General features: G+C 51.6%; 4 protein-coding genes and 1 pseudogene across 4 annotated transcripts; 3 read left to right on the top strand and 2 right to left on the bottom strand.

Moving 5' to 3' along the window:
- Positions 1–6,073: 6,073 nt before the first annotated feature.
- Positions 6,074–6,192, top strand: LOC146053797 (5S ribosomal RNA; annotated as a pseudogene).
- Positions 6,193–27,845: 21,653 nt separating this feature from the next.
- Positions 27,846–123,247, top strand: PDZD8 (PDZ domain containing 8). Its single transcript, XM_083168025.1, has 5 exons — positions 27,846–28,634; positions 40,096–40,221; positions 45,500–45,602; positions 120,089–120,245; positions 120,348–123,247. The coding sequence occupies exons 1-5, from the start codon at positions 27,907–27,909 to the stop codon at positions 122,465–122,467; spliced, it is 3,234 nt and encodes a 1,077-aa protein (XP_083024151.1). The 5' UTR covers positions 27,846–27,906; the 3' UTR covers positions 122,468–123,247.
- On the bottom strand, positions 110,457–112,279 carry LOC146053794 (uncharacterized; the record flags this gene model as incomplete). The annotated part of the gene is made up of 2 exons (XM_083168026.1): positions 110,457–111,285; positions 112,184–112,279. Coding segments are annotated over 2 exons (804 nt in total), but the record flags the coding sequence as incomplete, so codon positions are not given.
- On the bottom strand, positions 113,752–116,973 carry LOC146053791 (uncharacterized). Its single transcript, XM_083168023.1, has 3 exons — positions 116,232–116,973; positions 115,612–116,106; positions 113,752–114,647 (listed from the first exon to the last, which is right to left on the bottom strand). The coding sequence occupies exons 1-3, from the start codon at positions 116,943–116,945 to the stop codon at positions 113,871–113,873; spliced, it is 1,986 nt and encodes a 661-aa protein (XP_083024149.1). The 5' UTR covers positions 116,946–116,973; the 3' UTR covers positions 113,752–113,870.
- A 121-nt stretch (positions 123,248–123,368) lies between the features above and the next one.
- On the top strand, positions 123,369–124,895 carry LOC146053796 (uncharacterized). Its single transcript, XM_083168027.1, has 3 exons — positions 123,369–123,438; positions 123,812–124,068; positions 124,222–124,895. Exons 1-3 carry the CDS (start codon positions 123,369–123,371, stop codon positions 124,657–124,659), a joined length of 765 nt encoding a protein of 254 aa, XP_083024153.1. The 3' UTR covers positions 124,660–124,895.
- The last annotated feature ends 19,284 nt before the right edge of the window (positions 124,896–144,179 follow it).

The raw sequence follows: 144,179 nt of genomic DNA, 5'->3' as shown, positions 1-144,179 counted from the left end.
TGGGGAGGGGGTGGGGGTTGGGGAGGGGGTGGGGGTAGGGGTGTGGGTGGGGGTTGGGGAGGGGGTGGGGGTTGGGGAGGGGGTTGGGGAGGGGGTGGGGGTTGGGGAGGGGGTGGGGGAGTGGCTGGTGGAAGGGGATGTGGAAATTTGGTGCTCCCCAGCTGGACCCATTGTCTCCTCCTCTTCCTCCTCCTCTTCCTCTTCCTCCTCCTCTTCCTCCTCCTCGTCTGGCTGCTCCTGGGCTGCCTGCTCCTGGGCTGCCTGCTCCTGGGCTGCCTGCTCCCGGGCTTCTATGCGTGCCATTGCCCGTGCTGAAATGTTCATGTTGATGGCATAGAAATCGAAGGTTGGGTTTCATAAAAATGGGGGAAAGAAAAATTCACATTAGTCATGCTCATAACCTTACAAATTATCATTGCTGTTATATTTCAGACATTTATCATGCGAACTAATTGATATGCTACACCCAAAAACTGAGCAACTACTTAAACCCCCCCCTATACACCCATATAAACCCCCTATACACCCCCTATACACCCCCTATACACCCATATACACCCCCTATACACCCCCTATACCCCCCCTATACAACCATATACACCCCCTATACACCCCCTATACACCCATATACACCCCCTATACACCCATATACACCCCCTATACACCCATATACACCCACATACTCAGGAACATATTTATAAAAAGTACAGAAATCATTTGAAAAAAAAACGCAGACATACTAGTTAATAAAAACTTACATCGGGCAATATGGCGGCGAATGGAACTCAGCATGACTGGCTGGCGCCGGCGCAGGTCAGACCAGCGCCGCTCGACTTGGGCCAGGCTTCTCTGTACGCCGGTCCGGGTGTATGTTAGGCGGCGGGCAGCATTATACGCCCGCCGCTTGTCCATGTTGGACACATATGGGCCCCAGCCGACGGTCCATGACCTCAACCAAGGCCACCAGCTCCTGGGTCGAAAACGCGCTAGCCCTGGTTGAAGTCATAGTGGCAATGGCGCAGTTATTAATTGCAGGTACATATATCACTTTTGGTGCTTGCTGATTGGTGTAAAAAATTGTTTGTTTAGTATTAACTTTATTAATCCTTCTTACATTAACAAACTGGATGCGAATAGAAACTTACGCGGACCGTTCCGATATACACACACCATAACCAACAGCATGCATTCAATGTATAGAGAGGAACTGTATATACAGTGTGCGGAAAAGAATACACGCAACCGTCTACTAATAAATACGCTGCTAAAAGGGGCACAATACACCGATTTCCATGGAGAGACGTACTGTATATACAGTGTGCGGAAAAGAATACACGCAACCGTCTACTAATAAATACGCTGCTAAAAAAGGCACAATGCAACATGTTGGTGTATGACAATTTCATACTCATTACATATGTAAGGAAAGCATTATAACGTGATGTTTTGAAATGTGACTCACAAAGCATACACAAACTCCAACAGATACCAGCTGACAACACTCATCATTGGAATGACAGGTGCACACATTTCACGATGTAGCACACAATGCTCCACAACCTGTGTATGTGCATATACAGGTGATTGATCAGGTGCGTTGAGACCTGCGTAATTTAAGCGGCAATTATCGGCGGGAAATATCGGCGTAAATTAGCAACTACATTGCGGGGAAAAATATACGCCCCCTTGTTCATGGCGGGAGATTAACATATAAATATTCAGTCAGATGCAGGCCAGAATTGCTGCAAACATGTCTAGCTCAGACGATTCCGCAGCTGAGGACGCTCTACAGAGAGCTACAGCAGAATCCCTGCTTGAAGCTTTGCAGAAGAGGGAACAGGAGCGGAGAAGGAGGGCCCAAGAGAGAAGTAGCCTGCAAGACCAAGCGGGCCCCTCACTAACAGGCCCTGTTCAACCTCCACCAGCTCCACAAGGGCCAAGCAACCAGCCAGAACAAGAGGTTGCATCTCTCCAAACAGGTGTGACCCAGCAGGTGCATGGTGAGAGAACTGGGGCCACCAGAAAACGAGCTGCAACATCTAGGGTGAGGACTGAGCAGGATACCACCACCAAAAAGAGAAACCCTGCATTTGTAGAGGCAGAAATGCGAATTTTAGTGCCCAGAGCACGCGAATGGATCGAATTGACAACCAGGAAGCCGGGTGCCAGTGCAAGGAGAAACCTTTGGGAGAAGATCACAGAGGAAGTGAACCAGGTGTCACCAGTGGTCAGAGATTGGCTAGCGGTGAAGAAAAGGCAAGTGTGTTTGTCCCCCTGATAATGTCATATGTGTGTACATATGTTACATGTATGTTTTGAGAATAATAGAAAGGTGTGTTTGTAGATAGTGCTACACTTCAATGTCACATGTGAACACAACCATGTCTAATAACCCACATTTATATATGAAACATGCACCATTGGTGTGATGTGAGGTTATGGGCACAGTTCTGCTTATGTGAAGTATGTGATGGGACAAGAGAAAGTGTGTTTTTGAAAGAGTTGTTGTAACATGTTCCATATGATGCTACTGAAACAAGAATGACCAAACTGTGCACATGTAGCTGGTGAGAAACTACACATCCCAGTATGCCATCCCATAGTTAAATTACTCCATAATAACCACACTGTCAAGCTATGGTGGAATGTGTAGTTTCACAACAGGTGGAGGTGCATAATTTGGCCATGGATGATGTCATTTCTGCATAGTGATCTATGTATGTGCATTTAGTGGCCTAATGAATGAGATGAGACACTGAAATGCCTCCTAATGGAGACATTAATGTGTGTGTGGGACACATATGGCTAAAAAACATAAGATCACCCACACTAGGAAATGTCACGTAGCACAGTGGTGCACATATCTCATGGTGATATTTGTATTTTTAAACTTGTAGGTGGACAGACTTCAAAACGACACTGAAGAGGAAGATGACTGACCGGTACAACCACAGCATGTCCACCGGGAGGGGGCCTATGCCAGATAATTTGGAGTATACCCCCCTGGAGCAGGACGCCTTGGATGTCATTGATGTGGCCGAGGTCAGGGGGATATCCAATATGGATAGTGAGCTCCCGGCGGAGGTCTTTGCTGCTGCTTTTGATGGTAAGTCACAGTAATGCATTGTATTTTGAAAGATATTTTTCTGTGCGTATGTGATGGTGACATTGTTTTCAATTATTATCCTAGAAGAAGCAGAAACCCAGGATGAACCGGCAGCATCTTCCTCTGCAGAGCCACAGGTGGAGCAAGTGGTCCAGCCTCCACCAAGACGACACCCCCAGCCACAGGACACATGGGATGCCAGCGTGATGGTGATGCTGGAGAGGATCGAGAAGCAAGGGGTGGATGCTGCGGTCCGTCAGCAGCAGGTTGGGGAATTTCTGGCGGATTGGAAGGCCACAAACAGGCAGCAGTGTGAGGCCTTCAACCGCATGAATGACACTCTGGCGGCTGGCATGCAAAGCATTGGCCAACACCTCAGCCGCCAGAATGAAATTCTTGCGGAGCTGCTGACCACCGCCAGGTCCCTAAGGGACAATCCCCCATCTGCTGGCCCACCCCAAGCTGCTCCCCAACCTTCCACCTCTGCTGACCCTCCTGTGTCCACTAGGGGAAGACGCCGCAAGCCATCTGAGCCAAAGGCCCCTGTCCCCAAGGCCCCATCTAAAAAGGGGAAAAAAGGGCCCAAATAATGAGACCTGGTTCACTTCCTCTGTGGTTGGACCCCAAATGTTTAAATTGCACTGGACATCCACTTCCTGAGTTGGCCATCGATCCATTTTCGTGCCATGGGCATTAAAGTTCTTATTTTGACCTCTACAAATGCAGGATACATTTTTGGTGGTGTGTATCTTGCTTAGTATTCACCCTGGTTGTTGCAGTACGTATTCTGGTGTCCCCATTTCTTTCACCATTGCATTTGCAGGGTAACACATGTTTGGAGATATGCAACTTGTTCTGGCTCTTTTTTTATTTTTGTGTCTATTTTATTTGTTTATTTGATTTATGACATTAAAGTGTCAAATAAGCTGTGATGCTGAATAGCAAATAAATTTATTTTACCAATTAAAACAAAATTGTTGTATGTGTAATTTCTTGTGTGAAACAAATACTACATTTATGTGTACTTACTGACCAGGGTATTTTTGAACATTTGTTGAAGTGTGGTAGAAGTTTCCCATGTGTAACCCTCTCCATGGCCATTCCCATGTTCCTATCCAACTTTTCCCTGCTAATTAGTTTGTGTCAGCACATGTGCAGAGCAACTTAATAGGTGAGAAAGCAGTTTGTGTGCAGGTGAGGTAGCTCCTACAGTAGTAGGTAAAAGCAGGTCCAGAACAATGCTTTCCTCATGGAGTGGGTGAGGCAGACAAACAAGGGTCAAAAGGTACATTTGTGTAGGAATGCATATGTGTCCTCCCTAAAAAAAGATGTGTGAATCGGCCAAACATGAGAAAATTGCTTGTGAACAAACATGTATAACTTTTTAAATATATATGATTTTACAGTGTCATAAGCAGATGTAGGAATCCTTTGTTAGAGAGATGTGAGTGCAATAATGTGATTGGTGGCATCTTACATCCAGAGTGTAGTCAAATCCAATTCATAGCAGATCAGATAGTGGTACAGTTCTGTATTTTGGGTACTATACAAAGATTGTGTGCAAAATAGTGGGCATGGGCTTAAAACATTGCTGAAACATCCTTTGTAGGTGTTAGATGTGGTTTATGTTATTGTATCATAAATACAAAACCTATGTTTGTATTAGAGTGAACACGTTGACACATGTCGACTTGTGTAGATTGAGTGTGCTACTGTGTAAAGTCTATGAAAGCACGTAGTGAATGTGTATAACTGTTTAACAAATACCTACCTTAGCATATATAAGCAGGTCTTAAAAAGATTCTTACCTTAAATTAAACAAACCTTTAAATGTCGAGAAGTATAGAAAGATAAGCTTCCAATGTGTTTGAGTGCTGTGTGTGGCTTGCAGGTAGTGAAATCATGGTTTGGACTTAATAGACTGCAGCATTGCTTATTACATTCAGGTGTATGTGTTTGAGTAGTAATCAGCGTAAATTAGCAAACCCAGGCGCACGCTGGCATGTGGTATCTGTAGGGGTGGTCTGAGGTGGCGGTTGGCGGCCGCCTGTTTTGTGTCCGAAATGAACGGTGCTTTAGGCGATCGTGCGGTAGTAGCACCGTTCATTTTTGGTGCACACCCCCGTGTACGCCCATATTTACGCCCATTTTCCCTCATTATTTCGGCCGCTCCCCTCAACACGCCCCTATGCCGCCCCCAATGCCCGTACTCTCGCGTACAGGTTTTTTCGCACGGAGAGACCCGTCCGTAAGCGTTGTGGAGTGTTCGCGCCTGCACATTGGCGATTGTACGCATGCGCAGATCATGAAAAACCCCGGAACGTACGCGTACGGCCCGGCCGCACCAACCAGAATAAGGCCCTTAGAGTCTATCTGGATAAACACTACCTGTCAACAGAGTATTAGACAGCACCAACAGGGTCTTTTGGGAGACCATTGTGTGTATACATACTATTAAGTTGTATTTGCATCAATAAGCACAAAGTTCCAAGGACTGAATCACAATTGTTCCCAGTCCTATTATCCCAATCAGTATTCGGACTCCCCGGTGTGTTTCTGGTGTCTTGATTAATACATACACTGACACCAGGGACTACTCTCCCTCCCATCTAGGGACCATGGTTACATTTACCAATTTATGGATAAACCCTTCCTCAAGCCCTACGGGCTCATATTCCCACATCTCCATCCCCCTTTCATTCTAGAGGAAGCTATCGCATGATCCTCTGACTCTCATCAAATCATTCAATGCTAGCATGATGTTTGACAGCAGAGATGAGGGCCCTGTTTGTTAGCACCTCCTTCAACTAAACTATCCAAACTCGTGGCTCTCTCATTCATCCAGCCAGTACAAGCACTCCTGCAATGCTACATAGGTAACAGGGTTGCTTCGCTCTGAACTGTTTGAACAGCAGAAGCTTACCTTGGCTCATCCACCCTATTGACATCAGAATCAACCAGCCAGGGCTATACAGCCATACTTCACTGGACCGCCTGTTATCCATCCGAACACAGAAGCTAAGCAGTGAGAGGCTGGATCAGTACCTGTATGGGAGACCTATAGGGAACATCCAGTGCTGTATTTATCCACTGGAACAGTACGCCTGTCGATACTGTTGAGGTGCAGCCACAACCCTCTTGACCCTCCCTTTCTCTCTTCACGCATGTGTTTAACAGTCTATATTAGAGATGTGCGGGCTCGGATATCAGAGATCCGAGCCCCCACGGACGTCATCATTCCGAGCCCGATTCCGAGCAGCGCTCGGAGATTCCCGCCTGACTCGGTCCGTCCGCGTGATTAGAACGTCATCTCCCGGCGTCGGATTTCGCGAGGCTTTATAAGCAGCTGCCGCGCCCCCGCCATCTTCACTCCAGTTAAGTAGTGGGTTGGGAGAGGGTGTGTTGGTGCTGCTGCTGGGGCTTAAACTTGAGCTTGTCCTTGAGCTTTTGCAATCGCTGGTGCTGTCTCTCAGTGCTGCTGTGTAGTAGTCTAACTGTGTACTTGTAGTACTACTGTCTCCTCTGTGCGGTCTACCTCTGGTGTGCTGTGCTGCCTGTAATTGATTATTTTATTTGCTGGGGCTGTCTCCCTCAGTGCTGCTGTGTACTCTGTTCTCAGCTTAGGACAACAGTCTAACTGTGTACTTGTAGTACTACTGTCTCCTCTGTGCGGTCTACCTCTGGTGAACTGTGCTGTAATTAATTATTTTATTTGCTAGGGCTGTCTCCCTCAGTGCTGCTGTGTACTATGTTCTCCTCTGCTTAGGAGAACAGTCTAACTGTGTACCTGCCTGTAGTACTGTCTCCTCTGTGCTGGGGCATACCTCTGGTGCTGTGCTGTGCCATTTATTATATATATAATTATTAATTAATTATATTAAATATAAATATATATATAGTCCACTGGTGCTGCACTGCTGCCTGCACTGAATCTGCCAGTCTGGCGGTCTGTGGTCCACTGGCTAATAAATAATTAAATACTGCCTGCCTAATAAATAATTAAATACTGCCGTATATCTCTACCTTTGTGGTCTGGGGCTCACTGCCTATACTGCCGTATGTACCGTCTGGTCTGGGGCTCACTGGCTAATAAATAATTAAATACTGCTGTATATCTCTACCTTTGTGGTCTGGGGCTCACTGGCTATACTGCCGTATGTACCGTCTGGTCTGGGGCTCACTGGCTAATAAATAATTAAATACTGCCTGCCTAATAAATAATTAAATACTGCCGTATATCTCTACCTTTGTGGTCTGGGGGTCACTGGCTATACTGCCGTATGTACCGTCTGGTCTGGGGCTCACTGGTTAATAAATAATTAAATACTGCCTGCCTAATAAATAATTAAATACTGCCGTATATCTCTACCTTTGTGGTCTGGGGCTCACTGCCTATACTGCCGTATGTACCGTCTGGTCTGGGGCTCACTGGCTAATAAATAATTAAATACTGCCGTATATCTCTACCTTTGTGGTCTGGGGCTCACTGGCTATACTGCCGTATGTACCGTCTGGTCTGGGGCTCACTGGCTAATAAATAATTAAATACTGCCTGCCTAATAAATAATTAAATACTGCCGTATATCTCTACCTTTGTGGTCTGGGGGTCACTGGCTATACTGCCGTATGTACCGTCTGGTCTGGGGCTCACTGGTTAATAAATAATTAAATACTGCCTGCCTAATAAATAATTAAATACTGCCGTATATCTCTACCTTTGTGGTCTGGGGCTCACTGCCTATACTGCCGTATGTACCGTCTGGTCTGGGGCTCACTGGCTAATAAATAATTAAATACTGCCGTATATCTCTACCTTTGTGGTCTGGGGCTCACTGGCTATACTGCCGTATGTACCGTCTGGTCTGGGGCTCACTGGCTAATAAATAATTAAATACTACCGTATATCTCTACCTTTGTGGTCTGGGGCTCACTGGCTATACTGCCGTATGTACCGTCTGGTCTGTGGCTCACCGGCTAATAAATAATTAAATACTGCCTGCCTAATAAATAATTAAATACTGCCGTATATCTCTACCTTTGTGGTCTGGGGCTCACTGGCTATACTGCCGTATGTACCGTCTGGTCTGGGGCTCACTGGCTAATAAATAATTAAATACTGCCATATATCTCTACCTTTGTGGTCTGGGGCTCACTGGCTATACTGCCGTATGTACCGTCTGGTCTGGGGCTCACCGGCTAAAAAATAATTAAATACTGCCTGCCTAATAAATAATTAAATACTGCCATATATCTCTACCTTTGTGGTCTGGGGCTGACTGGCTATACTGCCGTATGTACCGTCTGGTCTGGGGCTCACTGGCTAATAAATAATTAAATACTGCCGTATATCTCTACCTTTGTGGTCTGGGGCTCACTGGCTATACTGCCGTATGTACCGTCTGGTCTGGGGCTCACCGGCTAATAAATAATTAAATACTGCCTGCCTAATAAATAATTAAATACTGCCGTATATCTCTACCTTTGTGGTCTGGGGCTCACTGGCTATACTGCCGTATGTACCGTCTGGTCTGGGGCTCACTGGCTAATAAATAATTAAATACTGCCATATATCTCTACCTTTGTGGTCTGGGGCTCACTGGCTATACTGCCGTATGTACCGTCTGGTCTGGGGCTCACCGGCTAAAAAATAATTAAATACTGCCTGCCTAATAAATAATTAAATACTGCCATATATCTCTACCTTTGTGGTCTGGGGCTGACTGGCTATACTGCCGTATGTACCGTCTGGTCTGGGGCTCACTGGCTAATAAATAATTAAATACTGCCGTATATCTCTACCTTTGTGGTCTGGGGCTCACTGGCTATACTGCCGTATGTACCGTCTGGTCTGGGGCTCACCGGCTAATAAATAATTAAATACTGCCTGCCTAATAAATAATTAAATACTGCCGTATATCTCTACCTTTGTGGTCTGGGGCTCACTGCCTAAATACTGCCGTATATCATTATCTACCTGTCTGGTCTGGGGCTCTCTGCCTAATACTGACGTACCTGTCTGGTGTGTGGCTCACTGCCTAATACTGCTGTATCTGTATAACTGCCTGCTGGTGCATACTCACTGACATATATAATTGCACACCAGTGGCGCTGTTCTGTGACATAACTCCACAATAATAATGGAGATCCAAAATATGGAGGTTAACAAACAAAGGAAAGATGAAGATGCACTTCCTCATAGTTCTGAAGCTGCTGCCACTAGTCATGACATAGGCGATGAAATGCCAACAACGTCGTCTGCCACGGCCGATGCCCAGTGTGAAGGCAGAGGGCATGTACAATTGAAACCAAACTTCCGTAAAAGGAATAAAACTATGAAATGTAAATCGTTGGAAGAGAAACTTAAACTTGGCAATATGCCATTTACGACACGGAGTGGCAAGGAACGTCTAAGGCCATGGCCTAACTTCATGACTAGTGGTGCAGCTTCAGATGACGAGGAAAGTCCTCCTCCTCCTCTCTCCCCGCCCAATAGGAAATCAAAGAGAGTTAGGCTGACACCGACTCAAAAAAGTCTGACAAAATTTCTGAAAAAGAAACAGAAAAAAATTCAGAAAATAAATCTGGAAATAACTCATCCTTCTAAAGACATATCCCAAATCCCCACAGAGAGTCCGAGGGTGGCGGTGGTTGTGATGCCGGACCTTCCTATCACTGTACGTGAAGAGGTGGCTCCTTCCACCATTTGCAGTATGCCCTCTGCATATGCTGGAAGGATGACCCACAGTCTAGTTCCAGATTTTATTAGTGAAGATGATGTTGTACACCAGGAGGAGGATATTGATGTAGCTGTCACTGAGGAGGAAGTTGTCGAGGAGGATGGAGACTTGGTTTGCTTAAATGACGCACCAGGGGGGAATGAGGCACCTGTGGTGGAAAAAGTTGTTGTCCATGGGATGAAAAAGCCCATCGTCATGCCTGGACAAAGGACCAATAAATCCACCTCTGCGGTCTGGAATTTTTTTTATCCGCATCCGGACAACAAAAGTATTGCCATTTGTAGCTTATGTAAAACTCCAATAAGCAGGGGTAAGGATCTTGCCCACCTAGGGACAACCTCCCTTCAACGTCACCTAAAGAAGCGTCATGGTTCAGTGTTTAGTCCAGAAAGTGCGGCTAGCAGTCCAGCGACACCTAAATCACTTGGTCCTCCTTTTGGAGCCAAATGCCTGAAAAGCACACCACCAACTCCCTCCTCGACAAATTCCTCCTCGATCCGGATAGGGGGGAGTCCTGCAGTCCATCTCACCTGCATGAATGACTCCATAGATTCCTCCGGAGGATCCTGCAGCACTACGCCTACTACTACTACTACTGCCGCTGCTGCTGCTGCTCCTGGAAGTCAGAGGGGAAGTCAGTCATCATCCCAGAGGGGAAGTCGTAAGACCGCTACGTCTTTCACTAAGCAATTGACCGTCCAACAGTCATTTTCCATGAGGATGAAATACGACAGCAGTCATCCTATGGCAAAGCGGATAACTGCGGCCTTGACAGCTATGTTGGTGTTAGACGTACGTCCGGTGTCCGCCATCAATGGAGTGGGATTTAAACGGTTGATGCAGGTATTGTGTCCCCGGTACCAAATCCCGTCTAGATTCCACTTCACTAGGCAGGCGATACCCGCGATGTACAGGGAGGTCAGAAAAAGTGTCCTCAGTGCCCTGAAAAATGCGGCTGTACCCACTGTACACTTAACTACAGACATGTGGACAAGTGGATCAGGGCAAACTAAGGACTATATGACTGTGACAGCCCACTGGGTAGATGCATCGCCTTCCGCAGCAGCAGCATCTCCTGCATGTCAGCTCCTTCTTAGGCAGGCTACGCTGTGTATCACCGGTTTCAAGAAGAGGCACAACGCCGACAACCTCTTAGAGAAACTGAGGGAAATCATCTCCCTGTGGCTTACCCCCCTTAGACTCTCCTGGGGATTTGTGGTGTCGGACAACGCCAGTAACATTGTGCGGGCATTAAACATGGGCAATTTCCAGCACGTGCCATGTTTTGCCCACACAATAAATTTGGTGGTGCAGCATTTCATAAAAAATGACAGGAGTGTGCAGGAGATGCTTGCGGTGGCACGCAAAATTTGCGGACACTTTCGGCATTCTGCCACAGCCTGCCGAAGGCTGGAGCGGGAGCAAAAACTCCGCAACCTGCCCTGCCATCAGCTGAAACAAGAGGTGGTGACGCGCTGGAACTCCACCCTCTATATGCTGCAGAGGATGGAGGAGCAGCAAAAGGCCATTCAAGCCTACACAGCCACCTACGACATAGGCAGAGGAGCAGGGCTGCACCTGACTCAAGCGCAGTGGAGGCTGATTTCCGTGTTGTGCAAGGTTCTACAGCCGTTTGAAGTAGCCACACGTGAAGTCAGTTCCGACACTGCCTGCATTAGTCAGGTGATTCCCCTGATCAGGCTGTTACAAAAGCAGCTGGAGAAAGTGAAGGAGGAGCTAAAGCGGAGCGATTCCGCAAAGCATGTCGCTATTGTGGATGAAGCCCTCCATACGCTTTGCCAGGATACGAGGGTGGTCAGTCTGTTAAAGTCAGAGGAATACATTTTGGCCACAGTGCTCGATCCTCGGTTTAAAGCGTATGTTGTGTCTCTGTTTCCGGCGGACACAAGTCTACAAAGGTGCAAAGACCTGCTGGTCAGGAGATTGTCATCTGAAGGGGACCGTGACATGGCCCCAGCTCCTCCTTCATTTTCTCCCCCACCTGTGCCTGTGAGGAAACAGCTGCGATTTCCCACACAACCCGCTGGCGGGGATGCAGGGCAGGCAGGAGGGAGTTTGGACATCTGGTCTGGACTCAAGGACCTGCCAACGATTGCTGACATGTCTACTGTCGGTGCATTGGATGCTGTCAACATTGAAAAAATGGTGGATGATTACTTTGGTGACAGCATCCAAGTAGACATGTCAGACAGTCCTTACCTGTACTGGCAGGAAAAAAAGGCAGTTTGGAAACCCCTGTACAAACTGGCTCTATTTTACCTGAGTTGTCCCCCCTCCAGTGTGTACTCCGAAAGAGTATTCAGTGCAGCGGGGAACCTGGTCAGTGAGCGGCGAAGGAGGTTGCTCCCGAAAAATGTTGAGAAAATGATGTTTATAAAAATGAATTATCACTTATTCAATGAAGAGCAGGAATTGCCTCCAGAGATTATAACGGGACCTGTGATTGTGGAGTCCAGTGGGGACGAATTGATAATCTCTGAGAATGAGGAAGTACACACTGAAGGGGGCGAGGAATCAGAGGAGGAGGAGGAGGAGGATGATGATGATGATGATGAGTGACGATGACATCTTGTTACTGTAGAGCCAGTTTATACAGGGAGATATTATGAATTGTTTTATTTTTTTGTGGGGGCCCAAACAAACCAATCATTTCAGCCACAGTTTTGTAGGCCCTGTCGCTGAAATGTTTGGTTTGTTAAAGTGTGCATGTCCTATTTTCGCAACATAAGGGTGGGTGGGAGGGCCCAAGGACAATTCCATCTTGCATCACCATTCATTATTCCTACTGCTGAGAGTCATTCATATGTGGGACTTGTCTTTTCAATGCATACAACTGTTTGCATTCCACTTGATTGCTGCACCTTCATGGGTGAGAATGTGATCTCCCTGACCTGGGGGACTCAGGGCTGGGGCAGGAAGGCTCAATTACACTTCTTTTTTTGGGCGGCTAACCTTTTTTTACCTGTCTGGTCTGGTGCCCACTGCTGAGAGTCATTTTTAATGCACATCAGGGTCAGGATCAGGCACATCATAATTAATAATCAATCAATCATAATCAATCAATCATAATCAATCAATCTATCATAATCAATCAATCATAATCAGAATCAAGCCTGGGCGGCTGCAATTAAAGTTCTTTGTGGGCGGCTAAAGTTTTTTTTAGTTTTCCAGTTACTGCAGTTTTATACATAGCTTGGTTTTTGTAAGTTGAAGACTTGTCAGTGCAATTTTCTTTTACAATATCCTTTATCTTTGCATGGACTTTGTGTATTTGGTTAGCATTCTGAGGTGTACACTGACTGCCTTCACCTTGAGCATGATCAGTTTCTGAAGCGGCAAAAATCCTTTTGTTTTGAAGATAGTCACTTTCTTTGCCGTTAGTTGTACAGGCTGACCTACTAACAGACACAGTTGCTTCGGAACAAGTTGTTGGAAATTTTTTAGGAGATAAAGCTGTACAAACCTTCTGGCCCCCCTTTTCAATTTTTAATTGATTTGCAAACATTTTGTAGTATTTGTCATATGTGCATAGCCTTTTAGAGAGAACTGCTTTTTCCTCATCAGATAACCTTTGTAATGATTTGACCTTCGCATCTCTCTCCTTTTTATTTAATGACAAGAACGATGAATACTTCTTTAATTTCTTCATCAACTGTTCTTTATTCATGAAATGGTCCGATAAAGCCTTTCCTCAAAACTTAAGTAAAGTTATGTTTCCTTGATAATACTTTCACAGCTCACAAAATTCTCATCACTGGCTTCCTTTTCTTTGCCACTTGATACCTTGTTTTCACAATAAAGATTGATTTATTTTTGATGACCAGTTGGGTACAATTAGTTACACATCTTTTTGGGCGGCTAAACTTTTTTGGGGGAGGCTGCATTTAAACTTCTTTGGGGGCGGCTGCAATTAAACTTCTTTGGGGCACAGGGGCACAGGGGGTATCCTGTAGTGGGCTGCCACACATTTTTTTAAATATGGATCTTTCAGCACAGAGACAAACTGCACATCAGGGTCAGGATCAGCCAGGTTGTTAAACGGGGTTTCGACCACTGTTGGAGCACTCCTCTTAAAGTAATCTTTTCACGAGCGTCCATCACTTTGATAGGCTTGTCTCCTGCCATGATCTGTTGCTTATTCGAATTCAGCATTTCACGGGCGTCCTGCACTTTACCCCTTATGCGGAAGCGAGCATCTTTGGCCACCAACTTTTCACGGGCATCTTTTATCCCTAGTTTTTGGCGTGCATCAGTCACACCAATTTTCTGACGAGCATCAAATGTTCTCTGAAAACTGGTGGCAAGTGGACGATTGTTCACAGATGGTTGGAGTCTGGATCTCACGTTTCCTATACCTCCCCTGTTACTGACCCTGCGGTACATCCCGGTGCCCACGGACATTCCCCGTTTCCTGATCAGTTCATCCAGCGACACGTCGGCCATATTCCTCCAACCACACAGCTGCTATATCTAATTTGATAAAAATAAAAATAATACTTGTGCTGTGTGGGACTGTAAAAAAGAATTCCATGCTGCTTGTGCACTGACGTCTGCCACTGAGTGCCACGGCCGAACAGTACCTAATAAGAAAATTAATTATTATAAATTCTGCTGGTGCACAATACTAGTATTGCTGACGTATCTACCTGTCTTGTGCCTAGTACTACTGTCTTATCTACCTGTCTGGTGCCTAGTACTGCCATATCTACCGTCTGGTCTGGGGCTCACTGCCTAATACTGCCGTATCTACCTGTCTGATCTGGGGCTCACTGCCTAATACTGCTGTACCTGTCTGGTCAGGGGCTCACTGCCTAATTTTTTTTGGAGCCTTGAGACTTTTAGGGATGCTGTACTAGCCGACACCTTTAGGTGGACTCTGGTCTGTCTTGTATCAAGCACAGTGGTCTCATGTGCATGAGATTGTTCTCTGTCCTCTTTTAAAATTGTGTCACCATCTTTATGGGTGAGAATGTGATCTCCCTGACTTGGGGGAGTCAGGGCTGGGGCAGGAAGGGTACAGGCTGAGTGGGGGTAGGGCACCCTTGTACTCTGCTGCTTTTGCCGGCTCCGGCCGGTAGCGTCTCCCTGGTGTCTCCCTGGTGTCCCTGGTGTCTCCTCCGGCACAGTTTCATTTCACCTCTGACCTCTCCTTTTGCGCTCCTGTGCCAGTGCCCCTGTAACTGTGTGGTGCAAAATAGTACCTGAATCTGGAGCTGATTACGGCGGCAGCTTCTGGATTCCTCACGGCTTCCCTCTTGCCTCCCTCATGATGCTGGCTGCTGGCTCTCTCTGTGTGCGCTGCTGTCCATCACCGCCGGGTCTCCTGCACGGAAACGCTGCCCGGCTCTCTCCTCTCTAGCGGGTCTCACTTCTGCACGCTTCCAGGCTGCGCACTCTGCTGCTCTCCTCTCTGTGGATCTTTAGGGTGCCCAGCCTGTCTTCTCTCTCTAAGCACGTGTCATCCTCTCTCACGCTGCTGCAAACCCTCCTCCGGCACAGTTTCATTTCACCTCTGACCTCTCCTTTTGCGCTCCTGTGCCAGTGCCCCTGTAACGGTGTGGTGCAAAATAGTACCTGAATCTGGAGCTGATTACGGCGGCAGCTTCTGGATTCCTCACGGCTTCCCTCTTGCCTCCCTCATGATGCTGGCTGCTGGCTCTCTCTGTGTGCGCTGCTGTCCATCACCGCCGGGTCTCCTGCACGGAAACGCTGCCCGGCTCTCTCCTCTCTAGCGGGTCTCACTTCTGCACGCTTCCAGGCTGCGCACTCTGCTGCTCTCCTCTCTGTGGATCTTTAGGGTGCCCAGCCTGTCTTCTCTCTCTAAGCACGTGTCATCCTCTCTCACGCTGCTGCAAACCCTCCTCCGGCACAGTTTCATTTCACCTCTGACCTCTCCTTTTGCGCTCCTGTGCCAGTGCCCCTGTAACGGTGTGGTGCAAAATAGTACCTGAATCTGGAGCTGATTACGGCGGCAGCTTCTGGATTCCTCACGGCTTCCCTCTTGCCTCCCTCATGATGCTGGCTGCTGGCTCTCTCTGTGTGCGCTGCTGTCCATCACCGCCGGGTCTCCTGCACGGAAACGCTGCCCGGCTCTCTCCTCTCTAGCGGGTCTCACTTCTGCACGCTTCCAGGCTGCGCACTCTGCTGCTCTCCTCTCTGTGGATCTTTAGGGTGCCCAGCCTGTCTTCTCTCTCTAAGCACGTGTCATCCTCTCTCACGCTGCTGCAAACCCTCCTCCGGCACAGTTTCATTTCACCTCTGACCTCTCCTTTTGCGCTCCTGTGCCAGTGCCCCTGTAACGGTGTGGTGCAAAATAGTACCTGAATCTGGAGCTGATTACGGCGGCAGCTTCTGGATTCCTCACGGCTTCCCTCTTGCCTCCCTCATGATGCTGGCTGCTGGCTCTCTCTGTGTGCGCTGCTGTCCATCACCGCCGGGTCTCCTGCACGGAAACGCTGCCCGGCTCTCTCCTCTCTAGCGGGTCTCACTTCTGCACGCTTCCAGGCTGCGCACTCTGCTGCTCTCCTCTCTGTGGATCTTTAGGGTGCCCAGCCTGTCTTCTCTCTCTAAGCACGTGTCATCCTCTCTCACGCTGCTGCAAACCCTCCTCCGGCACAGTTTCATTTCACCTCTGACCTCTCCTTTTGCGCTCCTGTGCCAGTGCCCCTGTAACAGTGTGGTGCAAAATAGTACCTGAATCTGGAGCTGATTACGGCGGCAGCTTCTGGATTCCTCACGGCTTCCCTCTTGCCTCCCTCATGATGCTGGCTGCTGGCTCTCTCTGTGTGCGCTGCTGTCCATCACCGCCGGGTCTCCTGCACGGAAACGCTGCCCGGCTCTCTCCTCTCTAGCGGGTCTCACTTCTGCACGCTTCCAGGCTGCGCACTCTGCTGCTCTCCTCTCTGTGGATCTTTAGGGTGCCCAGCCTGTCTTCTCTCTCTAAGCACGTGTCATCCTCTCTCACGCTGCTGCAAACCCTCCTCCGGCACAGTTTCATTTCACCTCTGACCTCTCCTTTTGCGCTCCTGTGCCAGTGCCCCTGTAACGGTGTGGTGCAAAATAGTACCTGAATCTGGAGCTGATTACGGCGGCAGCTTCTGGATTCCTCACGGCTTCCCTCTTGCCTCCCTCATGATGCTGGCTGCTGGCTCTCTCTGTGTGCGCTGCTGTCCATCACCGCCGGGTCTCCTGCACGGAAACGCTGCCCGGCTCTCTCCTCTCTAGCGGGTCTCACTTCTGCACGCTTCCAGGCTGCGCACTCTGCTGCTCTCCTCTCTGTGGATCTTTAGGGTGCCCAGCCTGTCTTCTCTCTCTAAGCACGTGTCATCCTCTCTCACGCTGCTGCAAACCCTCCTCCGGCACAGTTTCATTTCACCTCTGACCTCTCCTTTTGCGCTCCTGTGCCAGTGCCCCTGTAACAGTGTGGTGCAAAATAGTACCTGAATCTGGAGCTGATTACGGCGGCAGCTTCTGGATTCCTCACGGCTTCTTCCGGAGAACCTGTGGCAGGGAATGGCACAACCCAAGGAGAACCCACAAAAGACAAGGCTACTACGGCTAGCAGCAACAAATATTTATTTAAAGGAGATATGTAAATGGGTTGCTGCAATACACTCACGTACTTATGCAAAACAGTCACTTTATATCATTCAGTAATTAAAGCTATAACTAATCAATGACCAGATTAAAGAGAGAACGATTACGCAAAAAATTACATCACAACAATAACAATATGACAGAATAATATTACGTCACAACATGTCCGCCAAGTGGCGCTATGCACCCTATATACACTGCGCGGTAGTCCCTGGTGCAAAACAACACAGTTCCTGAATTTGAATAACGGTCCCGCGAAGGAAATCCTCACAAGGTGATTAGGCCATAACTTAGTGTGCACACTACTTTTATGTATAACAAAAGTGATCAAAAATCCTCTCTAAGAGGGGCAGGCAGATTCCCATCCCTTAGGGCAATCTCCTGTATCAGAGGCAAACAGGCAGTCCTGTTAGTGGGGGTATCCAACACCCCAGTACCTGAACAATCAGCTGCAGTTGCCAGCTCCTGCTGGTCACGACTCCTGGCTGGCCACTGCCTGTCTTGGGTGCTGTGTGGTCCTCTGGGTGACTCCCAGATGGGCGGCAATGTCCCTCTCTGCCTAGTTCCGTGCTGTAGGTCTCTGCAGTCACTCCTACTGGGCTCTATCTCCCTTCACATGCTGCTCACCCCTTCTTCTGGTCAGCAGTGCTGGCTGTCATTAACTGCTGGGTCCTTGCTCCCAGTGCCTGGTCTCAGATGTGTGCTTCTCTCTGCACAGCATCTCTGTCTGCATGCTTCCTGGCTCAGGATACAAGCTCTTCACCCCTCTGCACACTTTCTCTCTCTCTCACACACTGCTGCTGGGATCACCTCTGACCTCCCAGCTTCCTGTCTCATGTGCAGGGGAGCTGGGACACTAGGACACTAGCTGAGTCTGTTAACCCCTCACAGACCTGCAGCTTCCACAAGCAAAGGAGGTTTTCCTCTGAGCAGCATTGGCTGCAATTAAAATCTCTTTGGGGGCACAAGAGTACACCAGGGGTGGACTGCCACAATCCCTGGGCAGCCAATCGGGGGTGTCAGGCTCCCTGCACGTGGACTGAGCTGGGGCTGTTTAACCCCTCACATCCCTGCAGTTTTCCTCTGAGCAGCATTGGCTGCAATTAAACTTCTTTGGGGGCACTCCAGGGGCACAGGGGGTATCCTGTAGTGGGCTGCCACACAAGCCCATTCACATTTTTTGAAATATGGCTATCCACAGGTTGTTCAGTCTGCCATTTGAGATTGGGATCTTTCAGCACAGAGACAAACTGCACATCAGGGTCAGGATCAACCAGGTTGTTAAACGGGGTTTCGACCATGAATCAATCACATCAAAAAATTAATTAATAATCAATCAATCATAATCACAATCAAGCCAGATAGGGGTCTTGTTAAATATTAAACTGACCAAAACAGATACACACACAACTAATACTGCCTCATCTACCTGTCTGGTCTAGTGCCCACTGCCTAGTACTACCGTATCTACCGTCTGGTGCCTAGTACTTCCTAGTACTGCCTTATCTACCGGTCTTGTGCCTAGTACTGACTTATCTACCGTGTGGTGTCTAGTACTGCTTCATCTACCTGTCTGGTCTGGTGCCCACTGCTGAGAGTCATTCGTATGAGGGACTTGTCTTTTAAATGCATACAACTGATTGCATTCCACTAATGAGAGTAATTGATTGCTGCACCAATCGCCCACTGCTCCTCGGCTGCACTGTGTAAACAGTGCACAATCAAGCCAGATAGGGGTCTTGGTGCTTGTTTTGAGGTTGTAGCAGGGGAGTGCAGCTACGAGTCGTAACACCTTGAGAGAAGATCAGTACTTCTCTACCGGCAAAGGACATCCTCCTCGACAGAGCGCACAGCTTCACGAGGGACGCATGTGAAGCAGTGAGCAAAGGGAACACCCGCCTAGCGAGCCAGATCACCTGAATCCACCCTAGCGATCAATAGAGTTACAGAAGTCGCAGCCAGATAGAACTCTTCCAGCTGCCACCTAGTCATTGATTAGCCCCCTCCCCTCCACCCATTAGGCAATGATTGACGAGACGAATGGTAATAATAAATAATAAATGAATAATATTACTAATCACCAAATTAAAAATCAGATGAAATTAATTATAAATAATCATAATCACAATCAAGCCAGATAGGGGTCTTGTTGGATGTTAAAGTGATCGAAACAGTTACACACTTGCAGACAAACTCTGTGCTGCACAAAATGCCCACCGCTCCTTGGCTGCACATGGTAAACAGTGCATGATCAAGCCAGATAGGTATCTTTTATGGGCCTATTTTTTTAAACTGCCATCATGTCTGCCGCTGCAGTGCCACTCTTACATGAGCCACGTGTTTGTGCCGCACACTTGTGTGGCTTAGCATAGTTATCCAGCTACCTCAGTGCAAACTTTGGCAATAAAAACAATATTGTGAGGTGTGAGGTGTTCAGAATACACTGGAAATGAGTGTAAATGAATGTTATTGTGGTCAATATAGCGTAGGAGCAAAAAAACCACCAAATTCTGCCATTTTAGCTGTTTTTAGGCTTTTTTTAACAAAAAAATCAGAACCCAAAACCCAAATAAATCCAAACACAAAACACTTAGGAGGTGTTTTGCCAAAACCCATTAGAACCCAAAACCTCAAGGTAATCAGAACCCAAAACCCAAAACCCAAAACCCGAAAAGTGGCCGGTGAACATCCCTAGTCTATATCCACCAATGCTGACACTGTAGTGGATATCGTAGTGGTGGTGTGCAGTGACCAGTGCCCTATTTCGTTTGCCGGAACTATATTATATATAAAAAATTTTATTAGGCAAACGTTACCAAAACATTTTCGCTCTTGTTGAAAATACTTTCTTTTAGTAATTGCCAGAATTATCGGCAGGAGTCCATCATACATGGTAAATCTCAACAAATACATAAACGGTGTGTCGATATAAAAAATATATGTATGAACTTATTTTAGTGTTAAAAGCTTCTTATTAAAAGTTACGTTTTATCTTTACACCATCTGTACATCCATTATACTTTATTTTATCATATCAAGCGTGCCCCAAAAACCTTTTTGGTTCTTCTTTAGTCTTCTCTTATAGACTACATCCATTTCGCGCTATATAAGACGCTGTAACGGAATCTGCTGGGCTATATAAGACGCTGTAACGGAATCTGCTGCGCTATTTAAGACGCTGTAACGGAATCTGCTGCGCTATTTAAGACGCTGTAACAGAATCTGCTGCGCTATATAAGACGCTGTAACAGAATCTGCTGCGCTATATAAGACACTGTAACGGAATCTGCTGCGCTATATAAGACACTGTAACGGAATCTGCTGCGCTATATAAGACGCTGTAACGGAATCTGCTGCGCTATATAAGACACTGTAACGGAATCTGCTGCGCTATATAAGACACTGTAACGGAATCTGCTGCGCTATATAAGACGCTGTAACGGAATCTGCTGCGCTATATAAGACACTGTAACGGAATCTGCTGCGCTATATAAGAAAATGTAACGGAATCTGCTGCTCTATATAAGACACTGTAACGGAATCTGCTGCGCTATATAAGACGCTGTAACGGAATCTGCTGCGCTATATAAGACACTGTAACGGAATCTGCTGCACTATATAAGACACTGTAACGGAATCTGCTGCGCTATATAAGACGCTGTAACGGAATCTGCTGCGCTATATAAGACACTGTAACAGAATCTGCTGCTATATAAGACACTGTAACGGAATCTGCTGCTCTATATAAGACACTGTAACGGAATCTGCTGCACTATATAAGACGCTGTAACGGAATCTGCTGCGCTATATAAGACGCTGTAACGGAATCTGCTGCGCTATATAAGAAAATGTAACGGAATCTGCTGCGCTATATAAGACGCTGTAACGGAATCTGCTGCGCTATATAAGACGCTGTAACGGAATCTGCTGCGCTACATAAGACACTGTAACGGAATCTGCTGCGCTATATAAGACGCTGTAACGGAATCTGCTGCGCTATATAAGACACTGTAACGGAATCTGCTGCGCTATATAAGAAAATGTAACGGAATCTGCTGCTCTATATAAGACACTGTAACGGAATCTGCTGTGCTACATAAGACACTGTAACGGAACCTGCTGCGCTATATAAGACACTGTAATGGAATCTGCTGCGCTATATAAGACACTGTAACAGAATCTGCTGCGCTATATAAGACGCTGTAACGGAATCTGCTGCACTATATAATACACTGTAACGGAACCTGCTGCGCTATATAAGACACTGTAACGGAACCTGCTGCGCTATATAAGACACTGTAACGGAATCTGCTGCTCTATATAAGACACTGTAACAGAATCTGCTGCGCTATATAAGACGCTGTAACGGAATCTGCTGCGCTATATAAGACACTGTAACGGAATCTGCTGCGCTATATAAGACGCTGTAACGGAATCTGCTGCGCTATATAAGACACTGTAAATAAATAAATATTGTTGTAAAGTTATGTCTCCTGTGATTATGATGTTTGGAATCAGGACATGTCTTGTATTATGTGGGTAAACTGTAGGTGACCCTGTGAGTTTGAGGTCTGTGTTCCCTCTGTTTGAGAAATCCTCTGAAGTTAGGATGTCAGATAAGATCGGAAACCCCTCATAAACCACATTGGGGGGAGAGCAATAGTGTCCGGCCAACAGGCCAAAGGGGCTCTGCCCCTCCACTAAATTACCTCTTATCACTTGAGGAATGTGTAAAATCTACTTCACAGCAGTGGACAAATTCTTCATTTATCCAGGAACAAGTGATCAGTATGGAAAGAGTCAAATCCCAAGGGTGGGAGGGATGAGGGAGGCTGCAAGTATAACTAAGACACTTCTCCCTATAGACAGTTGTACTTCTTGGGGCGCAGCATCGAGCTGGAAGCGACCGCTTGTTTCTTGTGGCGACCCCCCCCCCCCATCAGCCAGAATTTGTATTTACGTGTAAAACACAGTTCTGTCATTTCTTTTATACCCTTTTTATTTCTGAAATTGCATTTATCTTCTGTGTGCTTTTAAATTCATTATACTATCTTGTAACCATTTTTATCACTTAAAGCTCTGTAGTATTTCTAGGAATAAATAATACATATTTCCAGTTTCTGATTCTGTGTTCTTAGGACTCAAAAGCCTCAGAAGAGAAACGCTACAACGTTACCATTTTTATACTGCATTGTGTGGTCAGGTGCGAGCCAAGCCGCTCCTTGCGCAGCTTCAAGCGCTAAAATCAGGTTTTGGCTGGTGGCAGTGTACCTCAAAGTAAGGACCCGACTGTCCAAAGTGAACCCCAGTCACGGCCGGAGCTGCTCAGATTGACGTATCAGAGCAGGCGACCGGTGGGTCCGTGACAGGAGGCTATTCCACTTATCCACTACCCCTTCTGTGAAGTAATTCTTTCTAACATTTCCCCTGAACCTACCTCCCTCCAGTGTCAGTGCATGTCCTCGTGTTCTGCATGTCCTCGTGAGTTAGATTTAGGTGGGGTTTGCACTTCAAACTGATATCGATGTTGCAGTGTAAAAATAAAGCAGTCAGTATTTAACCTGCACAGAAACAATAAAACACCCAAATCTAACTCTCTCTGCACAATATACATCTGCCCCCCTGCAGTGCACATGGTTTTGTCCATTAGAGAGTGCTTGTGCCTTTCCGATTAAACCAGAATAAACCCTTATGTTAAAACCCTTGATAGATTTGTAGATTTCTATCATGTCCCCCCTTTTAGTCTTTCCTGGTACGTTTTGTGATGTAGGCCATGCACCATTATAGTTGCCCTTCTTTGTACACTCTCCAATGTATTTATATCCTTCTGGAGATATGGCCTCCAGAACCGAACACAGTACTCTAGATGAGGTCATACCAATGACCTATGGGCACCTGTGGGGAGCTAGGTAACTGATAAGAAAGGTGTCACCACAGGTGCTGGCAATCATACATTACCAGGGAAGTCCAGGAGCAGAGCATTGTGTCCTCCTGGAGAGGGGCATGCTGGGAGGTATGGATAATGTATAATTGCCATCACCTGTGGGGAGCTAGGTAACTTATAAGAAAGGTGTCACCACAGGTGCTGGCAATCATACATTACCAGGGAAGCCCAGGAACAGAGCATTGTGTCCTCTTGGGGAGGGGCATGCTGGGAGGTATGGATAATGTATGATTACCATCACCTGTGGGGAGCTAGGTAACTGATAAGAAAGGTGTCACCACAGGTGCTGGCAATCCTACATTACCAGGGAAGCCCAGGAGCAGAGCATTGTGTCCTCCTGGAGAGGGGCATGCTGGGAGGTATGGATAATGTATGATTGCCAGCACCTGTGGGGAGCTAGGTAACTGATAAGAAAGGTGTCACCACAGGTGCTGGCAATCATACATTACCAGGGAAGCCCAGGAACAGAGCATTGTGTCCTCCTGGAGAGGGGCATGCTGGGAGGTATGGATAATGTATGATTGCCATCACTTGTGGGGAGCTAGGTAACTGATAAGAAAGGTGTCACCACAGGTGCTGGCAATCATACATTACCAGGGAAGCCCAGGAACAGAGCATTGGATCCTGGAGAGGGGCATGCTGGGAGGTTTGGATAATGTAGGATTGCCAGCACCTGTGGGGAGCTAGGTAACTGATAAGAAAGGTGTCACCACAGGTGTTGGCAATCCTACATTACCAGGGAAGCCCAGTAGCAGAGCATTGTGTCCTCCTGGAGAGGGGCATGCTGGGAGGTATGTATAATGTATGATTACCAGCACCTGTGAGGAGCTAAGTAACTGATAAGAAAGGTGTCACCACAGGTGTTGGCAATCCTACATTACCAGGGAAGCCCAGGAACAGAGCATTGTGTCCTCCTGGAGAGGGGCATGCTGGGAGGTATGGATAATGTATGATTGCCAGCACCTGTGGGGAGCTAGGTAACTGATTAGAAAGGTGTCACCACAGGTGCTGGCAATCATACATTACCAGGGAAGCCCAGGTACAGAGCATTGTGTCCTCCTGGAGAGGGGCATGCTGGGAGGTATAGATAATGTATGATTGCCAGCACCTGTGGGGAGCTAGGTAACTGATAAGAAAGGTGTCACCACAGGTGCTGGTAATCATACATTACCAGGGAAGCCCAGGAACAGAGCATTGTGTCCTCCTGGAGAGGGGCATGCTGGGAGGTATGGATAATGTATGATTGCCAGCACCTGTGGGGAGCTAGGTAACTGGTTAGAAAGGTGTCACCACAGGTGCTGGCAATCATACATTACCAGGGAAGCCCAGGTACAGAGCATTGTGTCCTCCTGGAGAGGGTCATGCTGGGAGGTATGGATAATGTAGGATTGCCAGCACCTATGGGGAGCTAGGTAACTGATAAGAAAGGTGTCACCACAGGTGCTGACAATCCTACATTACCAGGGAAGCCCAGGAACAGAGCATTGTGTCCTCCTGGAGAGGGGCATGCTGGGAGGTATGGATAATGTATGATTGCCAGCACCTGTGGGGAGCTAGGTAACTCATAAGAAAGGTGTCACCACAGGTGCTGGCAATCATACATTACCAGGGAAGCCCAGGAGCAGAGCATTGTGTCCTCCTGGAGAGGGGCATGCTGGGAGGTATGGATAATGTATGATTGCCAGCACCTGTGGGGAGCTAGGTAACTGATAAGAAAGGTGTCACCATAGGTGCTGGCAATCATACATTACCAGGGAAGTCCAGGAGCAGAGCATTGTGTCCTCCTGGAGAGGGGCATGCTGGGAGGTATGGATAATGTATGATTGCCAGCACCTGTGGGGAGCTAGGTAACTGATAAGAAAGGTGTCACCACAGGTGCTGGCAATCCTACATTACCAGGGAAGCCCAGGAACAGAGCATTGTGTCCTCCTGGAGAGGGGCATGCTGGGAGGTATGGATAATGTTGGATTGCCAGCACCTGTGGGGAGCTAGGTAACTGATAAGGAAGGTGTCACCACAGGTGCTGACAATCCTACATTACCAGGGAAGCCCAGGAACAGAGCATTGTGTCCTCCTGGAGAGGGGCATGCTGGGAGGTATGGATAATGTATGATTGCCAGCACCTGTGGGGAGCTAGGTAACTGATTAGAAAGGTGTCACCACAGGTGCTGGCAATCATACATTACCAGGGAAGCCCAGGTACAGAGCATTGTGTCCTCCTGGAGAGGGTCATGCTGGGAGGTATGGATAATGTAGGATTGCCAGCACCTATGGGGAGCTAGGTAACTGATAAGAAAGGTGTCACCACAGGTGCTGACAATCCTACATTACCAGGGAAGCCCAGGAACAGAGCATTGTGTCCTCCTGGAGAGGGGCATGCTGGGAGGTATGGATAATGTAGGATTGCCAGCACCTGTGTGGAGCTAGGTAACTGATAAGAAAGGTGTCACCACAGGTGCTGACAATCCTACATTACCAGGGAAGCCCAGGAACAGAGCATTGTGTCCTCCTGGAGAGGGGCATGCTGGGAGGTATGGATAATGTATGACTGCCAGCACCTGTGGGGAGCTAGGTAACTGATAAGAAAGGTGTCACCACAGGTGCTGGTAATCATACATTACCAGGGAAGCCCAGGAACAGAGCATTGTGTCCTCCTGGAGAGGGGCATGCTGGGAGGTATGTATAGTGTAGGATTGCCAGCACCTGTGGGGAGCTAGGTAACTGATAAGAAAGGTGTCACCACAGGTGCTGACAATCCTACATTACCAGGGAAGCCCAGGAACAGAGCATTGTGTCCTCCTGGCGAGGGGCATTCTGGGAGGTATGGATAATGTATGATTGCCAGCACCTGTGGGGAGCTGGGTAACTGATAAGAAAGGTGTCACCACAGGTGCTGGCAATCATACATTACCAGGGAAGCACAGGAGCAGAGCATTGTGTCCTCCCGGAGAGGGGCATGCTGGGAGGTATGGATAATGTAGGATTGCCAGCACCTGTGGGGAGCTAGGTAACTGATAAGAAAGGTGTCACCACAGGTGCTGGCAATCATACATTACCAGGGAAGCCCAGGAACAGAGCATTGTGTACTCCTGGAGAGGGGCATGCTGGGAGGTATGGATAATGTATGATTGCCAGCACCTGTGGGGAGCTAGGTAACTGATAAGAAAGGTGTCACCACAGGTGCTGGCAATCATACATTACCAGGGAAGCCCAGGAACAGAGCATTGTGTCCTCCCGGAGAGGGGCATGCTGGGAGGTATGGATAATGTAGGATTGCCAGCACCTGTGGGGAGCTAGGTAACTGATAAGAAAGGTGTCACCACAGGTGCTGGCAATCATACATTACCAGGGAAGCCCAGGAACAGAGCATTGTGTACTCCTGGAGAGGGGCATGCTGGGAGGTATGGATAATGTAGGATTGCCAGCACCTGTGGGGAGCTAGGTAACTGATAAGAAAGGTGTCTCCACAGGTGCTGGCAATCATACATTACCAGGGAAGCCCAGGAACAGAGCATTGTGTCCTCCTGGAGAGGGGCATGCTGGGAGGTATGGATAATGTATGATTGCCAGCACCTGTGGGTAGCCAGGTAACTGATAAGAAAGGTGTCACCACAGGTGCTGGCAATCATACATTACCAGGGAAGCCCAGGAACAGAGCATTGTGTCCTCCTGGAGAGGGGCATGCTGGGAAGTATGCATCTGTTAAAGACACCACATAGACCAGGCATTCCCAACCACGGTCCCCAAGGCACACCGACAGTGCAGGCTTTAGTGATATCCAGGCTTGAGCACAGGTGACATAATCAGTACCTGAGTGATTCTGAATAAACCATCTGTGCTGAAGCCTGGATATCACTAAAGCCTGCACTGCTGGTTGTGGTTGGGAATGTCTGACATAGGCAGACGCACGGGACACCCTGCGCATTAACACACCTGTCCCTGCCCACACTAGTGCCCGGCCGCGGAGCAGCTTCCTTCTTCCTGTATTGAACGGTCACCATGGCAGCAGATATTGACTAACACGGTAAGGGTCTCCGCCCCCAGCCGCGGCAGCCAATCCTGTCAATGTCTTTAGTCAGGTGATCCAGTTCTGGCAGATACCCGCGTGGAAGCCCCGCCCTTTCTTTAACACAGCCAATCCCGTCAGTACCTAAAGTCAGGTGACCCAGTCCCATCAGGATGTGTTGGAGCGAGCTTACTTCCCCCGCCAGCCAATCCCGTCCCGGCGTCAAAGTTCCGTCAGGCACCGCCCTCTCTCCGCCGTAGTAGCCAATCCGATCCTTACGCTGAGTCAGATGACTATGTTCCGTCATGTATCCGTATGGAGATCGCGTCTGCTCAACACCGTAGTAGCCAATCCCGTCCCAGCGCTGCGTCAGGTGACCCCGTACCGTAAGGCAGCCGCGTGTCAGCCCCGCCCCCTCTCCCCCGCGGCAGCCAATCCTGTCCTTGCTCGGAGTCAGGTGACCGCTCCGTCAGGCAGCAGCGGCGGTGTGGCGGCCATGGTGTACGCTCTGCTCCTGTTGGCCGCCCTGGCCGGGGCTCTCCTGACGTTGTTGCTGCTCTTCTCCCTGCACCGCCGGCCGGGCTCTGCCCCCGCTCTCTCCTCTCCCGGGTCCCCGCTGCTGAACGCCTCGCTGCGGGACTACCTGCTGGGGGCGGCCGGCGCGGAGAGCTGCCACTTCCTGAACGCGGTGCTGCTCTTCCTGTTCCGGGAGCTGCGGGACGCGGCCGGGCTGCGGCGCTGGCTGCTGCGGAAGATCCGAGTGGAGCTGGAGGAGCTGCTGCTGTCCCGCACGGCCGGCCGGCTGCTGGAGGGGCTGAGCCTGCGGGAGCTGAGCCTGGGGGAGGCGGTGCCGGTGCTCCGCGGGGTACGGCTACTCTCCCCCGGGTCCCCGGACTCCCCGGAGCCGCTGCCTCCGGAGCTGAGCTTCGAGCTGGAGGTGGAGTATGGCGGCGGCCTGACCCTGGCCATAGACGTAGAGCTGCTGTTCGGGAAGACGGCGTCTCTGTCGGTGCGGCTGGGCCGGGTACAGGGCCGCCTCCGCCTGGTCTTCAGCCGCCTGCCCTTCACCCACTGGTCCTTCTGCTTCCTGGAGGAGCCGCTCATTGACTTCCAGGTGCAGAGTCAGTTCGAGGGGCGGCCCATGACCCAGCTCACCTCCATCATCGTCACCCAGCTCAAGCGGGTCATCCGGAAGAAGCACACCGTGCCCAACTACAAGATCAGGTACTGCTGACCACTGTGCTACCTGCTGCTGCGTGTGCGCCCCTGTGATGTCTGCCCCATCCCCGCTACCTTATCCCCACTACCCTAGCTCACCTCCATCATAGTCACCCAGCTCAAGCGGGTCATCCGGAAGAAGCACACCGTGCCCAACTACAAGATCAGGTACTGCTGACCACTGTGCTACCTGCTGCTGCGTGTGCGCCCCTGTGATGTCTGCCCCATCCCCGCTACCTTATCCCCACTACCCTAGCCCACCATCATAGTCACCCAGCTCAAGCGGGTCATCCGGAAGAAGCACACCGTGCCCAACTACAAGATCAGGTACTGCTGCTGCGTGTGCACCCCTGTGATGTCTGCCCCATCCCCGCTACCTTATCCCCACTACCCTAGCCCACCTCCATCATCGTCACCCAGCTCAAGCGGGTCATCCGGAAGAAGCACACCGTGCCCAACTACAAGATCAGGTACTGCTGCTGCGTGTGCGCCCCTGTGATGTCTGCCCCATCCCCGCTACCTTATCCCCACTACCCTAGCCCACCTCCATCATAGTCACCCAGCTCAAGCGGGTCATCCGGAGGAAGCACACCGTGCCCAACTAAAAGATCAGGTTCTGCTGACCACTGTGCTACCTGCTGCTGCGTGTGCGCCCCTGTAAAGTCTGCCCCATCCCCGCTACCTTATCCCCACTACCCTAGCTCACCTCCATCATCGTCACCCAGCTCAAGCGGGTCATCCGGAAGAAGCACACCGTGCCCAACTACAAGATCAGGGACTGCTGACCACTGTGCTACCTGCTGCTGCATGTGCGCCCCTGTGATGTCTGCCCCATCCCCGCTACCTTATCCCCACTACCCTAGCTCACCTCTATCATAGTCACCCAGCACAAGCGGGTCATCCGGTGGAAGCACACCGTGCCCAACTACAAGATCAGGTACTGCTGACCACTGTGCTACCTGCTGCTGCGTGTGCGCCCCTGTGATGTCTGCCCCATCCCCGCTACCTTATACCCACTACCCTAGCCCACCTCCATCATCGTCACCCAGCTCAAGTGGGTCATCCGGAAGAAGCACACCGTGCCCAACTACAAGATCAGGTACTGCTGCTGCGTGTGCGCCCCTGTGATGTCTGCCCCATCCCCGCTACCTTATCCCCACTACCCTAGCTCACCTCTATCATAGTCACCCAGCTCAAGCGGGTCCTCCGGTCTAAGCACACCGTGCCCAACTACAAGATCAGGTACTGCTGACCACTGTGCTACCTGCTGCTGCGTGTGCGCCCCTGTGATGTCTGCCCCATCCCCGCTACCTTATCCCCACTACCCTAGCCCACCTCCATCATAGTCACCCAGCTCAAGCGGGTCATCCGGAGGAAGCGCACCGTGCCCAACTACAGAATCTGATAACCTCACACCCAGAACAGCCGGAGAACGGAATTATTGCAGTAATTCTGTTGGTTGCGAGATGAAGCGGTCGTCTTGGGCAATTGATGGTTTATTTGCTCAAAGTAGAAGCTCTAAAAAGATCCCTCTCCTAGGTCCCAGCATACAGGTGATGTTACAGCATTCAGATCAGGTAGATTGCACATTTAACTCAGGGCTACTCCAGCACACATTACCACAGGGGGTACGCCCACCCTGTGGTCTTCAACCAATCACCTTAAGTGCATGAGACGTGCATGCACTAGGCACATGCACGGTCAGCATTGTCCGTATGGACAGAGGGGAGTGGTTACTCCTCTGAGTCACAGCCCACCTGGGGGACCAGGTGCCGGTCTGGTTAGGGGGGAAGGTTTCCCTCCAAAACCTACTTCCAGCATTCTGCCAGGGGACAAGCTGAACATCTCTGGCCCAGACATGAGCTCCAGAGATGGGCAGCCCTGATCCCCTGCCCGGGTCTCCTGCCCGCCGACAGAGAGCCCCATGGAGCTCCAGGGAACCACTCAGCTTGTTAGAAAGCTGCGGCCCCCTGCTACCATCCCAGCAGCTCCCAGCTTGGAGGCTGTCTGGTAAAGCATTCCATTTTTGGGTTAAAGTTGGAGGGGAACCCAGCAGCCAACACAGGACTCTGGATTCCCCTGGGACACAGCAGTTACAGTAAGTGCATTACATTCACAATACTTACAGAGTACAGCAATACATATACCATGTGCCCCGTAGCAGGCGTCCTATATACAGGCACTACAGCAATACATATACCATGTGCCCAGCAGCAGGCGTCCCATATCCAGGCACTACAGCAATACATATACCGTGTGCCCAGCAGCGGGCGTCCCATATCCAGGCACTACAGCAATACATATATCATGTGCCCAGCAGCGGGCGTCCCATATCCAGGCACTACAGCAATACATATATCATGTGCCAAGCAGCAGGCTTCCCATATCCAGGCACTACAGCAATACATATACCATGTGCCCGTAGCAGGCGTCCCATATCCAGGCACTACAGCAATACATATACCATGTGCCAAGCAGCGGGCGTCCTATATCCAGGCACTACAGCAATACATATACCATGTGCCCAGCAGCAGGCGTCCCATATCCAGGCACTACAGCAATACATATACCATGTGCCCAGCAGCAGGCGTCCTATATCCAGGCACTACAGCAATACATATACCATGTGCCCAGCAGCAGGCGTCCTATATCCAGGCACTACAGCAATACATATACCATGTGCCCAGCAGCAGGCGTCCCATATCCAGGCACTACAGCAATACATATACATTGTGCCCCGTAGCAGGCGTCCTATATCCAGGCACTACAGCAATACATATACCATGTGCCAAGCAGCAGGCTTCCCATATACAGGCACTACAGCAATACATATACCATGTGCCCCGTAGCAGGCGTCCTATATCCAGGCACTACAGTAATACATATACCATGTGCCAAGCAGCGGGCGTCCCATATCCAGGCACTACAGCAATACATATACCATGTGCCCAGCAGCAGGTGTCCCATATCCAGGCACTACAGCAATACATATACCATGTGCCCAGCAGCAGGCGTCCCATATCCAGGCACTACAGCAATACATATACCATGTGCCCAGCAGCGGGCATCCCATATCCAGGCACTACAGCAATACATATACCATGTGCCCAGCAGCGAGCGTCCCATATCCAGGCACTACACCAATACATGTACCATGTGCCCAGCAGCGAGCGTCCCATATGCAGGCACTACAGCAATACATGTACCTTGTGCCCAGCAGCGGGCGTCCCATATCCAGGCACTACAGCAATACATATACCATGTGCCCCGCAGCAGGCGTCCCATATCCAGGCACTACACCAATACATATACCATGTGCCCAGCAGTAGGCTTCCCATATTCAGGAACTACATATACCATGTGCCCAGCAGCAGGCGTCCCATATCCAGGCACTACACCAATACATATACCATGTGCCCCGCAGCAGGCGTCCCATATCCAGGCACTACAGCAATACATATACCATGTGCCCAGCAGCGGGCGTCCCATATCCAGGCATTACAGCAATACATATACCATGTGCCCAGCAGCGGGCGTCCCATATCCAGGCAATACATATACCTTGTGCCCAGCAGCGGGCGTCCCATATCCAGGCACTACAGCAATACATATACCATGTGCCCAGCAGCGGGCATCCCATATCCAGGCACTACAGCAATACATATACCGTGTGCCCAGCAGCAGGCGTCCCATATCCAGGCACTACACCAATACATATACCTTGTGCCCAGCAGCGGGCGTCCCATATCCAGGCACTACACCAATACATATACAATGTGCCCAGCAGCGGGCGTCCCATATCCAGGCACTACAGCAATACATATACCATGTGCCCAGCAGCGAGCGTCCCATATCCAGGCACTACAGCAATACATATACCATGTGCCCAGCAGCAGGCGTCCCATATCCAGGCACTACAGCAATACATATACCATGTGCCCAGCAGCGGGCGTCCCATATCCAGGCACTACACCAATACATATACCATGTGCCCAGCAGCGGGCGTCCCATATCCAGGCACTACAGCAATACATATACCATGTGCCCAGCAGCGGGCGTCCTATATCCAGGCACTACAGCAATACATATACCATGTGCCCAGCAGCGGGCATCCCATATCCAGGCACTACAGCAATACATATACCATGTGCCCAGCAGCGAGCGTCCCATATCCAGGCACTACACCAATACATGTACCATGTGCCCAGCAGCGAGCGTCCCATATGCAGGCACTACAGCAATACATATACCTTGTGCCCAGCAGCGGGCGTCCCATATCCAGGCACTACAGCAATACATATACCATGTGCCCCGCAGCAGGCGTCCCATATCCAGGCACTACACCAATACATATACCATGTGCCCAGCAGTAGGCGTCCCATATTCAGGCACTACATATACCATGTGCCCAGCAGCAGGCGTCCCATATCCAGGCACTACACCAATACATATACCATGTGCCCAGCAGTAGGCGTCCCATATTCAGGCACTACATATACCATGTGTCCAGCAGCAGGTGTCCCATATCCAGGCACTACACCAATACATATACCTTGTGCCCAGCAGCAGGCATCCCATATCCAGGCACTACAGCAATACATATACCATGTGCCCAGCAGTAGGCGTCCCATATTCAGGCACTACATATACCATGTGTCCAGCAGCAGGTGTCCCATATCCAGGCACTACACCAATACATATACCTTGTGCCCAGCAGCAGGCATCCCATATCCAGGCACTACAGCAATACATATACCATGTGCCCAGCAGCGGGCGTCCCATATCCAGGCACTACAGCAATACATAGATCATGTGCCCAGCAGCGGGCGTCCCATATCCAGGCACTACACCAATACATATACCATATGTGCCCAGCAGCGGGCGTCCCATATCCAGGCACTACAGCAATACATATACCATGTGCCCAGCAGCGGGCGTCCCATATCCAGGCACTACAGCAATACATATACCATGTGCCCAGCAGCGGGCATCCCATATCCAGGCACTACAGCAATACATATATCATGTGCCCAGCAGCGGGCGTCCCATATCCAGGCACTACAGCAATACATATACCATGTGCCCAGCAGCGGGCGTCCCATATCCAGGCACTACAGCAATACATATACCATGTGCCCAGCAGCGGGTGTCCCATATCCAGGCACTACACCAATACATATACCATGTGCCCAGCAGCGGGCTTCCCATATCCAGGCACTACAGCAATACATATACCATGTGCCCAGCAGCGGGCGTCCCATATCCAGGCACTACAGCAATACATATACCATGTGCCCAGCAGCGGGCTTCCCATATCCAGGCACTACAGCAATACATATACCATGTGCCCAGCAGCGGGCGTCCCATATCCAGGCACTACACCAATACATATACCATGTGCCCAGCAGCGGGCGTCCCATATCCAGGCACTACACCAATACATATACCATGTGCCCAGCAGCGGGCGTCCCATATCCAGGCACTACAGCAATACATATACCATGTGCCCAGCAGCGGGCGTCCCATATCCAGGCACTACAGCAATACATATACCATGTGCCCAGCAGCGGGCTTCCCATATCCAGGCACTACAGCAATACATATACCATGTGTCCAGCAGCGGGCTTCCCATATTCAGGCACTACAGCAATACATATACCATGTGTCCAGCAGCGGGCGTCCCATATCCAGGCACTACAGCAATACATATATCATGTGCCCAGCAGCGGGTGTCCCATATCCAGGCACTACACCAATACATATACCATGTGCCCAGCAGCGGGTGTCCCATATCCAGGCACTACACCAATACATATACCATGTGCCCAGCAGCGGGCGTCCCATATCCAGGCACTACAGCAATACATATACCATGTGCCCCGTAGCAGGCGTCCTATATCCAGGCACTACAGCAATACATATACCATGTGCCAAGCAGCGGGCGTCCTATATCCAGGCACTACAGCAATACATATACCATGTGCCCCGCAGCAGGCGTCCCATATCCAGGCACTACACCAATACATATACCATGTGCCCAGCAGTAGGCGTCCCATATTCAGGCACTACATATACCATGTGCCCAGCAGCAGGCGTCCCATATCCAGGCACTACACCAATACATATACCATGTGCCCAGCAGTAGGTGTCCCATATTCAGGCACTACATATACCATGTGTCCAGCAGCAGGTGTCCCATATCCAGGCACTACACCAATACATATACCTTGTGCCCAGCAGCAGGCATCCCATATCCAGGCACTACACCAATACATATACCATGTGCCCAGCAGCAGGCGTCCCATATCCAGGCACTACAGCAATACATATATCATGTGCCCAGCAGCGGGCGTCCCATATCCAGGCACTACAGCAATACATATATCATGTGCCCAGCAGCGGGCGTCCCATATCCAGGCACTACACCAATACATATACCATATGTGCCCAGCAGCGGGCGTCCCATATCCAGGCACTACAGCAATACATATACCATGTGCCCAGCAGCGGGCGTCCCATATCCAGGCACTACAGCAATACATATACCATGTGCCCAGCAGCGGGCGTCCCATATCCAGGCACTACAGCAATACATATATCATGTGCCCAGCAGCGGGTGTCCTATATCCAGGCACTACAGCAATACATATACCATGTGCCCAGCAGCAGGCGTCCTATATCCAGGCACTACAGCAATACATATACCATGTGCCCAGCAGCAGGTGTCCCATATCCAGGCACTACACCAATACAAATACCATGTGCCCAGCAGCGGGCGTCCCATATCCAGGCACTACACCAATACATATACCATGTGCCCAGCAGCGGGCGTCCCATATCCAGGCACTACAGCAATACATATACCATGTGCGCAGCAGCGGGCGTCCTATATCCAGGCACTACAGCAATACATATACCATGTGCCCAGCAGCGGGCGTCCCATATCCAGGCACTACATCAATACATATACCATGTGCCCAGCAGCGGGCGTCCCATATCCAGGCACTACACCAATACATATACCATGTGCCAAGCAGCGGGCGTCCCATATCCAGGCACTACATCAATACATATACCATGTGCCCAGCAGCGGGCTTCTCATGTCCAGGCACTACACCAATACATATACCATGTGCCCAGCAGCAGGCGTCCTATATCCAGGCACTACAGCAATACATATACCATGTGCCCAGCAGCAGGTGTCCCATATCCAGGCACTACACCAATACAAATACCATGTGCCCAGCAGCGGGCGTCCCATATCCAGGCACTACACCAATACATATACCATGTGCCCAGCAGCGGGCGTCCCATATCCAGGCACTACAGCAATACATATACCATGTGCGCAGCAGCGGGCGTCCTATATCCAGGCACTACAGCAATACATATATCATGTGCCCAGCAGCAGGTGTCCCATATCCAGGCACTACACCAATACATATACCATGTGCCCAGCAGCGGGTGTCCCATATCCAGGCACTACAGCAATACATATACCATGTGTCCAGCAGCGGGCGTCCCATATCCAGGCACTACAGCAATACATATACCATGTGCCCAGCAGCAGGCGTCCCATATCCAGGCACTACACCAATACATATACCATGTGCGCAGCAGCGGGCGTCCTATATCCAGGCACTACAGCATATACCATGTGCCCAGCAGCGGGCGTCCCATATCCAGGCACTACAGCAATACATATACCATGTGTCCAGCAGCGGGCGTCCCATATCCAGGCACTACAGCAATACATATACCATGTGCCCAGCAGCAGGCGTCCCATATCCAGGCACTACACCAATACATATACCATGTGCGCAGCAGCGGGCGTCCTATATCCAGGCACTACAGCAATACATATACCATATGTGCCCAGCAGCGGGCGTCCCATATCCAGGCACTACACCAATACATATACCATGTGCCCAGCAGCGGGCGTCCTATATCCAGGCACTACAGCAATACATATACCATGTGCCCAGCAGCAGGCGTCCCATATCCAGGCACTACAGCAATACATATACCATGTGCCCAGCAGCGGGCGTCCCATATCCAGGCACTACAGCAATACATATATCATGTGCCCAGCAGCGGGCGTCCTATATCCAGGCACTACACCAATACATATATCATGTGCCCAGCAGCGGGCGTCCTATATCCAGGCACTACACCAATACATATACCATGTGCCCAGCAGCAGGCGTCCCATATCCAGGCACTACAGCAATACATATACCATGTGCCCCGCAGCAGGCGTCCCATATCCAGGCACTACAGCAATACATATACCATGTGCCCAGCAGCGGGCGTCCCATATCCAGGCACTACAGCAATACATATACCATGTGCCCAGCAGCGGGCGTCCCATATCCAGGCACTACAGCAATACATATACCATGTGCCCAGCAGCGGGCGTCCTATATCCAGGCACTACAGCAATACATATACCATGTGTCCAGCAGCGGGCGTCCCATATCCAGGCACTACACCAATACATATACCATGTGCCCAGCAGCGGGCGTCCTATATCCAGGCACTACAGCAATACATATACCATGTGCCCAGCAGCAGGCGTCCCATATCCAGGCACTACAGCAATACATATACCATGTGCCCAGCAGCGGGCGTCCCATATCCAGGCACTACAGCAATACATATATCATGTGCCCAGCAGCGGGCGTCCTATATCCAGGCACTACACCAATACATATATCATGTGCCCAGCAGCGGGCGTCCTATATCCAGGCACTACACCAATACATATACCATGTGCCCAGCAGCGGGCGTCCCATATCCAGGCACTACAGCAATACATATACCATGTGCCCCGCAGCAGGCGTCCCATATCCAGGCACTACAGCAATACATATACCATGTGCCCAGCAGCGGGCGTCCCATATCCAGGCACTACAGCAATACATATACCATGTGCCCAGCAGCGGGCGTCCCATATCCAGGCACTACAGCAATACATATACCATGTGCCCAGCAGCGGGCGTCCTATATCCAGGCACTACAGCAATACATATACCATGTGTCCAGCAGCGGGCGTCCCATATCCAGGCACTACACCAATACATATACCATGTGCCCAGCAGCGGGCGTCCTATATCAAGTGCTCACTTTATTGTAAAGATTTTGGCGCAGCGCAGGGATTAACCCTTCAGTGCCGTGGCGTCCATTTTGTTAATAATGGACAGTGTCTTCGGCCAAATGCCTCTTGTCATTTAAAGATAACGTTGCAGCATAGGGATTAACCTTTGAGTGACGCCTGAGCCTTTTTGACAGGGACTCCGTCCACATACTGACATCACTAGATTTGGCAGCTGAGACCATGTACCGGGTGTTGTCCCGTGAGCGGGTTGTGAGATTAGGATTGGTCTCGGACACAATGGAGGGGTGGGAGTTGGCCCCTCGAGGAGACACTTTAATGGCAGAGACTGCAGTTACATTTGTAGCAGGAGAAAAGGTGGGTTTGTGTGGAAGGACCGCAGCAGACTGTTCCCTTTTTCTGACTCGCTGATCCTGTCTCCCCACTAACACACACACACACACACACACACACACACACACACACACACACACACACACTTTGATCCTGCTTCTAGCAGTCTGTCACCACCAAGGTTCTGTAATCCCCTCCTATACTGGGCACGAGGTCCCACAGCACCCTGTGGTGCCGCTGTAATAGGTGGTTTGCACCTGGGCATGACATGGGGTGTGCAGTCCTTAGCCCCTCCCAATAAGTACTGCGTGTATTACACTGGGCATCGTCCTCCCTACACACACCTGCAGACGCCCGCACTGCGCATAGACGCCAGTCATTGTCATTTACCACCAGGTGGCAGGTGCCCTCCCTAACACCCGGTCCTTATTGCCATGTGTGACTCCATCTTGTCCTGATGCTGGTGCTCTCCCTACTGTTTATCCGCATTGCCTGTGTGCCGCCATCTTGTCCTATTGACTGTCCGCATTGCCTGTGTGCCGCCATCTTGTCCTGCTGCCCTCCCTACTAACTGTCCGTATTGCCTGTGCGCCACCATCTTTTCCTAGTGCCCTCCCTACTAACTGTCCGTATTGCCTGTGTGCCACCATCTTTTCCTGGTGCCCTCCCTACTAACTGTCCGTATTGCCTGTGTGCCACCATCTTTTCCTGGTGCCCTCCCTACTGACTGTCCGTATTGCCTGTGTGCCACCATCTTTTCCTGGTGCCCTCCCTACTGACTGTCCGTATTTGTGCCGGCATCTTGTCCTGCTGCCCTCCCTACTAACTGTCCGTATTGCCTGTGTGCCACCATCTTTTCCTGGTGCCCTCCCTACTGACTGTCCGTATTGCCTGTGTGCCACCATCTTTTCCTGGTGCCCTCCCTACTGACTGTCCGTATTTGTGCCGGCATCTTGTCCTGCTGCCCTCCCTACTAACTGTCCGTATTGCCTGTGTGCCACCATCTTTTCCTGGTGCCCTCCCTACTGACTGTCCATATTTGTGCCACCATCTTGTCCTGCTGCCCTCCCTACTGACTGTCCGTATTGCCTGTGCGCCACCATCTTTTCCTAGTGCCCTCCCTACTAACTGTCCGTATTGCCTGTGCGCCACCATCTTTTCCTAGTGCCCTCCCTACTAACTGTCCGTATTGCCTGTGTGCCACCATCTTTTCCTGGTGCCCTTCCTACTAACTGTCCGTATTGCCTGTGTGCCACCATCTTTTCCTGGTGCCCTCCCTACTGACTGTCCGTATTGCCTGTGTGCCACCATCTTTTCCTGGTGCCCTCCCTACTGACTGTCCGTATTTGTGCCGGCATCTTGTCCTGCTGCCCTCCCTACTGACTGTCCGTATTGCCTGTGTGCCACCATCTTGTCCTGCTGCCCTCCCTACTGACTGTCCGTATTGCCTTTGTGCCGCCATCTTGTCCTGCTGCCCTCCCTACTGACTATCCGTATTTGTGCCGCCATCTTGTCCTGCTGCCCTCCCTACTGACTATCCGTATTTGTGCCGCCATCTTGTCCTGGTGCCCTCCCTACTGACTATCCGTATTTGTGCCGGCATCTTGTCCTGCTGCCCTCCCTACTGACTATCCGTATTTGTGCCGCCATCTTGTCCTGCTGCCCTCCCTACTGACTATCCGTATTTGTGCCGCCATCTTGTCCTGCTGCCCTCCCTACTGACTATCCGTATTTGTGCCGCCATCTTGTCCTGCTGCCCTCCCTACTGACTATCCGTATTTGTGCCGCCATCTTGTCCTGCTGCCCTCCCTACTGACTATCCGTATTTGTGCCGCCATCTTGTCCTGGTGCCCTCCCTACTGACTATCCGTATTTGTGCCGGCATCTTGTCCTGCTGCCCTCCCTACTGACTATCCGTATTTGTGCCGCCATCTTGTCCTGCTGCCCTCCCTACTGACTATCCGTATTTGTGCCGCCATCTTGTCCCATCACTGTACTGATGTCTTCTCCCTCCTGCAGGTACAAGCCGTTCTTCCCGGTCCAGGTGCAGTCCCTGGCTGAAGAGTTGGAGGACCAGTTGCTGACCTTACAGGACTTGGGGCTGTCTGAGGGACGACTGAAGGTGTCGGTGATGGGCTGCAGCAGGTAAGTGTCCCTGATGTTCCCCTGGGGCTCTGGGGCCCACCAGGACTATTCTGTGACTCCTTAAATCACGTTAATGTTGATTTTTCAGTCAGATTGTGCAGAGCCGGCCTAATGTAATGACGTGTAATCTCATCAGCGCCGTCTGTATTGCTGTAGGGGTGTAATAGGGATCTGTTAGTGTGTGCGGTAAAAAAACAGGACTCGGACACAGCTGATACCCAGATATGTGTGTGTGATGACGGATGGTTCCCTGACTGTACGGGGGATGTTACTGTCCTACGCTCTGCTCCGGTGTAATGATGGATGGTTCCCTGACTGTACGGGCGGGGGTTACTGTCCTACGCTCTGCTCCGTTGTACTGACGGATGGTTCCCTGACTGTACGGGGGGGATGTTACTGTCCTACGCTCTGCGCCGGTGTAATGACGGATGGTTCCCTGACTGTACGGGCGGGGGTTACTGTCCTACGCTCTGCTCCGGTGTAATGATGGATGGTTCCCTGACTGTACGGGGGGATGTTACTGTCCTACACTCTGCTCCGGTGTAACGACGGATGGTTCCCTGACTGTACGGGCGGGGGTTACTGTCCTACGCTCTGCGCCGGTGTAATGACGGATGGTTCCCTGACTGTACGGGGGGGATGTTACTGTCCTACGCTCTGCTCTGGTGTAACGACGGATGGTTCCCTGACTGTACGGGCAGGGGTTACTGTCCTACGCTCTGCGCCGGTGTAACGACGGATGGTTCCCTGATTGTACGGGGGATGTTACTGTCCTACGCTCTGCTCCGGTGTAACGACGGATGGTTCCCTGACTGTACGGGGGGATGTTACTGTCCTACGCTCTGCTCCGTTGTAACGACGGATGGTTCCCTGACTGTACTGGGGGATGTTACTGTCCTACGCTCTGCTCCGTTGTAACGACGGATGGTTCCCTGACTGTACGGGGGGGATGTTACTGTCCTACGCTCTGCGCCGGTGTAATGACGGATGGTTCCCTGACTGTACGGGCGGGGGTTACTGTCCTACGCTCTGCTCCGGTGTAATGATGGATGGTTCCCTGACTGTACGGGCGGGGGTTACTGTCCTACGCTCTGCTCCGGTGTAATGACGGATGGTTCCCTGACTGTACGGGGGGATGTTACTGTCCTACACTCTGCTCTGGTGTAACGACGGATGGTTCCCTGACTGTACGGGCGGGGGTTACTGTCCTACGCTCTGCGCCGGTGTAATGATGGATGGTTCCCTGACTGTACGGGGGGGATGTTACTGTCCTACGCTCTGCTCCGGTGTAATGACGGATGGTTCCCTGACTGTACGGGGGGGATGTTACTGTCCTACGCTCTGCTCCGGTGTAATGACGGATGGTTCCCTGACTGTACGGGGGGGATGGTACTGTCCTACGCTCTGCGCCGGTGTAATGACGGATGGTTCCCTGACTGTACGGGCGGGGGTTACTGTCCTACGCTCTGCTCCGGTGTAATGATGGATGGTTCCCTGACTGTACGGGCGGGGGTTACTGTCCTACGCTCTGCTCCGTTGTACTGACGGATGGTTCCCTGACTGTACGGGGGGATGTTACTGTCCTACACTCTGCTCCGGTGTAACGACGGATGGTTCCCTGACTGTACGGGCGGGGGTTACTGTCCTACGCTCTGCTCCGGTGTAATGACTGATGGTTCCCTGACTGTACGGGAGAGTTACTGCCCTACGCTCTGCTCCGGTGTAATGACGGATGGTTCCCTGACTGTACGGGCGGGGGTTACTGTCCTACGCTCTGCGCCGGTGTAATGACGGATGGTTCCCTGACTGTACGGGGGGGATGTTACTGTCCTACGCTCTGCTCCGGTGTAATGACGGATGGTTCCCTGACTGTACTGGGGGGGATGTTACTGTCCTACGCTCCGGTGTAACAACGGATGGTTCCCTGACTGTACGGGCGGGGGTTACTGTCCTACGCTCTGCGCCGGTGTAATGACGGATGGTTCCCTGACTGTACGGGGGGGATGTTACTGTCCTACGCTCTGCTCCGGTGTAATGACGGATGGTTCCCTGACTGTACTGGGGGGGATGTTACTGTCCTACGCTCCGGTGTAACAACGGATGGTTCCCTGACTGTACGGGCGGGGGTTACTGTCCTACGTTCTGCGCCGGTGTAATGACGGATGGTTCCCTGACTGTACGGGGGGATGTTACTGTCCTACGCTCTGCGCCGGTGTAATGACGGATGGTTCCCTGACTGTACGGGGGGGATGTTACTGTCCTACGCTCTGGTGTAATGACGGATGGTTCCCTGACTGTACGGGGGGATGTTACTGTCCTACGCTCTGCGCCGGTGTAATGACGGATGGTTCCCTGACTGTACGGGCGGGGGTTACTGTCCTACGCTCTGCGCCGGTGTAATGACGGATGGATCCCTGACTGTACTGGGGGGGATGTTACTGTCCTACGCTCTGCTCCGGTGTAATGACGGATGGTTCCCTGACTGTACTGGGGGGGATGTTACTGTCCTACGCTCTGCTCCGGTGTAATGACGGATGGTTCCCTGACTGTACGGGCGGGGGTTACTGTCCTACGCTCTGCGCCGGTGTAATGACGGATGGTTCCCTGACTGTACGGGCGGGGGTTACTGTCCTACGCTCTGCTCCGTTATAATGACGGATGGTTCCCTGACTGTATGGGCGGGGGTTACTGTCCTACGCTCTGCTCCGTTGTACTGACGGATGGTTCCCTGACTGTACGGGGGGGGGGGGGGGGGGGTGTCGCATGCTACTGTCCTACGCTCTGCTCCGGTGTAATGACTGATGGTTCCCTGACTGTTCAGGGGATATTACTGTCCTACGCTCTGCTCTGATGACGGATGGTTCCCTGACTGTACGGGGGGGGTGGCATGCTACTGTCCTACGCTCTGCTCCGGTGTAACGACGGATGGTTCCCTGATTGTACGGGCGGGGGTTACTGTCCTATGCTCTGCTCCGGTGTAACGACGGATGGTTCCCTGACTGTACGGGCGGGGGTTACTGTCCTAGGCTCTGCTCCGTTGTAACGACGGATGGTTCCCTGACTGTACGGGCGGGGGTCACTGTCCTACGCTCTGCTCCGTTGTAATGACGGATGGTTCCCTGACTGTACGGGCGGGGGTTACTGTCCTACGCTCTGCTCCGTTGTAATGACGGATGGTTCCCTGACTGTACGGGCGGGGGTCACTGTCCTACGCTCTGCTCCGTTGTAATGACGGATGGTTCCCTGACTGTACGGGCGGGGGTCACTGTCCTACGCTCTGCTCCGTTGTAATGACGGATGGTTCCCTGACTGTACGGGCGGGGGTCACTGTCCTACGCTCTGCTCCGTTGTAATGACGGATGGTTCCCTGACTGTACGGGCGGGGGTCACTGTCCTACGCTCTGCTCCGTTGCAATGACGGATGGTTCCCTGACTGTACTGGGGGATGTTACTGTCCTACGCTCTGCGCCGGTGTAATGACGGATGGTTCCCTGACTGTACGGGGGGATGTTACTGTCCTACGCTCTGCGCCGGTGTAATGACGGATGGTTCCCTGACTGTACGGGCGGGGGTTACTGTCCTACGCTCTGCGCCGGTGTAATGACGGATGGTTCCCTGACTGTACGGGCGGGGGTTACTGTCCTACGCTCTGCGCCGGTGTAATGACGGATGGTTCCCTGACTGTACGGGCGGGGGTTACTGTCCTACGCTCTGCTCCGCTGTAATGACGGATGGTTCCCTGACTGTACGGGGGGATGTTACTGTCCTACGCTCTGCTCCGCTGTAATGACGGATGGTTCCCTGACTGTACGGGGGGGATGTTACTGTCCTACGCTCTGCTCCGGTGTAATGACGGATGGTTCCCTGACTGTACGGGGGGATGTTACTGTCCTACGCTCTGCTCCGGTGTAATGACGGATGGTTCCCTGACTGTACGGGCGGGGGTTACTGTCCTACGCTCTGCGCCGGTGTAATGACGGATGGTTCCCTGACTGTACGGGCGGGGGTTACTGTCCTACGCTCTGCGCCGGTGTAATGACGGATGGTTCCCTGACTGTACGGGCGGGGGTTACTGTCCTACGCTCTGCTCCGGTGTAATGACGGATGGTTCCCTGACTGTACGGGGGGATGTTACTGTCCTACGCTCTGCTCCGCTGTAATGACGGATGGTTCCCTGACTGTACGGGGGGATGTTACTGTCCTACGCTCTGCTCCGGTGTAATGACGGATGGTTCCCTGACTGTACGGGCGGGGGTTACTGTCCTACGCTCTGCTCCGGTGTAATGACGGATGGTTCCCTGACTGTACGGGCGGGGGTTACTGTCCTACGCTCTGCTCCGTTGTACTGACGGATGGTTCCCTGACAGTTCGGGGGATGTTACTGTCCTACGCTCTGCTCTGATGACGGATGGTTCCCTGACTGTACGGGGGGGGGGGGGGGGTGGCATGCTACTGTCCTACGCTCTGCTCCGTTGTAATGACGGATGGTTCCCTGACCTTACGGGCGGGGGTTGCTGTCCTACGCTCTGCTCTGGTGACGGATGGTTCCCTGACTGTACGGGGGGGGTGGCATGCTACTGTCCTACGCTCTGCTCCGGTGTAACGACGGATGGTTCCCTGATTGTACGGGCGGGGGTTACTGTCCTACGCTCTGCTCCGGTGTAACGACGGATGGTTCCCTGACTGTACGGGGTAGTTACTGTCCTACGCTCTGCTCCGGTGTAACGACGGTTGGTTCCCTGACTGTACGGGAGGGGGGGGGGTGGCATGCTACTGTCCTACGCTCTGCTCCGGTGTAACGACGGTTGGTTCCCTGACTGTACGGGGGATGTTACTGTCCTACGCTCTGCTCTGTTGGTTCCCTGACTGTACGGGAGGGGGGGGGGGTGGCATGCTACTGTCCTACGCTCTGCTCCGGTGTAACGACGGTTGGTTCCCTGACTGTACGGGGGATGTTACTGTCCTACGCTCTGCTATGGTGTAATGACTGATGGTTCCCTGACTGTACGGGAGGGGGGTGGGGTGGCATGCTACTGTCCTACGCTCTGCTCCGGTGTAACGACGGTTGGTTCCCTGACTGTAGGGGTGGGGGGTGGCATGCTACTGTCCTACGCTCTGCTCCGGTGTAACGACGGTTGGTTCCCTGACTGTAGGGGTGGTGGGGGGCATGCTACTGTCCTACGCTCTGCTACATTGTGCCGGTGGACAGTGAGGGGATCTCTGGCTCCCAGATACAAGTGTGGTGACTTGCAGTGTTAATGCCTCGTCTTTCTTACAGGCTCCTAATCTTCGGCTCCTATGAGCAGGAAACCTACATACACTGCACCCTGGAGATCAGCAGTGCACCGTGGAAAGAGAAGAGTCGGACCTCCATCAAAACAGTAAGTTCAGTCTCCATAAGGTCTTGTGGTTCCCTTCTCACAGGATTGTTAACACCCCCTCCTCCCTTCTTCTGCGTCCTATGCACACATGTGACCACATTTCTGTATAGTGAGGTTCTGACCTGCTGCGGGGGCCCATGGCCACCTTTTGTGATGGAGCGTCCGGGGCCCATGGCCACCTTTTGTGATGGAGTGTCCGGGGCCGATGGCCACCTTTTGTGATGGAGCGTTCGGGGCCGATGGCCACATTTTGTGATGGGAGCGTCCGGGGCCCATGGCCACCTTTTGTGATGGAGCGTCCGGGGCCCATGGCCACCTTTTGTGATGGAGCGTCCGGGGCCGATGGCCACATTTTGTGATGGAGCGTCTGGGGCCGATGGCCACGTTTTTGTGATGGAGCGTCCGGGGCCCATGGCCACCTTTTGTGATGGAGCGTCCGGGGCCGATGGCCACATTTTGTGATGGAGCGTCCGGGGCCGATGGCCACATTTTGTGATGGAGCGTCCGGGGCCCATGGCCACCTTTTGTGATGGAGCGTCCGGGGCCGATGGCCACATTTTGTGATGGAGCGTCCGGGGCCCATGGCCACCTTTTGTGATGGAGCGTCCGGGGCCGATGGCCACCTTTTGTGATGGAGCGTCCGGGGCCCATGGCCACCTTTTGTGATGGAGCGTCCGGGGCCCATGGCCACCTTTTGTGATGGAGCGTCCGGGGCCCATGGCCACCTTTTGTGATGAAGCGTCCGGGGCCCATGGCCACCTTTTGTGATGGAGCGTCCGGGGCCCATGGCCACCTTTTTGTGATGGAGCGTCCGGGGCCCATGGCCACCTTTTTGTGATGGAGCGTCCGGGGCCCATGGCCACCTTTTGTGATGGAGCGTCCGGGGCCCATGGCCACCTTTTTGTAATGGAGCGTCCGGGGCCCATGGCCACCTTTTGTGATGGAGCGTCCGGGGCCCATGGCCACCTTTTGTGATGGAGCGTCCGGGGCCCGTGGCCACCTTTTTGTGTTGGAACCAGGCATCCAGTCAGACGGTAGCTATGAAGAGTTCAGACATACGTAGGATGAGGACCTGCACTGAGTGTAAGCTATGGGGTTCTGTGATACAATGATTGTGTCCTTCTAATGGGTAGTTTGTGTTTCTTCTGCGGCAGATTTCAGGGGCCACAGGGAAGACAGTGGGGTAGAGAGTGAGGTCATGACCTTTCCAGCACCATAAAGGTTAAGATGGCCATACATCAGAAAGATCTTAAGATCTATTGCGCTCATGATTGTGTACAATTTCCCTTGAAATCCCCGGCAGTCCTTGGTGGTTTTTGGCGACACAATCTACTCACAATCCATCTGCTGATAGATTGTATGATTGTGTACAATATCTTTCTGATGTATGGCCACCTTTAAACTTCTTTGCTGTTCCCAGGACAGCCCAGCTCCTCCCCTCCTCTACCCCGCCTCCAGGCCCAGCTAGTTTTCGTTGTGCTGGCAGGAGCCAATACGCACTATAGAGAGGGGCTGCTTTACACTGACACCTTGTCGCTTGGGGGTCTGTTAGACCCCTGCACTGCCGCCCCATCACCCGAGCCCGGCAGCCGCACACCACCCAAGTTGGCTGCCACAGATGTTGGTGTATCCGGCTGGCACTGGGGCACCCATTAAAGTAACCGCTGGGAGCACGCGTGACAGCACATGCGCTGGAGCAGCTGTAACAGACCGGCGGAGGGTGCGCCGGGCTGCGCTGAAAAGCGGCCAGACCGGGGTCCACCTCTTCACTGCCGGGCCATTTGGGCGAGTCCCCCCTGTACCTCTCCTACTGGAGCACAGGGTACAGTACTTTATGGTCCTGCCGGCCATAGTGCTTTGCGGAGCTCAGGGCCACTTTATTATTTGTATTATGTGTGCTGTGTCTTATACTGTGTTATCACCATCACTGCATGTCAGAAGTATAGTGTGTTACCTGTACCAGTGTAGCTGCCTCTTGTACAATGTCAGAGGACAGCGATAGTGACACAAGGGCTCCTATATTGGTGTCCTGCACACATTACAAGGCTGGCCCGTGTACCACTGGCCAGCCTGGGCAGTTGTGAGTATAGCCTGATGGCGGTCCTAGGCTACCCTTTCACAAAGGGGCGCCATTGTAAGTGGACGGAGCTGGCCAGGAGGGGAGCTTACCGCAGGGTTTGCTCCCAGAGGCCATGACACTTCCCCAGCTATCACACGGCTCTGGCGGTCATTTAACATACTTGACACCCCTGCACGCTGCTGGAGGCTCCGGACTGATGCTGCCAGGGCTGTGCTCCAACATGTCCCTGTCTCCCAGCTGCATCTATGACTGCAGCAGCTCCCCCAGGTTCTGTGATCAGACAGTGGGGTTTAGAGCATAGTGGGACAGTATTGGGCTCATAGCACTCCTGTGTTATATACCATGGTGTTGTTGACTGGCCTGTGGCAGCTCATCTCCTTATACTGTTTCTTATCCAGTGATTCTATCTCTGGTTACCTTTACTGTACATACTGTGTGTGTGTGTGTAGTGTATACTGTATATTAACCCCCCCCCCCCACCATGTGTTATATATACGGGGCAGTACGGACAGTGTAATGGTTACATTACTGCCTCACAGTGCTGAGGTCATGGGTTCTATCCCCACCATGTGTTATATATACAGGGCAGTACGGATGGTGTAATGGTTAGCATTACTGCCTCACAGCACTGAGGTCATGGGTTCTATCCTCACCATGTGTTATATATACGGGGCAGTACGGACGGTGTAATGGTTACATTACTGCCTCACAGCGCTGAGGTCATGGGTTCTATCCCCACCATGTGGTATATATACAGGGCAGTACGGATGGTGTAATGGTTAGCATTACTGCCTCACAGCGCTGAGGTCATGGGTTCTATTCCCACCATGTGTTATATATACGGGGCAGTACGGATGGTGTAATGGTTACATTACTGCCTCACAGCGCTGAGGTCATGGGTTCTATCCCCACCATGTGTTATATATACGGGGCAGTACGGATGGTGTAATGGTTACATTACCGCCTCACAGCACTGAGGTCATGGGTTCTATTCCCACCATGTGTTATATATACGGGCAGTACGGATGGTGTAATGGTTACATTACTGCCACACAGCACTGAGGTCATGGGTTCTATCCCCACCATGTGTTATATATACGGGGCAGTACGGATGGTGTAATGGTTACATTACTGCCACACAGCACTGAGGTCATGGGTTCTATCCTCACCATGTGTTATATATACGGGGCAGTACGGATGGTGTAATGGTAACATTACCGCCTCACAGCACTGAGGTCATGGGTTCTATTCCCACCATGTGTTATATATACGGGCAGTACGGACGGTGTAATGGTTAGTATTACTGCCTCACAGCACTGAGGTCATGGGTTCTATCCTCACCATGTGTTATATATGCGGGGCAGTACGGACGGTGTAATGGTTACATTACTGCCTCACTGAGGTCATGGGTTCTATCCCCACCATGTGTTATATATACGGGGCAGTATGGACGGTGTAATGGTTACATTACTGCCTCACAGCGCTGAGGTCATGGGTTCTATCCCCACCATGTGTTATATATACAGGGCAGTACGGACGGTGTAATGGTTACATTACTGCCTCACAGCGCTGAGGTCATGGGTTCTATCCCCACCATGTGTTATATATACGGGGCAGTACGGATGGTGTAACGGTTACATTACTGCCTCACAGCACTGAGGTCATGGGTTCTATCCCCACCATGTGTTATATACACGGGGCAGTACGGACGGTGTAATGGTTAGCATTACTGCATCACAGCGCTGAGGTCATGGGTTCTATCCCCACCATGTGTTATATATACAGGGCAGTATGGACGGTGTAATGGTTAGCATTACTGCCTCACAGCCCTGAGGTCATGGGTTCTATCCCACCATGTGTTATATATACGGGGCAGTACGGACGGTGTAATGGTTACATTACTGCCTCACAGCACTGAGGTCATGGGTTCTATCCTCACCATGTGTTATATATGCGGGGCAGTACGGACGGTGTAATGGTTACATTACTGCCTCACTGAGGTCATGGGTTCTATCCCCACCATGTGTTATATATACGGGGCAGTACGGACGGTGTAATGGTTACATTACTGCCTCACAGCGCTGAGGTCATGGGTTCTATCCCCACCATGTGTTATATATACGGGGCAGTACGGATGGTGTAATGGTTACATTACTGCCTCACAGCACTGAGGTCATGGGTTCTATCCCCACCATGTGTTATATATACGGGGCAGTACGGATGGTGTAATGGTTACATTACTGCCTCACAGCACTGAGGTCATGGGTTCTATTCCCACCATGTGTTATATATACGGGGCAGTACGGATGGTGTAATGGTTATAGCATTACTGCCTCACAGTGCTGAGGTCATGGGTTCTATTCCCACCATGTGTTATATATACGGGGCAGTACGGACGGTGTAATGGTTACATTACTGCCTCACAGCGCTGAGGTCATGGGTTCTATCCTCACCATGTGTTATATATACGGGGCAGTACGGACGGTGTAAGGGTTACATTACTGCCTCACAGCACTGAGGTCATGGGTTCTATCCCCACCATGTGTTATATATACGGGGCAGTACGGATGGTGTAATGGTTACATTACTGCCTCCCAGCACTGAGGTCATGGGTTCTATCCCCACCATGTGTTATATATACGGGGCAGTATGGACGGTGTAATGGTTACATTACTGCCTCACAGCGCTGAGGTCATGGGTTCTATCCCCACCATGTGTTATATATACGGGGCAGTGCGGATGGTGTAATGGTTAGCATTACTGCCTCACAGCACTGAGGTCATGGGTTCTATCCCCACCATGTGTTATATACACGGGGCAGTACGGATGGTGTAATGGTTACATTACTGCCTCACAGCGCTGAGGTCATGGGTTCTATCCCCACCATGTGTTATATATACGGGGCAGTACGGATGGTGTAATGGTTACATTACTGCCTCACAGCACTGAGGTCATGGGTTCTATCCCCACCATGTGTTATATATACAGGGCAGTACGGACGGTGTAATGGTTACATTACTGCCTCACAGCACTAAGGTCATGGGTTCTATCCCCACCATGTGTTATATATACGGGGCAGTACGGATGGTGTAATGGTTACATTACTGCCTCACAGCACTGAGGTCATGGGTTCTATTCCCACCATGTGTTATATATATACGGGCAGTACGGATGGTGTAATGGTTATAGCATTACTGCCTCACAGCACTGAGGTCATGGGTTCTATTCCCACCATGTGTTATATATACGGGGCAGTACGGACAGTGTAATGGTTAGCATTACTGCCTCACAGCGCTGAGGTTATGGGTTCTATCCCCACCATGTGTTATATATACGGGGCAGTACGGACGGTGTAATGGTTAGCATTACTGCCTCACAGCGCTGAGGTCATGGGTTCTATCCCCACCATGTGTTATATATACGGGGCAGTATGGACGGTGTAATGGTTAGCATTACTGCCTCACAGCACTGAGGTCATGGGTTCTATCCCCACCATGTGTTATATATACGGGGCAGTATGGACGGTGTAATGGTTACATTACTGCCTCACAGCACTGAGGTCATGGGTTCTATCCCCACCATGTGTTATATATACGGGGCAGTACGGATGGTGTAATGGTTACATTACTGCCTCACAGCACTTAGGTCATGGGTTCTATCCCCACCATGTGTTATATATATATATGGGGCAGTATGGACGGTGTAATGGTTAGCATTACTGCCTCACAGCGCTGAGGTCATGGGTTCTATCCCCACCATGTGTTATATATACGGGGCAGTACGGATGGTGTAATGGTTAGTATTACTGCCTCACAGCACTGAGGTCATGGGTTCTATCCCCACCATGTGTTATATATACAGGGCAGTACGGACGGTGTAATGGTTAGCATTACTGCCTCACAGCGCTGAGGTCATGGGTTCTATCCCCACCATGTGTTATATATACAGGGCAGTACGGACGGTGTAATGGTTACATTACTGCCTCACAGTGCTGAGGTCATGGGTTCTATCCCCACCATGTGTTATATATACAGGGCAGTACGGACGGTGTAATGGTTAAACTCCGGTTTAATTGTCAATTCTTACATTTTTCCTCTAAATTACTTTAGCGGAGTAACACTGGCTGCAGCTTTTATAATCAATAGTGAATATGGCCGTAACTACGCATCCCTTCAGGGACACAAGCTCACTGTGGTAAAAGTTTTTACTGGTTGCCAATGTTGACGGCCGATACCAATATGCTGCCTCTTATCTGTACGATCTATTATATGAAGGTGTGTGTGTGTGTATGTATATATATGTGTGTGTGTGTGTATATGTATATATATGTGTGTGTGTGTGTGTGTGTGTGTGTGTGTATATGTATGTATGTGTATGTGTATGTATGTATATATATATATATATGTATGTATGTATGTATGTATGTATATGTGTGTGTATATATATATATATATATATATATATATATATATTCAACAACAGAATGACAGTGCGCAAAATTATATAGAAATGCCCGTGTCCAAATAGTGACAATAGTACCCTTCCACACAGTATCCTTTTTTGTAAGCACTCAGGTAGAATAGGCCCGGCAGCTCCAAGCTCTCGGCCTCTCCAGGGCAATCCTGAATCCACAGGTGTTTTATCTAAAAAGAAATGAGGAGAGCGAGCGCTCTATAGTGCATGAATCCGTTTTAAAAAGAGGATTTATTGAGGGCAACAACAGGGTGAAATACAGTGAGGGTAACGTAGCACATGTAGCGGTGCACAGACCGCAGGTAGATCGCACAAACACGCTGTTGATGGAGCGGTTACACTCAGCCGATGGTTTCAGGCGGTGATGGGATCCACAAGGAAACTCTTGGTCAGAGACGACGCTAGGCCACGCCCCAACTAGAAACTGCAGGTGACATTTGCTGGGGTTATCCAGCCGGTCACCAGATATCAGCAGATATCAGTTATCAGTCCTGCCCCAGCTGTTCAGGCCTGTTCCTGCAGCCACATCCTGGACTCTCCCTCTCCCCGCAACGCCGCTCCTCTCCTCTATCCAGAACAAACACACTTTCTGGGCGTGGGGGGCGGGGCGTGTCTACAGGGGCCGGGGCGTGCCTATGCCAGTTATATATATATAAATATTATAATCTATCCAGGTAAGTATCAGGGATACAACGGGGCGGCACTCAGACGGATTTCACTCAGAAATAACTGCAGACCAACAACTGCTTCAGGTCTGACGTTTCGGTCATTTTATTACCTTTCTCAAAGACACAGATATGAACAGAAACACTTACTTTATAGAGGAAATCACCAGTGACAGGTCCCGGCGTCTCCACGCCGGCGCACGTATCTGATGTCACTGGACAGCGTCCTCAGCACGGACTGCCGCACGGCTTGGACCGTTGCTATGGGAACCACCGGAGACCTGAAATACAATAAACAGTGTGTAAAAAACGTGAAACACTGAAGCAGCGTCTTACAAGTGAGTGAATTAAATGTTTCCATTACAGCCTCAATAGCTCATAGTGGAGATTAACTTTCCCCTATACACAACACAAGTGTCATTGGGGAACACATAATAAAGTATCAAATCATTGAATCCAATTACGGATTCTAATATCCTGGTGGGAAGCTGCTTCCTATATACACCAAGCACCACTACCGTCACTGTATCTTCACTATATGTGTATGTCAATGGGATTTTACCCCCTCATTCCGCTACCATGTGGGTGTCTCCTTATCCAATTCATGTCCAATAAAGATAAAAGGAACCCCTTCCCTGCAGGTGTATCCGTTACTCACTGACACATTCCCGGGTCACCCTGCAGGTGTATCCGTTACTCACTGACACATTCCCGGGTCACCCTGCAGGTGTATCCGTTACTCACTGACACATTCCCGGGTCACCCTGCAGGTGTATCCGTTACTCACTGACACATTCCCGGGTCACCCTGCAGGTGTATCCGTTACTCACTGACACATTCCCGGGTCATCCTGCAGGTGTATCCGTTACTCACTGACACATTCCCGGGTCACCCTGCAGGCGTATCCGTTACTCACTGACACATTCCCGGGTCACCCTGCAGGTGTACTCATTACTCACTGACACATTCCCGGGTCACCCTGCAGGTGTATCCGTTACTCACTGACACATTCCCGGGTCACCCTGCAGGTGTATCCGTTACTCACTGACACATTCCCGGGTCACCCTGCAGGTGTATCCGTTACTCACTGACACATTCCCGGGTCACCCGGCAGGTGAATCCGTTACTCACTGACACATTCCCGGGTCACCCTGCAGGTGTATCCGTTACTCACTGACACATTCCCGGGTCACCCTGCAGGTGTATCCGTTACTCACTGACACATTCCCGGGTCACCCGGCAGGTGTCTCCGTTACTCACTGACACATTCCCGGGTCACCCTGCAGGTGTATCCGTTACTCACTGACACATTCCCGGGTCACCCGGCAGGTGTCTCCGTTACTCACTGACACATTCCCGGGTCACCCTGCAGGTGTATCCGTTACTCACTGACACATTCCCAGGTCACCCTGCAGGTGTATCCGTTACTCACTGACACATTCCCGGGTCACCCTGCAGGTGTATCCGTTACTCACTGACACATTCCCGGGTCACCCTGCAGGTGTATCCGTTACTCACTGACACATTCCCGGGTCACCCTGCAGGTGTATCCGTTACTCACTGACACATTCCCGGGTCACCCGGCAGGTGTATCCGTTACTCACTGACACATTCCCAGGTCACCCTGCAGGTGTATCCGTTACTCACTGACACATTCCCGGGTCACCCTGCAGGTGTATCCGTTACTCACTGACACATTCCCGGGTCACCCGGCAGGTGTATCCGTTACTCACTGACACATTCCCGGGTCACCCTGCAGGTGTACTCGTTACTCACTGACACATTCCCGGGTCACCCTGCAGGTGTATCCGTTACTCACTGACACATTCCCGGGTCACCCTGCAGGTGTATCCGTTACTCACTGACACATTCCCGGGTCACCCTGCAGGTGTATCCGTTACTCACTGACACATTCCCGGGTCACCCTGCAGGTGTATCCGTTACTCACTGACACATTCCCGGGTCACCCTGCAGGTGTATCCGTTACTCACTGACACATTCCCGGGTCACCCTGCAGGTGTATCCGTTACTCACTGACACATTCCCGGGTCACCCTGCAGGTGTATCCGTTACTCACTGACACATTCCCGGGTCACCCTGCAGGTGTATCCGTTACTCACTGACACATTCCCGGGTCACCCTGCAGGTGTATCCGTTACTCACTGACACATTCCCGGGTCACCCTGCAGGTGTATCCGTTACTCACTGACACATTCCCGGGTCACCCTGCAGGTGTATCCGTTACTCACTGACACATTCCCGGGTCACCCTGCAGGTGTATCCGTTACTCACTGACACATTCCCGGGTCACCCTGCAGGTGTATCCGTTACTCACTGACACATTCCCGGGTCACCCTGCAGGTGTATCCGTTACTCACTGACACATTCCCGGGTCACCCTGCAGGTGTATCCATTACTCACTGACACATTCCCGGGTCACCCTGCAGGTGTATCCGTTACTCACTGACACATTCCCGGGTCACCCTGCAGGTGTACTCATTACTCACTGACACATTCCCGGGTCACCCTGCAGGTGTACTCATTACTCACTGACACATTCCCGGGTCACCCTGCAGGTGTATCCGTTACTCACTGACACATTCCCGGGTCACCCGGCAGGTGAATCCGTTACTCACTGACACATTCCCGGGTCACCCTGCAGGTGTATCCGTTACTCACTGACACATTCCCGGGTCACCCTGCAGGTGTATCCGTTACTCACTGACACATTCCCGGGTCACCCTGCAGGTGTATCCGTTACTCACTGACACATTCCCGGGTCACCCGGCAGGTTTATCCGTTACTCACTGACACATTCCCGGGTCACCCTGCAGGTGTATCCGTTACTCACTGACACATTCCCGGGTCACCCTGCAGGTGTATCCGTTACTCACTGACACATTCCCGGGTCACCCTGCAGGTGTATCCGTTACTCACTGACACATTCCCGGGTCACCCTGCAGGTGTATCCGTTACTCACTGACACATTCCCGGGTCACCCTGCAGGTGTATCCGTTACTCACTGACACATTCCCGGGTCACCCTGCAGGTGTATCCGTTACTCACTGACACATTCCCGGGTCACCCTGCAGGTGTATCCGTTACTCACTGACACATTCCCGGGTCACCCTGCAGGTGTATCCGTTACTCACTGACACATTCCCGGGTCACCCTGCAGGTGTATCCGTTACTCACTGACACATTCCCGGGTCACCCTGCAGGTGTATCCGTTACTCACTGACACATTCCCGGGTCACCCTGCAGGTGTATCCGTTACTCACTGACACATTCCCAGGTCACCCTGCAGGTGTATCCGTTACTCACTGACACATTCCCGGGTCACCCTGCAGGTGTACTCATTACTCACTGACACATTCCCGGGTCACCCTGCAGGTGTATCCGTTACTCACTGACACATTCCCAGGTCACCCTGCAGGTGTATCCGTTACTCACTGACACATTCCCGGGTCACCCTGCAGGTGTATCCGTTACTCACTGACACATTCCCAGGTCACCCTGCAGGTGTATCCGTTACTCACTGACACATTCCCAGGTCACCCTGCAGGTGTACTCATTACTCACTGACACATTAGAAAGCTGTACAAGGTGGAGTGAGGCCTGGATCTGTCGGGATTTATACAGTAAGTAGTGTTGCCACAATGCTGCCACTAGTATACTTTATGGGCTTTGTCTCGGACCATGTACAGGGTCCTAATAGTCTGATATCATATCAATTGTGTTACCATGAAATAAGTCATGTGAAAAGTGCGTGTACAGAGCAGAGCGTTGTAATGATCACAATTCTAAAGTGCCACAAAATATCCTCTTCTACTATGCCCTCGCCGGCTGCACCCTTCTCTGTCACCGGCCGCCCGCCCTCGCCGGCTGCACCCTTCTCTGTCACAGACCGGCCGCCCGCACATTGCCAGCTGCACCCTTCTCTGTCACAGACTGGCCGGCTGCACCCTTCTCTGTCACAGACTGGCCGCCTGCCCTCGCCGGCTGCACCCTTCTCTGTCACCGGCCGCCCGCCCTCGCCGGCTGCACCATTCTCTGTCACAGACCGGCCGCCTGCACATTGCCGGCTGCACCTTTCTCTGTCACCGGCCGCCCGCCCATTGCCAGCTGCACCCTTCTCTGTCACAGACTGGCCGGCTGCACCCTTCTCTGTCACCGGCCGCCCGCCCTCGCCGGCTGCACCCTTCTCTGTCACAGACTGGCCGTCTGCCCTCGCCGGCTGCACCCTTCTCTGTCACCGGCCGCCCGCCCTCGCCGGCTGCACCCTTCTCTGTCACAGACCGGCCGCCCGCACATTGCCGGCTGCACCTTTCTCTGTCACCGGCCGCCCGCCCGCCCGCCCATTGCCAGCTGCACCCTTCTCTGTCACAGATCGCCCGCACATTGCCGGCTGCACCCTTCTCTGTCACAGACCGCCCGCCCGCACATTGCCGGCTGCACCCTTCCTTGTCACAGACTGGATGCCTGCCCTCGCCGGCTGCACCCTTCTCTGTCACAGACTGGCCGCCCACCTTCGCTGGCTGCACCCTTCCTCGTCACAGACCGGATGCCCGCCCTCGCCGGCTGCACCCTTCTGTCACAGACCGGCCGCCTGCCCTCGCCGGCTGCACCCTTCCTTGTCACAGACCGGATGCCCTCCCTCGCCGGCTGCACCCTTCTGTCACAGACTAGTCGCTCGCCCTCGCCGGCTGCACCCTTCTCGGTCACAGACCGCCTGCCCTCGCCGGCTGCACCCTTCTCTGTCACAGACCGGCCGCCCGCCCATTGCCGGCTGTGCCCTTCCTTGTCACAGACTGGATGCCTGCCCTCGCCGGCTGCACCCTTCCTTGTTACAGACCGGATGCACCCTTCTGTCAGACTAGTCGCTCGCCCTCGCCGGCTGCACCCTTCTCTGTCACAGACCGGCCGCCCGCACATTGCCGGCTGCACCTTTCTCTGTCACCGGCCGCCCGCCCGCCCATTGCCAGCTGCACCCTTCTCTGTCACAGATCGGCCGCCCTTGCCGGCTGCACCCTTCTCTGTCAGCGGCCGCCCGCCGGCACATTGCCGGCTGCACCCTTCTCTGTCACAGACCGCCCGCCCTCGCCGGCTGCACCCTTCCTCGTCACAGACCGGATGCCTGCCCTCGCCGGCTGCACCCTTCTCTGTCACAGACCGGCCGCCTGCCCTCGCCGGCTGCACCCTTCCTTGTCACAGACCGGATGCCCGCCCTCGCCGGCTGCACCCTTCTCGGTCACAGACCGCCTGCCCTCGCCGGCTGCACCCTTCTCTGTCACAGACCGGCCGCCCACCCTCGCCGGCTGCACCCTTCCTTGTCACAGACCGGATGCCCGCCCTCGCCGGCTGCACCCTTCTCGGTCATAGACCGGCCGCCCGCCCATTGCCGGCTGCGCCCTTCCTTGTCACTGACTGGATGCCTGCCCTCGCCGGCTGCACCCTTCCTTGTCACAGACTAGTCGCTCGCCCTCGCCGGCTGCACCCTTCTCTGTCACAGACCGGATGCCTGCCCTCGATGGCTGCACCCTTCTCTGTCACAGTGCGGATGGCTGCACCCTTCTGTCACAGACTAGTCGCTCGCCCTCACCGGCGGAAATCTTCTCTGTCACAGACCAGACGGCCGCCCTCGCCAGCTGCGCCCTTCTGTCACAGACTAGTCGCTCGCCCTCGCCGGCTGCACCCTTCTGTCACAGACCCGACCCTGTTAAATCGCTGCCACCATTAGACTCCTACCATGTGACGTCTGCAAACACGGTTACTTGCTGAGCTCCACACACTGGCATCGGAGTACGGCTTGCTGCGATATGTGTCAACATGGTGCTGACACACCTGGCTGGTTTCCACCACTGGTCACAGTAGCACGGTCTTAAGCCCCGGACACACGGGGAGATATATTGCTCAGTTTCTCCTTTTCATCAGCGACCAGAGATGGTCGCTGATGAAAGGGAACCTCTGCCGGCGGTGCCGCAGAGGTAATCAGCTGGTCACAGTAGCACGGTCTTAAGCCCCGGACACACGGGGAGATATATTGCTCAGTTTCTCCTTTTCATCAGTGACCAGAGATAGTCGCTGATGAAAAGGAACCTCTGCTGGGGAAGCCGCAGAGGTAATCAGCTGGTCGCAGGAGCATGCTCCTGCGACCAGGGATTAGAATGGGGCAGAAAACGGGAACGCGCACCCGGCAATTTATTCCCAGCGATTTCAGCCCCTATCGCCCCCGTGTGTACACAGCTTTAGTTCTGCTTTACCGTTAGGAACAGACCACGACATTCTCCTGTGTTTATCCACTAACCCACCGTAGGAGCAATTATTTATTACCAGTATATAGCGCACACATATTCTGTAGTATTGGACAGACTATTATTACCAGTTATTATATAGCGCACACATATTCTGTAGTATTAGACAGACTATTATTACCAGTTATTATATAGCGCACACATATTCCGCAGCGCTGTACAGAGACTATTATTACCAGTTATTATATAGCGCACACATATTCTGTAGTATTAGACAGAGACTATTATTACCAGTTATTATATAGCGCACACATATTCCGCAGCGCTGTACAGAGACTATTATTACCAGTTATTATATAGCGCACAAATATTCTGCAGCGCTGTACAGAGACTATTATTACCAGTTATTATATAGCGCACACATATTCTGTAGTATTAGACAGAGACTATTATTACCAGTTATTATATAGCGCACACATATTCCGCAGCGCTGTACAGAGACTATTATTACCAGTTATTATATAGCGCACACATATTCTGTAGTATTAGACAGAGACTATTATTACCAGTTATTATATAGCGCACACATATTCCGCAGCGCTGTACAGAGACTATTATTACCAGTTATTATATAGCGCACACATATTCTGTAGTATTAGACAGAGACTATTATTACCAGTTATTATATAGCGCACACATATTCCGCAGCGCTATACAGAGACTATTACCAGTTATTATATAGCGCACACATATTCCGCAGCGCTGTACAGAGACTATTATTACCAGTTATTATATAGCGAGCACATATTCCACAGTGCTGTACAGAGACTATTATTACCAGTTATTATATAGCGCACACATATTCCGCAGTGTTGTACAGAAACTATTACCAGTTATTATATAGCGCACACATCTTCCGCAGCGCTGTACAGAGACTATTATTACCAGGTATTATATAGCGCACACATATTCCGCAGCGCTGTACAGAGATTATTATTACCAGTTATTATATAGCGCACACATATTCCACAGCGCTGTACAGAGAATATTATTACCAGTTACTATATAGCGCACACATATTCCACAGCGCTGTACAGAGACTATTATTACCAGTTATTATATAGCACACACATATTCCACAGCACTGTACAGAGACTATTACCAGTTATTATATAGCGCACACATATTCCACAGCGCTGTACAGAGACTATTATTACCAGTTACTATATAGCGCACACATATTCCACAGCGCTGTACAGAGACTATTATTAACAGTTATTATATAGTGCACACATATTCCGCAGCGCTGTACAGAGAATATTATTACCAGTTACTATATAGTGCACACATATTCCACAGTGCTGTACAGAGACTATTATTACCAGTTACTATATAGCGCACACATATTCCACAGCGCTGTACAGAGACTATTATTAACAGTTATTATATAGTGCACACATATTCCGCAGCGCTGTACAGGGAATATTATTACCAGTTATTATATAGCGCACACATATTCCGCAGCGCTGTACAGAGACTATTATTACCAGTTATTATATAGCGCACACATATTCCGCAGCGCTGTACAGAGATTATTATTGCCAGTTATTATATAGTGCACACATATTCCGCAGCGCTGTACAGAGACTATTATAACCAGTTATTATATAGCGCACACATATTCCGCAGCGCTGTACAGAGACTATTATTATCAGTTATTATATAGCACACATATTCCGCAGCGCTGTACAGAGAATATTACCAGTTTTTATATAGCGCACACATATTCCGCAGCGCTGTACAGAGACTATTATTACCAGTTATTATATAGCGCACACATATTCCGCAGCGCTGTACAGAGAATATTATTACCAGTTATTTATATAGCGCACACATATTCCACAGCGCTGTACAGAGACTATTATTACCAGTTATTACATAGTGCACACATATTCCGCAGCGCTGTACAGAGAATGTTACTACCAGTTATTATATAGCGCACACATATTCTGCAGCGCTGTACAGAGAATATTATTACCAGTTATTACATAGTGCACACATATTCCGCAGCGCTGTACAGAGAATGTTATTACCAGTTATTATATAGCGCACACATATTCCGCAGCGCTGTACAGAGATTATTATTACCAGTTATTATATAGCGCACACATATTCCGCAGCGCTGTACAGAGACTATTACCAGTTATTATATAGCGCACACATATTCCACAGTGCTGTACAGACAATATTATTACCAGTTATTATATAGCGCACACATATTCCGCAGCGCTGTACAGACAATATTATTACCAGTTATTATATAGCGCACACATATTCCGCAGTGCTGTACATTTGTACATTAACATCATTCCCTACCACATGTACACACAAACAGACATTCTAGGGTCAATTTTTGTCTTGAGCCAAATAACCTACTAGTATATTTTTGGATTGTGGGAGGAAACCCAAGCAAGCATGGGGAGAACATACAAACTCTGAACAGTTGGGGCCTTGGTGGGGATAGAACCCATGACCTCAGTGCTTTGAGGCAGTAATGCTAACCATTACACCGTCCGTACTGCCCCTTATATATAACACATGGTGGGGATAGAACCCATGACCTCAGTGCTGTGAGGCAGTAATGCTAACCATTACACCATCTGTACTGCCCCGTATATATAACACATGGTGGGGCTAGAACCCATGACCATTACACCGTCCGTACTGCCCCGTATATATAACACATGGTGGGGCTAGAACCCATGACCTCAGCGCTGTGAGGCAGTAATGCTAACCATTACACCGTCCGTACTGCCCCGTATATATAACACATGGTGGGGATAGAACCCATGACCTAATGGCTGTGAGGCAGTAATGCTAACCATTACACCATCCGTACTGCCCTGTATATATATAACACATGGTGGGGATAGAACCCATGACCTCAGTGCTGTGAGGCAGTAATGCTAACCATTACACCATCCGTACTGCCCCGTATATATAACACATGGTGGGGATAGAACCCATGACCTCAGCGCTGTGAGGCAGTAATGCTAACCATTACACCGTCCGTACTGCCCCGTATATATAACACATGGTGGGGATAGAACCCATGACCTCAGTGCTGTGAGGCAGTAATGTAACCATTACACCATCCGTACTGCCCAGTATACATAACACATGGTGGGGATAGAACCCATGACCTCAGCGCTGTAAGGCAGTAATACTAACCATTACACCGTCCGTACTGCCCAGTATATATAACACATGGTGGGGATAGAACCCATGACCTCAGTGCTGTGAGGCAGTAATGCTAACCATTACACCATCCGTACTGCCCTGTATATATACCACATGGTGGGGATAGAACCCATCACCTCAGTGAGGCAGTAATGTAACCATTACACCATCTGTACTGCCCCGTATATATAACACATGGTGGGGATAGAGCCCATGACCTCAGTGCTGTGAGGCAGTAATGTAACTGTTACACCGTCCGTACTGCCCCGTATATATAACACATGGTGGGGATAGAACCCATGACCTCAGTGCTGTGAGGCAGTAATGTAACCATTACACCATCCGTACTGCCCGGTATATATAACACATGGTGGGGATAGAACCCATAACCTCAGTGTTGTGAGACAGTAATGTAACCATTACACCATCCGTACTGCCCCGTATATATAACACATGGTGGGATAGAACCCATGACCTCAGCGCTGTGAGACAGTAATGTAACCATTACACCATCCGTACTGCCCCGTATATATAACACATGGTGGGGCTAGAACCCATGACCATTACACCGTCCGTACTGCCCCGTATATATAACACATGGTGGGGCTAGAACCCATGACCTCAGCGCTGTGAGGCAGTAATGCTAACCATTACACCGTCCGTACTGCCCCGTATATATAACACATGGTGGGGCTAGAACCCATGACCTCAGCGCTGTGAGGCAGTAATGCTAACCATTACACCGTCCGTACTGCCCCGTATATATAACACATGGTGGGGATAGAACCCATGACCTAATGGCTGTGAGGCAGTAATGCTAACCATTACACCATCCGTACTGCCCTGTATATATATAACACATGGTGGGGCTAGAACCCATGACCTCAGTGCTGTGAGGCAGTAATGTAACCATTACACCGTCCGTACTGCCCCGTATATATAACACATGGTGGGGATAGAACCCATGACCTCAGTGCTGTGAGGCAGTAATGTAACCATTACACCATCCGTACTGCCCAGTATATATAACACATGGTGGGGATAGAACCCATGACCTCAGTGCTGTGAGGCAGTAATGCTAACCATTACACCATCCGTACTGCCCCGTATATATAACACATGGTGGGGATAGAACCCATGACCTCAGCGCTGTGAGGCAGTAATGCTACCCATTACACCGTCCGTACTGCCCCGTATATATAACACATGGTGGGGATAGAACCCATGACCTCAGTGCTGTGAGGCAGTAATGTAACCATTACACCATCCGTAATGCCCAGTATATATAACACATGGTGGGGATAGAACCCATGACCTCAGTGCTGTGAGGCAGTAATGCTAACCATTACACCATCCGTACTGCCCTTTATATATACCACATGGTGGGGATAGAACCCATCACCTCAGTGAGGCAGTAATGTAACCATTACACCATCTGTACTGCCCCGTATATATAACACATGGTGGGGATAGAGCCCATGACCTCAGTGCTGTGAGGCAGTAATGTAACTGTTACACCGTCCGTACTGCCCCGTATATATAACACATGGTGGGGATAGAACCCATGACCTCAGTGCTGTGAGGCAGTAATGTAACCATTACACCATCCGTACTGCCCGGTATATATAACACATGGTGGGGATAGAACCCATAACCTCAGTGTTGTGAGACAGTAATGTAACCATTACACCATCCGTACTGCCCCGTATATATAACACATGGTGGGATAGAACCCATGACCTCAGCGCTGTGAGACAGTAATGTAACCATTACACCATCCGTACTGCCCCGTATATATAACACATGGTGGGGATAGAACCCATGACCTCAGTGCTGTGAGGCAGTAATGCTAACCATTACACCATCCGTACTGCCCCGTATATATAACACATGGTGGGGCTAGAACCCATGACCTAATTGCTGTGAGGCAGTAATGCTAACCATTACACTGTCCGTACTGCCCCGTATATATAACACATGGTGGGGATAGAACCCATGACCTAATGGCTGTGAGGCAGTAATGCTAACCATTACACCATCCGTACTGCCCTGTATATATATAACACATGGTGGGGATAGAACCCATGACCTCAGTGCTGTGAGGTAGTAATGCTAACCATTACACCATCCGTACTGCCCCGTATATATAACACATGGTGGGGATAGAACCCATGACCTCAGCGCTGTGAGGCAGTAATGTAACCATTACACCGTCCGTACTGCCCCGTATATATAACACATGGTGGGGATAGAACCCATGACCTCTGCGCTGTGAGGCAGTAATGCTAACCATTACACCATCCGTACTGCCCCGTATATATAACACATGGTGGGAATAGAACCCATGACCTCAGCGCTGTGAGGCAGTAATGTAACCATTACACCATCCGTACTGCCCCGTATATATAACACATGGTGGGGATAGAACCCATGACCTCAGCGCTGTGAGGCAGTAATGCTAACCATTACACCGTCCGTACTGTCCTGTATATATAACACATGGTGGGGATAGAACCCATCACCACAGTGAGGCAGTAATGTAACCATTACACCATCCGTACTGCCCCGTATATATAACACACGGTGGGATAGAACCCATGACCTCAGCGCTGTGAGGCGGTAATGCTAACCATTATTTGTGCTGTGATTGATCCTCAGTAGTTTCCATTATAGTACCCTTGATACTATATTGAGCCTTTGGGTTTTTGAGTCCCAAGTGCATAATTTTGCATTTTTTAGCAATAAACTGTAGTTGCCATTCTCTTGACCAATTCTCAAGTTTACTTAGATCATCAGTCATTTGATTTACCCCTTCTGGTGTGTCTACTCTGTTGCATATCTTTGTGTCATCTGCAAAAAGGCATACTTTCCCTTCAATACCATTTGCAATGTCACTAACAAAGATATTAAAGAGCACTGGTCCAAGTACAGATCCCTGGGGTACTCCACTGGTAACATGTCCCTCCATAGAATGCACTCCATTTACGACAACTGTCTGTTTCCTATCCTGCAACCAGGTAATTATCCATTTAATTGTTTTATAATCCAATCCCACACTTTCAAGTTTATTTAGCAGCCTGCGATGTGGGACAGTGTCAAATGCCTTACTAAAGTCTAGATATGCCACATCTACAGCCCCCCCTTCATCTAGTATTTTGGTCACGGAGTCAAAAAAGTCAATGAGACTTGTTTGGCATGATCTCCCTGCAGTAAATCCATGCTGTTTTGGATCCTGTAAATTGTTTAATTTAAGATATTCCACTATTCTTTCTTTTAATAGTGTTTCCATTATTTTCCCTACTACTGATGTAAGGCTCACTGGTCTGTAGTTACTTGCTTCTTCTTTGCTTCTGCTTTTGTGCAGTGGAACTACATTTGCTTTTCTCCAGTCCTCTGGAACTGCACCTGTATCTAGTGACTGGTTGGATAAATCTGTTAATGGCGCTACCAACACATCTTTTAGTTCTTTTAGTATCCTTGGATGCACTCCGTCTGGCCCCATTGATTTATCCACTTTCAGTCTTGAAAGTTCTGTTAGGACTTTCTCCTTAGTAAATGTACTTCCATCTACCTTATTTTTATGAATGTCCTTGCAACTTAACTGTGGTTTGCAAGGGGGGGAAAAAAGGGGGAATTGGGATGGGGATCGCACCAGTCTTATCGAGCACTATATGTTAATTAATTATTGTGATCTCTACTGTCTTAATATTTTAAATATGATGGGACTACTGACATTCGGAGTAATTTCTCCAATTAGTCACCACGCCCTTAGATATTTTCTTTGGGTTAAATGTGACTGTCAGTGGTGCACCCCGAGTTTTAAAGTTGGTCATATATGACTGTTTTGTTCAAGAGAGAACAGGAGAAGAAAGGAAAACTTCCCTTCTCCTTCTATAGTGAATACTGAGCAAAAGTAATTATTTAGATGATCTGCAATTGCTTTGTCTCCCTCCACCAAATTCTCAGTGTCTGTCCGCAGTCTTATTATTCCTCCATTTGATTTTCTCCTTTCACTTATATACTTAAAAAAACTTTTGTTTCCTTTCTCTACCGACTGAGCCATTTTCTCCTCAGCTTGTGCCTTGGCACGCCTGATCACTTTCTTAGCCTCCTTGCATCTGGCAAGATACACTTCTTTGTCATTATTATTTTGAGTCTGCTTGTATGTCCTAAAGGCCATCTTTTTTGCTTTTACACTAGTTGATACCTCTTTTGTAAACCACACTGGCTTCCTTTTCCTGGTACTTTTCTTAACCCTTTTGATACAAAGCTCCGTTGCCTTTAGTATTGCACTTTTAAATTTTTTCCACCTCTCCTGCACTCCTTTCAAGTTCCTCCAATCCGCTAATGAGTCGCTTAAACATCTCCCCATTTTTGCAAAGTCAGCCTTCCTAAAATCCAACACCTTAGTTTTTGTGTGACTGGAGTTGGACCCTGCCTTGATACTAAACCATACTGCTTGATGATCACTGGATCCCAGGTTCTCACCCACATACTGTATATGTCTGATATCCTGTCACCATTTGTGAGTATTAAATCTAATATTGAGTCTTTGCGAGTAGGCTCCCTCACCAATTGCTTGAGAGAGGCTCCCTGTAGGGAATTTAGAAATTTGCCACTTGTAGATGATCTTGCAAAAGACTCCTCCCAATTCACATCAGGTAGATTAAAGTCTCCCATGATTCTGACTTCTTCCTTTAAAGCCATTTTAGTGACATCAAGCAATAGGCTCCTGTCCAAATCCTGTCCCTGTCCTGGTGGCCTATAGATGACCCCAGTACGAATAATGTCCTTCTCCCCCATTTCTATGGTCACCCAAAGGGCCTCATTTTTTTCTTCAATGTTTTGTATTAAAGTAGCATTTATGCTTTTCTTTACATACATTGCTACCCCTCCTCCGATTCTTCCCATTCTGTCCTTCCTAATTAAATTGTATCCTGGTATAGCTACGTCCCAGCCATGGTTCTCATTACACCATGTCTCTGTGATGGCCACAATGTCTAGGTCATCCCTTGTCATTATTGCAATTAGATCAGGAATTTTGTCTCCTAGCAGAGAGAGATAGTCTGCACGTATGCCTGTGATAAAGTTGAATTTACCTGTTGGAGACAAGGATAGAGGAGGGGTCAGATGAATCAACGCAGGTATAACGCTCATAGTTATGACTCAGTTTTCCCACTTTAAATCGGCCCACTTCAATACAGGGCCACAGCTAAACTATGGCCACAGCCTATCCGGCCACAGCTGTATACGCTGTACCCTATAATAGTCATCGCCAGCTGAACGATAAATACGGATACTACTTCATATTTGCGGGTGCCCAATGCCTCTCTCCTGAAAGCCGGTGGTTCCGGTTATATCCTGTAAGTGTTGCATGATACATGATATAAATGCCTCTAGCCTTGTAAATGTATATATCCTGTGTAGTGCTCTCTGTCGTACACTAGGTGGTGCACTATCCCCAGTTACTCTCCCAGTCATGATGAAGTTGCTGGAGATTATTACCAGTTATATTATATAGCGCACACATATTCCGCACTGCTGTACAGAGACTATTATTACCAGTTATTATATAGCGCACACATATTCTGCAGCGCTGTACAGAGACTATTATTACCAGTTATTATATAGCACACACATATTCCACAGCGCTGTACAGAGACTATTATTACCAGTTATTACATAGCGCACACATATTCTGCAGCGCTGTACAGAGACTATTATTACCAGTTATTATATAGTGCACACATATTCCACAGCGCTGTACAGAGCATATTATTACCAGTTATTTATATAGCGCACACATATTCCGCAGCTCTGTACAGACTATTATTACCAGTTATTATATAGCACACACATATTCCACAGCGCTGTACAGAGACTATTATTACCAGTTATTATTTAGCGCACACATATTCCGCAGCGCTGTACAGAGACTATTATTACCAGTTATTATATAGCGCACACCTATTCCACAGCGCTGTACAGAGGAGAATATTACCAGTTATTATATAGCGCACACATATACCGCAGCGCTGTACAGAGACTATTATTACCAGTTATTATATAGCGCACACATATTCCGCAGCGCTGTACAGAGACTATTATTACCAGTTATTATATAGTGCACACATATTCCGCAGTACAGAGGCTATTATTACCAGTTATTATATAGTGCACACATATTCCGCAGCGATGTACAGAGGCTATTATTACCAGTTATTATATAGCACACACATATTCTGCAGCACTGTACAGAGAATATTATTACCAGTTATTACATAGCGCACACATATTCCGCAGCGCTGTACAGAGATTATTATTACCAGTTATTATATAGCGCACACATATTCCACAGCGCTGTACAGAGACTATTATTACCAGTTATTATATAGCGCACACATATTCCGCAGCGCTGTACAGAGAATATTACCAGTTATTATATAGAACACACATATTCTGCAGCGCTGTACAGAGATTATTATTACCAGTTATTATAAAGTGCACACACATTCCACAGCGCTGTACAGAGATTATTATTACTAGTTATTATATAGCGCACACATATTCCGCAGCGCGGTACAGAGATTATTACCAGTTATTATATAGCACACACATATTCCGCAGCGCTGTACAGAGATATTACCAGTTATTTATATAGCGCACACATATTCCACAGCGCTGTAGAGATTATTGCCAGTTATATTATATAGCGCACACATATTCTGCAGCGCTGTACAGAGATATTACCAGTTATTATATAGCGCACACATATTCCACAGCGCTGTACAGAGATTATTATTACCAGTTATTATATAGCGCACACATTCCACAGCACTGTACAGGGATTATTATTACCAGTTATTTTATAGCGCACACATATTCTGCAGAGCTGTACACCATCCGTACTGCACCGTATATATGACACATGGTGAGGATAGAACCCATGACCTCAGCGCTGTGAGGCAGTAATATAACCATTACACCGTCCGTACTGCCCCGTATATATAACACATGGTGGGGGTAGAACCCATGACCTCAGCACTGTGAGGCAGTAATATAACCATTACACCATCCGTACTGCCCGTATATATAACACATGGTGGGGATAGAACCCATGACCTCAGCGCTGTGAGGCAGTAATGTAACCATTACACCGTCCGTACTGCCCTGTATATATAACACAGGGTGGGGATAGAACCCATGACCTCAGTGCTGTGAGGCAGTAATGTAACCATTACACCATCTGTACTGCCCTGTGTATATAACACATGGTGGGGATAGAACCCATGACCTCAGCGCTGTGAGGCAGTAATGTAACCATTACACCATCCGTACTGCCCCGTATATATAACACATGGTGGGGATAGAACCCATGACCTCAGCGCTGTGAGGCAGTAATGCTAACCAGGCGGTACTGTGTTGTGTGCCGGCATTGGCTGCAGGCGGTACTGTGTTGTGTGCTGGCATTGGCGGCAGGCGGTACTGTGTTGTGTGCCGGCATTGGCTGCAGGCGGTACTGTGTTGTGTGCCAGCATTGGCTGCAGTGGGGTCCCCAATGGCAGCTTACGGTAATGCGTTTCCTTGGGTTAGTGTAGAAATTCCTGTCTGCAGTGGGGGAAGCCCCAGCCTTGTGCTATTACCCCCCATCGGTCTGAACTATTGCACCTCTACTGTGGTGTCCTCTCATCACTACTTCATGTGTATATGTGATACAGAGATGAGACTGGCGCAGGTTATCAGCCGCGGGCGAATTACTCTCCTGTGATCCTCTCAGTCCCTCCCCCCCCCCCCCCGCTCCCCATGTGTATATGTGATATAGATGAGCCTGGCGCAGGTTAGCAGCCGCTGCGCCCCACAGGCTGATTACTCTCCTGTGATCCTCTGTCCCTCTCCTCCCCCCCCCCCCCCCCCCCGATCCCCATGTGTATATGTGATATAGATGAGACTGGCGCAGGTTAGCAGCCGCTGCGCCCCACAGGCGGATTACTCTCCTGTGATCCTCTCAGTCCCTCTCCTTCTCTGCCACCCCCCCCCCCCCCCCGCTCCCCATGTGTATATGTGATATAGATGAGACTGGCGCAGGTTAGCAGCCGCTGCGCCCCACAGGCGGATTACTCTCCTGTGATCCTCAGTCCCTCTCCTTCTCCCCCCCCCCCCCCCGCTCCCCATGTGTATATGTGATATAGATGAGAATGGTGCAGGTTAGCAGCCGCTGCGCCCCACAGGCGGATTACTCTCCTGTGATCCTCTGTCCCTCTCCTCCCCCCCCCCCCCCCCCCGCTCCCCATGTGTATATGTGATATAGATGAGACTGGTGCAGGTTAGCAGCCGCTGCGCCCCACAGGCGGATTACTCTCCTGTGATCCTCAGTCCCTCTCCTTCTCCCCCCCCCCCCCCCCGCTCCCCATGTGTATATGTGATATAGATGAGACTGGTGCAGGTTAGCAGCCGCTGCGCCCCACAGGCGGATTACTCTCCTGTGATCCTCAGTCCCTCTGCCTCCCCCCCCCCCCCCCCCCGCTCCCCATGTGTATATGTGATATAGATGAGACTGGTGCAGGTTAGCAGCCGCTGCGCCCCACAGGCGGATTACTCTCCTGTGATCCTCAGTCCCTCTGCCTCCCCCCCCCCCCCCCCCCGCTCCCCATGTGTATATGTGATATAGATGAGACTGGTGCAGGTTAGCAGCCGCTGCGCCCCACAGGCGGATTACTCTCCTGTGATCCTCAGTCCCTCTCCTTCTCTGCCACCCCCCCCCCCCCCCCCCGCTCCCCATGTGTATATGTGATATAGATGAGACTGGCGCAGGTTAGCAGCCGCTGCGCCCCACAGGCGGATTACTCTCCTGTGATCCTCAGTCCCTCTCCTTCTCTGCCACCCTCCCCCCCCCCCACTCCCCATGTGTATATGTGATATAGATGAGACTGGCGCAGGTTAGCAGCCGCTGCGCCCCACAGGCGGATTACTCTCCTGTGATCCTCAGTCCCTCTCCTTCTCCCCCCCCCCCCCCCGCTCCTCATGTGTATATGTGATATAGATGAGACTGGCGCAGGTTAGCAGCCGCTGCGCCCCACAGGCGGATTACTCTCCTGTGATCCTCAGTCCTCCCCCCCCCCCCCCCCTGCTCCCCATGTGTATATGTGATATAGATGAGACTGGCGCAGGTTAGCAGCCGCTGCTCACCACGGGCGGATTACTCTCCTGTGATCCTCAGTCCCTCTGCCTCCCCCCCCCCCCCCCCCCCCCCGCTCCCCATGTGTATATGTGATATAGATGAGACTGGTGCAGGTTAGCAGCCGCTGCGCCCCACAGGCGGATTACTCTCCTGTGGTCCTCTGTCCCTCTCCTTCTCCCCCCCCCCCCCCGCTCCTCATGTGTATATGTGATATAGATGAGACTGGTGCAGGTTAGCAGCCGCTGCGCCCCACAGGCGGATTACTCTCCTGTGGTCCTCTGTCCCTCTCCCCCCCCCCCCCCCCCCCGCTCCTCATGTGTATATGTGATATAGATGAGACTGGTGCAGGTTAGCAGCCGCTGCTCACCACGGGCGGATTACTCTCCTGTGATCCTCAGTCCCTCTCCTTCTCCCCCCCCCCCCCCCCGCTCCTCATGTGTATATGTGATATAGATGAGACTGGTGCAGGTTAGCAGCCGCTGCTCACCACGGGCGGATTACTCTCCTGTGATCCTCAGTCCCTCTCCTTCTCCTCCTCCCCCCCCCCGATCCTCATGTGTATATGTGATATAGATGAGACTGGTGCAGGTTAGTAGCCGCTGCGCCCCACAGGCGGATTACTCTCCTGTGATCCTCTGTCCCTCTCCTTCTCTGCCCCCCCCCCCCCCCCCCCCGCTCCCCATGTGTATATGTGATATAGATGAGAATGGTGCAGGTTAGCAGCCGCTGCGCCCCACAGGCGGATTACTCTCCTGTGATCCTCTGTCCCTCTCCTTCTCTGCCCCCCCCCCCCCCCCCCGCTCCCCATGTGTATATGTGATATAGATGAGAATGGTGCAGGTTAGCAACCTGCGCCCCACAGGCGGATTACTCTCCTGTGATCCTCTGTCCCTCTCCTTCTCTGCCCCCCCCCCCCGCTCCCCATGTGTATATGTGACATAGATGAGACTGGTGCAGGTTAGCAGCTGCTGCGCCCCACAGGCGGATTACTCTCCTGTGATCCTCAGTCCCTTTCCTCCCCCCCCCCCCCCCCTCCCGCTCCCCATGTCTATATGTGACATAGATGAGACTGGCGCAGGTTAGCAGCTGCTGCGCCCCACAGGCGGATTACTCTCCTGTGATCCTCAGTCCCTCTCCTTCTCTGCCACCCCCCCCCCCCCCCGCTCCCCATGTGTATATGTGATATAGATGAGACTGGCGCAGGTTAGCAGCCGCTGCGCCCCACAGGCGGATTACTCTCCTGTGATCCTCTGTCCCTCTCCTTCTCTGCCCCCCCCCCCCCCCCCCCCCGCTCCCCATGTGTATATGTGATATAGATGAGACTGGCGCAGGTTAGCAGCCGCTGCGCCCCACAGGCGGATTACTCTCCTGTGATCCTCTCGTGTTTATTGAACACTTTGACATTTAAGTGTTGCAGCAGGAAATGTTCTGACCAAACAGCATTTTATCTGGAAATGTCACTGTATGGAGATCAGTGTTTGCTAAAGGGATGTAATCTCCCCCCCCCCCCCCCCCCCGCTGTTCCCTGCGCTGACGGCTCGCCATGTCGGCAATGGTATTTACATTCCATCTGTGGTGTTACTGGTTCTGTGTCCTGGAAGCTGGGATGTGCGTGTGATGTCTGACATATCGGCAGCAGGTGGCGCCAATCAGCTGCCCAATAACCAGGGACCACACTCCCCATATACAGAATACTGGAAATATCATTGCGCTCTTCTGTTAGTTTCTTGTCCCCTGCTGAGGACGAGCACCACAAGATCGCACCATACAAAGTGCCCATAGTGCCGGAGCCTTCGAACCTTCTGTTCCATACCCCACAGTACGGGGACTACAGACTGCAAACCACTCAGGTGCACAATCAATGGGTCAACACAAGCAATAGATCGACATGAGAGTTTTGGGATAAGTAGACCAGGATACCGTTTCAGTGTCCCGCGGGTGCTCGCCATCCTCCGGCTGTTATATTCTCCCGCTACTCCATGTGGATAGAATGATAAACCCCCATTGGTCATGTCAACCTTTCAGCTGTGGGACTGGGCGGGGCTCATGTATTATATTCCCGCCCATCCGGTTAGATTGCAGGAATACACCGGTCAGTGGTACCTGGTACACCGCAGCTGTGGGACTGGGCGGGGCTCATGTATTATATTCCCGCCCATCCGGTTAGATTGCAGGAATACACCGGTCAGTGGTACCTGGTACACCGCAGCTGTGGGACTGGGCGGGGCTCATGTATTATATTCCCGCCCATCCGGTTAGATTGCAGGAATACACCGGTCAGTGGTACCTGGTACACCGCAGCTGTGGGACTGGGCGGGGCTCATGTATTATATTCCGCCCATCCGGTTAGATTGCAGGAATACATCGGTCAGTGGTACCTGGTACACCGCAGCTGTGGGACTGGGCGGGGCTCATATATTATATTCCCGCCCATCCGGTTAGATTGCAGGAATACACCGGTTAGTGGTACCTGGTACACCGCAGCTGTGGGACTGGGCGGGGCTCATATATTATATTACCGCCCATCCGGTTAGATTGCAGGAATACACCGGTCAGTGGTACCTGGTACACCGCAGCTGTGGGACTGGGCGGGGCTCATGTATTATATTCCCGCCCATCCGGTTAGATTGCAGGAATACACCGGTCAGTGGTACCTGGTACACCGCAGCTGTGGGACTGGGCGGGGCTCATGTATTATATTCCCGCCCACCCGGTTAGATTGCAGGAATACACCGGTCAGTGGTACCTGGTACACCGCAGCTGTGGGACTGGGTGGGGCTCATATATTATATTCCCGCCCATCCGGTTAGATTGCAGGAATACACCGGTTAGTGGTACCTGGTACACCGCAGCTGTGGGACTGGGGGGGGCTCATGTATTATATTCCCGCCCATCCGGTTAGATTGCAGGAATACACCGGTCAGTGGGACCTGGTACACCGCAGCTGTGGGACTGGGCGGGGCTCATGTATTATATTCCCGCCCATCCGATTAGATTGCAGGAATACACCAGTCAGTGGTACCTGGTACACCGCAGCTGTGGGACTGGGGGGGGGGGGGCTCATGTATTATGTCCCGCCCATCCGGTTAGATTGCAGGAATACATCGGTCAGTGGTACCTGGTACACCGCAGCTGTAGGACTGGGCGGGGCTCATGTATTATATTCCCGCCCATCCGGTTAGATTGCAGGAATACACCGGTCAGTGGTACCTGGTACACCGCAGCTGTGGGACTGGGCGGGGCTCATGTATTATATTACCGCCCATCCGGTTAGATTGCAGGAATACACCGGTCAGTGGTACCTGGTACACCGCAGCTGTGGGACTGGGCGGGGCTCATATATTATATTCCCGCCCATCCGGTTAGATTGCAGGAATACACCGGTCAGTGGTACCTGGTACACCGCAGCTGTGGGACTGGGTGGGGCTCATGTATTATATTCCCGCCCATCCGGTTAGATTGCAGGAATACACCGGTCAGTGGTACCTGGTACACCGCAGCTGTGGGACTGGGCGGGGCTCATGTATTATATTCCCGCCCATCCGGTTAGATTGCAGGAATACACCGGTCAGTGGTACCTGGTACACCGCAGCTGTGGGACTGGGCGGGGCTCATATATTATATTCCCGCCCATCCGGTTAGATTGCAGGAATACACCGGTCAGTGGTACCTGGTACACCGCAGCTGTGGGACTGGGCGGGGCTCATATATTATATTCCCGCCCATCCGGTTAGATTGCAGGAATACACCGGTTAGTGGTACCTGGTACACCGCAGCTGTGGGACTGGGCGGGGCTCATGTATTATATTCCCGCCCATCCGGTTAGATTGCAGGAATACACCGGTCAGTGGTACCTGGTACACCGCAGCTGTGGGACTGGGCGGGGCTCATGTATTATATTCCCGCCCATCCGGTTAGATTGCAGGAATACACCGGTCAGTGGTACCTGGTACACCGCAGCTGTGGGACTGGGCGGGGCTCATGTATTATATTCCCGCCCATCCGGTTAGATTGCAGGAATACACCGGTCAGTGGTACCTGGTACACCGCAGCTGTGGGACTGGGCGGGGCTCATATATTATATTCCCGCCCATCCGGTTAGATTGCAGGAATACACCGGTTAGTGGTACCTGGTACACCGCAGCTGTGGGACTGGGGGGGGCTCATGTATTATGTCCCGCCCATCCGGTTAGATTGCAGGAATACACCGGTCAGTGGTACCTGGTACACCGCAGCTGTGGGACTGGGCGGGGCTCATGTATTATATTCCCGCCCATCCGGTTAGATTGCAGGAATACACCGGTCAGTGGTACCTGGTACACCGCAGCTGTGGGACTGGGCGGGTCTCATGTATTATATTCCCGCCCATCCGGTTAGACTGCAGGAATACACCGGTCAGTGGTACCTGGTACACCGCAGCTGTGGGACTGGGCGGGGCTCATGTATTATATTCCCGCCCATCCGGTTAGATTGCAGGAATACACCGGTCAGTGGTACCTGGTACACCGCAGCTGTGGGACTGGGCGGGGCTCATGTATTATATTCCCGCCCATCCGGTTAGATTGCAGGAATACACCGGTCAGTGGTACCTGGTACACCGCAGCTGTGGGACTGGGCGGGGCTCATGTATTATATTCCCGCCCATCCGGTTAGATTGCAGGAATACACCGGTCAGTGGTACCTGGTACACCGCATCTGTGGGACTGGGCGGGGCTCTTGTATTATATTCCCGCCCATCCGGTTAGATTGCAGGAATACACCGGTCAGTGGTACCTGGTACACCGCAGCTGTGGGACTGGGCGTGGCTCATGTATTATATTACCGCCCATCCGGTTAGATTGCAGGAATACACCGGTCAGTGGTACCTGGTACACCGCAGCTGTGGGACTGGGCGGGGCTCATATATTATATTCCCGCCCATCCGGTTAGATTGCAGGAATACACCGGTCAGTGGTACCTGGTACACCGCAGCTGTGGGACTGGGTGGGGCTCATGTATTATATTCCCGCCCATCCGGTTAGATTGCAGGAATACACCGGTCAGTGGTACCTGGTACACCGCAGCTGTGGGACTGGGCGGGGCTCATATATTATATTCCCGCCCATCCGGTTAGATTGCAGGAATACACCGGTTAGTGGTACCTGGTACACCGCAGCTGTGGGACTGGGCGGGGCTCATGTATTATATTCCCGCCCATCCGGTTAGATTGCAGGAATACACCGGTCAGTGGTACCTGGTACACCGCAGCTGTGGGACTGGGCGGGGCTCATGTATTATATTCCCGCCCATCCGGTTAGATTGCAGGAATACACCGGTCAGTGGTACCTGGTACACCGCAGCTGTGGGACTGGGCGGGGCTCATGTATTATATTCCCGCCCATCCGGTTAGATTGCAGGAATACACCGGTCAGTGGTACCTGGTACACCGCAGCTGTGGGACTGGGCGGGGCTCATATATTATATTCCCGCCCATCCGGTTAGATTGCAGGAATACACCGGTTAGTGGTACCTGGTACACCGCAGCTGTGGGACTGGGGGGGGCTCATGTATTATGTCCCGCCCATCCGGTTAGATTGCAGGAATACACCGGTCAGTGGTACCTGGTACACCGCAGCTGTGGGACTGGGCGGGGCTCATGTATTATATTCCCGCCCATCCGGTTAGATTGCAGGAATACACCGGTCAGTGGTACCTGGTACACCGCAGCTGTGGGACTGGGCGGGGCTCATGTATTATATTCCCGCCCATCCGGTTAGATTGCAGGAATACACCGGTCAGTGGTACCTGGTACACCGCAGCTGTGGGACTGGGCGGGGCTCATGTATTATATTCCCGCCCATCCGGTTAGATTGCAGGAATACACGGGTCAGTGGTACCTGGTACACCGCAGCTGTGGGACTGGGCGGGGCTCATGTATTATATTCCCGCCCATCCGGTTAGATTGCAGGAATACAGCGGTCAGTGGTACCTGGTACACCGCAGCTGTGGGACTGGGCGGCGCTCATGTATTATATTCCCGCCCATCCGGTTAGATTGCAGGAATACAGCGGTCAGTGGTACCTGGTACACCGCAGCTGTGGGACTGGGCGTGGCTCATGTATTATATTACCGCCCATCCGGTTAGATTGCAGGAATACACCGGTCAGTGGTACCTGGTACACCGCAGCTGTGGGACTGGGCGGGGCTCATATATTATATTCCCGCCCATCCGGTTAGATTGCAGGAATACACCGGTCAGTGGTACCTGGTACACCGCAGCTGTGGGACTGGGTGGGGCTCATGTATTATATTCCCGCCCATCCGGTTAGATTGCAGGAATACACCGGTCAGTGGTACCTGGTACACCGCAGCTGTGGGACTGGGCGGGGCTCATGTATTATATTCCCGCCCATCCGGTTAGATTGCAGGAATACACCGGTCAGTGGTACCTGGTACACCGCAGCTGTGGGACTGGGCGGGGCTCATGTATTATATTCCCGCCCATCCGGTTAGATTGCAGGAATACACCGGTCAGTGGTACCTGGTACACCGCATCTGTGGGACTGGGCGGGGCTCTTGTATTATATTCCCGCCCATCCGGTTAGATTGCAGGAATACACCGGTCAGTGGTACCTGGTACACCGCAGCTGTGGGACTGGGCGTGGCTCATGTATTATATTACCGCCCATCCGGTTAGATTGCAGGAATACACCGGTCAGTGGTACCTGGTACACCGCAGCTGTGGGACTGGGCGGGGCTCATGTATTATATTCCCGCCCATCCGGTTAGATTGCAGGAATACACCGGTCAGTGGTACCTGGTACACCGCAGCTGTGGGACTGGGTGGGGCTCATGTATTATATTCCCGCCCATCCGGTTAGATTGCAGGAATACACCGGTCAGTGGTACCTGGTACACCGCAGCTGTGGGACTGGGCGGGGCTCATGTATTATATTCCCGCCCATCCGGTTAGATTGCAGGAATACACCGGTTAGTGGTACCTGGTACACCGCAGCTGTGGGACTGGGCGGGGCTCATGTATTATATTCCCGCCCATCCGGTTAGATTGCAGGAATACACCGGTCAGTGGTACCTGGTACACCGCAGCTGTGGGACTGGGCGGGGCTCATGTATTATATTCCCGCCCATCCGGTTAGATTGCAGGAATACACCGGTCAGTGGTACCTGGTACACCGCAGCTGTGGGACTGGGCGGGGCTCATGTATTATATTCCCGCCCATCCGGTTAGATTGCAGGAATACACCGGTCAGTGGTACCTGGTACACCGCAGCTGTGGGACTGGGCGGGGCTCATATATTATATTCCCGCCCATCCGGTTAGATTGCAGGAATACACCGGTTAGTGGTACCTGGTACACCGCAGCTGTGGGACTGGGGGGGGCTCATGTATTATGTCCCGCCCATCCGGTTAGATTGCAGGAATACACCGGTCAGTGGTACCTGGTACACCGCAGCTGTGGGACTGGGCGGGGCTCATGTATTATATTCCCGCCCATCCGGTTAGATTGCAGGAATACACCGGTCAGTGGTACCTGGTACACCGCAGCTGTGGGACTGGGCGGGGCTCATGTATTATATTCCCGCCCATCCGGTTAGATTGCAGGAATACACCGGTCAGTGGTACCTGGTACACCGCAGCTGTGGGACTGGGCGGGGCTCATGTATTATATTCCCGCCCATCCGGTTAGATTGCAGGAATACACGGGTCAGTGGTACCTGGTACACCGCAGCTGTGGGACTGGGCGGGGCTCATGTATTATATTCCCGCCCATCCGGTTAGATTGCAGGAATACAGCGGTCAGTGGTACCTGGTACACCGCAGCTGTGGGACTGGGCGGGGCTCATGTATTATATTCCCGCCCATCCGGTTAGATTGCAGGAATACAGCGGTCAGTGGTACCTGGTACACTGCAGCTGTGGGACTGGGCGTGGCTCATGTATTATATTACCGCCCATCCGGTTAGATTGCAGGAATACACCGGTCAGTGGTACCTGGTACACCGCAGCTGTGGGACTGGGCGGGGCTCATATATTATATTCCCGCCCATCCGGTTAGATTGCAGGAATACACCGGTCAGTGGTACCTGGTACACCGCAGCTGTGGGACTGGGTGGGGCTCATGTATTATATTCCCGCCCATCCGGTTAGATTGCAGGAATACACCGGTCAGTGGTACCTGGTACACCGCAGCTGTGGGACTGGGCGGGGCTCATGTATTATATTCCCGCCCATCCGGTTAGATTGCAGGAATACACCGGTCAGTGGTACCTGGTACACCGCAGCTGTGGGACTGGGCGGGGCTCATGTATTATTCCCGCCCATCCGGTTAGATTGCAGGAATACACCGGTCAGTGGTACCTGGTACACCGCAGCTGTGGGACTGGGCGGGGCTCTTGTATTATATTCCCGCCCATCCGGTTAGATTGCAGGAATACACCGGTCAGTGGTACCTGGTACACCGCAGCTGTGGGACTGGGCGGGGCTCATGTATTATATTCCCGCCCATCCGGTTAGATTGCAGGAATACACCGGTCAGTGGTACCTGGTACACCGCAGCTGTGGGACTGGGCGGGGCTCATGTATTATATTCCCGCCCATCCGGTTAGATTGCAGGAATACACCGGTCAATGGTACCTGGTACACCGCAGCTGTGGGACTGGGCGGGGCTCTTGTATTATATTCCCGCCCATCCGGTTAGATTGCAGGAATACACCGGTCAGTGGTACCTGGTACACCGCAGCTCTGAGACCACCAGTGATTGGATACAGCGTCTCTGATTGGTACAGACATTGCTACAATGTAGCAGCCAGAGCTTTCTCCAGTCCAGCCCTGTAGTGCTCCCTGTACAGCCTTCGTCATATACCCAGGAGCCACCCGCGTATGGTGACACAGAGCAGCGTATATGGTATCAGAGCAGTTTATGGTGACACAGTACAGTGTATGGTATCTGATCAGCATATGGTGGCATAGTACAGCGTTATAGTATCAAAGCAGTGTATGGTGGCATAGTACAGTGTACACAGCATCAAAGCAGTGTATGGTGGCACAGTACAGTGTATAGTATCAGAGCAGTGTATGGTGGCACAGTGCACTGTATAGTATCTGATCAGCATATGGTGGCACAGTACAGTGTATAGTATAAGCAGTGTATGGTGACACAGTACAGCGTATAGTATCAGAGCAGTGTATGGTGACACAGTACAGTGTATAGTATCAGAGCACTCTTTGGTGACACAGTACATTATATAGGATCAGCAGTGTATGGTGACGCAGTACAGTGTATAGTATCAACAGTGTATGGTGACACTACAGCGTATAGTATCAGAGCAGTGTATGGTGACACAGAACAGCGTATAGTATCAGCAGTGTATGTTATCTGATCAGCATATGGTGACACAGTACAGTGTATAGTATCTGATCAGCATATGGTGGCATAGTACAGTGTATAGTATCACAGCAGTGTATGGTGACACAGAACAGTGTATCGTGACACGGTGCAGTGTATAGTATCAGAGCACTGTTTGGTGACACAGTACAGTGTATAGTATCAGCAGTGTCTGGTGACACAGTACAGTGTAACGGTATAGTATCTGATCAGTGTATGGCGATACAGTACAGTATCAGCAGTGTATGGTGACACGGTACAGCGTATATTATCAGAGCAGTGTATGGAGACACAGTACAGTATCAGCAGTGTATGGTGGCACGGTACAGTGTATAGTTTCTGATCAGTGAATGGTGACACAGTACAGTATCAGCAGTGTATGTCGACACAGTACAGTATCAGCAGTGTATGGTGACACAGTACAGTGTAACTGTAAAGTATCTGATCAGTGAATGTTGACACTGTACGGTATCAGCAGTGAATGGTGACACAGTACAGTATCAGCAGTGTATGGCGACACAGTACAGTGTAACTGTATAGTATCTTATCAGTGAATGTTGACACTGTACAGTATCAGCAGTGTATGGTGACACGGTGCAGTGAATGGCGACACAGTACAGTATCAGCAGTGTATGGTGACACGGTACAGTGTATAGTATCTGATCAGTGTATGGCGACACAGTACAGTATCAGCAGTGTATGGTGGCACGGTACAGCGTATAGTATCAGCAGTGTTCCAACCTGTATGTTGTCCACACCACAGAGTATTCCGCATGACAGCTCTCTCCTATGTGAGCATTAGTTGTGTTTCCAGTCTGATAGCTCCTGCATCTCCTGTCACATCGGACTGCTCACCGTCTCCAGCAGATCATCCATAGGGATAATTCTGTCCTGTGGTGTAGCCTGGGAGCAGCTGCTGTCTGACATCCGTACTGCTCTGTACTGAAAGCTCTATCTCCATCACTTCTCCGCGGCTACCCCTGTGAACATCCCTACATTGCTGTATTCTGGGGAGGGTTTTATATCGTGACTGTTTTCAACTAGTTCAATAGAAAAACTTTTATCTTCTGAGTGAGTGTGTTTCACCCCACTCTCTGCTTTGGTGTAACAGTGTGCTACAGGGAACCTTGCTCCTCTCCTGATATACTCTGTGCTGCTGGGGACCCTGCTCCTCCCACTATATAACTGTCAGTCTGTGGCTTCCTGCTGCCCCCATTCCCCTCCTCACATCATGTCACTGCCCCTGTCACATGCAGCCCTGTCCTCACTGATACATCACTCATCTCCTGATATACTCTGTGCTGCTGGGGACCCTGCTCCTCCCACTATATAACTCTCAGTCTGTGGCTTCCTGCTGCTGCCATTCCTCTTCTCACATCATGTCACTGCCCCTGTCACATGCAGCCCTGTCCTCACTGACACATCACTCCTCTACTGATATACTCTGTGCTGCTGGGGACCCTGCTCCTCCCACTATATAACTCTGTCTGTGGCTTCCTGCTGCCCCCATTCCCCTCCTCACATCATGTCACTGCCCCTGTCACATGCAGCCCTGTCCTCACTGACACATCCCTCATCTCCTGATATACTCTGTGCTGCTGGGGACCCTGCTCCTCCCACTATATAACTCTCAGTCTGTGGCTTCCTGCTGCCCCCATTCCCCTCCTCACATCATGTCACTGCCCCTGTCACATGAAGCCCTGTCCTCACTGACCCATCACTCATCTCCTGATATACTCTGTGCTGCTGGGGACCCTGCTCCTCCCTCTATATAATGCGGGGTACACACCAGGACGACCCGCTCACGATGCACATCGTGAGCGGGTCGTCAGTGTCTCGTCCGACCCGCTCACGGTGACGTGGGGGGGCACGACCCGCTTATGATGTGCACCGTGAGCTGGTCCGATCCGATGGCGACCTGCACCCGGCTGTATGGTCGTCATTGAGATCCTACCTGCAGCAGGTAGGATCTCAATAACGACCGACCGACCCGCGGGACCGTGCATCGGATCGGTATCGGTCCACACCAGGTCAGAAAAGGGCCCAATCAGCACACAATCTACATCCAATTGATCGGAATTGGATCTAGAATGTGGGGATCGGGCCCTAGTCGTCCTGGTGTGTACCCAGCATAACTCTCAGTCTGTGGCTTCCTGCTGTCCCCATTCCCCTCCTCACATCATGTCACTGCCCCTGTCACATGCAGCCCTGTCTTCACTGACATCACTCATCTCCTGATATACTCTGTGCTGCTGGGGACCCTGCTCCTCTCACTATATAACTCTCAGTCTGTGGCTTCCTGCTGCCCCCATTCCCCTCCTCACATCATGTCACTGCCCCAGTCACATGCAGCCCTGTCTTCACTGACATCACTTATCTCCTGATATACTCTGTGCTGCTGGGGACCCTGCTCCTCTCACTATATAACTATCAGACTGTAGCTTCCTGCTGCCCCCATTCCCTTCCTCACATCATGTTACTGCCCCTGTCACATGCAGCCCTGTCCTCACTGACACACCGCTCATCTCCTGATATACTCTGTGCTGCTGGGGGACCCTGCTCCTCCCACTATATAACTCTCAGTCTGTGGCTTCCTGCTGCCCCCATTCCCCTCCTCACATCATGTCACTGCCCCTGTCACATACAGCCCTGTCCTCACTGACACATCACTCATCTCCTGATATACTCTGTGCTGCTGGGGACCCTGCTTCTCCCACTATATAACTCTCAGTCTGTGGCTTCCTGCTGCCCCCAGTCCCCTCCTCACATCATGTCACTACCCCTGTCACATGCAGCCCGGTCCTCACTGACACATCACCCATCTCCTGATATACTCTGTGCTGCTGGGGACCCTGCTCCTCCCACTATATAACTCTCAGTCTGTGGCTTCCTGCTGCCCCCATTCCCCTCCTCACATCATGTCACTGCCCCTGTCACATACAGCCCTGTCCTCACTGACACATCACTCATCTCCTGATATACTCTGTGCTGCTGGGGACCCTGCTTCTCCCACTATATAACGCTCAGTCTGTGGCTTCCTGCTGCCCCCAGTCCCCTCCTCACATCATGTCACTGCCCCTGTCACATGCAGCCCTGTCCTCACTGACACATCACTCATCTCCTGATATACTCTGTGCTGCTGGGGACCCTGCTCCTCCCACTATATAACTCTCAGTCTGTGGCTTCCTGCTGCCCCCATTCCCCTCCTCACATCATGTTACTGTCCCTGTCACATGCAGCCCTGTCCTCACTGACACATCCCTCATCTCCCGATATACTCTGTGCTGCTGGGGACCCTGCTCCTCCCACTATATAACTCTCAGTCTGTGGCTTCCTGCTGCCCCCATTCCCCTCCTCACATCATGTCACTGCCCCTGTCCCATGCAGCCCTGTCCTCAATGACACATCACTCAGATCCTGATATACTCTGTACTGCTGGGGACCCTGCTCCTACCACAGCATAACTCTCAGTCTGTGGCTTCCTGCTGCCCCCATTCCCCTCCTCACATCATGTCACTGCCCCTGTCACATGCAGCCCTGTCTTCACTGACATCACTTATCTCCTGATATACTCTGTGCTGCTGGGGACCCTGCTCCTCTCACTATATAACTATCAGACTGTAGCTTCCTGCTGCCCCCATTCCCTTCCTCACATCATGTTACTGCCCCTGTCACATGCAGCCCTGTCCTCACTGACACACCGCTCATCTCCTGATATACTCTGTGCTGCTGGGGGACCCTGCTCCTCCCACTATATAACTCTCAGTCTGTGGCTTCCTGCTGCCCCCATTCCCCTCCTCACATCATGTCACTGCCCCTGTCACATACAGCCCTGTCCTCACTGACACATCACTCATCTCCTGATATACTCTGTGCTGCTGGGGACCCTGCTTCTCCCACTATATAACTCTCAGTCTGTGGCTTCCTGCTGCCCCCAGTCCCCTCCTCACATGATGTCACTACCCCTGTCACATGCAGCCCGGTCCTCACTGACACATCACCCATCTCCTGATATACTCTGTGCTGCTGGGGACCCTGCTCCTCCCACTATATAACTATCAGACTGTAGCTTCCTGCTGCCCCCATTCCCTTCCTCACATCATGTTACTGCCCCTGTCACATGCAGCCCTGTCCTCACTGACACACCGCTCATCTCCTGATATACTCTGTGCTGCTGGGGGACCCTGCTCCTCCCACTATATAACTCTCAGTCTGTGGCTTCCTGCTGCCCCCATTCCCCTCCTCACATCATGTCACTGCCCCTGTCACATACAGCCCTGTCCTCACTGACACATCACTCATCTCCTGATATACTCTGTGCTGCTGGGGACCCTGCTTCTCCCACTATATAACGCTCAGTCTGTGGCTTCCTGCTGCCCCCAGTCCCCTCCTCACATCATGTCACTGCCCCTGTCACATGCAGCCCTGTCCTCACTGACACATCACTCATCTCCTGATATACTCTGTGCTGCTGGGGACCCTGCTCCACCCACTATATAACTCTGTCTGTGGCTTCCTGCTGCCTCCATTCCCCTCCTCACATCATGTCACTGCCCCTGTCACATGCAGCCCTGTCCTCACTGACACATAACTCATCTCCTGATATACTCTGTGCTGCTGGGGACTCTGCTCCTCCCACTATATAACTCTCAGTCTGTGGCTTCCTGCTGCCCCCATTCCCCTCCTCACATCATGTCACTGCCCCTGTCACATGCAGCCCTGCCCTAATAATACAGCACCCATCTCCTGATATACTCTGTGCTGCTGGGGACCCTGCTCCACCCACTATATAACTCTGTCTGTGGCTTCCTGCTGCCTCCATTCCCCTCCTCACATCATGTCACTGGCCCAGTCACATGCAGCCCTGTCCTCACTGACACATCACTCATCTCCTGACATACTCTGTGCTGCTGGGGACCCTGCTCCTCCCACTATATAACTGTCAGTTTGTGGCTTCCTGCTGCCCCCATTCCCCTCCTCACATCATGTCACTGCCCCTGTCACATGCAGCCCTGTCCTCACTGACGTATACCCCATCTCCTGATATACTCTGTGCTGCTGGGGACCCTGCTCCTCCCACTATATAACTGTCAGTCTGTGGCTTCCTGCTGCCCCCATTCCCCTCCTCACATCATGTCACTGCCCCTGTCACATGCAGCCCTGTCCTCACTGACACATCACCCATCTCCTGATATACTCTGTGCTGCTGGGGACCCTGCACCTCCCACTATATAACTCTCAGTCTGTGGCTTCCTGCTGACCCCATTCCCCTCCTCACATCATGTCACTGCCCCTGTCACATGCAGTCCTGTCCTCACTGACACATCCCTCATCTCCCGATATACTCTGTGCTGCTGGGGACCCTGCTCCTCCCACTATATAACTCTCAGTCTGTGGCTTCCTGCTGCCCCCATTCCCCCCCTCACATCATGTCACTGCCCCTGTCACATGCAGCCCTGTCCTCACTGACACATCACTCATCCCCTGTTATACTCTGTGCTGCTGGGGACCCTGCTCCTACCACTATATAACTCTCAGTCTGTGGCTACCTGCTGCCCCCATTCCCCTCCTCACATCATGTCACTGCCCCGTCACATGCAACCCTGCCCTAATAATACAGCACCCATCTCCTGATATACTCTGTGCTGCTGGGGACCCTGCACCTCCCACTATATAACTCTCAGTCTGTGGCTTCCTGCTGACCCCATTCCCCTCCTCACATCATGTCACTGCCCCTGTCACATGCAGTCCTGTCCTCACTGACACATCCCTCATCTCCTGATATACTCTGTGCTGCTGGGGACCCTGCTCCTCCCACTATATAACTCTCAGTCTGTGGCTTCCTGCTGCCTCCATTCCCCTCCTCACATCATGTCACTGCCCCTGTCACATGCAGCCCTGTCCTCACTGACACATCACTCATCTCCTGATATACTCTGTGCTGCTGGGGACCCTGCTCCTCCCACTATATAACTGTCAGTCTGTGGCTTCCTGCTGCCTCCATTCCCTCCACATCATGTCACTGCCCCTGTCACATGCAGCCCTGTCCTCACTGACACATCACTCATCTCCTGATATACTCTGTGCTGCTGGGGACCCTGCTCCTCCCACTATATAACTGTCAGTCTGTGGCTACCTGCTGCCTCCATTCCCCTCCTCACATCATGTCACTGCCCCTGTCACATGCAGTCCTATCCTCACTGACACATCACTCATCTCCTGATATACTCTGTGCTGCTGGGGACCCTGCTCCTCCCACTATATAACTCTCAGTCTGTGGCTTCCTGCTGCCTCCATTCCCCTCCTCACATCATGTCACTGCCCCTGTCACATGCAGTCCTGTCCTCACTGACACATCCCTCATCTCCCGATATACTCTGTGCTGCTGGGGACCCTGCTCCTCCCACTATATAACTCTCAGTCTGTGACTTCCTGCTGCCCCCATTCCCCTCCTCACATCATGTCACTGCCCCTGTCACATGCAGCCCTGTCCTCAATGACACATCACTCAGATCCTGATATACTCTGTGCTGCTGGGGACCCTGCTCCTACCACTATATAACTCTCAGTCTGTGGCTTCCTGCTGCCTCCATTCCCCTCCTCACATCATGTCACTGCCCCTGTCACATGCAGCCCTGTCCTCACTGACACATCACTCATCTCCTGATATACTCTGTGCTGCTGGGGACCCTGCTCCTCCCACTATATAACTGTCAGTCTGTGGCTTCCTGCTGCCTCCATTCCCTCCACATCATGTCACTGCCCCTGTCACATGCAGCCCTGTCCTCAATGACACATCACTCATCCCCTGTTATACTCTGTGCTGCTGGGGACCCTGCTCCTACCACTATATAACTCTCAGTCTGTGGCTACCTGCTGCCCCCATTCCCCTCCTCACATCATGTCACTGCCCCGTCACATGCAGCCCTGCCCTAATAATACAGCACCCATCTCCTGATATACTCTGTGCTGCTGGGGACCCTGCACCTCCCACTATATAACTCTCAGTCTGTGGCTTCCTGCTGACCCCATTCCCCCTCCTCACATCATGTCACTGCCCCTGTCACATGCAGTCCTGTCCTCACTGACACATCCCTCATCTCCTGATATACTCTGTGCTGCTGGGGACCCTGCTCCTCCCACTATATAACTCTGTCTGTGGCTACCTGCTGCCTCCATTCCCCTCCTCACATCATGTCACTGCCCCTGTCACATGCAGCCCTGTCCTCACTGACACATCATTCATCTCCTGATATACTCTGTGCTGCTGGGGAACTTGCTCCTCCCACTATATATATCTCAGTCTGTGGCATCCTGCTGCCCCCATTCCCCTCCTCACATCATGTCACTGCCCCTGTCACATGCAGCCCTGTCCTCACTGACACATCCCTCATCTCCTGATATACTCTGTGCTGCTGGGACCCTGCTCCTCCCACTGTATAACTCTCAGTCTGTGGCTTCCTGCTGCCCCCATTCCCCTCCTCACATAATGTCACTGCCCCTGTCACATGCAGTCCTGTCCCCACTGACACATCACTCATCTCCTGATATACTCTGTGCTGCTGGGGACCCTGCTCCTCCCACTATATAACTGTCAGTCTGTGGCTTCCTGCTGCCCCCATTCCCCTCCTCACATCATGTCACTGCCCCTGTCACATGCAGCCCTGTCCTCACTGACGTATACCCCATCTCCTGATATACTCTGTGCTGCTGGGGACCCTGCTCCTCCCACTATATAACTACCAGTCTGTGGCTTCCTGCGGCCCCCATTCCCCTCCTCACATCATGTCACTGCCCCTGTCACATGCAGCCCTGTCCTCACTGACACATCACTCATCTCCTGCTATACTCTGTGCTGCTGGGGACCCTGCTCCTCCCACTATATAACTCTCAGTCTGTGGCTTCCTGCTGCCCCCATTCCCCTCCTCACATCATGTCACTGGCCCTGTCACATACAGCCCTGCCCTTACTGACACATCCCTCATCTCCTGATATACTCTGTGCTGCTGGGGACCCTGCTCCTCCGACTATATAACTCTCAGTCTGTGGCTTCCTGCTGCCTCCATTCCCCTCCTCACATCATGTCACTGCCCCTGTCACATGCAGCCCTGTCCTCACTGACATCACTCATCTCCTGATATACTCTGTGCTGCTGGGGACCCTGCTCCTCCCTCTATATAACTATCAGTCTGTGACTTCCTGCTGCCCCCATTCCCCTCCTCACATCATGTCACTGCCCCTGTCACATGCAGCCCTGTCCTCACTGACACATCACTCATCTCCTGATATACTCTGTGCTGCTGGGAACCCTGCTCCTCCCACTATATAACTCTCAGTCTGTGGCTTCCTGCGGCCCCCATTCCCCTCCTCACATCATGTCACTGCCCCTGTCACATGCAGCCCTGTCCTCACTGACACATCACTCATCTCCTGATATACTCTGTGCTGCTGGGGACCCTCCTCCTCCCACTATATAACTCTGTCTGTGGCTTCCTGCTGCCTCCATTTCCCTCCTCACATCATGTCACTGCCCCTGTCACATGCAGCCCTGTCCTCACTGACACACCACTCATCTCCCGATATACTCTGTGCTGCTGGGGACCCTGCTCCTCCCACTATATAACTCTCAGTCTGTGGCTTCCTGCTGCCTCCATTCCCCTCCTCACATCATGTCACTGCTCCTGTCACATGCAGCCCTGTCCTCACTGACACATCACCCATCTCCTGATATACTCTGTGCTGCTGGGGACCCTGCTCCTCCCACTATATAACTGTCAGTCTGTGGCTTCCTGCTGCCTCCATTCCCTCCACATCATGTCACTGCCCCTGTCACATGCAGCCCTGTCCTCAATGACACATCACTCATCCCCTGTTATACTCTGTGCTGCTGGGGACCCTGCTCCTACCACTATATAACTCTCAGTCTGTGGCTACCTGCTGCCCCCATTCCCCTCCTCACATCATGTCACTGCCCCGTCACATGCAGCCCTGCCCTAATAATACAGCACCCATCTCCTGATATACTCTGTGCTGCTGGGGACCCTGCACCTCCCACTATATAACTCTCAGTCTGTGGCTTCCTGCTGACCCCATTCCCCCTCCTCACATCATGTCACTGCCCCTGTCACATGCAGTCCTGTCCTCACTGACACATCCCTCATCTCCTGATATACTCTGTGCTGCTGGGGACCCTGCTCCTCCCACTATATAACTCTGTCTGTGGCTACCTGCTGCCTCCATTCCCCTCCTCACATCATGTCACTGCCCCTGTCACATGCAGCCCTGTCCTCACTGACACATCATTCATCTCCTGATATACTCTGTGCTGCTGGGGAACTTGCTCCTCCCACTATATATATCTCAGTCTGTGGCATCCTGCTGCCCCCATTCCCCTCCTCACATCATGTCACTGCCCCTGTCACATGCAGCCCTGTCCTCACTGACACATCCCTCATCTCCTGATATACTCTGTGCTGCTGGGACCCTGCTCCTCCCACTGTATAACTCTCAGTCTGTGGCTTCCTGCTGCCCCCATTCCCCTCCTCACATAATGTCACTGCCCCTGTCACATGCAGTCCTGTCCCCACTGACACATCACTCATCTCCTGATATACTCTGTGCTGCTGGGGACCCTGCTCCTCCCACTATATAACTGTCAGTCTGTGGCTTCCTGCTGCCCCCATTCCCCTCCTCACATCATGTCACTGCCCCTGTCACATGCAGCCCTGTCCTCACTGACGTATACCCCATCTCCTGATATACTCTGTGCTGCTGGGGACCCTGCTCCTCCCACTATATAACTACCAGTCTGTGGCTTCCTGCGGCCCCCATTCCCCTCCTCACATCATGTCACTGCCCCTGTCACATGCAGCCCTGTCCTCACTGACACATCACTCATCTCCTGCTATACTCTGTGCTGCTGGGGACCCTGCTCCTCCCACTATATAACTCTCAGTCTGTGGCTTCCTGCTGCCCCCATTCCCCTCCTCACATCATGTCACTGGCCCTGTCACATACAGCCCTGCCCTTACTGACACATCCCTCATCTCCTGATATACTCTGTGCTGCTGGGGACCCTGCTCCTCCGACTATATAACTCTCAGTCTGTGGCTTCCTGCTGCCTCCATTCCCCTCCTCACATCATGTCACTGCCCCTGTCACATGCAGCCCTGTCCTCACTGACATCACTCATCTCCTGATATACTCTGTGCTGCTGGGGACCCTGCTCCTCCCTCTATATAACTATCAGTCTGTGACTTCCTGCTGCCCCCATTCCCCTCCTCACATCATGTCACTGCCCCTGTCACATGCAGCCCTGTCCTCACTGACACATCACTCATCTCCTGATATACTCTGTGCTGCTGGGAACCCTGCTCCTCCCACTATATAACTCTCAGTCTGTGGCTTCCTGCGGCCCCCATTCCCCTCCTCACATCATGTCACTGCCCCTGTCACATGCAGCCCTGTCCTCACTGACACATCACTCATCTCCTGATATACTCTGTGCTGCTGGGGACCCTCCTCCTCCCACTATATAACTCTGTCTGTGGCTTCCTGCTGCCTCCATTTCCCTCCTCACATCATGTCACTGCCCCTGTCACATGCAGCCCTGTCCTCACTGACACACCACTCATCTCCCGATATACTCTGTGCTGCTGGGGACCCTGCTCCTCCCACTATATAACTCTCAGTCTGTGGCTTCCTGCTGCCTCCATTCCCCTCCTCACATCATGTCACTGCTCCTGTCACATGCAGCCCTGTCCTCACTGACACATCACCCATCTCCTGATATACTCTGTGCTGCTGTGGACCCTGCTCCTCCCACTATATAACTCTCAGTTTGTGGCTTCCTGCTGCCACCATTCCCCTCCTCACATCATGTCACTGCCCCTGTCACATGCAGCCCTGTCCTCACTCACACATCCCTCATCTCCTGATATACTCTGTGCTGCTGGGGACCCTGCTCCTCCCACTATATAACTCTCAGTCTGTGGCTTCCTGCTGCCCCCATTCCCCCATTCCCCTCCTCACATCATGTCACTGCCCCTGTCACATGCAGCCCTGTCCTCACTGACACATCACTCATCTCCTGATATACTCTGTGCTGCTGGGGACCCTGCTCCTCCCACTATATAACTCTCATTCTGTGGCTTCCTGCTGCCTCCATTCCCCTCCTCACATCATGTCACTGTCCCTGTCACATGCAGCCCTGTCCTCACTGACACATCACTCATCTCCTGATATACTCTGTGCTGCTGGTAACCCTGCTCCTCCCACTATATAACTCTCAGTCTGTGACTTCCTGCTGCCCCCATTCCCCTCCTCACATCATGTCACTGCCCCTGTCACATGCAGCCCTGTCCTCACTGACACATCACTCATCTCCTGATATACTCTGTGCTGCTGGGGACCCTGCTCCTCCCACTATATAACTCTCAGTCTGTGGCTTCCTGCTGCCCCCATTCCCCTCCTCACATCATGTCACTGCCCCTGTCACATGCAGCTCTGTCCTCACTGACACATCACTTATCTCCTGATATGCTCTGTGCTGCTGGCGACCCTGCTCCTCCCTCTATATAACTCAGTCTGTGGCTTCCTGCTGCCCCCATTCCCGTCCTTACATCATGTCACATGCAGCCCTGTCCTAACTGACACATCACTCATCTCCTGATATACTCTGTGCTGCTGGGGACCCTGCTCCTCCCACTATATAACTCTCAGTCTGTGGCTTCCTGCTGCCCCCATTCCCCTCCTCACATCATGTCACTGCCAATGTCACATACAGCCCTGTCCTCACTGACACATCACTCATCTCCTGATATACTCTGTGCTGCTGGGGACCCTGCACCTCCCACTATATAACTCTCACTCTGTGGCTTCCTGCTGCCTCCATTCCCCTCCTCACATCATGTCACTGCCCCTGTCACATGCAGCCCTGTCCTCACTGACACATCACTCATCTCCTGATATACTCTGTGCTGCTGGTAACCCTGCTCCTCCCACTATATAACTCTCAGTCTGTTGCTTCCTGCTGCCCCCATTCCCCTCCTCACATCATGTCACTGCCCCTGTCACATGCAGCACTGTCCTCACTGACACACCACTCATCTCCTGATATACTCTGTGCTGCTGGGGACCCTGCTCCTCCCACTATATAACTGTTAGTCTGTGGCTTCCTGCTGCCCCCATTCCCCTCCTCACATCATGTCACTGCCCCTGTCACATGCAGCCCTGTCCTCACTGACATCACTCATCTTCCGATATACTCTGTGCTGCTGGGGACCCTGCACCTCCCACTATATAACTATCAGTCTGTGACTTCCTGCTGCCCCCATTCCCCTCCTCACATCATGTCACTGCCCCTGTCACATGCAGCCCTGTCCTCACTCACACATCACTCATCTCCTGATATACTCTGTGCTGCTGGGGACCCTGCTTCTCCCACTATATAACTCTCAGTCTGTGGCTTCCTGCTGCCTCCATTCCCCTCCTCACATCATGTCACTGCCCCTGTCACATGCAGCCCTGTCCTCACTGACACATCACTCCTCTCCTGATATACTCTGTGCTGCTGGGGACCCTGCTCCTCCCACTATATAACTCTCAGTCGGTGGCTTCCTGCTGCCTCCATTCCCCTCCTCACATCATGTCACTGCCCCTGTCACATGCAGCCATGTCCTCACTGACACATCACTCATCTCCTGATATACTCTGTGCTGCTGGAGACCCTGCTCCTCCCACTATATAACTCTCAGTCTGTGGCTTCCTGCTGCCCCCATTCCCCTCCTCACATCATGTCACTGCCCCGTCACATGCAGCCCTGTACTCACTGACACACCACTCATGTCCTGACATAATCTGTGCTGCTGGGGACCCTGCACCTCCCACTATATAACTCTCAGTCTGTGGCTTCCTGCTGCCTCCATTCCCCTCCTCGCATCATGTTACTGCCCCTGTCACATGCAGCCCTGTCCTCTGACACACCCCTCATCTCCTGATATACTCTGTGCTGCTGGGGACCCTGCTCCTCCCACTATATAACTCTCAGTCTGTGGCTTCCTGCTGCCCCCATTCCCCTCCTCACATCATGTCACTGCCCCTGTCACATGCAGTCCTGTCCTCACTGACACATCACTCATCTCCTGATATACTCTGTGCTGCTGGAGACCCTGCTCCTCCCACTATATAAATCTCAGTCTGTGACTTCCTGCTGCCCCCATTCCCCTCCTCACATCATGTCACTGCCCCTGTCACATGCAGCCCTGTCCTCACTGACACATAACTCATCTCCTGATATACTCTGTGCTGCTGGGGACCCTGCTTCTCCCACTATATAACTCTCAGTCTGTGGCTTCCTGCTGCCCCCATTCCCCTCCTCACATCATGTCACTGCCCCTGTCACATGCAGCCATGTCCTCACTGACACATCACTCATCTCCTGATATACACTGTGCTGCTGGAGACCCTGCTCCTCCCACTATATAACTCCCAGTCTGTGGCTTCCTGCTGCCTCCATTCCCCTCCTCGCATCATGTCACTGCCCCTGTCACATGTAGCCCTGTCCTCACTGACACATCCCTCATCTCCTGATATACTCTGTGCTGCTGGGGACCTGCTCCTCCCACTATATAACTCTCAGTCTGTGGCTTCCTGCTGCCTCCATTCTCCTCCTCACATCATGTCACTGCCCCTGTCCTCACTGACACATCACTCTTCTCCTGATATACTCTGTGCTGCTGGGGCCCCTACTCCTCCCACTATATAACGCTCAGTCTGTGGCTTCCTGCTGCCTCCATTCCCCTCCTCACATCATGTCACTGCCCCTGTCACATGCTGCCCTGTCCTCACTGACACATCCCTCATCCCCTGACATACTCTGTGCTGCTGGGGACCCTGCTCCTCCCACTATATAACTCTCAGTCTGTGGCTTCCTGCTGCCCCCATTCTCCTCCTTACATCATGTCACTGCCCCTGTCACATGCAGCCCTGTACTCGCTGACACATCCCTCATCTCCTGATATACTCTGTGCTGCTGGGGACCCTGCTCCTCCGACTATATAACTCTCAGTCTGTGGCTTCCTGCTGCCTCCATTCCCCTCCTCACATCATGTCACTGCCCCTGTCACATGCAGCCCTGTCCTCACTGACATCACTCATCTCCTGATATACTCTGTGCTGCTGGGGACCCTGCTCCTCCCTCTATATAACTATCAGTCTGTGACTTCCTGCTGCCCCCATTCCCCTCCTCACATCATGTCACTGCCCCTGTCACATGCAGCCCTGTCCTCACTGACACATCACTCATCTCCTGATATACTCTGTGCTGCTGGGGACCCTGCTCCTCCCACTATATAACTCTCAGTCTGTGGCTTCCTGCGGCCCCCATTCCCCTCCTCACATCATGTCACTGCCCCTGTCACATGCAGCCCTGTCCTCACTGACACATCACTCATCTCCTGATATACTCTGTGCTGCTGGGGACCCTCCTCCTCCCACTATATAACTCTGTCTGTGGCTTCCTGCTGCCTCCATTTCCCTCCTCACATCATGTCACTGCCCCTGTCACATGCAGCCCTGTCCTCACTGACACACCACTCATCTCCCGATATACTCTGTGCTGCTGGGGACCCTGCTCCTCCCACTATATAACTCTCAGTCTGTGGCTTCCTGCTGCCTCCATTCCCCTCCTCACATCATGTCACTGCTCCTGTCACATGCAGCCCTGTCCTCACTGACACATCACCCATCTCCTGATATACTCTGTGCTGCTGTGGACCCTGCTCCTCCCACTATATAACTCTCAGTTTGTGGCTTCCTGCTGCCACCATTCCCCTCCTCACATCATGTCACTGCCCCTGTCACATGCAGCCCTGTCCTCACTCACACATCCCTCATCTCCTGATATACTCTGTGCTGCTGGGGACCCTGCTCCTCCCACTATATAACTCTCAGTCTGTGGCTTCCTGCTGCCCCCATTCCCCCATTCCCCTCCTCACATCATGTCACTGCCCCTGTCACATGCAGCCCTGTCCTCACTGACACATCACTCATCTCCTGATATACTCTGTGCTGCTGGGGACCCTGCTCCTCCCACTATATAACTCTCATTCTGTGGCTTCCTGCTGCCTCCATTCCCCTCCTCACATCATGTCACTGTCCCTGTCACATGCAGCCCTGTCCTCACTGACACATCACTCATCTCCTGATATACTCTGTGCTGCTGGTAACCCTGCTCCTCCCACTATATAACTCTCAGTCTGTGACTTCCTGCTGCCCCCATTCCCCTCCTCACATCATGTCACTGCCCCTGTCACATGCAGCTCTGTCCTCACTGACACATCACTTATCTCCTGATATGCTCTGTGCTGCTGGCGACCCTGCTCCTCCCTCTATATAACTCAGTCTGTGGCTTCCTGCTGCCCCCATTCCCGTCCTTACATCATGTCACATGCAGCCCTGTCCTAACTGACACATCACTCATCTCCTGATATACTCTGTGCTGCTGGGGACCCTGCTCCTCCCACTATATAACTCTCAGTCTGTGGCTTCCTGCTGCCCCCATTCCCCTCCTCACATCATGTCACTGCCAATGTCACATACAGCCCTGTCCTCACTGACACATCACTCATCTCCTGATATACTCTGTGCTGCTGGGGACCCTGCACCTCCCACTAGATAACTCTCACTCTGTGGCTTCCTGCTGCCTCCATTCCCCTCCTCACATCATGTCACTGCCCCTGTCACATGCAGCCCTGTCCTCACTGACACATCACTCATCTCCTGATATACTCTGTGCTGCTGGTAACCCTGCTCCTCCCACTATATAACTCTCAGTCTGTTGCTTCCTGCTGCCCCCATTCCCCTCCTCACATCATGTCACTGCCCCTGTCACATGCAGCACTGTCCTCACTGACACACCACTCATCTCCTGATATACTCTGTGCTGCTGGGGACCCTGCTCCTCCCACTATATAACTGTTAGTCTGTGGCTTCCTGCTGCCCCCATTCCCCTCCTCACATCATGTCACTGCCCCTGTCACATGCAGCCCTGTCCTCACTGACATCACTCATCTTCCGATATACTCTGTGCTGCTGGGGACCCTGCACCTCCCACTATATAACTATCAGTCTGTGACTTCCTGCTGCCCCCATTCCCCTCCTCACATCATGTCACTGCCCCTGTCACATGCAGCCCTGTCCTCACTCACACATCACTCATCTCCTGATATACTCTGTGCTGCTGGGGACCCTGCTTCTCCCACTATATAACTCTCAGTCGGTGGCTTCCTGCTGCCTCCATTCCCCTCCTCACATCATGTCACTGCCCCTGTCACATGCAGCCATGTCCTCACTGACACATCACTCATCTCCTGATATACTCTGTGCTGCTGGAGACCCTGCTCCTCCCACTATATAACTCTCAGTCTGTGGCTTCCTGCTGCCCCCATTCCCCTCCTCACATCATGTCACTGCCCCGTCACATGCAGCCCTGTACTCACTGACACATCACCCATCTCCCGATATACTCTGTGCTGCTGGGGACCCTGCACCTCCCACTATATAACTCTCAGTCTGTGGCTTCCTGCTGCCTCCATTCCCCTCCTCGCATCATGTTACTGCCCCTGTCACATGCAGCCCTGTCCTCTGACACACCCCTCATCTCCTGATATACTCTGTGCTGCTGGGGACCCTGCTCCTCCCACTATATAACTCTCAGTCTGTGGCTTCCTGCTGCCCCCATTCCCCTCCTCACATCATGTCACTGCCCCTGTCACATGCAGTCCTGTCCTCACTGACACATCACTCATCTCCTGATATACTCTGTGCTGCTGGAGACCCTGCTCCTCCCACTATATAAATCTCGGTCTGTGGCTTCCTGCTGCCCCCATTCCCCTCCTCACATCATGTCACTGCCCCTGTCACATGCAGCCCTGTCCTCACTGACATCACTCATCTCCTGATATACTCTGTGCTGCTGGGGACCCTGCTCCTCCCTCTATATAACTATCAGTCTGTGACTTCCTGCTGCCCCCATTCCCCTCCTCACATCATGTCACTGCCCCTGTCACATGCAGCCCTGTCCTCACTGACACATAACTCATCTCCTGATATACTCTGTGCTGCTGGGGACCCTGCTTCTCCCACTATATAACTCTCAGTCTGTGGCTTCCTGCTGCCCCCATTCCCCTCCTCACATCATGTCACTGCCCCTGTCACATGTAGCCCTGTCCTCACTGACACATCCCTCATCTCCTGATATACTCTGTGCTGCTGGGGACCTGCTCCTCCCACTATATAACTCTCAGTCTGTGGCTTCCTGCTGCCTCCATTCTCCTCCTCACATCATGTCACTGCCCCTGTCCTCACTGACACATCACTCTTCTCCTGATATACTCTGTGCTGCTGGGGCCCCTACTCCTCCCACTATATAACGCTCAGTCTGTGGCTTCCTGCTGCCTCCATTCCCCTCCTCACATCATGTCACTGCCCCTGTCACATGCTGCCCTGTCCTCACTGACACATCCCTCATCCCCTGACATACTCTGTGCTGCTGGGGACCCTGCTCCTCCCACTATATAACTCTCAGTCTGTGGCTTCCTGCTGCCCCCATTCTCCTCCTCACATCATGTCACTGCCCCTGTCACATGCAGCCCTGTCCTCACTGACACACCACTCATCTCCTGATATACTCTGTGCTGCTGGGGACCCTGCTCCTCCCACTATATAACTCTCAGTCTGTGGCTTCCTGCTGCCCCCATTCCCCTCCTCACATCATGTCACTGCCCCTGTCACATGCAGCCCTGTACTCGCTGACACATCCCTCATCTCCTGATATACTCTGTGCTGCTGGGGGACCCTGCTCCTCCCACTATATAACTCCCAGTCTGTGGCTTCCTGCTATCGCTGTCCCATTTCCCTACATGAATGGTAATGAGAGCTGGCAGATGCAGGGTAATTAGTGATATGAATACTCAGCTGTTTCATCTCTGTATAATTCCCTGCACGTGTCCTGTACCCGCAGACACTGATCCATGTCACCAGCCGCAGCACCAGGGTCGCCCTCGCTGCCTGTGCCCAGAGGACACATTGGGTCTGACAGGACCAATAGGGGATTCTGCTTGGCGTAGGTTGTCCCCCATTGGCCAGGCTCTCCGAGGGCAGAGTTGTGGAGACGCTGCAGCCGGAGGCTGGGGTACTTACATCTTATTCTGGGGACTCACAAGGTTGAAGGCAGAGACGGTTATTTCCCGTTCTGTGCACGTGGGGCGAGTACATGTATGTTCTGTGCACGTGGGGCGAGTACATGTATGTTCTGTGCACGTGGGGCGAGTACATGTATGTTCTGTGAATACGAGCGCTTCTGCATGTAGCACACGCGTGTTAGGTGGATATATTCTGTGCGTGGTGAATCTGCCCCCCTGTAGTGGTCACACTACACACGAGTGAGTCAGGCGTGGGCTGCGGTGGATGGGCACAGCGCGGGGAACCAGCAGCAGCAGAGTTAATGCACGACCTGTAAGACGAGTGAGTCAGACGTGGGCTGCGGTGGATGGGCGCAGAGTTAATGCACGACCTGTAAGACGAGTGAGTCAGACATGGGCTGCGGTGGATGGGCGCAGAGTTAATGCACGACCTGTAAGACGAGTGAGTCAGACGTGGGCTGTGGTGGATGGGCACAGCGCGGGGAACCAGCAGCAGCAGAGTTAATGCACGACCTGTAAGACGAGTGAGTCAGGCGTGGGCTGCGATGGATGGGCACAGCGCGGGGAGCCAGCAGCAGCAGAGTTAATGCACGACCTGTAAGACGAGTGAGTCAGACGTGGGCTGCGGTGGATGGGCACAGCGCGGGGAACCAGCAGCAGCAGAGTTAATGCACGACCTGTAAGACGAGTGAGTCAGACGTGGGCTGCGGTGGATGGGCACAGCACACGGAACCAGCAGCAGCAGAGTTAATGCACGACCCGTAAGACGAGTGAGTCAGACGTGGGCTGCGATGGATGGGCACAGCGCGGGGAGCCAGCAGCAGCAGAGTTAATGCACGACCTGTAAGACGAGTGAGTCAGACGTGGGCTGCGGTGGATGGGCACAGCGCGGGGAACCAGCAGCAGAGTTAATGCACGACCTGTAAGACGAGTGAGTCAGGCGTGGGCTGCGATGGATGGGCACAGCGTGGGGAGCCAGCAGCAGCAGAGTTAATGCACGACCTGTAAGACGAGTGAGTCAGACGTGGGCTGCGGTGGATGGGCACAGCGCGGGGAACCAGCAGCAGAGTTAATGCACGACCTGTAAGACGAGTGAGTCAGGCGTGGGCTGCGATGGATGGGCACAGCGCGGGGAGCCAGCAGCAGCAGAGTTAATGCACGACCTGTAAGACGAGTGAGTCAGACGTGGGCTGCGGTGGATGGGCGCAGAGTTAATGCACGACCTGTAAGACGAGTGAGTCAGACGTGGGCTGCGGTGGATGGGCGCAGAGTTAATGCACGACCTGTAAGACGAGTGAGTCAGACGTGGGCTGCGGTGGATGGGCGCAGAGTTAATGCACGACCTGTAAGACGAGTGAGTCAGACGTGGGCTGCGGTGGATGGGCACAGCGCGGGGAACCAGCAGCAGCAGAGTTAATGCACGACCTGTAAGACGAGTGAGTCAGACGTGGGCTGCGGTGGATGGGCACAGCGCGGGGAACCTGCAGCAGAGTTAATGCACGACCTGTAATACGAGTGAGTCAGACGTGGGCTGCGGTGGATGGGCCCAGTGCGGGGAACCAGCAGCAGCAGAGTTAATGCACGACCTGTAAGACGAGTGAGTCAGACGTGGGCTGCGGTGGATGGGCACAGCGCGGGGAACCAGCAGCAGCAGAGTTAATGCACGACCTGTAAGACGAGTGAGTCAGACGTGGGCTGCGGTGGATGGGCCCAGCGCAGGGAACCAGCAGCAGCAGAGTTAATGCACGACCTGTAAGACGAGTGAGTCAGACGTGGGCTGCGGTGGATGGGCCCAGCGCAGGGAACCAGCAGCAGCAGAGTTAATGCACGACCTGTAAGACGAGTGAGTCAGACGTGGGCTGCGGTGGATGGGCCCAGCGCGGGGAACCAGCAGCAGCAGAGTTAATGCACGACCTGTAAGACGAGTGAGTCAGACGTGGGCTGCGGTGGATGGGCACAGCGCGGGGAGCCAGCAGCAGCAGAGTTAATGCACGACCTGTAAGACGAGTGAGTCAGGCGTGGGCTGCGATGGATGGGCACAGCGCGGGGAGCCAGCAGCAGCAGAGTTAATGCACGACCTGTAAGACGAGTGAGTCAGACGTGGGCTGCGGTGGATGGGCACAGCGCGGGGAACCAGCAGCAGCAGAGTTAATGCACGACCTGTAAGACGAGTGAGTCAGACGTGGGCTGCGGTGGATGGGCACAGCGCGGGGAACCAGCAGCAGCAGAGTTAATGCACGACCTGTGAGACGAGTGAGTCAGACGTGGGCTGCGGTGGATGGGCACAGCGCGGGGAACCAGCAGCAGCAGAGTTAATGCACGACCTGTAAGACGAGTGAGTCAGACGTGGGCTGCGGTGGATGGGCACAGCGCGGGGAGCCAGCAGCAGCAGAGTTAATGCACGACCTGTAAGACGAGTGAGTCAGGCGTGGGCTGCGATGGATGGGCACAGCGCGGGGAGCCAGCAGCAGCAGAGTTAATGCACGACCTGTAAGACGAGTGAGTCAGACGTGGGCTGCGGTGGATGGGCGCAGAGTTAATGCACGACCTGTAAGACGAGTGAGTCAGACGTGGGCTGCGGTGGATGGGCACAGCGCGGGGAACCAGCAGCAGCAGAGTTAATGCACGACCTGTAAGACGAGTGAGTCAGACGTGGGCTGCGGTGGATGGGCACAGCGCGGGGAACCAGCAGCAGCAGAGTTAATGCACGACCTGTAAGACGAGTGAGTCAGACGTGGGCTGCGGTGGATGGGCACAGCGCGGGGAACCAGCAGCAGCAGAGTTAATGCACGACCTGTAAGACGAGTGAGTCAGACGTGGGCTGCGGTGGATGGGCACAGCGCGGGGAACCAGCAGCAGCAGAGTTAATGCACGACCTGTAAGACGAGTGAGTCAGACGTGGGCTGCGGTGGATGGGCACAGCGCGGGGAGCCAGCAGCAGCAGAGTTAATGCACGACCTGTAAGACGAGTGAGTCAGGCGTGGGCTGCGATGGATGGGCACAGCGCGGGGAGCCAGCAGCAGCAGAGTTAATGCACGACCTGTAAGACGAGTGAGTCAGACGTGGGCTGCGGTGGATGGGCGCAGAGTTAATGCACGACCTGTAAGACGAGTGAGTCAGACGTGGGCTGCGGTGGATGGGCGTAGAGTTAATGCACGACCTGTAAGACGAGTGAGTCAGACGTGGGCTGCGGTGGATGGGCACAGCGCGGGGAACCAGCAGCAGCAGAGTTAATGCACGACCTGTAAGACGAGTGAGTCAGACGTGGGCTGCGGTGGATGGGCACAGCGCGGGGAACCAGCAGCAGCAGAGTTAATGCACGACCTGTGAGACGAGTGAGTCAGACGTGGGCTGCGGTGGATGGGCACAGCGCGGGGAACCAGCAGCAGCAGAGTTAATGCACGACCTGTAAGACGAGTGAGTCAGACGTGGGCTGCGGTGGATGGGCACAGCGCGGGGAGCCAGCAGCAGCAGAGTTAATGCACGACCTGTAAGACGAGTGAGTCAGGCGTGGGCTGCGATGGATGGGCACAGCGCGGGGAGCCAGCAGCAGCAGAGTTAATGCACGACCTGTAAGACGAGTGAGTCAGACGTGGGCTGCGGTGGATGGGCGCAGAGTTAATGCACGACCTGTAAGACGAGTGAGTCAGACGTGGGCTGCGGTGGATGGGCACAGCGCGGGGAACCAGCAGCAGCAGAGTTAATGCACGACCTGTAAGACGAGTGAGTCAGACGTGGGCTGCGGTGGATGGGCACAGCGCGGGGAACCAGCAGCAGCAAAGTTAATGCACGACCTGTAAGACGAGTGAGTCAGACGTGGGCTGCGGTGGATGGGCACAGCGCGGGGAACCAGCAGCAGCAGAGTTAATGCACGACCTGTAAGACGAGTGAGTCAGACGTGGGCTGCGGTGGATGGGCACAGCGCGGGGAACCAGCAGCAGCAGAGTTAATGCACGACCTGTAAGACGAGTGAGTCAGACTTGGGCTCTGTGTGACCTAAAATCAGTGCTAATTAGAGGCCTGTGAGACAGAAATCGTTCCGCAGACGGCAGCTGACAGCGGGCATCAGCTGCACATTTCTCCTCTGCCGCTATCGGAAATCAATAGTGTAACACAATTATATTCCAGCCAACAGAACGCGTTATTTATCCTGCAATCCGAGGGAACGCAGGAGATGGGAACACGGCCTAATCACCTGCTCTGCCACTCGGTCACACACACTGCGCTCTGCCGCTGTCACACGCACACACAATGCTCTGCCGCTCAGTCGCACACACAGGCCGCTCTGCCCCTCGGTCACACACACAGGCCGCTCTGCTGCTGTAACACGCACACACAATGCTCTGCTATCGGTCACACACACTGCGCTCTGCCGCTGTCACGCACACACAATGCTCTGCCGCTCGGTCACACACACTGCGCTCTGCCGCTGTCACACGCACACACAATGCTCTGCCGCTCAGTCACACACAGAGGATGCTCTGCCGAACACACACACAGGCAGTCCAGTCGCACAGTCTGAACAAACAATATTACAGAACCACTAGCGCTCCCTCCTGTTCACAACAGGTGTACATAAAATAAAGGAATATGTGTTCCAGTCAGGTGTACATCCAGAGACTTCAGATGCTGAAGAGACCTGAAACAATATAAATTGCCTCCAAACACCCTCATAAAAGAGGTGTATGGTGAATGGAGACAGTTCAGACAAATTTGGTGCAATACGTCTGGTATCCAAAAAATTAACAATTTATTCGGTTTAAAAACACTCACAAAGCATATGAGGCATATATAGCATATAGACAAATCCCACAGGGCAACAACAGCTGGGCTAACTTCCCGTACAGTTCTTCTCACCACCAAAGATGTACCGCGGTGACAGGTTGGAAGGGTCCGATAGCCGGCTCAGGACACCTTGACCACAACGGGGATGCAGCAGAGGAAGTCCACAGTGGGGGATCCAACACACTTAACGCGTTTCGGACGCTCTGGTCCTTCGTCAGAAGTGTCCTGGACTCTATATTTCTACCCATAGTGATGTAGTGGCAATATCCGGTTTGTTTGCACAGCTGAAAAGGGAAGTTTCAATTGCGTTCCATATCAGCGATTTCCGGAAGCGGAACTGTCATCGCTGTCTTCCGGAAGTAGCTTGCGTGCCATTCATGCGTTCCACGACTCCGTGGAATCAGGAAGTCAGCCAGTATTATAGACTTTGGACACGCTAATGTGCCTTTACATTCCAGCACTGAGTAATAAATAATAAAGTGAATTATTGCAAACAAAGGGATAAGACGCTGCATTTACATAACTTTATTGGGCATAAAAAGAATCCTAAAAACATTTAGTCGCACAGAGGGGGTGGGATCTGGTGACGTGTAGGGATGAGCCCCATGTCCGGTGACGCAGTCAGGTGACCTGTAGGGATGAGCCCCACGCCGGGTGACGCGGTCTGGTGACCTGTAGGGATGAGCCCCACGCCGGGTGACGCGGTCTGGTGACGTGTAGGGATGAGCCCCACGCCGGGTGACGCGGTCTGGTGACATGTAGGGATGAGCCCCATGCCGGGTGACGCAGTCTGGTGACCTGTAGGGATGAGCCCCACGCCGGGTGACGCGGTCTGGTGACGTGTAGGGATGAGCCCCACGCCGGGGGATGCAGTCTGGGGACCTGCAGAGATGAGCCCCACGCCGGGTGATGCGGTCTGGTGACGTGTAGGGATGAGCCCCACGCTCTGGTCCTTCGTCAGAAGTGTCCTGGACTCTATATTTCTACCCATAGTGATGTAGTGGCAATATCCGGTTTGTTTGCACAGCTGAAAAGGGAAGTTTCAATTGCGTTCCATATCAGCGATTTCCGGAAGCGGAACTGTGTCATCGCTGTCTTCCGGAAGTAGCTTGCGTGCCATTCATGCGTTCCACGTCTCCGTGGAATCAGGAAGTCAGCCAGTATTATAGACTTTGGACACGCTAATGTGCCTTTACATTCCAGCACTGAGTAATAAATAATAAAGTGAATTAGTGCAAACAAAGGGATAAGACGCTGCATTTACATAACTTTATTGGGCATAAAAAGAATCCTAAAAACATTTAGTCGCACAGTCTGTTAGAGGGGGTGGGATCTGGTGACGTGTAGGGATGAGCCCCACGCCGGGTGACGCGGTCTGGTGACGTGAAGGGATGAGCCCCATGCCGGGTGACGCAGTCTGGTGACCTGTAGGGATGAGCCCCACGCCGGGTGACGCGGTCTGGTGACCTGTAGGGATGAGCCCCACGCCGGGTGACGCGGTCTGGTGACGTGTAGGGATGAGCCACACGCCGGGTGACGTGGTCTGGTGACGTGTAGGGATGAGCCCCATGTCCGGTGACGCAGTCAGGTGACCTGTAGGGATGAGCCCCACGCCGGGTGACGCGGTCTGGTGACCTGTAGGGATGAGCCCCACGCCGGGTGACGTGGTCTGGTGACGTGTAGGGATGAGCCCCACGCCGGGTGACGCAGTCTGGTGACCTGTAGGGATGAGCCCCACGCCGGGTGACGCGGTCTGGTGACCTGTAGGGATGAGCCCCACGCCGGGTGACGCGGTCTGGTGACGTGTAGGGATGAGCCACACGCCGGGTGACGTGGTCTGGTGACGTGTAGGGATGAGCCCCATGCCGGGTGACGCAGTCTGGTGACCTGTAGGGATGAGCCCCACGCCGGGTGACGCGGTCTGGTGACCTGTAGGGATGAGCCCCACGCCGGGTGACGCGGTCTGGTGACGTGTAGGGATGAGCCACACGCCGGGTGACGTGGTCTGGTGACGTGTAGGGATGAGCCCCATGTCCGGTGACGCAGTCAGGTGACCTGTAGGGATGAGCCCCACGCCGGGTGACGCGGTCTGGTGACCTGTAGGGATGAGCCCCACGCCGGGTGACGTGGTCTGGTGACGTGTAGGGATGAGCCCCACGCCGGGTGACGCGGTCTGGTAACGTGTAGGGATGAGCCCCACGCCGGGGGATGCAGTCTGGGGACCTGCAGAGATGAGCCCCACGCCGGGTGATGCGGTCTGGTGACGTGTAGGGATGAGCCCCACGCCGGCTGACGCGGTCTGGTGACGTGTAGGGATGAGCCCCACGCCGGGTGACGCAGTCTGGTGACCTGTAGGGATGAGCCCCACGCCGGGTGATGCAGTCTGGTGACCTGCAGAGATGAGCCCCACGCCGGGTGAAGCAGTCTGGTGACGTGTAGGGATGAGCCCCATGCCGGGTGACGCAGTCTGGTGACGTGTAGGGATGAGCCCCACGCCGGGTGACGCGATCTGGTGACGTGTAGGGATGAGCAGGGTGACGCAGTCTGGTGACGTGTAGGGATGAGCAGGGTGAAGCAGTCTGGTGACGTGTAGGGATGAGCAGGGTGACTCAGTCTGGTGACGTGTAGGGATGAGCCCCATGCCGGGTGACGCAGTCTGGTGACGTGTAGGGATGAGCCCCACGCCGGGTGACACGATCTGGTGACGTGTAGGGATGAGCAGGGTGACGCAGTCTGGTGACGTGTTGGGATGAGCCCCACGCCGGGTGACGCAGTCTGGTGACCTGCAGAGATGAGCCCCACGCCGGGTGACGCAGTCTGTTAGAGGGGGTGTCCAGTAACCCACACGTTGCCATATTCTTCTCTCTGTCCTGTGCATCTCCTGGACTAATTGGATTAGAGGTTGTACATGTCAGTCAGGTGACTGATACTATTACCATGATTGTGGCCCCGGGGCCGGTGTACTGGGCGTCTGCCCTAAGTGGAAGTGACACTGTGCGGCTGCCGCAGCTGCGGGCGATGTGCGCCCTTTATCTAGAAGCAGCGAATGTGACATGCAGTATTCCCAGAGCGGATCTCTGTGACACGGTGACCTGCGTGCCTGTCTCATGGCTCTACTCCTGCAAAGTGTAAGCTCTTGGGACCAGCTCTTTTTCTCAGACGCTTGTCACCCCCCCGCCCAGCCCTGGTGTTTGGGAGAGAGGGGGTAGTGGCTCTGTAATGAGAAGGAAATTGCTGCCTTTGGGAGGGTCTCTGCTAAATGCCAGCTGCCAGCCGCCGCTTCTTCCCTCTGCTCCTGTAATTGGCTTATTTAAAGTGTCTCTATAATTGTAAACATTTTCTTTTCATTGCGCACAACCTGAGGAGCTGCAGGACATAATGTGCATGAAGGGGTCGGATGCTGGCATTATGGACAATTATAGACCTGGGCTCTGTAATTATAATGCCGGCTGCTTCCCGGAATCTGCTCCTTATTCCTGGGAAAGTCCTGTTCCTTCTCTGTAGTGGGATAGTGGTGTGCGTATAGGCCTGGCGCAGGTAGATGCCCAGTAAGGTGATGGTCGCAGGCCATGCCGCTGTTCCTGCGAGGTGGTGCCTGCAACCAGCATTATGTGCCAGTGACCTGTATGAGGGTCAGATATGTAGGTGTATGTATAATATATTGTCATATTCCTCATATAGTATCTGCCCTGGGTGCCATCAATCAGGATATTTTAAGATAGTCCATATAAAACAAAGCGCCACTCCAAGGACTTGTGAAGAAAAAACTCTTTATACAGGAAACATGGGTACACAAAGGTCCGACACTCCCTGCCAGCAAGCCACGGTGATGGGTGGTGTTGGTTATCTACACACATATATATATTATAGTATATTCTGCTGGGTGGCAATTGTATAACAGGTAGAAGGCGGCACTCTGGGGCTATGACCTTCACAGGTATCCAGTGAATCCATGTTTTGGTTAATAATAACCTTGGTCAGGATAGAAGCGATCATTAAACCTGATACCTGTGAAGGTCTGTCTTTACTACTAGCCCCAGAGTGCCGCCTTCTACCCCTACTAGGTGCTGGGTGAGAATGGGGGTGCAGCACCACTAGATGGACCCTCCTGTTAGTGAGGGCAATATCAGAGTGTACCTGCCAGTGTATTCCTAAACCACGATCACACCGATTAATAAGGCAATACTTTTAATAACAAAGTTGGATCCATGGAATTATTTTTTTCTTGATATCCCATATGGTTTCTCAGTCCAATATCAATTCAGACTTGTGGATTCAATAAAGCGGGATACCCATCGCGTTTGAGAACAATAGGTCTTGAGGCCCATACACACTGGGCGATTTTCAGCTGAAAATCGCCCAGTGTGTATGCCCCGTAGATTGCCGACTAGCGATGATGCGCGCTCCCGCATCATCGCTAGTTAAGTGGTTCATCTGCTGGTTTTACCAGCAGATGTGGCGATGATGGATGGTTTTTCATCCATCATCGCCATGTGTGTACGCCTGCCGGGCTGAAAGATTAACCACTTTCAGCCCGGCGGACCGCCCCGCCGCCCCCCGCCTGTCATAATACTCACCCTGTCCAAGTGCTGCTGCGCCGGCTCCATGCATCCTGCTCCGAGTCCCTGCCTGTCTGCTTGTCCCGCCCTCCTGCTCACCACGGAGCACTTATCCCTCACCCGGCAATACTCTCTGCTGGCCCCGCCCCCCTGCTATGCTGAACACAGAGCACTGAGAGCAGGGGGCACTGCTGGCCACCAATGTTTTATGTTTAAAGCAGTAATATATACATTGCTGGCATATGCCAGCAATGTATATATTGCTGGAACCATTGGGCACCAATGTTAAATTTTTAAGGCAGTAATATATACATTGCTGGCATATGCCAGCAATGTATATATTGCTGGCACCACTTGCCACCAATGTAATGTTACTTATAAGCCAGTAATATATACATTGCTGGCACAGGCCAGCAATGTCTATATTATTGGCACCACTGGGCACCAATGATTATTAATTTGCTTGCGGCCCACAAATAATTATGAATTAGCCAGTAATATATACATTGCTGGCACATGCCAGCAATGTATATTTTAGTGGCATCACTGCCCACCAATGTTACTTACAAGCCAGTAATATATACATTGTTGACACAGGCCAGCAATGTACATATTATGGGCACCACTGCCCACCAGGGTTAAAGTGAGCAGGAACTGGGCGGAACTGCGTTCCATCAGTTTTATTTTGGAGGTGGAATGGTTCCGCCTCCGTCCGCATCGCTAAACAGCTGACAGCCGGGCAGAGCGGTGGGAAATCGGGATGTATCAGAGCATGTCCATCCGTCCGTGGCGTAGCTATTTTAAAATTATGTGCCAACTCACGGCTCGTGAGCCAATCACAGCTCGCGGGACGGCAACAAATGAGAAGCTGCCGGGCCGCGAGCACCGATTGGCTCGCAAGTCATTTGAAATAGCTGCACCACGGACGGACGGACCTGTTCTGAGACATCCGGGTTTCCCTCCGCTCTGCCCTGCTGTCTCCTTTCCCACACAGTGCACACCTCTGGCACTGGGCATGTTACCCCTGGCACTGAGAATGTAATACCTGGCAATGAGCATGTATGTAAGCGGCACTTATGTGGCATAATAAAAAATGGGCATTACCATGTTTGGCATATTGTGAAATGGGCATTACCGTGTTTGGCATATAGTATAATGGGCATTACGGTGTGTGGCATAATGTGTAATTGGCATTACTGTGTGCATTTCTGTGTCCCTGTCCCATAAAGCCATGCCCTAAAATTTTTGGCACAAAATGTTCAGTTTTTATTAGGTGTTGGGTTGTTTTGCACTGTGGGGCATCATTTGAATCAGGGGTGGTATTATGTGGCCACATTATTCTTTTCCTGACTGTGTGGCTGTGACATAATGGGGGGGGAGCAGGGGGGGGAGTCAGGGAAGCGAATTTCACCACTTTAAGCACTGCTGCGCACCAATGTATAGTGATAATAGTTATTAATGTAAACACTGCTGGAGCAGACCAGCAATGTATATGAGACAACTGCCACTGGCCATCAATGTATATTTTAATGGCGTTAATGTATACACTGCCGGCGCAGGTCAACAATGTATATGTTGCCACTGCCCCCCAATGTATATTTTGTTGTGGCGGTAATGTATACATTGCTGGGGAAGGTGAATGGATTTATCCCTACGTGCACGGTGGCAAATTAAATGGTAGTTGTGCACATGGGCGGGATGTTGCCCAGTCGGAGCAGAGTCAGGTAGCGTTTACCTGTTTGCTGGACTCCGAATATACACAGCCCAGCGATCAGTTCTGAATCAGGCCCCTAGAACAGAAATGCACTGCATAAAATGGCCCCTGCTCCCACCCTTGGAATACAAACCCTGCCCATTATGTAAATAGCCTTTTATATGAAAGATTTTCAGCAAAGTCTTTCGCCTCCTGAAAATCTCTTGCTCTTTGGGGAAAATAGCTCAGTGTGTACGCACTGCTTTGGTGACAAATATATCTTTCAGAGATTTTGGCAAAGTCTTTTGAAATGAAAATCTTCAAGTGTGTATGGGCCTTTGGTTCGCCATCTGTGTATCAGTCCACACAGTACCTGCAGTACCAGAAGCATTATACAAGCAAAGATCTCTACATCCAACATACACATTTGGAGGGTTTAATTAGCCAGTTCGTCAGTCTGGCTATTTAACACCCTCCAATCTGTATCTCCAGCACGCAGATACTGCTCTCGCTCTCTCTTTCTCTCTCGCTTTCTTTCTCTCGCTCTCTTTCTCTCGCTCTTTCTCTCTCTCGCTCCCGCTTTCTCTCTCGCTCTCGCTCTCTCGTTTGCTCTCGCTCTCTCGTTTTCTCTCGCTCTCTCTCGCTTTCTCGCTCTCTCTCGCTTTCTCTCGCTCTCGCTTTCTCTCGCTTTCGCTCGCTCGCTCTCGCTTGCTCTCGCTCTTGCTTTCTCTCGCTCTCTCTCGCTTTCTCTCGCTCTCTCTCGCTTTCTCTCGCTCTCTCTCGCTTTCTCTCGCTCTCTCTCGCTTTCTCTCGCTCTCTCTCGCTTTCTCGCTCTCTCTCGCTTTCTCTCGCTCTCTCTCGTTCTCTCTCGCTTTCTCGCTCTCTCTCGCTTTCTCGCTCTCTCTCGCTTTCTCGCTCTCTCTTGCTTGCCTTCGCTCTCGCTCGCTCTCTCTTGCTCTTGCTTTCTCTCGCTTGCTCTCGCTCTCTTTTTCTCTTTTTCTCTCTCTCGCTTGCTCTCGCGCTCTCGCTTTCTCTCGCTTTCTCTCGCTCTCGCTTGCTCTCGCTCGCTCTCGCTTTCTCTCGCTTTCTCTCGCTCGCTCTCGCTTTCTCTCGCTCGCTCTCGCTCGCTCTCTCTTTTTCTCTCGCTCGCTCTCGCTTTCTCTCGCTCGCTCTCGCTTTCTCTCTCGCTCTCGCTTTCTCTCGCTCTCTTTTTCTCTCTCTCGCTTTTTCTCTCTCTCGCTTTCTCTCTCGCTTTCTCTCTCGCTTTCTCTCTCGCTTTCTCTCTCGCTTTCTCGCTTTCGCTCTCGCTTTCTCTCTCTCGCTTTCTCTCTCTCGCTTTCTCTCTCTCGCTTTCTCTTTCTCGCTCTCGCTTTTTCTCTCTCGCTTTTTCTCGCTCTCTCTCGCTTTCTCGCTCTCTCGCTTTCTCGCTATCTCTCGCTTTCTCGCTCTCTCTCGCTTTCTCGCTCTCTCTCTTGCTTGCCTTCGCTCTCGCTTGCTCTCGCTCTCGCTCGCTTGCTCTCGCTTTTGCTCTCGCTCTTGCTTTCTCTCGCTCTCTCTCTTTTTCTCTCTCTCGCTTGCTCTCGCTCTCTCTCTTTTTCTCTCTCTCGCTTGCTCTCGCTCTCTCTTTCTCTCGCTCTCTCTCTTTCTATCGCTCTCACTTTCTCTCGCTCTTTTTCTCTCTCTTTCTCTCTCTCTCTCTTGCTCTTTCTCTCTCGCTCCCGCTTTCTCTCTCGCTTTCTTTCTCTCGCTCTCTTTCTCTCGCTCTTTCTCTCTCTCGCTCCCGCTTTCTCTCTCGCTCTCTCTCGTTTTCTCTCGCTTTCTCGCTCGCTCTCGCTTTCTCTCGCTTTCTCTCGCTCGCTCTCGCTTTCTCTCGCTCGCTCTCGCTTTCTCTCGCTCGCTCTCGCTTTCTCTCGCTCGCTCTCGCTTTCTCTCGCTCTCTCTCGTTTTCTCTCGCTCTCTCGTTTTCTCTCGCACTTGCTTTCTCGCTCTCTCGCTTTCTCTCGCTCTCGCTTTCTCTAGCTTTCTCTTTCTCTCGCTCTCTCGCTTTCTCTCGCTCGCTCTCGCTTTCTCTCGCTCTCTCTCGCTTTCTCTCGCTCTCTCTCGCTTTCTCGCTCTCTCTCGCTTTCTCGCTCTCTCTCGCTTTCTCGCTCTCTCTCGCTTTCTCGCTCTCTCTCGCTTTCTCGCTCTCTCTCGCTTTCTCGCTCTCTCTCGCTTTCTCGCTCTCTCTCGCTTTCTCGCTCTCTCTCGCTTTCTCGCTCTCTCTCGCTCTCTCGCTTTCTCGCTCTCTCTTGCTTGCCTTCGCTCTTGCTTGCCTTCGCTCTTGCTTGCTTGCTCTCGCTCGCTTGCTCTCGCTCTTGCTTTCTCTCGCTTGCTCTCGCTCTCTCTCTTTTTCTCTTTTTCTCTCTCTTATGTGCCAACTCACGGCTCGTGAGCCAATCACAGCTCGCGGGACGGCACCAAATGAGAAGCTGCCGGGCCGCGAGCACCGATTGGCTCGCAAGTCATTTGAAATAGCTGCACCACGGACGGACGGACCTGTTCTGAGACATCCGGGTTTCCCACCGCTCTGCCCTGCTGTCTCCTTTCCCACACAGTGCACACCTCTGGCACTGGGCATGTTACCCCTGGCACTGAGAATGTAATACCTGGCAATGAGCATGTATGTAAGCGGCACTTATGTGGCATAATAAAAAATGGGCATTACCATGTTTGGCATATTGTGAAATGGGCATTACCGTGTTTGGCATATAGTATAATGGGCATTACGGTGTGTGGCATAATGTGTAATTGGCATTACTGTGTGCATTTCTGTGTCCCTGTCCCATAAAGCCATGCCCTAAAATTTTTGGCACAAAATGTTCAGTTTTTATTAGGTGTTGGGTTGTTTTGCACTGTGGGGCATCATTTGAATCAGGGGTGGTATTATGTGGCCACATTATTCTTTTCCTGACTGTGTGGCTGTGACATAATGGGGGGGGAGCAGGGGGGGGAGTCAGGGAAGCGAATTTCACCACTTTAAGCACTGCTGCGCACCAATGTATAGTGATAATAGTTATTAATGTAAACACTGCTGGAGCAGACCAGCAATGTATATGAGACAACTGCCACTGGCCATCAATGTATATTTTAATGGCGTTAATGTATACACTGCCGGCGCAGGTCAACAATGTATATGTTGCCACTGCCCCCCAATGTATATTTTGTTGTGGCGGTAATGTATACATTGCTGGGGAAGGTGAATGGATTTATCCCTACGTGCACGGTGGCAAATTAAATGGTAGTTGTGCACATGGGCGGGATTTTGCCCAGTCGGAGCAGAGTCAGGTAGCGTTTACCTGTTTGCTGGGCTCCGAATATACACAGCCCAGCGATCAGTTCTGAATCAGGCCCCTAGAACAGAAATGCACTGCATAAAATGGCCCCTGCTCCCACCCTTGGAATACAAACCCTGCCCATTATGTAAATAGCCTTTTATATGAAAAATTTTCAGCAAAGTCTTTCGCCTCCTGAAAATCTCTTGCTCTTTGGGGAAAATAGCTCAGTGTGTACGCACTGCTTTGGTGACAAATATATCTTTCAGAGATTTTGGCAAAGTCTTTTGAAATGAAAATCTTCAAGTGTGTATGGGCCTTTGGTTCGCCATCTGTGTATCAGTCCACACAGTACCTGCAGTACCAGAAGCATTATACAAGCAAAGATCTCTACATCCAACATACACATTTGGAGGGTTTAATTAGCCAGTTCGTCAGTCTGGCTATTTAACACCCTCCAATCTGTATCTCCAGCACGCAGATACTGCTCTCGCTCTCTCTTTCTCTCTCGCTTTCTTTCTCTCGCTCTCTTTCTCTCGCTCCCGCTTTCTCTCTCGCTCTCGCTCTCTCGTTTGCTCTCGCTCTCTCGTTTTCTCTCGCTCTCTCTCGCTTTCTCGCTCTCTCTCGCTTTCTCTCGCTCTCGCTTTCTCTCGCTTTCGCTCGCTCGCTCTCGCTTGCTCTCGCTCTTGCTTTCTCTCGCTCTCTCTCGCTTTCTCTCGCTCTCTCTCGCTTTCTCTCGCTCTCTCTCGCTTTCTCTCGCTCTCTCTCGCTTTCTCTCGCTCTCTCTCGCTTTCTCGCTCTCTCTCGCTTTCTCTCGCTCTCTCTCGTTCTCTCTCGCTCTCTCTCGTTCTCTCTCGCTCTCTCTCGCTTTCTCGCTCTCTCTCGCTTTCTCGCTCTCTCTCTTGCTTGCCTTCGCTCTCGCTCGCTCTCTCTTGCTCTTGCTTTCTCTCGCTTGCTCTCGCTCTCTTTTTCTCTTTTTCTCTCTCTCGCTTGCTCTCGCGCTCTCGCTTTCTCTCGCTTGCTCTCGCTCTCGCTTGCTCTCGCTCGCTCTCGCTTTCTCTCGCTTTCTCTCGCTCGCTCTCGCTTTCTCTCGCTCGCTCTCGCTCGCTCTCTCTTTTTCTCTCGCTCGCTCTCGCTTTCTCTCGCTCGCTCTCGCTTTCTCTCTCGCTCTCGCTTTCTCTCGCTCTTTTTCTCTCTCTCGCTTTTTCTCTCTCTCGCTTTCTCTCTCGCTTTCTCTCTCGCTTTCTCTCTCGCTTTCTCGCTTTCGCTCTCGCTTTCTCTCTCTCGCTTTCTCTCTCTCGCTTTCTCTTTCTCGCTCTCGCTTTTTCTCTCTCGCTTTTTCTCGCTCTCTCTCGCTTTCTCGCTCTCTCTCGCTTTCTCGCTCTCTCTCGCTTTCTCGCTCTCTCTCGCTTTCTCGCTCTCTCTCTTGCTTGCCTTCGCTCTCGCTTGCTCTCGCTCTCGCTCGCTTGCTCTCGCTTTTGCTCTCGCTCTTGCTTTCTCTCGCTCTCTCTCTTTTTCTCTCTCTCGCTTGCTCTCGCTCTCTCTCTTTTTCTCTCTCTCGCTTGCTCTCGCTCTCTCTTTCTCTCGCTCTCTCTCTTTCTATCGCTCTCACTTTCTCTCGCTCTTTTTCTCTCTCTTTCTCTCTCTCTCTCTTGCTCTTTCTCTCTCGCTCCCGCTTTCTCTCTCGCTTTCTTTCTCTCGCTCTCTTTCTCTCGCTCTTTCTCTCTCTCGCTCCCGCTTTCTCTCTCGCTCTCTCTCGTTTTCTCTCGCTTTCTCGCTCGCTCTCGCTTTCTCTCGCTTTCTCTCGCTCGCTCTCGCTTTCTCTCGCTCGCTCTCGCTTTCTCTCGCTCGCTCTCGCTTTCTCTCGCTCGCTCTCGCTTTCTCTCGCTCTCTCTCGTTTTCTCTCGCTCTCTCGTTTTCTCTCGCACTTGCTTTCTCGCTCTCTCGCTTTCTCTCGCTCTCGCTTTCTCTAGCTTTCTCTTTCTCTCGCTCTCTCGCTTTCTCTCGCTCGCTCTCGCTTTCTCTCGCTCTCTCTCGCTTTCTCTCGCTCTCTCTCGCTTTCTCGCTCTCTCTCGCTTTCTCGCTCTCTCTCGCTTTCTCGCTCTCTCTCGCTTTCTCGCTCTCTCTCGCTTTCTCGCTCTCTCTCGCTTTCTCGCTCTCTCTCGCTTTCTCGCTCTCTCTCGCTTTCTCGCTCTCTCTTGCTTGCCTTCGCTCTTGCTTGCCTTCGCTCTTGCTTGCTTGCTCTCGCTCGCTTGCTCTCGCTCTTGCTTTCTCTCGCTTGCTCTCGCTCTCTCTCTTTTTCTCTTTTTCTCTCTCTCTCGCTTGCTCTCGCTCTCTCGCTTTCTCTTGCTCTCGCTTTCTCTTGCTCTCGCTTTCTCTTGCTCTCGCTTTCTCTTGCTCTCGCTTTCTCTTGCTCTCGCTTTCTCTTGCTCTCGCTTTCTCTTGCTCTCGCTTTCTCTTGCTCTCGCTTTCTCTTGCTCTCGCTTTCTCTCGCTCTCGCTTGCTCTCGCTTTCTCTCGCTCGCTCTCTATTTTTCTCTCGCTTTCTCTTTCTCTCTCGCTCTCGCTTTCTCTTGCTCGCTCTCTCTTTGTCTCGCTCTCGCTTTCGCTCTCGCTTTCTCGCTCTCGCTTTCTCTCTCGCTTTCTCTCTCTCGCTCTCTCTTTCTCGCTCTCGCTCTCTCTCGCTTTCTCGCTCTCTCTCGCTTTCTCGCTCTCTCTCGCTTTCTCGCTCTCTCTCGCTTTCTCGCTCTCTCGCTTTCTCGCTCTCTCGCTTTCTCGCTCTCTCGCTTTCTCGCTCTCTCTCGCTTTCTCGCTCTCTCTCGCTTTCTCTCTCTCGCTTTCTCGCTCTTTCTCGCTTTCTCTCTCTCGCTTTCTCGCTCTCTCTCGCTTTCTCGCTCTCTCTCTTGCTCTCTCTCTTGCTCTCGCTCGCTTGCTCTTGCTCTCGCTCTTTTTCTCTCTCTCTCGCTTGCTCTCGCTCTCTTTCTCTTTCTCTCCTTTTCTCTCTCTCGCTCTCTCGCTTTCTCTTGCTCTCGCTTGCTCTCGCTCTCGCTTGCTCTCGCTCTCGCTTGCTCTCGCTTTCTCTCGCTTGCTCTCGCTTGCTCTCGCTTTCTCTCGCTTGCTCTCGCTTTCTCTCTCGTTCTCGCTTTCTCTCGCTCGCTCTCGCTTTCTCTCTCGCTCTCGCTTTCTCTCTCGCTTTCTCTCTCGCTTTCTCTCTCGCTCTCGCTTTCTCGCTCTCGCTTTCTCTCTCTCACTCTCGCTTTCTCGCTCTCGCTTTCTCGCTCTCGCTTTCTCGCTCTCGCTTTCTCGCTCTCGCTCTCGCTTTCTCGCTCTCGCTTTCTCTCTCTCGCTCTCGCTTTCGCTCGAAGATGAATCAGACAGAGTGTTATGTGAAAACGTGTATTTCAAATAGGAATAAAACATTGTGCGGCCAACATATCGGGGCTCAAATGTCCCCTTCTTTAAGGCAAACCAGGTAGAATACAGCAAGCCCTTATAGGACACCTGTGGATTGAAGACCATCACATACCCCCCTTCCCCCCGCAGTCCGGTGGAGCTTACGGGATTAGGCAAGCGTTATTTCCTGCTGCCGGGGTTGCCACGGCAACGGATAGACTCTGCCGTCTCCTGTGTCAGCGAGTGGTTCCAGACTGTGAAGCGCAGTGTTTAGAAGCTGTCCCGCTCTGCACATGCGCTCGGGTTAGGGGAGGCGTCCACCCGTTACCGCAGCAACTCTGCCAGAAGGAAGTGACATTGGCCTATACTCGGAAGCTAGAGGAACGCAGACCGGACTGCGGGAGGGGCGTCTGTGACTGTCCTCAATCCACAGGTGTTCTATAAAGGTAAGAAGGTTTGCACTATTCCACCAGGGGACATTTGAGCCCCAAAATGTTGACCGCAGCATGTGTTTTATTGCTTTTTGAAATACCCGTTTTCCTATAAGACTCTGAGAGCCGCTTTCTGATTCATCTCCTCTACCTTACTGCCCACGGAGGGTACCGGAGCATCATTCTATCCACAGTGCTGGACCGACCGCCTACTCATATATACTCTAGTCTTAAGGCCCGTCCAAAGGATCTGGAAAGTTTATGCTTATACAATTATCAAAACTTTTGTAAAGTGAAAATATTTTCCATTGAATGGACCCCTACAGGTCTTTAACGCCTTCAGTTGTATGGCTGGAAATCTCTCGGGCTGAGCTGCAATGTAGGAGCGGGTACTTTTGTACCCAGGCCCTGGTCCCGCACCAAGTAGAGAACAGAGGGGGTGAGGCAGTATCAGCCTGTGCGCCGGGACACAACCCGCACCCCGTTGCCCATGCCCCATTTTTACCGGGGACCAGGCTTCGGAATATCATAAGCTTTCCTATGACAATGCATGAAAACAGAAATGGCACGAAGCCTATGACATCCTTAAGCACTTGATAAAGTAGTGTACAAAGGTTGAAGACGAAAGTTGGGATAGATCATACTGGAGTAGTTCAGTGACTTTAAAAATCTGGGTATTTGCCCTTTTAGAACATCTCAAAAGATGACTTCTGTGCAGGGCTAGCTACCATCCAATAGTAATTGCCCTCACAGTGGCAGGTGGGGCTCTGATAGAAACTTTCTTTCATAACGCATAAGGTCTTTCATGAGTTACATCACTTGTATTTGTGGAACATATCCACTTTTGTTGACGTATCACCGTGGACTCGCTAAGCCCTGATGAAGTCTCGCCTGAGACGAAACGTGTCGGGTGACTCAGTTTGTGAACATCTATTCTGTATTGAAAAATGCAGAATTTTACTTTTGACAAAAAGAGACCTTTTAATAAACACTTTTTATGGCCTTTGGGACAACAATTGAAACACAGGTGAAAGAGGTCTATTTAGAGATGATATAACCTGTTACGGCGCCATCCCACCATTGTTCTGCATATTCCTTGTAGCCTCTCTTTGGCTGTTGGGTGAGGCAGCCACTACTTACCTGTCAAACGAAGGGCGATAGATAGCTAGATATAGATATATAGAGCTTGGCTGGAGTAGGCACTCACCAAAGGCATATATAGATATACCAACTTGCATAGCTGCGGCACTCCAACTTGTGCAGTATCAGGGAGGGTGCCCGCCTAGATGCACTGGTCTCAAGCTGCAGGTGCGTATTGTAGAAACTGGATGAACGGCGGCACTCGCAGTATGAAATAAACAGCAGACCAGGATTATATCCCAACGTTTCAAACCCCCGTGGGTTTTTTATCAAGGTGCATTGAACGTTGGGATATAATCCTAGGGAGACATTACATACATTCCATTGAGACATTATACACATTACATTCAGAGCATTTAGACATCACTTGCGGGGATCACATGCCCGCCGAGCTGCACAGCGCCTAGGCAGCCATCAGCGGCACCACTGGTCGTTGCAGCAGCCAGGTAGGTGACAATATAAGCAGGGACAGTACAGTTATCACACAGGGAACACGTACCCGCTGAGCTGCGCAGCGCCTAGGCAGCTATCTAGGTGGGCACCCCCCCTGATACTGCACAAGTTGGAGTGTCGCACCTATGCAAGTTGGTGTGTGTGTGTATGTATGTATGTATATGTATGTATATGTATATATATATAGGCCAGAGCCAGGTGGTTAATGGCGGCCACAGTTAACCTCTTCAGCCCCAGCGCCCCGAGTGCTCATTTCAAATATACTGATGGTGCTAGGTGTGGGCTCCAAGGCCCTGGTTCCCCCTCTTGCGATCGATGCAGCCCGCCATGTCCACCCTGGTTTGCCTGGGGAGAGGGAGGTCAGGAAGCGGTCTCCCGGGCTGGCCCCGACATGTGAGGTGCTGCAGCCCCGGACCACCAGTGGGGGCTGCAGTGGGTCAGTGAAAGGACCCCTGGGGGGCCTGTGAGTTGGCAGTGGCAGGGCGCTGCAGCTGGGAGTCTGGACCCTCCAGAGCCTAGCACGCGTTGCTTGTAGTAGCACTGTTGGAAGCTGAGTGTCGGAAGCCGGCTCATGGACAGCACGTCTACCTCTTCGTGCCAGGGAAAAGGGGGAGCCGCCAGCAGGGGCTTGGGTGCATAAGGCTGGGGACTGCCGCGAGGCAGCACAGAATTAACCATCGGCTAGATGGAAGCGTCTGTGCCGCATGAAGCACTGTGTATGGGCACCTTTAGACCAACCACTCCCCTCTGTCATAGAGGACAATGATAAACATGTGCGTGCCCAACTCATGCACAACTGGCACTTAATGTGATTGGTTGGAAAGAACAGGGTGGACGTATCCCCTGTGGTATTGTGTGTGTTGGAGTAAGATAAACAGAGGGCTACTGTCCTGTGTATATTGTACATCTGCTTGTATCCTCTTGCCGTAACATCATCTTGTATGAAGTGCCTCCATAGGGGAGAGTCCTTTTCAGGACTTCTATTTGAGCAAATAAACATTCACGCTACATCCCCTATCCTGCCCTGGATCATTGTTCCCCGCCCACACCCCTATCCTACCCTCAATCATTGGTATCTTCCCCCCCACACACCCTATCCTACCGTGGATCATTGTTGCCCGTCCCCCACACCCCCTATCCTGCCCTGGATCATTGTTCTTTCTAGTCATCGAAGTGTAAACGTCATTTTGTCAGTGTAGTGTTGAGAATTGTAAAACATTTCAATTTTTTGTGTCTGTCCGACAGGTGGAGTTGATTAAAGGGACATCACAGAACATTGGTCTTATTATGGTCCAGGCCAGAGATGGGGACACGGGACATGTATGTGTGGAGACTGTGACCCCCAACTCTCCTGCTGCTGGAGCAGACCTGAAGAGAGGCGACCGTCTTATAGCGATAGGAGGTAATGAGAACTTGCTGGGGTAACTGGCTCAGCCAATGCCCAAATACCACCTCACCCCCTCCACCCTCATCTCCCTTACTTATATTTGTTTCTTTGTAACAGGTATCAAGGTTACATCATCAGTGCAAGCCTCAAAGCTCATTAAGCAGGCTGGCGACAGAGTGTTGCTGTTCTATGAACGACCAGCTGGACAGAACCAATATGGCGTAGGGTTCCATGACAACTTGGGGACATTGGATGATTCTGCTTTTCCTCAAACATTTGAGGAGGATTCAACAAGTCTCATCGTTGATCCAGAAATTAAAGAGTTGGACTCTGAATTTGAGGACCTAGCCAATGAAGTGAAGCCTCCGGGGGAGAGTAAAGATGACATTTTTCTGCCTGTAAATCAGAGTCCTAAACGCCTTGTAGGGAATCTTTCCACAAAGTCTTTGGGATCCATATCTCCTATCCTAAGTCGTAAGCCAAATCCACCAGGTTACCAAGTAGCATCGAAGCCTCAGGCAAAAGTTGTAAAGACTGTCCCAGAAACCCAAGACCCTTCTCAGCCCAGCAAAGTATCATCAGGATCTGGCAACAAGCCACCAGTACCCCCAAGACCTCAAGTTAAGCTTACTTTAACTACCTGTGAAAATCAGAATACTATTGAATGTGTTGAACCCTTACTTGACAAACTAGATAAAGCAGCTCCACCTCCTGTGAATGGTGATAAGCCAGCTGAGAAATCTGGAAAAGTGGATCTAATGGAAGAGATTGTTCCTCAGAAACCTGTGTCCCTGAAGCAAGATGCTGCAAAGGACAAGATATCTGAAAGTTCTACCAGTACAAAGGACAGTACAGAAGAACAGCATACCTGGGAATCTTCAGAAACTCTCTATAAGAGTCGACAAGGTCGTTGGACAAGGGCCTCTTGCATATTTGATGTGGAAAGCCACCACAGATATTTGAATGTAGCTCTTTGGTGCAGAGACTCTCTTAAGACTGGCAGTCTTTGCTGCGTTGGGCACGTCAGTATCAGACTTGAAGATATTTCTTTAGAATGCCTTTGCACATCTTCTCTGGAGTACCTTACCAACTTCAGGCTGAACCCCCCAGAACCGAAGGCCACAGTTAGTAGAACTGCATTGAGAAGTTTAAGCATGCATAAAGGATTCAATGAGAAATTCTGCTATGGGGACATTTCCTTAAACTTCAAATACTTGATGGAAGGAGAGTCAGAAAGCTCTAGTATTCTCCAGGAGAAAGAGAAGGATCCTAGCCTTCCAGATGACATGACCATGCTTCAGAAAGAAGAGATTCTGCTTACCCCTGCTAATTTGTCTGAACCAAAACACAATTTTCAAGATACTCAGTTTCAGAATTCAACTCTCTGTGATCACTGTAAAAAAAAAGTGTGGACGAAGGCTGCATCTCAGTGCATAATCTGTGGCTATGTCTGCCACAAAAAATGCCAAGAAAAATGCCTTGCAGAAAACCCATACTGTGTTTCTGTGGAGAAGAGAGTTGACCTGGAGTCCAAATCTCTAGGAAACAGAACTACGGGCATCACCAGACACATCATCAACACCAGTTCTCGCCTCCTGAACTTAAGGCAAGCTGCCAAAGCCCGGCAGCCAGACCAAGGTTGTGACTTGGTTGAACCGTCACCGAAACAAACGCCAAACACCTCAGACAATGAGAGCAGTGATACAGAGACCTGCGGGGCTAGCAGTCCCTCAAAGCGGTCTGCTGGAGGCTCTGGGAAATTAGTCCGGAAAGAGGGGGGTTTGGATGACAGCGTTTTCATCGCCGTCAAAGAAATTGGCCGAGACCTGTACCGAGGTCTGCCGACTGAAGAACGGATTCAGAAGTTGGAGTTCATGTTGGACAAGCTTCAGAATGAAATAGATCAGGAGTTGGAACATAACAATTCAATTGTCAAAGAAGAGCGAGAAAGTACAGATGCGAGGAGGAAAGCCCTGCTTTCTGCTGCCCTGTCTAAGTCCGGAGAGAGGCTTCAGGCCCTCACTCTGCTAATGATTCACTACCGCGCCGGCATTGAGGACATAGAATCACTGGAGAACTCCTCCTTGGCCCAACCCAGGAAGATAGCAAAGTATGATGATGAGTCCATGGTGGTACCAGAAGCTGTGGATATAGAGGAGGAGGAGCTAGTGCTGGAGGAGGAGACCAGTCACCACCCCTCTGAGGTGAACCTTGCCGATTCTCCAGAGGCAGACTAAGTGATGGTTCTACAAAGCCATCTTCTCAGTACTGATCATTCTTACCCCTTGGCATACTGATTTGCACTTATCATCTATGGAAAATCTGTAAGATACTGTACCAACTCCATGGCTTCTTGCCAAACGTTCCGTGGGATCTGTACCGTATGGGCTGTGCCGATGCAGTTGGCAGACTGGTGTTTTCCCACAATAGTGGCTCATTGTGAGCTATGTGAGAATGTGTACATTTTGCGGTTAAACCACATTTGATTTATTTTTTTTCCTTTTTATGTTGTAGCTGCCATTTTATATATATATATATGTGTTTGTGTATATGTTCCGTGGAAACATTTCTTTGGCGGGATAGTTTTTTCTGCTAGCGTTAACCACTTTATGGTAACCCTTTGCGGGCAGAGGAGAACATATAGGAAAGGCATCTCTGGCACCGTTCAGTGGGTTCTAGTGACCTAAGAATGATCTTGTAGAATTTTCTATCCTATATAAGTCGCACAAAGACCAAAGATAATCTGATTGTGCGCACACCCCACAGAATGCCGCTTTATTGGCCTGGCCAGCCTGTCATTTGTGGTGCTTCCAGAGAGTGATATAGATACTTTAGATGCACTGTATAACAGGCCTGTCGTCTGTAACTGCACACATGGGCCTCTGCTGGCTGTCCCCCCAACTGCTGCACCTTGTACGGTGACAATTTGCACACTGCCTCATGCGTAGGCACCAGTAGTACATTGGATGAGTCTAGTATTCGTGTATAATCTGTAAGTCTTCTCCATATGAGATCAACCCCCCCCCCCCCCCTAGTTACCAGATAAAGGTCTCTCCTATGTAAGATGACAGCATTTGGCTTTGGGAGACCTGAAATGAGGACTCGGGGTTGTATGCTGAATGCATATAGATGAACCAGATGGGAGGAGCTAATGATCTCGTCTGCTACAGGCTGACGCAACACCCCTCTGTTGGCTTCCACCTCCCAGGTAGTCTCTAGGCTTTTACGGCCTTAATAGTTGTAGGAGGCCTCACCCATTGGTGGCGGCCATGCTGACAGCAGCTGCTATGTGCTCTGGGGTTGGCCGCCAGGTGGTCCGGCTACAGCGGGTAGTGGTTGTGTTATAGGGAGAGGATGACAATTATGGTGTATGCGTCAGATAGACGGGTTGGACATGAGCTCATTATGAATATTTTAGCGCCAGATATCTTAATTAACCTATAAAGGAAACTAATTGATTTGGGGGTGGATGTATTTATTTAAAAGGGGTTTTTGTAATTTTGATACTGTGCGTGACACGCCACCTATTATTGTTTTTTTAACTAAAACGTGCCCTGTTCTGTCTTACGGTGAGAAGTGAGGAGAGAGTCCGCCTGACCCGACCCTGACCACGTTCCTCCACCTGCTTTGGCCCATCCGCATTCATCTGCCTGCCCCGACCCTGACCACGTTCCTCCACTGGCTTTGGGCCATCCGCGTTCCTCTGCCGACCCGGACCACGTTCCTCCACCTGCTTTGGCCCATCCGCGTTCCTCTGCCGACCCGGACCACGTTCCTCCACCTGCTTTGGCCCATCCGCGTTCCTCTGCCGGCCCCGACCCTGACCACGTTCCTCCACCTGCTTTGGCCCATTCGCGTTCCTCTGCCGACCCGGACCACGTTCCTCCACTGGTTTTAGGCCATCCGCGTTCCTCTGCCGACCCTGACCACGTTCCTCCACCTGCTTTGGCCCATCCGCGTTCCTCTGCCGACCCGGACCACGTTCCTCCACCTGCTTTGGCCCATCCGCGTTCCTCTGCCGGCCCCGACCCTGACCACGTTCCTCCACCTGCTTTGGCCCATCCGCGTTCCTCTGCCGGCCCCGACCTTGACCACGTTCCTCCACCTGCTTTGGCCCATCCGCGTTCCTCTGCCGGCCCCGACCCTGACAACGTTCCTCCACCTGCTTTGGCCCATCCGCGTTCCTCTGCCGGCCCCGACCCTGACCACGTTCCTCCACCTGCTTTGGCCCATCCGCGTTCCTCTGCCGGCCCCGACCTTGACCACGTTCCTCCACCTGCTTTGGCCCATCCGCGTTCCTCTGCGGGCCCCGACAACGTTCCTCCACCTGCTTTGGCCCATCCGCATTCCTCTGCCGGCCCCGACCCTGACCACGTTCCTCCACCTGCTTTGGCCCATCCGTGTTCCTCTGCCTGCCCTGTTTTCATAGTGTCTGTAATTGCACCGGGGACGTTGTGATGGGAGTAGTCCTAACTCCATAGCGTTCTGCTGCCAGGCCCTTTATGTAGTGTGTATAGTATGTCCTGGGTCTGCTCCTGCAGCCTAAACCTAACTTCCCCTCCCGCGGCCTAACCCTCCCCTCCCGCGGCCTTACCCTCTCCGTGGCCTAACCCTCTCAGCAGCCTAGCCTTAACCCTTCCCTCCCTCAGCCTAACCCTAATCCTCCCCCCCATCCTAAACCTAACCTCCCCTCCCACAGCCTAACCCACCCCCCAGTCTCTAACACTCATAGTCTGGATTAGTTGGTGTTTTGCCCTCTGGGGTCCTGGCTAAGTCCCACTAATATACAGATGGAGCCCCGCTCATCTTTGCGAGAGCTGATGATAGAATCGCCAGGCCACACCAACCGTCGGAAGGGCGTGCGCGCACACGAGAAGCTCGTGCACCCCGTTCCGACAGAGCTCTTCGCTGCCGCTTCCCCTAACCCTGCCCATCTCTCTGAAGCAGAGACATGCAGGGTTTCCGCTGTTCAGCTGCCGAGTGACCTCCATCGGGCATCCCAGTCTGATGGAGTCCCTCTCAGCCAGCGCTTGCCAGCGGGAACATTGTATAGCTGCTTCGTATGAGTGTTCCCCTGCCACTGTTTGCCCAAGTATGAGTTCTAGAAGACATTCATTTCTATTCTGTTGGGCACTAGAGTCCTATCCCCCCCCCCCCCCCGTCACTGCTCTGCAGGACTGTTGGGCACTAGAATCCTATCCCCCCCTGTCACTGCTCTGCAGGACTGTTGGGCACTAGAGTCCTATCCCCCCTGTCACTGCTCCGCAGGACTGTTGGGCACTAGAATCCTATCCCCCCTGTCACTGCTCCGCAGGTCTGTTGGGCACTAGAATCCTATCCCCCCTGTCAATGCTCCGCAGGACTGTTGGGCACTAGAGTCCTATCCCCCCCTGTCACTGCTCCGCAGGACTGTTGGGCACTAGAGTCCTATCCCCCCTGTCACTGCTCCGCAGGGCTGTTGGGCACTAGAATCCTATCCCCCCTGTCACTGCTCCGCAGGTCTGTTGGGCACTAGAATCCTATCCCCCCCTGTCACTGCTCTGCAGGACTGTTGGGCACTAGAATCCTATCCCCCCTGTCAATGCTCCGCTGGACTGTTGGGCACTAGAGTCCTATCCCCCCCTGTCACTGCTCCGCAGGACTGTTGGGCACTAGAGTCCTATCCCCCCTGTCACTGCTCCGCTGGACTGTTGGGCACTAGAATCCTATCCCCCCTGTCACTGCTCCGCAGGGCTGTTGGGCACTACAGTCATCCCCCCTGTCACTGCTCTGCAGGACTGTTGGGCACTAGAGTCCTATCCCCCCTGTCACTGCTCCGCAGGGCTGTTGGGCACTAGAATCCTATCCCCCCTGTCACTGCTCCGCAGGACTGTTGGGCACTAGAATCTTATCCCCCCCTGTCACTGCTCCGCAGGACTGTTGGGCACTAGAATCCTATCCCCCCTGTCACTGCTCCGCAGGACTGTTGGGCACTAGAGTCCTATCCCCCCTGTCACTGCTCCGCAGGGCTGTTGGGCACTAGAATCCTATCCCCCCTGTCACTGCTCCGCAGGACTGTTGGGCACTAGAATCCTATCCCCCCTGTCACTGCTCCGCAGGGCTGTTGGGCACTAGAATCCTATCCCCCCCTGTCACTGCTCCGCAGGGCTGTTGGGCACTAGAATCTTATCCCCCCTGTCACTGCTCCGCAGGGCTGTTGGGCACTACAGTCCTATCCCCCCTGTCACTGCTCCGCAGGGCTGTTGGGCACTACAGTCCTATCCCCCCTGTCACTGCTCCGCAGGGCTGTTGGGCACTAGAATCCTATCCCCCCTGTCACTGCTCCGCAGGGCTGTTGGGCACTAGAATCCTTTCCCCCCTGTCACTGCTCCGCAGGGCTGTTGGGCACTAGAATCCTATCCCCCCTGTCACTGCTCCGCAGGGCTGTTGGGCACTAGAGTCCTATCCCCCCCTGTCACTGCTCCGCAGGACTGTTGGGCACTAGAGTCCTATCCCCCCTGTTACTGCTCCGCAGGACTGTTGGGTCACTACGTCACTTCCAGCCTTGCTGGTTCCAGTGATGCCGGGCTCTGCTCTCTGTCGCTCCCTTATTACCGGTGGGCTCCAATAGGGGGCGATGCTTGTAGGACATAGCAGGGGGGCTCACAATGTATCAGATCTTTGTCTTCCAGGGCAGTGCTGTACCCGCTGTCTGGGCACCAACCCCTCCCATTATTTGTCTGTATGTAAATGTTTAATCAGGATGGGGCGTAATCTGCGGTTGATTCGATGCTGCTAATTCCATTGATCTTTTGTACAGTCCAGGATAAATGTAGTGCAATATTTTTCTATATGTATATGGAGTAAAGGGTTGGAGGAGACGGCGCTGGAAGTTCCTGGGATGTGCTGGAAATCTATCATGTAATCTGCCACAATGCTGTACTGTACATAGCTTCCATAATAAAAGTATTGCAGGATGTGTCTGCGCCTGTGTTCTGCACACGTATGTTACATATATGTTCTGCCTATGAGAAATGATATGCACATTAGTCCTTTATGGTCTTGTGCAAGGCAGCAATTAGGGCCTGGAGCGGCAGGAATGGACCACCAGGCACCTCTGTAATAGGTTACAACACCAAATGGTCGACATATAAAAAGGTTGACAAGAGATCTTTACATTTTACTTCTGTCAATATGTAGATTCCACTTTGAGGGGAAAGGGGAGGTGGGAGATGGACCAGTGCACAGGTTTGGGTGATGTGAGAGGACCTGGAGGCAGTGGAGGTGCACCCTAGAGAGTAAATTCTATGTTTGTAGGAAAAAGAAAAAAAAATACTGTTTCTCATAAAGTACCTTTTGGCGTACTTTCAAAACGCAATACCGTGAGAAACGTATACCCTTATATTTTCACCTGCAGCATATCTGTATTAAGATTGTTCTTATCCTCTTGATAAAAGATACTTGGGGTGACATTTAATGAGATGCGAAAATGTGACTTTTGTGATATTTTTGCCGAAATCGCACTTTTTTCTGAATTCGCATATTTTATGAGATGCGGAAAACGGCAAAATCTGCGGTGTTTCTAAAAGTGCGATTTTTACCCGCGCCGGAACTCGCATCCAGACGTTTTCCCATTGAAAAGTGTACAATTCGCATATTTAATGAGATGTGAATTTGGGAAATGTGTCTTAAAATCGCCAAAAAATCAGACCAGGTTCTGATATGCGAATTGGCCAGAACCCTGCACAGATCATTGAGATCTGTGAAGGGTCCTGTGTTAAAAAATGTGTTTAAAGTGTTTTTTTTTAAAGAAAAAGGAGTGGGGTCCCCCCTCCTGAGCATAACCAGCCCCAGGCTCATTGAGCCGGACCTGGTCCTAAAAATACGGGGACAAAAAGCGTAGGGGTCCCCCGTATTTCTGAAACCAGCCCCGGACTCTTGGACCGGTCCTGGTTCCAAAAATACGGGGGGGGGCAAAAAAATCTGGGGGTCCCCCGTATTTTGAAACCAGCACCGGGCTCCAACAGCTTGCAGTGTCATGCCACAGCCGGGGGACACTTTTTACATAAGGTCCCCCGGCCAAAACATGAGCACCGTGGCTGGTCAGCCTTGGACAGGGTACCTGGAGGAGTGCGGACCCCCCCAATAAAGGGGTCCCCCCCCCAGCTTCACCCGTCCAGGGCTGAAGCCCGGGGCTGTCACCAGCGTCTGTGGCCAGTGGACGCCGGCCTGATCGGGGTTAAATCTCACATACGTAACATTGCTTAATGCAGGAGAACTACAAGTGCCAGCAGACTTGGAGAACCACAAGTCCCTGCATGCGGGACTTGTAGTCCACCTGTAAAAAGAATGTCAAAAGAAAAGACACACACAGAAAAGTATAACTTTATTTTACACACACACACACACACACACCCCTCACTTTTACACCAATATACTTACCAATCCAGGATCCAGCCAACCGGCTCACCCTGCACGGACAGCGGGCTGAACATCTTTCTCCGGCACAGCTAACAGCCTCTGTAGCGCTGTCCCAGCCCTGTAGAGGCTGAGAGCTTGATTGGCCGATGCGTCTCCATGGAGACGCATAAGCCGAAGACTCTCTCAGCCTCTGTAGCGCTACAGAGGCTGTTAGACAGCGGGCTGAACCGTCTTTCTCCGGCGCAGCTAACAGCCTCTGTAGCGCTACAGAGGCTGTTAGACAGCGGGCTGAACCGTCTTTCTCCGGCGCAGCTGTGTGGAGCAGACAGACCAGCGCTGGATCCTGGATTGATAAGTATATTGGTATAAAAGTGAGGTGTGTGTGGTTGTGTGTAAAATAAAGTTATACTTTTCTGTGTGTGTGTCTCTTCTTTTGACATTTTTTTTACAGGTGGACTACAGGACCCAGCGAGCCCATTAATGCCCCGCATGCTGGGACTTGTGGTTCTCCAAGTCCCAGCATGTGGGGGAGGTCTGCTGGCACTTTTAGTTCTCCTGCATCAAGTAATGTTACGTTTGTGAGATTTAACCCCATCAGGCCGGCGTCCACTGGGCACGGATGCCGGTGACACCCCCGGTCTTCAGCCCTGGACGGGTGAAGCCTGGGTGGAACCCCTTTATTGAGGGGGCCCCCACTCCTCCAGGTACGCCGTCCAAGGCTGACCAGCCACGGTGCTCATGTTTCGGCTGGCGGTCCTTATGTAAAAAAAAATTTTTTTTTTACAAACACAAAATCGAACATAACCTCAAATTCGCACATTATCGCACTTAATCAAACTTATAAATCAAACTAAAAAAGTGCGACAATGGGCGATTTTTGAAAGTGCGAAAAAAACGCATCCTATTAAATGTCACCCAAGGTCTCTGCTTATATAAACAATCCCTGCAAGGAACCTGTAACAGAGTAAGCACATCGTATGATTAAGCCGCAGTGAACAGTTTGTCTGATACACAGCTCCACATTTATAGTGTTGAATTGAGCTCTCCTTGATTTTTTTCCTCATACGCAGAGAGAGCACACCAGGGGCAAGGTAACTGCAGCTAATGGAATTGGCCTTAACCTGCAGTGCTCTCAGGACACAGCTATACAAGCGTGAATGGTCTCTGTTCATATCTATGTGTGTTAACGTCTAAAAATGTTTGTCTAGTAATCATTTATAATAAAATATTACAAGTTATATTTTAAAATCTCTGCCATATACTCAGGGGATGCTCTATCCCATACTTTGTGTCACTAGCACCTTAACTACCAGCTCAGATCCGAATCTAGGAGCTATCCCCAGAGAGAAGCTCTAACCTAAGGGCCGCCATAATGGTGAGGTTCATGCCGAGTTTGTATTAAGGTATCCCACGCCATACTCACACTATACCTGAAATTACCTTCGTTATGATCAACTGATTACTACATGTAATCTCAGCAAAAGAGTGCCCCAATAAAGAGTCTTTTTCTCCTTCCTACAAATATGTAGATTCCATCACAGACCCAGATTACTGTGCTGCGTAGTACTGTAGCGGCAGATGGATAGTGGCAACTGTAAGGTTACTGTATACTGTACACACAGACCCAGATTACTGTGCTGCGTAGTACTGTAGCGGCAGATGGATAGTGGCAACTGTAAGGTTACTGTATACTGTACACACAGACCCAGATTACTGTGCTGCGTAGTACTGTAGCGGCAGATGGATAGTGGCAACTGTAAGGTTACTGTATACTGTACACAGACCCAGATTACTGCACTGCGTAGTACTGTAGCGCGAAAAGCGGCAGATGGATAATGACAACTGTATGGTTACTGTATACTGTACACACAGACCCAGATTACTGCGATGCGTAGTACTGTAGCGGCAGATGGATAATGACAACTGTAAAGTTACTGTATACTGTACACACAGACCCAGATTACTGTGCTGCGTAGTACTGTAACGCGAAAAGTGGCAGCTGCATAATGACAACTGTAAGGTTACTGTACACACAGACCCAGATTACTGCACTGCGTAGTACTGTAGTGTGAGTAGCAGCAGATAGATAGTGACAACTGTAAGGGTACGGTATACAGACCCAGATTACTGTGCTGCGTAGTACTGTAGTGTGAGTAGCGGCAGATAGATAGTGACAACTGTAAGGTTACTGTATACTGTACACACAGACCCAGATTACTGCACTGCGTAGTACTGTAGTGTGAGTAGCGGCAGATGGATAGTGGCAACTGTAAGGTTACTGTATACTGTACACACAGACCCAGATTACTACGCTGCATAGTACTGTAACGCGAAAAGCGGCAGATGGATAATGACAACTGTAAGGTTACTGTACACACAGACCTAGATTACTGCGCTGTGTAGTACTGTAGCGCGAGTAGCAGCAGATGGATAGTGGCAGCTGTAAGGTTACTGTACACACAGACCCAGATTACTGCGCTGCGTAGTACTGTAGCGCGAGTACCGGCAGATGGATAATGACAACTGTAAGGTTACTGTATACTGTAGACACAGACCCAGATTACTGCACTGCGTAGTACTGTAGCGCGAGTACCGGCAGATGGATAGTGACAACTGTAAGGTTACTGTATACTGTACACACAGACCCAGATTACTGCACTGCGTAGTACTGTAGCGCGAGTAGCAGCAGATGGATAGTGACAACTGTAAGGTTACTGTATACTGTACACACAGACCCAGATTACTGCACTGCATAGTACTGTAGCGTGAGTACCGGCAGATGGATAGTGACAACTGTAAGGTTACTGTATACTGTACACACATACCCAGATTACTGCACTGCGTAGTACTGTAGCGTGAGTACCGGCAGATGGAAAATGACAACTGTATGGTTACTGTATACTGTACACACAGACCCAGATTACTGCACTGCGTAGTACTGTAGCGCGAGTAGCGGCAAATGGATAGTGACAACTGTAAGGTTACTGTATACTGTACACACAGACCCAGATTACTCCACTGCGTAGTACTGTAGCGCGAGTAGCGGCAGATGGATAGTGGCAACTGTAAGGTTACTGTACACACAGACCCAGATTACTGCGCTGCGTAGTACTGTAGCGCGAGTACCGGCAGATGGAAAATGACAACTGTATGGTTACTGTAGACACAGACCCAGATTACTGCACTGCGTAGTACTGTAGCGTGAGTATCGGCAGATGGAAAATGACAACTGTATGGTTACTGTATACTGTACACACAGACCCAGATTACTGCACTGCGTAGTACTGTAGCGCGAGTAGCGGCAAATGGATAGTGACAACTGTAAGGTTACTGTACACACAGACCCAGATTACTCCACTGCGTAGTACTGTAGCGCGAGTAGCGGCAGATGGATAGTGACAACTGTAAGGTTACTGTATACTGTAGACACAGACCCAGATTACTGCACTGCGTAGTACTGTAGCGCGAGTACCGGCAGATGGATAGTGACAACTGTAAGGTTACTGTATACTGTACACACAGACCCAGATTACTGCACTGCGTAGTACTGTAGCGCGAGTAGCAGCAGATGGATAGTGACAACTGTAAGGTTACTGTATACTGTACACACAGACCCAGATTACTGCACTGCATAGTACTGTAGCGTGAGTACCGGCAGATGGATAGTGACAACTGTAAGGTTACTGTATACTGTACACACATACCCAGATTACTGCACTGCGTAGTACTGTAGCGTGAGTACCGGCAGATGGAAAATGACAACTGTATGGTTACTGTATACTGTACACACAGACCCAGATTACTGCACTGCGTAGTACTGTAGCGCGAGTAGCGGCAAATGGATAGTGACAACTGTAAGGTTACTGTATACTGTACACACAGACCCAGATTACTCCACTGCGTAGTACTGTAGCGCGAGTAGCGGCAGATGGATAGTGGCAACTGTAAGGTTACTGTACACACAGACCCAGATTACTGCGCTGCGTAGTACTGTAGCGCGAGTACCGGCAGATGGAAAATGACAACTGTATGGTTACTGTAGACACAGACCCAGATTACTGCACTGCGTAGTACTGTAGCGTGAGTATCGGCAGATGGAAAATGACAACTGTATGGTTACTGTATACTGTACACACAGACCCAGATTACTGCACTGCGTAGTACTGTAGCGCGAGTAGCGGCAAATGGATAGTGACAACTGTAAGGTTACTGTATACTGTACACACAGACCCAGATTACTCCACTGCGTAGTACTGTAGCGCGAGTAGCGGCAGATGGATAGTGACAACTGTAAGGTTACTGTACACACAGACCCAGATTACTGCGCTGCGTAGTACTGTAGCGCGAGTACCAGCAGATGGAAAATGACAACTGTATGGTTACTGTATACTGTAGACACAGACCCAGATTACTGCACTGCGTAGTACTGTAGCGTGAGTAGCGGCAAATGGATAGTGACAACTGTAAGGTTACTGTATACTGTACACACTAACCCAGATTACTGCACTGCGTAGTACTGTAGCGCGAGTACCGGCAGATGGATAGTGACAACTGTAAGGTTACTGTATACTGTACACACAGACCCAGATTACTGCACTGCGTAGTACTGTAGTGCGAGTACTGGCAGATGGATAGTGATAACTGTAAGTGTACGGTATACAGACCCAGATTACTGCGCTGCGTAGTACTGTAGCGCGAGTACCGGCAGATGGATAATGACAACTGTAAGGGTACTGTATACAGACCCAGATTACTGTGCTGCATAGTACTGTAGCGCGAGTAGCGGCAGATGGATAGTGACAACTGTAAGGTTACTGTATACTGTACACACAGACCCAGATTACTGTGCTGCGTAGTACTGTAACGCGAAAAGCGGCAGGTGGATAATGACAACTGTAAGGTTACTGTACACACAGACCCAGATTACTGCACTGTGTAGTACTGTAGCGCGAGTAGCAGCAGATGGATAGTGACAACTGTAAGGTTACTGTATACTGTACACACAGACCCAGATTACTGCACTGCGTAGTACTGTAGCGCGAGTACCGGCAGATGGAAAATGACAACTGTATGGTTACTGTATACTGTACACACAGACCCAGATTACTGCACTGCGTAGTACTGTAGCGCGAGTAGCGGCAAATGGACAGTGACAACTGTAAGGTTACTGTATACTGTACACACAGACCCAGATTACTGCACTGCGTAGTACTGTAGCGCGAGTAGCGGCAGATGGATAGTGACGACTGTAAGGTTACTGTATACTGTACACACAGACCCAGATTACTGCACTGCGTAGTACTGTAGTGCGAGTACTGGCAGATGGATAGTGATAACTGTAAGTGTACGGTATACAGACCCAGATTACTGCGCTGCGTAGTACTGTAGCGCGAGTACCGGCAGATGGATAATGACAACTGTAAGGGTACTGTATACAGACCCAGATTACTGCGCTGCATAGTACTGTAGCGCGAGTACCGGCAGATGGATAGTGACAACTGTAAGGTTACTGTATACTGTACACACAGACCCAGATTACTGTGCTGCGTAGTACTGTAATGCGAAAAGCGGCAGATGGATAATGACAACTGTAAGGTTACTGTACACACAGACCCAGATTACTGCACTGTGTAGTACTGTTGCGCGAGTAGCAGCAGATGGATAGTGACAACTGTAAGGTTACTGTATACTGTACACACAGACCCAGATTACTGCACTGCGTAGTACTGTAGCGCGAGTACCGGCAGATGGAAAATGACAACTGTATGGTTACTGTATACTGTACACACAGACCCAGATTACTGCTCTGCGTAGTACTGTAGCGCGAGTAGCAGCAGATGGATAGTGACAACTGTAAGGTTACTGTATACTGTACACACAGACCCAGATTACTGCACTGCGTAGTACTGTAGCGCGAGTACCGGCAGATGGAAAATGACAACTGTATGGTTACTGTATACTGTACACACAGACCCAGATTACTGCACTGCGTAGTACTGTAGCGCGAGTAGCGGCAAATGGACAGTGACAACTGTAAGGTTACTGTATACTGTACACACAGACCCAGATTACTGCACTGCGTAGTACTGTAGCGCGAGTACCGGCAGATGGATAGTGACGACTGTAAGGTTACTGTATACTGTACACACAGAACCAGATTACTGCACTGCGTAGTACTATAGTACGAGTACTGGCAGATGGATAGTGATAACTGTAAGTGTACGGTATACAGACCCAGATTACTGCGCTGCGTAGTACTGTAGCGCGAGTACCGGCAGATGGATAATGACAACTGTAAGGGTACTGTGTACAGACCCAGATTACTGCGCTGCATAGTACTGTAGCGCGAGTACCGGCAGATGGATAGTGACAACTGTAAGGTTACTGTATACTGTACACACAGACCCAGATTACTGTGCTGCGTAGTACTGTAATATGAAAAGCGGCAGATGGATAATGACAACTGTAAGGTTACTGTATACTGTACACACAGACCCAGATTACTGCACTGCGTAGTACTGTAGCGCGAGTACCGGCAGATGGAAAATGACAACTGTATGGTTACTGTATACTGTACACACAGACCCAGATTACTGCTCTGCGTAGTACTGTAGCGCGAGTAGCAGCAGATGGATAGTGACAACTGTAAGGTTACTGTATACTGTACACACAGACCCAGATTACTGCACTGCGTAGTACTGTAGCGCGAGTACCGGCAGATGGATAATGACAACTGTAAGGTTACTGTATACTGTACACACAGACCCAGATTACTGCACTGCTTAGTACTGTAGTGCGAGTACTGGCAGATAGATAGTGACAACTGTAAGGGTACGGTATACAGACCCAGATTACTGCGCTGCGTAGTACTGTAGCGCGAGTACCGGCAGATGGATAATGACAACTGTAAGGTTACTGTATACTGTACACACAGACCCAGATTACTGCGATGCGTAGTACTGTAGCGCGAGTACCGGCTGATGGATATTGACAACTGTAAGGTTACTGTATACTGTACACACAGACCCAGATTACTGCGCTGCGTAGTACTGTAGCACGAATAGCGGCAGATGGATAGTGACAACTGTAAAGTTACTGTATACAGACCCAGATTACTGCGCTGCGTAGTACAGTAGCGTGAGTACCGGCTGATGGATAATGACAACTGTAAGGTTACTGTATACTGTACACACAGACCCAGATTACTGCACTGCGTAGTACTGTGGAGCGAGTACCGGCAGATGGATAGTGACAACTGTAAGGTTAATGTATACTGTACACACAGACCCAGATTACTCCACTGCGTAGTACTCTAGCGTGAGTAGCGGCAGATGGATAGTGACAACTGTAAGGTTAATGTATACTGTACACACAGACCCAGATTACTGCGCTGCATAGTACTGTAGCGTGAGTACCGGCTGATGGATAATGACAACTGTAAGGTTACTGTATACTGTACGCACAGACCCAGATTACTGCACTGCGTAGTACTGTAGCGTGAATAGCGGCAGCTGGATAATGACAACTGTAAAGTTACTGTATACTGTACACACAGACCCAGATTACTGCACTGCGTAGTACTGTAGCGTGAATAGCGGCAGCTGGATAATGACAACTGTAAAGTTACTGTATACTGTACACACAGACCCAGATTACTGTGCTGCGTAGTACTGTAGTGTGAGTAGCGGCAGATAGATAGTGACAACTGTAAGGTTACTGTATGCTGTACACAGACCCAGATTACTGTGCAGCGTATTACTGTAGCGCGAGTACTAGCAGATGGATAGAGACAACTGTAAGGTTACTGTACTGTATATACAGACCCAGATTACTGTGCTGCGTATTACTGTAGCGCGAGTAGCGGCAGATAGATAATGACAACTGTAAGGTTACTGTACACACAGACCCAAATTACTGTGCTGCGTAGTACTGTAGCATGAGTACCGGCAAATGGATAGTGACAACTGTAAGGTTACTGTATACTGTACACACAGAACCAGATTACTGTGCTGCGTAGTGCTGTAGCGCGAGTTGCGGCAGATGGATAGTGGCAACTGCAAGGTTACTGTATACTGTACACACAGACCCAGATTACTGCGCTGCATAGTACTGTAGCGCGAGTAGCAGCAGATGGATAGTGGCAACTGTAAGGTTACTGTACACACAGACCCAGATTACTGCACTGCATAGTACTGTAGCGCGAGTACTGGCAGATGGATAGTGGCAACTGTAAGGTTACTGTATACTGTACACACATACCCAGATTACTGCACTGCATAGTACTGTAGCGCGAGTACCGGCAGATGGATAGTGACAACTGTAAGGTTACTGTATACTGTACACACAGACCCAGATTACTGCACTGCATAGTACTGTAGCGCGAGTACCGGCAGATGGATAATGACAACTGTAAGGTTACTGTATACTGTACACACAGACCCAGATTACTGCACTGCGTAGCACTGTAGTGCGAGTACTGGCAGATGGATAGTGACAACTGTTAGGGTACGGTATACATACCCAGATTACTGCGCTGCGTAGTACTGTAGCGTGAGTACCGGCAGATGGATAATGACAACTGTAAGTTTACTGTACACACAGACCCAGATTACTACACAGTGTAGTACTGTAGCGCGAGTACCGGCAGATGGATAATGACAACTGTAAGGTTACTGTATACAGACCCAGATTACTGCGCTGCGTAGTACAGTAGCGCGAGTACCGGCTGATGGATAATGACAACTGTAAGGTTACTGTATACTGTACACACAGACCCAGATTACTGCACTGCGTAGTACTGTAGCGCGAGTACCGGCTGATGGATAATGACAACTGTAAGGTTACTGTACACACAGACCCAGATTACTGCACTGCGTAGTACTGTAGTGCGAGTACCGGCAGATGGATAATGACAACTGTAAGGTTACTGTATACTGTACACACAGACCCAGATTACTGCACTTCGTAGCACTGTAGTGCGAGTACTGGCAGATGGATAGTGACAACTGTAAGGGTACGGTATACATACCCAGATTACTGCGCTGCGTAGTACAGTAGCGCGAGCACCGGCTGATGGATAATGACAACTGTAAGGTTACTGTATACTGTACACACAGACCCAGATTACTGCACTGCGTAGTACTGTAGCGCGAGTACCAGCAGATGGATAGTGACAACTGTAAGGTTACTGTATACTGTACACACAGACCCAGATTACTGCGCTGTGAAGTACTGTAGCGTGAGTACCGGCTGATGGATAATGACAACTGTAAGGTTACTGTATACTGTACGCACAGACCCAGATTACTGCACTGCGTAGTACTGTAGCGTGAATAGCGGCAGCTGGATAATGACAACTGTAAGGTTACTGTATACTGTACACACAGACCCAGATTACTGCACTGCGTATTACTCTAGCGCGAGTAGTGGCAGATGGATAATGACAACCATCATTTGGACACTCCGGATTATCCCCACCACCAAGTGGGTGGGACCAGTGCACATCCTCTGGACATTTGGGACTTCCTGGGTCTTACCCCCATGTGGTTCGGTCTGGTGAGATGATGATTTTATCATTTAAATTTAATATTGTCATTTGTTTTTAGCCTGCATTTTCTGGCTTTATATTTTAGAAATTGTATTAAAACTGTAATAGATCTAACCAATCTTCCATTTTTCATTTTTTCTGCTAAATATTGCACATTAACAGCATTTTAATTAGCGCTGCCCACCCCCCTCTTTTTGGATAATGACAACTGTAAGGGTACTGTATACAGACCCAGATTACTGTGCTGCATAGTACTGTAGTGCGAGTACCGGCAGATGGATAGTGACAACTGTAAGGTTACTGTATACTGTACACACAGACCCAGATTACTGTGCAGCGTATTACTGTAGCGCGAGTACTAGCAGATGGATAGAGACAACTGTAAGGTTACTGTACTGTATATACAGACCCAGATTACTGTGCTGCGTATTACTGTAGCGCGAGTACTAGCAGATGGATAGAGACAACTGTAAGGTTACTGTACTGTATATACAGACCCAGATTACTGCACTGCGTAGTACTGTAGCGCGAGTAGCGGCAGATAGATAATGACAACTGTAAGGTTACTGTACACACAGACCCAGATTACTGCACTGCGTAGTGCTGTAGCACGAGTACCGGCAGATGGATAGTGACAACTGTAAGGTTACTGTATACTGTACACACAGAACCAGATTACTGTGCTGCGTAGTGCTGTAGCGCGAGTTGCGGCAGATGGATAGTGGCAACTGCAAGGTTACTGTATACTGTACACACAGACCCAGATTACTGCGCTGCGTAGTACTGTAGCGCGAGTAGCAGCAGATGGATAGTGGCAGCTGTAAGGTTACTGTACACACAGACCCAGATTACTGCACTGCATAGTACTGTAGCGCGAGTACCGGCAGATGGATAGTGACAACTGTAAGGTTACTGTATACTGTACACACAGAACCAGATTACTGTGCTGCGTAGTGCTGTAGCGCGAGTTGCGGCAGATGGATAGTGGCAACTGCAAGGTTACTGTATACTGTACACACAGACCCAGATTACTGCACTGCATAGTACTGTAGCGCGAGTACTGGCAGATGGATAGTGGCAACTGTAAGGTTACTGTATACTGTACACACAGACCCAGATTACTGCACTGCGTAGTACTGTAGCGCGAGTAGGGGCAGATGGATAGTGGCAACTGTAAGGGTACTGTATACTGTACACACAGACCCAGATTACTGCACTGCGTAGTACTGTAGCGCGAGTACTGGCAGATGGATAGTGGCAACTGTATACTATACACACAGACCCAGATTACTGTGCTGCATAGTACTGTAGCGCAAGTAGCGGCAGATGGATAGTGACAAGTAACGTTACTGTACACACAGACCCAGATTACTGCGCTGCGTAGTACTGTAGCGGCAGATGGATAGTGGCAACTGTAAGGTTACTGTATACTGTACACGCAGACCAATGGTCAGACGGAGAGAGGCACCATAGACCCCCATGTTACTTTTATTTTGGACATGCCTCAGCCGGGGTCCCATGTCCAAAGCATTACCCACCCTTACTATTCACCCCAGGCCGGGGTTCTTGGGGAGGTGGGGACCCCCAAATAAAGGGATATATAGAGGAGGAGGAGCTAGTGCTGGAGGAGGAGACCAGTCACCACCCCTCTGAGGAGAACCTTGCCGATTCTCCAGAGGCAGACTAAGTGATGGTTCTACAAAGCCATCTTCTCAGTACTGATCATTCTTACCCCTTGGCATACTGATTTGCACTTATCATCTATGGAAAATCTGTAAGATACTGTACCAACTCCATGGCTTCTTGCCAAACGTTCCGTGGGATCTGTACCGTATGGGCTGTGCCGATGCAGTTGGCAGACTGGTGTTTTCCCACAATAGTAGCTCATTGTGAGCTATGTGAGAATGTGTACATTTTGCGGTTAAACCACATTTGATTTATTTTTTTTCCTTTTTATGTTGTAGCTGCCATTTTATATATATATATATGTGTTTGTGTATATGTTCCGTGGAAACATTTCTTTGGCGGGATAGTTTTTTCTGCTAGCGTTAACCACTTTATGGTAACCCTTTGCGGGCAGAGGAGAACATATAGGAAAGGCATCTCTGGCACCGTTCAGTGGGTTCTAGTGACCTAAGAATGATCTTGTAGAATTTTCTATCCTATATAAGTCGCACAAAGACCAAAGATAATCTGATTGTGCGCACACCCCACAGAATGCCGCTTTATTGGCCTGGCCAGCCTGTCATTTGTGGTGCTTCCAGAGAGTGATATAGATACTTTAGATGCACTGTATAACAGGCCTGTCGTCTGTAACTGCACACATGGGCCTCTGCTGGCTGTCCCCCCAACTGCTGCACCTTGTACGGTGACAATTTGCACACTGCCTCATGCGTAGGCACCAGTAGTACATTGGATGAGTCTAGTATTCGTGTATAATCTGTAAGTCTTCTCCATATGAGATCAACCCCCCCCCCCCCCCTAGTTACCAGATAAAGGTCTCTCCTATGTAAGATGACAGCATTTGGCTTTGGGAGACCTGAAATGAGGACTCGGGGTTGTATGCTGAATGCATATAGATGAACCAGATGGGAGGAGCTAATGATCTCGTCTGCTACAGGCTGACGCAACACCCCTCTGTTGGCTTCCACCTCCCAGGTAGTCTCTAGGCTTTTACGGCATTAATAGTTGTAGGAGGCCTCACCCATTGGTGGCGGCCATGCTGACAGCAGCTGCTATGTGCTCTGGGGTTGGCCGCCAGGTGGTCCGGCTACAGCGGGTAGTGGTTGTGTTATAGGGAGAGGATGACAATTATGGTGTATGCGTCAGATAGACGGGTTGGACATGAGCTCATTATGAATATTTTAGCGCCAGATATCTTAATTAACCTATAAAGGAAACTAATTGATTTGGGGGTGGATGTATTTATTTAAAAGGGGTTTTTGTAATTTTGATACTGTGCGTGACACGCCACCTATTATTGTTTTTTTAACTAAAACGTGCCCTGTTCTGTCTTACGGTGAGAAGTGAGGAGAGAGTCCGCCTGACCCGACCCTGACCACGTTCCTCCACCTGCTTTGGCCCATCCGCATTCATCTGCCTGCCCCGACCCTGACCACGTTCCTCCACTGGCTTTGGGCCATCCGCGTTCCTCTGCCGACCCGGACCACGTTCCTCCACCTGCTTTGGCCCATCCGCGTTCCTCTGCCGACCCGGACCACGTTCCTCCACCTGCTTTGGCCCATCCGCGTTCCTCTGCCGGCCCCGACCCTGACCACGTTCCTCCACCTGCTTTGGCCCATTCGCGTTCCTCTGCCGACCCGGACCACGTTCCTCCACTGGTTTTAGGCCATCCGCGTTCCTCTGCCGACCCTGACCACGTTCCTCCACCTGCTTTGGCCCATCCGCGTTCCTCTGCCGACCCGGACCACGTTCCTCCACCTGCTTTGGCCCATCCGCGTTCCTCTGCCGGCCCCGACCCTGACCACGTTCCTCCACCTGCTTTGGCCCATCCGCGTTCCTCTGCCGGCCCCGACCTTGACCACGTTCCTCCACCTGCTTTGGCCCATCCGCGTTCCTCTGCGGGCCCCGACAACGTTCCTCCACCTGCTTTGGCCCATCCGCATTCCTCTGCCGGCCCCGACCCTGACCACGTTCCTCCACCTGCTTTGGCCCATCCGTGTTCCTCTGCCTGCCCTGTTTTCATAGTGTCTGTAATTGCACCGGGGACGTTGTGATGGGAGTAGTCCTAACTCCATAGCGTTCTGCTGCCAGGCCCTTTATGTAGTGTGTATAGTATGTCCTGGGTCTGCTCCTGCAGCCTAAACCTAACTTCCCCTCCCGCGGCCTAACCCTCCCCTCCCGCGGCCTTACCCTCTCCGTGGCCTAACCCTCTCAGCAGCCTAGCCTTAACCCTTCCCTCCCTCAGCCTAACCCTAATCCTCCCCCCCATCCTAAACCTAACCTCCCCTCCCACAGCCTAACCCACCCCCCAGTCTCTAACACTCATAGTCTGGATTAGTTGGTGTTTTGCCCTCTGGGGTCCTGGCTAAGTCCCACTAATATACAGATGGAGCCCCGCTCATCTTTGCGAGAGCTGATGATAGAATCGCCAGGCCACACCAACCGTCGGAAGGGCGTGCGCGCACACGAGAAGCTCGTGCACCCCGTTCCGACAGAGCTCTTCGCTGCCGCTTCCCCTAACCCTGCCCATCTCTCTGAAGCAGAGACATGCAGGGTTTCCGCTGTTCAGCTGCCGAGTGACCTCCATCGGGCATCCCAGTCTGATGGAGTCCCTCTCAGCCAGCGCTTGCCAGCGGGAACATTGTATAGCTGCTTCGTATGAGTGTTCCCCTGCCACTGTTTGCCCAAGTATGAGTTCTAGAAGACATTCATTTCTATTCTGTTGGGCACTAGAGTCCTATCCCCCCCCCCCCCCCGTCACTGCTCTGCAGGACTGTTGGGCACTAGAATCCTATCCCCCCCTGTCACTGCTCTGCAGGACTGTTGGGCACTAGAGTCCTATCCCCCCTGTCACTGCTCCGCAGGACTGTTGGGCACTAGAGTCCTATCCCCCCTGTCAATGCTCCGCTGGACTGTTGGGCACTAGAGTCCTATCCCCCCCTGTCACTGCTCCGCAGGACTGTTGGGCACTAGAATCCTATCCCCCCTGTCACTGCTCCGCAGGGCTGTTGGGCACTAGAATCCTATCCCCCCTGTCACTGCTCCGCAGGACTGTTGGGCACTAGAGTCCTATCCCCCCTGTCACTGCTCCGCTGGACTGTTGGGCACTAGAGTCCTATCCCCCCCTGTCACTGCTCTGCAGGACTGTTGGGCACTAACTACAGTCCTATCCCCCCTGTCACTGCTCCGCAGGGATGTTGGGCACTAGAATCCTATCCCCCCTGTCAATGCTCCGCTGGACTGTTGGGCACTAGAGTCCTTTCCCCCCTGTCACTGCTCTGCTGGACTGTTGGGCACTAGAGTCCTATCCCCCCTGTCACTGCTCCGCTGGACTGTTGGGCACTAGAGTCCTATCCCCCCCTGTCACTGCTCTGCAGGACTGTTGGGCACTAACTACAGTCCTATCCCCCCTGTCACTGCTCCGCAGGGATGTTGGGCACTAGAATCCTATCCCCCCTGTCAATGCTCCGCTGGACTGTTGGGCACTAGAGTCCTTTCCCCCCTGTCACTGCTCTGCTGGACTGTTGGGCACTAGAGTCCTATCCCCCCTGTCACTGCTCCGCTGGACTGTTGGGCACTAGAGTCCTATCCCCCCCTGTCACTGCTCTGCAGGACTGTTGGGCACTAACTACAGTCCTATCCCCCCTGTCACTGCTCCGCAGGGATGTTGGGCACTAGAATCCTATCCCCCCTGTCAATGCTCCGCTGGACTGTTGGGCACTAGAGTCCTTTCCCCCCTGTCACTGCTCTGCTGGACTGTTGGGCACTAGAGTCCTATCCCCCCTGTCACTGCTCCGCAGGACTGTTGGGCACTAACTACAGTCCTATCCCCCCTGTCACTGCTCCGCAGGGCTGTTGGGCACTAGAATCCTATCCTCCCTGTCACTGCTCCGCAGGGCTGTTGGGCACTAGAATCCTATCCCCCCCCTGTCACTGCTCCGCAGGTCTGTTGGGCACTAGAATCCTATCCCCCCTGTCAATGCTCCGCAGGACTGTTGGGCACTAGAGTCCTATCCCCCCCTGTCACTGCTCCGCAGGACTGTTGGGCACTAGAGTCCTATCCCCCCTGTCACTGCTCTGCAGGGCTGTTGGGCACTAGAATCCTATCCCCCCTGTCACTGCTCCGCAGGTCTGTTGGGCACTAGAATCCTATCCCCCCCTGTCACTGCTCTGCAGGACTGTTGGGCACTAGAATCCTATCCCCCCTGTCAATGCTCCGCTGGACTGTTGGGCACTAGAGTCCTATCCCCCCCTGTCACTGCTCCGCAGGACTGTTGGGCACTAGAGTCCTATCCCCCCTGTCACTGCTCCGCTGGACT

This window comes from Crinia signifera, unplaced genomic scaffold, assembly GCF_055691185.1.
Source record: "Crinia signifera unplaced genomic scaffold, ASM5569118v1 HAP2_SCAFFOLD_207, whole genome shotgun sequence".
NCBI classification, from domain to species: Eukaryota; Metazoa; Chordata; class Amphibia; order Anura; family Myobatrachidae; genus Crinia; species Crinia signifera.
Note: the sequence above shows the minus strand (reverse complement) of the source record. Positions and strands in the feature narration are given on the sequence as shown.

Excerpts from the sequence above, each read along its gene's own strand:
- PDZD8 (XM_083168025.1), top strand. The coding sequence starts at position 27,907 with ATGGTGTACGCTCTGCTCCTGTTGGCCGCCCTGGCCGGGGCTCTCCTG. Across the intron at positions 40,222-45,499 it reads TCGGTGATGGGCTGCAGCAG|GCTCCTAATCTTCGGCTCCT; the intron begins GTAAGTGTCCCT and ends TCTTTCTTACAG. Across the intron at positions 120,246-120,347 it reads CCGTCTTATAGCGATAGGAG|GTATCAAGGTTACATCATCA; the intron begins GTAATGAGAACT and ends TCTTTGTAACAG.
- LOC146053791 (XM_083168023.1), bottom strand. The coding sequence starts at position 116,945 with ATGGTCTTCAATCCACAGGTGTCCTATAAGGGCTTGCTGTATTCTACC. Across the intron at positions 116,107-116,231 it reads AAGCGAGAGAGAGCGAGAAA|AGAGAGCGAGAGCGAGAAAG; the intron begins GCGAGAGAGAGC and ends CGAGAAAGCGAG. Across the intron at positions 114,648-115,611 it reads AAGCAAGAGAGAGCGAGAAA|AAGCGAGAGAGAGAAAAAGC; the intron begins GCGAGAGAGAGC and ends AAGCGAGAGAGA.
- LOC146053796 (XM_083168027.1), top strand. The coding sequence starts at position 123,369 with ATGGGAGGAGCTAATGATCTCGTCTGCTACAGGCTGACGCAACACCCC. Across the intron at positions 123,439-123,811 it reads TGTTGGCTTCCACCTCCCAG|GAGAGAGTCCGCCTGACCCG; the intron begins GTAGTCTCTAGG and ends GTGAGAAGTGAG. Across the intron at positions 124,069-124,221 it reads CCCTGACCACGTTCCTCCAC|CTGCTTTGGCCCATCCGCGT; the intron begins CTGCTTTGGCCC and ends ACGTTCCTCCAC.